The sequence below is a fragment of the Amblyraja radiata genome, chromosome 20 (assembly GCF_010909765.2).
Source record: "Amblyraja radiata isolate CabotCenter1 chromosome 20, sAmbRad1.1.pri, whole genome shotgun sequence".
Taxonomy (NCBI): domain Eukaryota; kingdom Metazoa; phylum Chordata; class Chondrichthyes; order Rajiformes; family Rajidae; genus Amblyraja; species Amblyraja radiata.
The window spans coordinates 24,321,912-24,437,847 of NC_045975.1; the positions used below are offsets into that span (position 1 = coordinate 24,321,912).

Below are 115,936 nucleotides of genomic sequence, written 5' to 3' on the forward strand. Positions count from 1 at the left end.
GTCACAGGGAGAATATACAAATTCCAAACAGACAGCACCTGCAGTCAGGATCGAACTTGTGTCTCTGGCACTGTAAGGCAGCAACTGTACTACTGCGCTGCCTTTAACTTTAATAAATTTCTTAAATTAAAAATAAACTCTACATTCTTAACCATTTTCAATGTGAATGACAGTTGCAATCCTTTACTCTCTATTTGTTGTTGTTTCTTATAAGGTTTACAAATTCAACTCAATTTAAGGGGTCATCAGACAATATGAAACAACAAGCAGATCGCTTTCATTCTTCTTGGATACTGATGAATAGATTTCTAGATTACAAATCATCCTTACTGACCAAAATAACTCCTTTGAACAATCATGAAACTTATGCCTTAAACAAAACTTCTATTTAGAATGCAATGTGTACTACTCCTTTGGCTACCTTCAACATACCTGCTACTAGTGATTTTTTTTTAAAAGGAAAGGTAAAAGAAGACTATTCAGCATTTGAGACTTGCTCCTCTGGTGTTGCAGCTGAACTAGCCTAGCATCTAATTGCAAACTCTCTCAGCATCTTTGCTATCAAGCTCTTTGTGCTTTCCCTTTTTGAAAAAAAAGATATGTCATCAATACTTACTTAATAAAGGAAACATTTTTATAATGAAGTTCTCTAATGCCTTTAACAATGTCTGTGGCCAACATATGTTAGCTCAAATCATAATTATCACATGACAATGAGAAAATAAAATATGGAAAAGCGGTGAGAAACTGGCCCCGTCTACTTGAGCACCAATTGTAAAGGCAATAATAAAGCGCAGGTTAAATTTCTCTCCCCATCTACCACCAAGTTCCTGACCTCAGCTGTTCTATTATATCAGGGTGTTGTACAATGTACAAACAAAATTCGAGGAGACACATTATGAACGATCATTTCATGGCTGGAGACTAGAAAATACAAATAAAAAACATGATGCTCAAAAATAATGATTAAGGAGATTGGACAGGGATTTGAAATGCATTCGTTCTCAGTTGACCCAGTTAGGATCTTCACAATGGGAAATACTCCAAAGCACACAGTAAGAAATTCATGACAACCTGGCAAACGTGTAATCTCAACCAAGGAGGCAGTGAACACATTACCTGACCGCCTACCCTTACAAAGGGAATAAAAATCAGTCAGATTTCCCATGAACAAAAGCTGTCCTATGACCACTACTGTAACTGTGTAAAGTGCGAATAGGACTGGGCTAAGTTGTGAAAGTCTGCGAGCATTTGGCCTCTGACCCCACGAGAGATAAGAAATAGACAGTGGAGCAGAATGCAAACAAGCTGCCTGGTGTTGATAGAACCACTGCCATCATGAAATATAACTGTTCGGAGATGAATAGAGAAAACTGGAAATTATAAACATTTCAGGAATGCTACAAAGCAATGAATAATTGGAAAGACCACCAATCCCACCAATTGCAATACTGACTGGATACTGGTGTGAAGGCCTTGGTGTGACCCCTTGGAGTGAAGAAATCTATTTACCAGCAGATGAAACACAAATATTAATAGTTTACCTCATTCATTTATGTTCACTAATAAGTATGATGCATCATTCACATAGCAGGGAAGAAAGTTCTACAAAAATACTTGCGTTTAACCTAGTTTAAATAAACATCATTTACTGTCAACTCATAATTCTCATAACTCATGACAAAAATGCATTAAAAATCATTGCCATGCACACAGCTGCTAACCTGTCCACCATGAATGCCTGCAATCCAAGCAACCTTGTAAGCCTGCCATACATCCTTTCAGCTAATCGGTATCACTACCCACAGGAGGATACAAAACAGTTATCTTCTTGCCTTTAGCCTGTCCTTCAGATCTACAGAACATCAGGTCAATGTGCTCAGAGATGGGACCACATCACTTGGCTTCTAACAGCTAGTGCACCCAGTTGTTGTTCCCAAGGAGAATGGATCAAGGACAATGGAGCACCCCCATATTAGAACGGCAATGCTTATTAACAGAAGAAAGTCTGCTTTGTCCGTAGAGAAGGCCGCAGCGAATTAATGGGCAGTTTCCCGACCCAAAACGAATCTCATCCATGTTCCCAAGAGATGAGACCTTGAACTGCTGAGTTACTCCAGCACTTTTGTGTCTTCTTTCTCCCATAATAATTACTTGCTACAGTGCCCTCCATAATGTTTGGGACAAAGACCCATCATTTATTTATTTGCCTCTGCACTCCACTATTTGAGATTTATAATAGAAAAAAAATCACATGTGGTTAAAGTGCACATTGTCAGATTTTATACATTTTGGTTTCACCATGTAGAAATTACAGCAGTGTTTATACATAGTGCCCCCATTTCTGGGCAACATTATGTTTGGGACACAGCAATGTCATGTAAATTAAAGTAGTCATGTTCAGTATTTTGTTGCATATCCTTTGCATGCAATGACTGCTTGAAGTCTGCAATTCATGGACATCACCAGTTGCTGTCTTCTCTGGTGATGCTCTGCCAGGCCTGTATTGCAGCCATCTTTAGCTTATGCACACCCACCACCGTTTCACAGATGAGGTGGTATGCTTTGGATCTTGGGCAGTTTCTTCTCTCCTCCATACTTTCCTCTAGTCATCACTCTGACACAAGTTAATCTTCATCTCATCTGTCCACAAGCCCTTTTTCCAGAACTGTGGTTGCTCTTTTAAGTACTTCTTGGCAAACTGTAACCCGGCCATCCTATTTTTGCGGCTAACCAGTGTAGCCTCTGTATTTCTGTTCAAGAAGTCTTCTGCGGACAGTGGTCATTGACAAATCCTGATTTCTGAAGGATGTTTCTGATCTGTCGGACAGGTGTTTGGGCATTTTTCTTTATTAAAGATAGAATTCTGTCATCAGCTGTGGAGGTCTTCCTTGGCCTGCCATTTTCTTTGCGATTAGTAAGCTCACCGGTGCTCTCTTTCTTCTTAATGATGTTCCAAACAGTTGATTTTGGTAAGCCTAATGTTTGGCTAATGTCTCTAACAGTTTTATTCTTGTTTCTCAGTCTCGTATTGGCTTCTTTGACTTTCATTGGCACAACTTTGGTCCTCATGTTGATAAACAGCAATAAATTTTTCCAAAGGTGATGGAAAGACTGGAGGAAAGTGTAGGATCTGAGAGCTCTCTTATCCCTGCATTAAGGAGGCAATTAAACACACCTGAGCAATTACAAACGACTGTGAAGCCATGTGTCCCAAACATTATGGTGCCCTGAAATTGGGGGGGGGGGGGGGGGGGGTGACCTATGTATAAACACAGCTGTAATTTCTACATGGTGAAACCAAAATGTATAAAAATACCCTTTAATAAAATCTGCCAATGTGTACTTTAACCACATGTGATTTTATCTACCAGTATTACAAATCTTAAATTGTGGAGTACAGGGGCAAATAAATAAATGATGGGTCGTTGTCCCAAACAGTACGGAGGGCATTGCATGTGTTGAGGACACATCAATTCATCAAAAGATCAAAGAATGATTACATCACAAACTTTTTGCTACTTTTGTATAAAACATTTATCCTTTGCTAGGTTCTAATACTGTTCTCTATCCAAGAAACACTTTCATAATGGATTATGCTGTGTCCAGGAGAAATTAATTAAAAATAATACTGAGGAATATCACAATGTAGAATATCACTTTATGTGACCATGCCAAGTTTCTCTGTTCAGTATTTTAATAATGGCTACCAATAAATAGATTAACACTTATTCTTAAATTTGAAAGGAATTTCATGATATAGTCGACTTTATTATTATTAAGGGATATTAAGGGACTGATCAGAATGGGGTCAGCATGGACCCAATGGCATTCTTTGCTACAATGCATTATAAGTCTTTAAAAAGTAAAGTAGGATAGCAATCAGTGCAAGAATTTCATCAGTAAAGATAAAACGCTTTTCGTTAATCAACATTGCCATGAAGATTCATGTGGATGTTGCCAGTAATTGAGGGCATGAGCTATAGGGAGAGGTCAGGCAGGCTAAGAATTTATTCACTAGAGCGTACAAGACTGAGGGATGACATTATAGAGGTGTATAAAGTCATGAGTGGAATAGACACCCTGAAAGCACAGAGTGTTTTACCCAAAGTAGGGGAGTCAAGAACCAGAGGACAACGGTTTAAGGTAAAGATTTAATCGGAATTTGAGGAGCAAAGTTTTCACACCAAGGGTGATGGGTATAGTACGAGCTGCTAGAGGAGGTAGTTAAGGCAGGTACTATAACACTATTTAAAAGACATTTGGAAAGATAAATGGACAGGAAAGTTTAGAGGGATAGGAACTAAACAGGTCAAGTGGAACTAGTGTAGATGGGGCATTTTGGTCGGCATGAACCAAAAGGTTGTTTTCCCACTCTCTAACTATGACTCTAATGCACAGATTCTGACAATGGTCAATAGGTGCAATTGGTCACCATGCCTTTCAGGAAGAGAAGTCACTCGGGATTCTTATGCCAAATCTATATCCACCATTTTCTATTTTAACATGGGTTAGGGCATACCAGCCTCGATTGTAGAATTCTACTCTCTAGAATTTAGGAGATTGAGAGGGGATCTTATAGAAACTTACAAAATTCTTAAGGGGTTGGACAGGCTAGATGCAGGAAGATTGCTCCCGATGTTGGGGAAGTCCAGGACAAGGGGTCACAGCTTAAGGATAAGGGGGAAATCCTTTAAAACCGAGATGAGAAGAACTTTTTTCACACAGAGAGTGGTGAATCTCTGGAACTCCCTGCCACAGAGGGTAGTCGAGGCCAGTTCATTGGCTATATTTAAGAGGGAGTTAGATGTGGCCCTTGTGGCTAAGGGGATCAGAGGGTATGGAGAGAAGGCAGGTACGGGATACTGAGTTGGATGATCAGCCATGATCATATTGAATGGCGGTGCAGGCTCGAAGGGCCGAATGGTCTACTCCTGCACCTAATTTCTATGTTTCTATGTTTCTATGTATGGTCCCTGTGACTGTATATTTTCACACGTGCAAAATATAAAGGTGCTGAAGGCCACAAAACTAGTTTTCAGGGAAAGGAAGGAAGAAAATCAAGTGTTCATGAAATTAAAAAAAGTTGTTTTTATTCTGGTTCATTTCAATTCTAAATAAGATAAATGATAAAAATTAGAAAAAGGATTATAATTTAAATTTAGTTTTCCAAGTTTAGATTAAATGTTTAAATCCATGACATGGTACCTTTGCATTTATGAAGAATGTTTTCACCTTAATATAAATATAAAGTGCAGCAAATGAAATGTTTTATTCTCCTCACACAGCCTTTCACCAATGAGTGACCACTTCATTTTTTTTTACTGCTGTTCACAAAGAGGTTAGTTGGATCATGACTTCAGGAGCACACCATGCTTTGGAATGGGGTTAGAAAATCAAATGGGTAAAAAAAGGGTCTCAAAGTAGTATTTCAATGGGTGGACAACATCTAGAAAAAAAACAGCATGAATATCAAAATATTAGCCCGCGAGCAAAATAACCCACCTTGAAGAATTTGAAAAGACCACCTTCTGATAGAGCCAATTGTTCTTTCAATGAATCACAATGACAAATTGCCACATGTAGATCTAAATACTACATGAGCAAAATGTATGCTGGTTTCATAAGTGATGAATGCTACGAGAAATGATGTCCACTTAACATTCCAGCTAAAGGAATATTTCATCAACACTATCAACAAGAAATAACTCCTCAGCTGTCAGGCAATTATTATCAGTACAAAAATTGCCGGAGCCAAAATCGAGTCACAAAGAGTCAGAACAGAACTGGACAGGGGAGAATCATTCCCTTTCACTTTGAATAAACTGTGTCTGAGCTAACATTGATATACACAGAGATGAATATGCCAGAAATTAAATGACAGGAAATTGTTCCCTTTAATCCAAAATAAACTGCACAAGTACCAGTATTAACACTGGCTCGTACGCTTACCATTCATGTATTAATTATACTAATAATCTTGTACATATTGTGTATGTTAGTCCACTCCAAAGCTATACTTCAGCTGGTGGATTTTTAATGGCAGTTTCGATAGTTCAATTCATAAAAAAAAATACTGCACAGTACCATTGATAGGGATTACAAATTCCTGAACAAAGTCCAAAGCCAATCATATTCACAGTCAGCATTCTTGTAGTTTGCTGTGTTTCAGTAACAATACAAGTTATTTTTCCAACATCAACAGACACAAAACAATAAAGCTGTAAGTAACTCACAGCATCAGTTTTCCAGAATGAAACCAAAAATCAAATGTTGGTGATCTGTGTCAGATCATTTCAACTAAAAGCAGAAAGGTTATAATCAGTATCATTACATGCAAATTGTGAAAGGGATGAAGATGATAAAATGTTCTAAACTTGAAATATTAACTGATTTATTCCGTTCTCTCTGAACAGAAAAGTGCCATATGCATGTATGATGATTTCTTCACAAGCATCTAAATGTCATTTCAAAAGTCTACACTAAAAGCATTTTGCGTTTCACTATTAAAATTCCCAAGATTTTCATGCCCCTCACATAACCATGGAGACAATGCAAAGAAAGGATTTCTGCAAAATCAGAGATTTCTGTTGTAATAAGGGTGCGGGCATTGAGCCTCTCTCCCCCTTAATTGCAACCTGCCATATTTTCCCATGACAGTAATACAGCAATCAAAGATCCTTTGACCTTCCTTCCTTCGCCATTTTCAGTTCCACATTATAACCTTATCTTTTCCACACTCCATTTGAGATCAAAGTTCATCGCACTTGTCTCCGACGTTAACATATTCTTCACCATGAACTCAAAGCTTAGGAGCTTCTTACATCCCTCCATATTTGCTTGAAATCAACATTTAATATAACATTACATTCACTTACTTTGTCTTCACTACTGCTCTTTACAGACGAGATCTTGCTTTGCACTAGTTCTTCACTTTCCATGCGAGTGTACTCTTTGCTCAAAGCTTTTGTTAGAATAATCTCACTATGACCATCCTCAATCTTAAATACTTAATTTGTTGCATGTCAGCCCACTATGTGGAGACAATTTTGCATATTTCAGTGCATTATGAAATAAAAATAAAAACATTTCTTTTTAAGAATAATTCTTTGTTCATTTAGATACAATAACCCCTCAGTATTTAATCAAATACAATGTGCTTAATATATTTATAATACACTCAGTGGGAAGGGATAGTAAAATAATTTAACCATTATTTTGTAACATGCATATGCTTTTTGTACATGATGTTTCATTATCACTTCAATGTGCTTTTCTTGAAGACCATTGGAGACAAACCTGCAATGGCTAAAACTTTATCCTTACTTTACAGAGCTCAGAATAATTTCTCCTTTAACAACCTCTTTTGGAAGGATGAAATCTCTAAATGTATTACTTGGATTTTTCATAAGCTCAAATAGACGTTGCATAAAGATTTTACATTTTCACCAATGCACTTTGCTGAGAAGCTGGGCACGACACTGAGATGTGATTGCAATAACTATTTTTGCCCTTCAGTGACATGCATAGTAACAAAATTGTTGGTTAGAGAAGTTCAGCTCTTGGTGTTATGACACCATTCGGAAAGCTCAAAGATGACAGTTATTGGTTACCCCATGACATTCATAATTCTAAAGATCAATCATTTTATTTAAAGATTATCTATACCTGATGGCTCAACTGAACTGAATGATGATGCAAGGAAGTTCCAAAGTTTGATCGTTGATCATTGCAAAGTTAAGTGATTTCAATTAAAGCACACTAATCAGCAGATAAAGGAGAGAGTTAGGCTAATTTTCTCATGTAAAAATAGAAGGCAGTTATACTATATATTGGCGATACAAGAAATGGTTATATATACATGCAACGTGTAACAATAATTGTCTCTATACTGACAAGATACTTGCATGCCGGTATATGTTGAAATCTTCAGTAAGCAGTTTTACCTACATTTTAAAATTCTGGTTGGTAACACTGTTTTGGCCTTAAACATTCTCACTTGGTACTGTAAACCCTCTCCACATTAAAATAAATATAAACAAGAAACACTGGGTGATTTATAGTGAGAAAGCAGAGAATAAATTAATATAAAAGAAAGCTGTGCTCTGATGTAACTTAAAAAGGAAGGTTTTTAAGTCCAGTGGCAATATTTTGTTGGTTCAAAGCATCTCCCTCATCTCCACTCATTAAATAATTAAACAGAAAGCTGACATTCTAGAGCACCCTACCAACCAAATCCAGAAAAAAAATTACATAATGCAGGTTCTTTGACAAAGGACTCCCACACAGGGTGTCTCTTTTATAAACCGTGGTAATTTTTTAGTCCTTCCAGGTGAGCAAATTGCATGTGCACTTGTTCAAAAGAATAATTAAATACGATAAAATAATGGATTGAGAAGGCGACTTTCAGTTTCTGCCGTTTCTTCTTGCAATGCAAGAAAAATCTACAGAGTTTAAACTCAGTCAGTAAGTTAGATCTAAATGACCTTTGAAATTATCAGTTTACTTAACTTCCTTACAGAAAAGCTAAGCTGTACAAATCATTAAGGTTCAGGTTAAATTGTTAGTTTAGTTTAGAGATGCAGCATGGTAACAAGTCCTTTGGCCCAACAATTCCATGATGACCATCGACCACCCATTCACACTAGTTCTATGTTATCCCACTTTCGCATTCACTCCCTACACACTAGGGGCAATTTACGGAGGCCAATTAACCTACAAACCCGCACATCTTTGGGATGTGAGAGGGTAGTGGAGCACCCGGAGGAATTCCATGTGGTCACAGAGAGAACATGCAAACTCCACACAGACAGAAATTGAGGTCAGGATCAAACCTGAGTCTCTATTACTGTGAGGCAGTGGCTCTATCAGCTACCACTTACTAGTAAGTGCTCCAAAGGTCTTGGGTGCTACTGGTTGGAAGGTACAAAATGAAGGAACAGGGTGGCTGCTGCTGCTGATTGATATCCAGTAGGTCCTCTGGGAAAGTATGCACAGACATGGGGTGAGAGCAAGGTTGTACCACCACAGTTGTGCCATCTTCTATCACCCGATGTATCTGCATCAGCTTATATATATATATATATGGTGATATACCAGATGGTATCCTTCAATGCAAACACCACCTTGTCTCACCTCTTTCCAGGTGGGGGGGAAGCAGAAGAGGAAATCAGAGTAGAAGCAAACTAAAACAGAAATTTGCTTTTTAAAATTGATGAGATTGTTACATTTTCATTATGAGTCTAAATTCGAGTATATTATGGGGAGTACCACCCATTGGCCAATGCGCCCAAAATTCATGGATAATCTTTCATCAATTTTCTGCCCCTTATCACGAGCATAGACTCGGAAAATTACAACAACAAACAGACATTTATGTCAAATAGCACCAGCGTGTACTGGATAAAAGGAGCAGTTGTCCTCTGCAGCACAGAACAGTAAAAGGGTTATTTTTTTCCCTCAACTTCCAATCTACAACACGGAAAGCGGATGCTTACTCAAGAGTAAAGGATTGAAATCCACCTTATTTTGTAGGGTGGCCATTCCTTAGGTTAGTTGCTGCAAACAAAGAGATGCTTGCACAGAAAGGATTCCAGCAAAAGGTACATCATTTTAAAACAATTTTGCAAGCACTGGAGGAAGAAATTTGGCCATGAAAACTGTGTCAGCTAACTGGAGCTATGTACTGCAGCCCTGTTCCTCTAATTTTTCCCTGAAACAGTGACTTTTTGTTTTAAAGCAAGAGGCAGGTACTGTATAATATAGTCAAAGTAAGAGTAGTCTCCTGGACTAGATTAATCCCTTGAGAAGTCAGAAAAGCATTTTTCCACAATTTCTCTCCTTAAATGGGCTGGACATTTACATTTCTTGAACTCTCCATGGAGATTACATAGCTTCCCACTGGAATAGGGTAGAGATGCATTGTAATGTGCAAGATATCACATCAGTGTGGGATAAACTTAAATGGACCTGATCTTTCCCTGTTTGTCAGTTTTCACGACTTTGTATGGATCCTTTTCATTTATATTCACTGTTAAATCTTATCCAATTGCCTTTAAGTGCTGGTTTAACCTCTCCCCGAAACATACATAAATTCACAGGTATTGGTTATAAAGCTTCCAGATTTGAAGCAAAGGGAATTTAGGAATATTGTCAGGAAGACAGGTTTCAGGTTAACCTGATTATCACATCATTCAGTTTTTGCTATCGTGAGACCTGCTCGCTTGCAATCTTTCTCCCACTCTGATTCTAGGGTTCGCAACTGAAATGAATATGGACAACTTCCATCAAGTTACTGATGAGTAGAGGGCTTACCGCACAGAACTGCAGTGGGAGAAAGACCCTCATCAGGGGTCAGATGAAGACCCACCTTAGCTGGCATCAGCCAATGTCCTCTCACCCACCTGACTGAAGACCACTACTCGTAAGGTACAATGAGCTAACACAGAAGCAAACCTATCAAAATAAACCATGTGGCTTGAAATCAGATTCACACCATAGTTTTTGCAGGTTTCTGTGTCCCACTGGAACTCAGCAATGCTTGTTATTGTGCAAGGGGAGATTGTGCCTCAGTTCATTTTTTGAATGGTTCTATCATGATCGTCCTTGCATTCCACTGCTGACAGAGCAATGAGCATCTGGGCAGCATAATAAGTGGCCATGATGATGGCCCTGGAGTAAGGCACAGGGAAGCAGAACTTATTGACTGCGATGGTGAGGTCGGACACCATGAAGAGCACAGCTCCAAGGCAGGCAGATAGCTTAGTCCACGTCCAGAGGTCGTTGAAGAGTTGCATCCCAGCAATAGCACGCCAGCCCATGAATCCGATCAAAGTGATGTAAACTGCCACCAGGTAGGTGAAGGGACCAGAGAGGTACGGGTACAGCATTAAGTAAGAGACTCCGCAGATAACCGTCACCACACAACCGGGCACAGGCTTCATGGGTTTCATGCCAAAGGCTGAGGAGTAGAGGACGTGCGTGATGGCAAACATGAGCAGGCCTGGGGAGTCAGCAAGAGAAACTGGTGTAAATAAAAGGAAGACGCAAGGAACCACAGAACAAAATAAAACACAAAGTGCTGGTGGACACCCTTTTGTCTCCTTTTCATCTCTAGCCTTTGTCCACCCATCTGCCAATCAAAGACAGGCTTTTCGATTCCCCATCCCTCTTCCAGCTTTCTCCACCCCGACTACCATCTGTCTGAAGATGGGCCCCGACCTGAAACATTGGCTTTCCATTCCCTCCAGAGTTGCAGCCTGATCCGCTTTGTGTTTTTTCTTAAATAAAAGGCTTTCCATTTTAAAAAAAAAATGCATATAAAGAAGAATAGAAAAGTTCAAATTTCCAAAATTAGGTGTTATGACAGAAGATGTAATAAAACTGTCTAAAATTTCTCTGCTGCTAAATAACCCTCTGGGAATCAGCATGAACTAAACTGATCAGAATGATTCAATTGTGCTTTTAATGATTCTGTTCTGATTTCCAGTTTTGAGTTAGATGATTCTAGTTAAGGATACAACAGGTTTCACCACACACAAGTTAGAGAAAATTAAACACAATACTGAGCAAAGTGAACCCTGCTGGGGAAATGTGTATCTGAGGACAGTCCATGGTTGTGTTCACCTCACACACCGAATACACAAACGCTGTCCATATTCACAATAAAAGCAAAAAGCAACCTAATGAGGAATCAAGAGGTTATGAACAGGCCCAGAATCGTCCACATGAATTGTTGGCTTTGTGAGAGTGTCTGCTTTGTCAAGTTTTTGAGTTATTTCATATTTATTTTATTATATTCTTCTTTATATTGCAATTTTTTTTTAAGAAGGAACTGCAGATGCTGGAAAATCGAAGGTAGACAAAAGTGCTGGAGAAACTCAGCGGGTGCAGCAGCATCTATGGAGCGAAGGAAATAGGCAACGTTTCGGGCCGAGACCCTTCTTCAGACGAGTTTCTCCAGCACTTTTGTCTACCTTGTAAAATATTTTTTTTTAGTCAAGAGAATTAGAATTACCTTTATTGTCATTCAGACCTTGCGGTCTGAACGAAATTTCGTGCCTGCAGTCATACATACAATAATACAATAATAAACAACAATAAACACAAATTAACATCCACCACAGTGAGTCCTCCAAGCACCTCCTCACTGTGGTGGAGGCAAAAATCTTAGGGCTGCAGTCTCTTCCATCCTCTTCTCCCTCTGCGCTGAGGCGATACCCCACCGGGCGATGGTACAAACAGTCCCGCGGCTCACCGAACCCCGCAACGGGCCGGCTCAAACACCGCGGCCCGGGGTGGTCGAAGCTGCCGCCCTCCAGTCCAGCGGTCGCAGCCGCTGGCCCGCGGCTGAACCCCGGACTCAGGTCACCGCCGCCAGAACGCCGTCCCTGCCACCGGAGCACCGTTCCAGCCCCGAGCCGGATCGCCCTCACGTGAGTGCCGTTCCTCCCTCGAGCTGGGCCGCCCCGACGGGAGCGCCATTCCACCCTCGGGCTGGGCCGCCCCGACGGGAGCGCCATTCCACCCTCGGGCTGGGCCGCCCCGACGGGAGCGCCATTCCACCCTCGGGCTGGGCCGCTCCGACGGGAGCGCCATTCCACCCTCGGGCTGGGCCGCCCCGACGGGAGCGCCATTCCACCCTCGGGCTGGGCCGCTCCGACGGGAGCGCCATTCCACCCTCGGGCTGGGCCGCCCCGGCGGGAGCGCCATTCCACCCTCGGGCTGGGCCGCCCCGACGGGAGCGCCACAGCCCCTCACGGGAGAGTCTCAGCCCCGCGCCAGGCCGCCCTCACGGGAGCGTCACAGCCCCTCACGGGAGCGCCGTTCCAGCCCCGAGCCGGACCGCCCTCACGGGAGCGAGCCCAGGGCAAGTGAATCTGTGGAATTCATTGCCACAGACGGCTGTGGAGGTCAAGTCAATGGATATTTTTAAGGCGGAGATTGACAATTCTTGATTAATAAGGGTGTCAGGGGTTATGCGGACAAAGCAGAAGAAAGAGGTTGAGAGAGAAAGATAGATCTTGATGGGCCGAATGGCCTAATTCTGCTCCCATAACTTATGAAAATATTTATTTTGATTCATATTTTAATCCAGCAGACTCAGGACATGGGTAGTGCCAAACTAGATGTTAGATATTATTTTTCTTACTACTTGAATGCATTTTTACTTCACTATTTTTTAAGATGTTACTTTGTGGAATAATAAATTTTCCAATGAAACCGATAAATTTAAAGAGAGTGCAGGAAACATAATCCTGCTAAGTTTATGTGGGAAGCAGAACTAGTTGATCTTAAATGGAGTGTGGAATGACATAACATTGTCTGAAGAGGGGTCTTGACCCGAAACTTCGCCTATTCCTTCGCTCCATTGATGCTGCCTCACCCGCTGATTTTCTCCAGCTTTTTTGTCTAACATCATCAATCAACCTTTAATAACATACTATAACAACATTTAAAACACACGTGGATTGGGACAGATAGGAAAGGTTTTGAGGGAAGTGGAGCAAATACTAGTGTAGATGGAGCATCTTGGTCAGCAAGGGAAAGTTGGACCAAAAGGCCCATTTCCATGCTCCTATGACACCTAGGATTTCGTGATCATTAGGATTTTCCCATGATCAGGAATTTGAATGTCACCGAAGCTTCACTTCCAACTCTCAGCCTCAAACTGGGATCTTACCCAAAGTATCAAATGAAATGCCATTAACATTCAATAATAGATCAGAGATTTACTGTGTTGGTAAATTAAGGATTCGGAGAAATTATTTTTAAAAAGTTCTTTGTTGGAAAATGCAAAGGGGTTGATCAGCCTGTGGTCAGAATGCCAGAACAAGGGCTGTGGTGAGTTAGAATCATAAGAATCATACAGCATGGAAACAGGCAAATCATCCCAACTTGCCCACACCAACCAACATGTCCCATCTACACCAATACCCTAATCTGGACAAGAGACTGTACGTCAACCCGATCTATTCCTCTCACAGTTTTGTATACTTCAATAAGATCACCCCTCATAGTCCTGCGCTCCAGGAAATAGAGCCCTAGCTTGCTCAACCGCTCCATTTAGCTCAGGCCCTTAACTCCTGGCTACATCCTCATAACTCTTCTCTGCACCCTTTCCAGCTTGATAACATCATTCCTATAACATGGTGCCCAAAACTGAACACACAGGGTACGTAGGTACATGGGCCCGGATGAGATGACAGGGAGCACAGTAACGGGGGTCAGACATTGGGAACTTACTCCATCTTTGCACACTCACTAAGACATCACACCATCTCAAGAATCAGGAACCAGAGGAGGGATCAAGAACCAGAGGACACAGGTTTAAGGTGATGGGGGAAAGGAACCTGAGGGGTGACTTTTTTTAAAAAAAACACGAAGTGGGGTGGGTATTTGGAACGAGCTGCCAGAGGAGGTAGTTGAGACAGGTACTATCGCAACATTTATGAAACATTTGGACAGGTACTTGGATAGGATAGGTTTACAGGGATATGGGGCAAACACAAGCAGGTTGGACTAGTGTAGATGGGTCATGTTGGTGGTTGAGGGCAATTGGGCTGAAAGGCCTGTTTGCATGCTACATGACTGAATCAATATCTGCCGACCAGGATCGCACGCAGTTGTATTAACATTGGAATTGGTGTGGAAGTACTGTGGCGCTTCCATTAATACAGCTGAATACATTTAATCTTTTCAGGCATGTAGCCAGTGCTTAAAGCATGATTCAGGAAACACTCACCGTGAATAAAGTAGCCTTGCTCCTGCCAGATGAGAAATGCATCCCCCAAAGCAGAAAATATCAGGCCTGCCAAGATCTTTCTCGCACTGGGCTGTGTTCCGAGGAAGTTGATTCCATGAGCCAGCAAGAACATCCAGAGACAGAAGATAGGGAGACACTTGATCAGTGCACTGAACCACGATGGACTAGAGGTTGGCAGCCAGAGGACAAAATATACACAGGTTGCCTTAAAGAAAGGCACCAGTTTAGGTCCCTCACTTTTCACCTACACGTGGGCAAACAAAAAGAGAAATACAATGTTACTATACTGACATTTCTGTACATTTACCATAAAATAGAAACAAGAGCAGGCAGATGCTGCTTTGCCAAGTAGAGACGCAAATTACTGGAGTAACTCAGCGGATCAGGCAGCATCCCTGGAGAACATGGATAGGAGTTTCAGATGGGACCCTTCTTCAGACTGACGGGTCAATCAGTCAACAAGAAACATCATCTATTCATGTTCTCCAGGGATGTGGTCTGACCTGCTGGGTTACACCAGCATTTTGTGTCTTTCCTACCATATAAAACAGGGGTTTTTTTTTAATTTAATTGATTTATGCTTTTCTGGCAATCTTCCTTGACCTTCTCAATTTTATCAATATTACTTTGGCCATTAGATACTAATGAATTTCATTTATTCTTAAACTGCAAGGTAGAGGCAGTTTAATAAACACACTCTCATGTCCCTTCAGTGTCATTCTGCTGAAATCGACATCACATTGAGTAGAAAATGTTCCTCAGGTTCAGATGACCGTGGAACTCCGTCACTCTCCCCCCCACCCCCCCACATTGACCTGAAATGTTTGCCGTTTCTTCCTCCACATGAGCTGCCGGGCTTACTGATTGTTACCTGCATTTGATGTTTTTATTTTAGATTTGCAGTTTTTAGTTTTATTTTCGTGCACGAGAGATCAATCAACATCTGCTTCCTGTTGTTTCACACTGGAAGGGCCTGCTGACAAGAATCTGCTGACTGTTCAATATTTCTATCTAGTAAAGCTACCTTAACAGGAAACGCAGGCCTGCTGATAGAGGACTATTTTGTGGATGTACGAGGTTTCACTACTGGTTTTAGGGAGGAAGAAAAGTCATGTGTTGGTATCCACGTGAATAATAGCACTGCAAGATTAATTTCCCTTATACAGTAGTCTGCAAAAAATGTCAGAGCATATCCAAAAAGTGGCTTGAACTACTGCAGGCTTGTGGCTCTCTTTCTTCTCTTGGAGAGTCGTAATTTATTGTCACACTCAAACCCACGTCACTTTCAGTATTAATTTTGCACAGGCTAAATGAATGGCAGACAATGCCAATGTTGGTGTCCATTTCTATTGTTGTAGTTCAATATCCCTGATCGTATGCTTCCACTGTCTGTCCCAAGTGATGTTTGCTTTCTACTAGTATAACAGTAAAATAATTAAAAACCTTTCGTAAATTCATTTTTTAATCACGTGCTGAATTTTTCAGGCATTGCTAGCTCATTACGAATTTATTTTTGAATATTTTGTAACAGAATATACAATGTTTTTTTTCCATTGTATTCAAAAGGCACTTTTAGAAAATGTACAAATGTTCCTGTCCACAAGCAAGAGTTGTTGCATTGCACTTGCATTTTTTTTAATTTCTAGTCCACCGATTCCAATTCCTTCCTGTGTATACCAAGGAAATTGAAGAGGACACTTTAGGAAAGTTTGTCAGAAGGTTAGGAGAAAGAAAATGTGTTAGGACGTTTGATTACATGAGATTTAACAGGGGGTGATTTTTGCAGCACTCAGAGCACGTGATGAAAAGTAGAGACAAGGAACTGCAGATGCTGGTTTACAAAATAAACAACAAAAAGTGCTGAAGTAATACAGCAGGTCAGACAGGATCTCTGGAGAACATGGGTAGATGACGTTTCGGGTCAGATCCTTTCTTCACTGATTCACACCTCATCAATCCTCTAGGTTCACAATTCTCTAATCCTCTTTTCCTCACATCTTATGTAAGTTCATCTCTGGCCTTTGTCATACCTATCAACCTCTCTAGCCAAAATGTCACCTATCCATGTCCTCCAGAGATGCTGCCTGACCTGCTGCGTTACTCCAGCACTTTGTGTTGTTTTTTTTATGAGAAGAAATTGTTTTTCCATTTGAAACTGAATAAAAGTTGGGCAAACAGACCATGCATACAATGAATAGGTGATGTTACACCAATTGGAGATCTGTAAAATCCTTGTTATTTGGAGATCATGACTATTATTCCATATAAGCCGTGTTGCTAACTTCATGAAAAGTTGACAATAGCAAACACTCCAATATCTAGCCATTTGCTGCTCTCCTGACAAGTTTCATCGCTGTATCTTTTTACCTGCCACAATTATATTAAAAAACTCCCCAGGTTTTGTACATCGTAGACAGATAGAGAGTGAAACTATGTTATCCAAGCATGCACTCCAAGATAAAGTAAACCAAGTGATTCTGCCATACAAACATACATAGAGAGTGGGCGTCATACAGCACGGAAACAGGCCCTTCGACCCAACTTGCCCATGTCGACTAAGGTGCCCCATCTACGCTAGTGCCACCATTTTTGCCCATATCCCTCAAAACCTTTAAATTACCTGTCCAAATGTCTTTTAAATGTTGTTCTCGTACCTGCCTCAAGTGCCTCCTCTTGCAGCTTGTCCCATATACCCATCACCCTCAGCATGAAAATATCAGAGTTAAACTCTAATCTTTTTGTTTGGCCCATATCCTTCTAAACCGTACCAATCCATGTACCAGTCCAAATGTCTTTTAAATGATGTTATAGTACCTGCCTCAACTACCTCCTCTGGCAGCGTTCCATATACCCATCCTTTGTATGAAAACATTGGTGTCAAGCTCTAATCTTTACGTCTCTAAAGGACTTAGCCCCAACCTCACGAGTCAAGTGTCAAAACTGTTTTATTGTCATATGTACCAAAACGGCATTCAACCATTCACCTTCTCTCACCTGGCAATGTTATGGCTTATTTCAAAAGACACAAGATATTGACCCAATTTAAGCAATGGTACCAATGAAGGAATGAGAGGATCTTATGAATTTGTCATAGTTCCCATATCAGATTTCGGATCCTTTTCTAAAACTCCAAAATACCAATATTTTAATCAGAGCAGAAATCAGATCATGAAATTGTAATCCATTCTGCAAGAGGTTATGCTAAACGTTGGATAGGACATACAAATCATCTAATGGCATTTCAAACTACAATCCATAGAATACTGAAAATGTTAAATCTTTCATATTTCTCTTAGGTTTCACAGTGGAATGAGTAGAGTGATAACACAGCATGGAGTTTGGGCAGAGTTTTGCACGCTCGCATCTTAATAACATTTATCAGCAGCTAACATGACAGAGGTATGGGACAGCCCTCCACTTGCAAATCAAAGAATTCCATGCTATGAGAAAAATAGAATCATACTATAATTATACATTTTATAAATCATTCCTCAGACACCTGGTCTCACCATTACACACCTTTCCCTCACTTTTCCAAAAGCCAGGTACAGTAGTATGAAAACCCATACTACCAGATTCAGGGACAGATTCTTTCCAGCTGTCATCAGGCAACTGAACCATCCTACCAACAACTAGAGAGCAGCCCTGACCTACCATCTACTTAATTGGACCTTCGGACTATCTTTAATCAAACGTTACTGGACTTTGTCTTGCATTAAATGTTATTCCCTTTATCGTGTATCTGTCCACTGTGGACGGCTCAATTTGATAGCATGCAACAAAAAGCTTTTCACTGTACCATGGTACATGTAACAATAAACTAAACTAAACGAATACATCCAATCCTCATGATGCACCACACTTTCCTGAACACTTGACTTGACTAGCATCCCATCCATGAGCTTGAACATTCGCTTCCTCCATTATTATCATGCAATGGCCGCAATGTTTAGTTTAGAGAAACAGCTCAGAAACAGGCCCTTCGGCCCACTGAGTCCGTGCCGACCAGCGATCCCCATAGACTAGCACTATCCTACACACTAGAGACAATTTACAATCTTTAGCGAAGCCAATTAACCTACAAACCTGTACATCTTTGGAATGTGGGAAGAAACGCAAGAACCCTAGGAAACCCACGTGGTCACAGGGAGAACGTACATACTCCGAACAGACAGCACCCCTAGTCAGGCTCAAATCAAGGTCTCTGGCGGTGTAAGGCAGCAACTTTACCACTGCGCCACCGTGCTGCCCATCTGGAAGGTGATTGCACCCTACCCACCAACCCTCTCTGACATGCAACTTAGAGGGCAGCAGCTGCACAAAAGTAACCAACTTCAAGTCAAACATCATTCTGTTTAGTACATTATTACATTTGCTGGGTCAAAATCCTAAACCCCCTTTCCTAACCTAATAGCAGTGTGGGAAGAAATGTATTGTCATAGCACAACTGTAGCAGTTCGACACCACCGTCTCAAGTACAATCAGGGAAAGATAACAACTATCGCACAAGGACGGCAACTTGTCAAGCAGCATCTCTGGCAAACACGGGTTGGGAACATTGAACACTCCAATTTTTGATAAACAATCCCCACTTTTTCTTCCCCTCTTGGCCTACCTGTGTGCGCACCCATCTCTCCCTGCTCTCCCCCTCTGTCCCATCCCATTCACTTAGCTCCTCTGGTTTCACGTTCCATACCTCTTCTATCCTTATCTCCTACTTTTCATCTCTGGTCTTTGCCCAATCATCTGCCAATTAAAATTCTCCCTCACCTGTATCCACCCATCACTTGCCAAACTTTGTCCTGTTCCCACCTCTTCCAGTTTCCTCTCTTTGACTACAACTAGTCTGAAGAAGGGACCTGGCTCCACCTATCTTGTGGAGGTCTATTCATGTCCTCCACAAGATAGACACTAAATGCTGGTAACTCTGTGGGTCAGGCAGCATCTCTGGAGAAAAGGATTTGGTGAGGTTTCAGGTCGGAACCCTTCTTCAGACTGCTGAGTTACACCAGCATTTTGTATATTTTTTGACAGACAACAAATGAGTGTCTAACAGCAACACCCACATCCTGCAAATGATTTAAAACAAACACCATTTCTATGATATTCAGTATGGATAAAGAAGTCAATGACAAAATCAATTTGGTAGAATCAGAACTGAATGTCATTGGACAAGTTATTGGTACAGGTGCACAACCTTATATCCGAAATTCCAAATAACGAAAAGCTACGAATACCGGACATTTTTTCGGTCCTTGAAGAAAGGTCCTTGAAGATGTTCACCGAGGGCGGCCCGCAGAGGTGACAGCGGAACCTCCGGTCGGTCCTCGAAGAAAGGAGAACTAAATCCCCATTCATAAAAGAGAAGGTGAGGGTATATTGCGCGGGAGGGTTAATAATTGACAATCTGCTGCTGCCTGCCTGCTGAGTTAAAAAGTTCCCACGGTGGACTCACGATACACAGTGTATCGTGAGTCTACCGTGGGAACGTTTTAACTCAGCGGGCAGGCAGCAGCAGATTGTCGCTCCCTTCAGTTTCACCCCACCTACACCCCTCTGCTTCCCGGCCATGTGTGTGACCCCTTCCCTCCCCTCTCCAGCTCCCCGCCCATTGCACCGGCGCGGGGGCTTTGGACTGTCTTCACGTCGGCGATGCCAGCAGGTCAGTGCCAGTCACCGGAGACGTCAGGACCAACGGGACACCGATCCCCAGGCCCACTGCAAGCACAGAGATCCCAGAGACCCACAGCCAGCAGCAACTCTAGCCCAGCCCCGTTCCAACTCCAGAGGAACCCGGGTTGCGGATGAGGGGGCGCAGCTCGGGCTGTGGGCGAACTGCCACTTGTCGCCATAGCGGCCCATCGGGGAGCGGGTTCCTCTGGAGTTGGAGGGGGAGGGGGGTATTGTGCTGTTTGATCGCCCCCTGCTATCCCAGGGACAGGGAGACACAGCGGCTTTTGAAAATGGTGGGCAATCACTTCCAAAGTTCTGCCCACACAGTCAGTACACCTCTCCTACACTTGTCTACCGCACTAAGATCATCTCGCAGAGAATGATCCCAGCCTAACCCTCCCTATTCTCTCCTATTCTGCAAGAAAAAACTACATTGAAGACTCAAACTCGTGATCGAGTAACTGCCGGGATCGAGGCGCAAACTCGCGACCTTGCGGATATGAGCCGAGCACTCTACCACTGAGCCAGCCGTTAAAATCTACGCTAAAAATCTTCCATTCCGAAAGCCGAAAAATTCCGAATTACGAAAAGTGTCTGGTCCCAAGGCTTTTGGATAAAAGGTTGTGCACCTGTAAGTGAATATTACAAGTTTTAATGCTCACGGTCAGTGCCATTTTGGATACATGAGACTGAGTAATTAGGAGAGGATAAACTGACCTGCTCAGCACCTCTTTCATGTTCTTCTGAGCCTGTATATTCACTGTACAGCCTGATATAATAAACTTATCTTATTGCTTTTTTTTTGCCCATTTAATATTGCTGCAATAGACCTTCTGATCTGCCAATGTGACAGTAATCTATCTATGTGTATGAATGCTGGCACTGTTTCCATCTGCAACAATCAATGGAGTCACTAGCCATTAAATGTACTGGGGGGAAAAAACGCATAAATTTTAAACTCTGCATTGTCTCGAGAAAGTGACCTGAACAGGTCTTTCTCTCTCTCTATAATTAACAGGACATAACATTTCTATAAAAAACACTAAATAAAAAAGAAAATGCTAATTCAGCAGGTCAGCCAATTTCTGAGGAAGTAGAGTTATTGCATCAGCATTAATTTTGTACATGCAGATGCTTGATAGATATGCTGACAGATAGATATGTAGATAGCAGATAGACAGGCAAGCAGATAGACAGATCGATAGGCAAGCAGACAGATAGATAGATAAGCAGATAGATAGACAGGCAGACAGATAGACAGACAGAGCAAGTGTTTAAACAATCCCCTTGGTCCACTGATTCCACAGCAACCATCGATCATCCGATCACACTAGTTTCTACATTATCCCAAGTTTGCATCCATTCCCAATACACTACAATTAATTTACAGAGGGCAATTAACCTACAAATCCGCACCTATAGGGATGTGAGAGGAACCAGGATTTGCCAGAGATAACCCACATGGTCACAGGGAGAACGTGCAAACTCCACAGTCAGAACCCGAGGTCACGATCGAACCCAGGTCTCTGGCACTGCATGGCTGCAGCTCTACCAGCTGCGCCACTGTGCCACCCCTCTAAGTACTTGCGTTGTTTGTTATTTGCAATTCATATTTGCAACATCTACAATATTAGTAGGAAGGGGGAATGATGGGCACAAGGAGGCAGGTGGGCAGGGCACAGGGTGAGAGTGTTAAAGCAGAGGCTTATATCCTTCATGATAATTAATTTACATATTGTAGATCTAATCTGGCAATACTGTTATTAAAGACGTCCACTTCAGTCAGTCATAATACTATTCAGCTATTTTTGACAATGGATATCGGTCGGCTTTCTGTACCCTCTTTATTTGCCGTTTTCTTCCAGGTGTTCAACATGGAGAGCGAGGGGGTGCATTAGATAATCAGGAGAGGATTTCTTGCCCATGTTTGACTGATGCCACATGACTTCATAGCAGCCTGGATCTACTGTTGAGGACTCACATGGACTTCCTTTTTCCCACCTGGATATAATTGGGCCATATGCTCTGCAGAGTCTATCTTGTTTAGTTTAGCATAGTTTAGTTTATTGTCACGTGTACCAAGGTACAGTGAAAAGCTTTTTGTTGCGAAACAGGTCAAAATGGGGAAGTCTGGAGACACAAGAAACTGCGCATGCTAGAACCTTGAGTAAGAAACAAAGTGCTGGAGTAACTCAACAGGTCGGGCAGCATATCTGGAGGACATGGATAGATGACATTTTGAAATCCTTCAGACTGACATACAGATGGGGTTTTGATTGGCAGATGATTGGATAAAGGGTAGAAATGAAAAGAAGACAAAGGGTGATACCAGAGATTTTTTTTAAAAAGGAAGCGAGCAAAAGGATGTCAGATAAGGAGAGAAGAGAACGTAAAGCCTGAGGGAGGGCATAGGTGGAACTGAACAGAGATAGGAGGAGGGGGAGGGGAAAGGAGAAGTGGGTGCACACTCAGATGGGGATTGGAACCTCAGCTCTATGATCTTTGATTGGTACTACTGGGGAAGTCTGGTACATTGTATGTAAGGTATGATTTCTTGAGCAAAAACATCAACCTGATATGCCTTCCCTCTTTCAATGTGGCCGTTATTGTACAACTGACTAACTTGCTGGGACATTTCACATTAAATTGAGAGGCAATCACACTGTAGGTTCTGGAATCACACCCAATCCATCCCAGGAAAGGATGACAGATTTTATGCCCTGAAGGACAGTTGGGAAACAAATACGTTTTTTTTTTACAATGTTGCTACTTTTACAGCCATCATAAGTATGTATTTTGTTAAATAGGCCAGGTTATTAACCGAATTTAAATTCCACAAATCTTGTGGGAATAGAACTCGGGTCTGGGGACTGGCAATCAGTGCATTTGGTTGACTTGAATAGCAACAAAGAACAACATATGCAGAAAGTACAAAAAGATCCGAAATAAAAACAGAAAATGGTCAAAAATAAAAGTCGAGTACCAACTGATGGAGAGAGGAACTGTTTCAGATCGGTGACTTGAACTGATGAGAGGATCAGCGGCGTGAAACGTTGTTTTTTCTCCCTCAAATGTTGCCTGAACCTAGCTGAGTATTTCCAGCATTTCTGCTGTCGCCTCTGATCTGTAACTCTGGCAACTTAAGCACTGCGTCATTTTCTCCATGTTTTTAACCAGCTTTTCCTCCATCCCTTCTCTCCCCGCAAACTCCTGGCGTCCAATAGCATCTGCAGTCACCGGACCACGCATGTATCTGTTTCTATCACATGACAGCTCCTGTCAGAACAAAAATAAACGCGAAAGAAAGATATAAAACCCAGAGGAAGCGTGTAGGAGAGAGTGAACAAAAGAGCTGCCACCACCTGCAACATGCAAGCAAATAAAAGCGGCAACATGCAAGCAAATAATCTGTCCTGTGAACTTGATCCGCCGCCCTCCACACTCTGTACATTTAATAATTGCACGGCCACAATTATTATAACTCTGCAAAAGTTATACAGATATTTGAGATTTCCCGAGAGATGCAGCTCGGCGGAATGAAGTTTTGCCTCACAGGTAAACAAAGTCTGGTCCCATCCCAATCTCCGGGCCCTGGCCCGGGGGCGAGCTCACCACGGTAACCGGCGACACCATTCTCCTCTCCTTCCCGCTCGCCGCCTCCTCTTCCTTCCTCCCCCCCCCCCCCCACCTCCTCCTCCGCCTCCAGATCCGCTCCGGGCTTCGTTCCCACCCCCGGGATGGATGGATGGATAGATAGATAGATGGATGGATGGATGCCTGCCGTTGCCGGCGCCCTGTGCCGTGACCACTGCTGCTCCAGTCCTGCTCTTCGCTTCGTCCCGCTTCTGTTTCTCTCCGGATCCCCTGACGTCACGGGGGGAGGGGGGCTCCGGGAGGGGGTCACGTGACGTCACATTGACCGCCAGTAAACCCCGAGGATGTGTGGGGACATAGAGTGGGATCCTGACTCTGGGGCTGCCCCAACGACAATGAATGCCTTCAACAAGAGTCGCTGCCTCAAAGAGGCAACCAGCATCATCAGAGACCCACACCACCCTGGCCACACTCTCATTTCATCCCTGCCACCAGAAAGAAGGTTCTTCCATACACCCTCCAAATAGTCTTCAAACTATATAGACGGGGCCATTATTTTTGATTCTGTACTATTGTTTATTATTTGTTTGCTTTATATATATATAGATTTTTTTCTTTGTTTTTTTATCATGGGTTTAACATATATTTACATATCTGTTGTGCAACTGCAAGTAATTGTTCCGTTGTGGAACTTAACTACCAGCTGGAAGCCAATAACTCCTGATGTACAAGTAAATAGCACCGTTCAAAAGGATGATTGAGTATTTGGAAATAAATAAATTGCATTGGTTAGTTTAGTTAAGTTTATTGTCACCTGTACCGAGGTACAGTGAAAAGCTTTTGTTGCATGCTAACTAGTCCATTGCACATGTCAGCTCGACTATTCAATTATCATTAATGTTTAATTTTGTAGATGAATAACTGAAATGTTGCTATATTGCAAATAATACAGACAAAATTACAGTTAACATGTATTGTTAAATGATCGAATAGTCTAATTCTGCTATGTTTTATGATTTATGATCTTACAAGTAAAAATACAGAAGTAACATTTGCTTGTTCTGGATTTTTACTTGTAAAATCATACATCATAAAACAGGAGCAGAATTAGGCCATTCGAAATTACATTTGCTTGTTGCATTAATTTCAGAAAATCACATAATCGGATAATGGTTTCAACAAGCTTGGAGGCCATTCTGTCTGTCGAGTCCATAAATACTCTGTTGAAGTCATCCAGCTACTTCCTACATTCACTCCCCAATGCCCTGCAAATTATTTTCTTCCAGATATTTATCCAGCACTTTTTTGAATGGTACAATTTCCCTCCTCTACTACCTTTGGCAATGAATGCCAGAATCTAAATGCTCGTTGTGTGCTCGTACTTTTTATTTTTTGTTATAGACAATAAACAATAGATGCAGGAGTAGGCCATTCAATGTGATCATGGCTAATCATCCACAATCAGTACCCTGTTGCTGCCTTCTCCACATACCCCCTGACGCGGCTAATATTCACCCTCATTCTAAATTTCTTGGTTCATGAATCTTCTGGCAATAGACATACAATGCCTATGTTGAACATAATGCCAAGATAAATAATCTCTGCCTGATCCATATCCTTCCATTCTCTGCATATCCGTGTGCCTGTCTAAAAGCCTCTTAAATGCCACTATCGTACCTGCCTCCACCACCACCTCTACTCCGACCACATAATTTAAGCATTGGTGGTGAAAGTTTTGTAAACAATAGGCAGGTACAGAATTGGCAGTCACTTGGAGAAATGTGGATGAATTAGAGAACTGTATGGATTTGTTCAAGGTCAATTAGACCTCACTAATTAATAGAATTTTTGGATTAAGTAACGCAGAGGAAACGATCAAGGGGCAAAATTCAGTTGAACAGTTTAGATTTGATATTATTGTGACCATTACAATGAGGGCAATTTAATTTTGATGTTTATCCTGGCTGTGATTGACTTAAAGCTAAGTATTCTGAATATCAATAAAGCATCCTCACAAGAGACAAGACTTGCAAAGAGAAAATTGTTACAAGAAAATAAACAATCCACATTCAGTGGCATCAACTGTTGCTGAAGCTGTGAAACACAAAGATAAAGATCCCCCCCTATAGAATCATAGAGCCAGAGAGCATGGAAACAGGCCTAACTTGCCGATGCTGACCAATATGCCCCATCTACACTAGTCCCACCTGCCGGCGTTTGGCCCATATCTCTCTAAACCGATTGATGACTCTCTGTACCTGTGGTTGTCCAAAACACAAGAAGCATTCCAGAGTTTCACACCACACAGAACATTCATTCCACTGGCCTGAGGTGCTCTTACACACCTCTATTTATTACCTTAACTTAACTCACAGAGAGAATATAATTAAACTATTATTATCAAATTACTTGCTGTTTTATATATCCTGGAACTACTTTAATTCAGCGGCTCTTTGTTTATACCAAATGCTTGTTTAAACTTGCAAGAAGTTTGTCTTCACATTCCTTTCACTCATTGAAACTCTGTTTTCTGCCCTACTTTATATCAGGAGAAAATATGTTTAATTGTTGAATGTACCTAAAATAGAACTATGCCATTTTCCCTTGCAGCAGCATAACAGATCTGTAAAACAGTACTCATAGATAACACAATAAACAGAAGTCCAATACATTAAAAATAATATTAGTGCAAAACAAAAGTCGAAGTCCTGATTGCAACCAAGACAGTTCATAGTTTTTATTTTAGTTGATGTTTGTTGTGTTCAAGAGCCTGATGGTTGTTGGGAAGAAACTGTTCCTCACCCTGGAGATCAGTTTTCAGACCTACCCCTTCTTCCTGATGACTAGCATGAAATGCGAGCGTTGTCATGATGCTTTAGGTTCTTGATGACGTTGGCCGCATTTCTGAGGCAACGCCTCCTATAGATCTATTTGATGGTAGGGAGATTAGTCCCATTGATGGATGGCCAAATTAACTGGTCCTCCATTTCTCTTGCTCCATTTAAATTCTTTCCCTTCTTTGCACTTTATATTTGGCTATTTCAGTATTGGACAGTATGTCCTCCGTCGTCACAATCATTGCAATGAAGGGCAATTTAAGCTTGATTAACTATTATTCCTCATGACTGTGATTAGGTCGTCTGAACATTCATGTAGCATCCTTGCAAGACACAAGGCATGCTCAAGTCAAGTCAAGTCAAGTTTTATTCGTCACTTGCACATAAAGTACAGTGAAATGAATTTGCCAGCAGCAGTACAATAAAAAAAGATCACACAATACACAATAAAAATTTAACACAAACATCCACCACAGCATTCATCAATGCTGAATTCATCAATGCAATGTGGAAGGCACAAAATTTGGTCAGTCCTCCTCCATTTTCCCCCGTGGTCGGGACCACACCCCTACGCAAGTCGCCGCTGCGGGCGTCCAGATGTGCAGACAAGGTAAGTCCTGAATCGGTGCTTCCCCACCGGAGACCACGGCTTCAAGATGGTGTAGGTCGGCCGTCGAAGATCTAAAGTCCCCGCCGCAGCCAGAAGCACCGCAGACTGCAGGGCCGGCGGTCGGAGCTTCTCTCCAGGGATCCCCGGCGAGGGATCCCGCTCCGGATGGTAAGTCCCCGCCGCACCCGCGGTAGAATAAGACCGCGAACAGAGCACTCCCCTACGGCGAACCCCGGCGAGGGCTCGCCTGCTCCGCGACGAAGGAGTCCTCGCTGCGCCCGCTGCTGAAGCCCCGGTCTCCAAGAAAGGCCGCACCGATCCTCGATGATAGGCCACGGGGGAGGCAACATGGCAACACGGGAGCAGTTCCCCCCTTACCCCCCCCACACAAGACACACAGAGAAACATTAAACATTAAAAACACATTGAGACACACAAAAAAATAAAAAAAGTGGAAAAAACTAACACACACTAGGACAGACTGTAGGCGAGGCTGTAATTCATGTGCTATCCAAAAGTCTCTTAAATGCCACTCACATATCTGCCTCAACCACCAACTCCAGCAGCACGTTCCTGGCCCTCACCACCCTCTGCGTAAAAAACATGTCCTGCAGATCGCCTTTAAACTTTGCCCCTCTCACCATAAAGTTATGCCCTCTAGTATTTGATTTTTCCATCTTGGGAAAAGGTTTCTGCAGTAATATGCAGTACCCGTTGTCGAACTATCAGGAGACGGGAGCAAGAGGGTCGAGGTAAATTGTTTTCTAGTTCAAACAATAAAAATACAAAAATTACTACCAGGTGAGATAATGCGGGAATAACATTGTCATAGAAACATAGAAACATAGAAATTAGGTGCAGGAGTAGGCCATTCGGCCCTTCGAGCCTGCACCGCCATTCAATATGATCATGGCTGATCATCCAACTCAGTATCCCGTACCTGCCTTCTCTCCATACCCTCTGATCCCCTTATCCACAAGGGCAACATCTAACTCCCTCTTAAATATAGCCAATGAACTGGCCTCGACTACCCTCTGTGGCAGAGAGTTCCAGAGATTCACCACTCTCTGTGTGAAAAAAGTTCTTCTCATCTCGGTTTTAAAGGATTTCCCCCTTATCCTTAAGCTGTGACCCCTTGTCCTGGACTTCCCCAACATCGGGAGCAATCTTCCTGCATCTAGCCTGTCCAACCCCTTAAGAATTTTATAAGTTTCTATAAGATCCCCTCTCAATCTCCTAAATTCTAGAGAGTATAAACCAAGTCTATCCAGTCTTTCTTCATAAGACAGTCCTGACATCCCAGGAATCAGTCTGGTGAACCTTCTCTGCACTCCCTCTATGGCAATAATGTCCTTCCTCAGATTTAGAGACCAAAACTGTACGCAATACTCCAGGTGTGGTCTCACCAAGACCCTGTACAACTGCAGTAGAACCTCCCTGCTCCTATACTCAAATCCTTTTGCTATGAAAGCTAACATACCATTCGCTTTCTTCACTGCCTGCTGCACCTGCATGCCTACTTTCAATGACTGGTGTACCATGACACCCAGGTCTCGCTGCATCTCCCCTTTTCCTAGTCGGCCACCATTTAGATAATAGTCTGCTTTCCTGTTTTTGCCACCAAAATGGATAACCTCACATTTATCCACATTATACTGCGTCTGCCAAACATTTGCCCACTCACCCAGCCTATCCAAGTCACCTTGCAGTCTCCTAGCATCCTCCTCACAGCTAACACTGCCCCCCAGCTTAGTGTCATCTGCAAACTTGGAGATATTGCCTTCAATTCCCTCATCCAGATCATTAATATATATTGTAAATAGCTGGGGTCCCAGCACTGAGCCTTGCGGTACCCCACTAGTCACTGCCTGCCATTGTGAAAAGGACCCGTTTACTCCTACTCTTTGCTTCCTGTTTGCCAGCCAGTTCTCTATCCACATCAATACTGAACCCCCAATGCCGTGTGCTTTAAGTTTGTATACTAATCTCTAATGTGGGACCTTGTCGAAAGCCTTCTGGAAGTCCAGATACACCACATCCACTGGTTCTCCCCTATCCACGCTACTAGTTACATCCTCGAAAAATTCTATAAGATTCGTCAGACATGATTTACCTTTTGTAAATCCATGCTGACTTTGTCCAATGATTTCACCACCTTTTTCTTTTAAAAAGGGGCAACAGTGCCTCCTTGTTTTTGAAAATGTTATTGCGATTCTCAAACAGGCTTTTGACACGAGTTTTAGAAACTCCACTGCAGATAATGGCTTTGTGTTTGTAACCTAATGACCACTAACACCATGTAGAGCAGATGGACCATGTGTTAATCGACATCAACCGTCATCCAACAGCCTACATCCTCTTGACCTGGGCCTCCTCCATGGCCAGAGTGAGGACCACTATAAATTGGAGGGGCAGCATCTCATATTTTGCTTGGGCAGTTTGCACCCCAGTATGAACATTGACTTCTCAAATTTCAGGTAGTCCCTGTTTTCTCCGCCCCTTCTCAGCTCTCCCTCCGCCCACTGTCTCTGCATCTTCCTTTCTTCTTCCCACCCCCACCCCCACCCTCACATCAGTCTGAAGAAGGGTCCCGACCCGAAACGTTGCCTATTTCCTTCGCTCCATAGATGCTGCCTCACCCGCTGAGTTTCTTCAGCATTTTTGTCTACCTCCTCTTGACCTTGTTCTTTATCGACATAGCGCAGTGACTAGCTCTTCGGTCCACCATGCCCACACCGACCAGTGATCACCCTGTACACTAGTACTATCCTACACACTAGGGATAATTTCACCTAAGCCAACTAGCCTACAAACCCGTACGTCTTTGGAGTGTGGGAAGAAACTGGAGCATCCTGGAGAAAACCCACAGTCACAGAAAAAACATACAAACTCCATTCATGAAGGCACCCATAGTCAGGATCAAACTCAGGTGTCTGGTACTGGTGCTACGCACTGTGCTGTCCCAATCATCTGAATGCAATGTTAGATGGCTTAAAGCAACTGAAGAAGGGTTCCATCCAAAAACATAATCTGTCCATTTCCTCCAGAGATGCTGCTGACCCGCTGATTCCTCCAACACGTTGTGTTTTACTCAAGATTCCAGGATCTGCAATTCTTTGAGTCCCCACTTCTGTCCTGCATACTTTATTAGTGGTCCCCTAGTGTAGGCTGCCCCTGACATCAAATGGAGAAACACTGATGCACTATGGAATGAAGATACAAAGTTGGGCTTAATACCCTTTGCCGTCTGTCTGATCACTGGACAGTCCTCCCAATGTGTGCATGGTACCCACATCGTGGCCAGAGTCTACATGATGTGGGTACCATAATGTCTAAGCATTAATTCCTCCATAAGCTAGGGTACTGTCCAATTCACCTCTAGCCCATTGTGGACATCGAACGGTGTCTATGGAACTTTGTAATTTTAGATTAGTTTGGAGATACAGCGCGGAAACAGGCCCTTCGGCCAACCAAGTCCGGCGCCGACCAGCGATCACTCATACACTAATACTATCCTACAGACACTAGGGACAATTTACAATTTTACCAAGCCAATTCGCCAACAAACATGTATGTCTTCAGAATGTGGGAGGAAACCGGAGCACCTGGAGAAAACCCACGCCAGTCACAGAGAGAAAGTACAAACACCATACAGGCAACACCCATAATCAGGTTCGTACCTGGGTCTCTGGATCTGTAAAGCAGCAATGCTACCGCTGCTCCACCATGCCACCCATGGAACCGATGTGTTACAATGCTGAGAACTATATTCTGCACTCTATAACTCCCCTTTTCCCCTATCGATTGTGCTTGAGTTTGATGATTATATTTAGTATAGTATTATCTGATTTGTTTGGATAGCGTGCAAAACAAAGTTTTAAACTGTCTCTCGGTTCCCGTGACAATAATAAACCCAAACCTAAAGATACCAATATATCTTGACCTTCCCGGCTCTTGCCCCTCCCAATGCTGGACCTGAAGTTCAGAACTCACTTGTTGTTAGATCTTGGGGCTGATTTAAATCCAAGGCTCAGACCACAACTGAGCTGGGCTGGCATCAGGACCTGTGTGGACCTGCAAGCAAGAGCTGTACTGTCAGTGTTCATGTTGATCCAATCTAGCTTCCGAACCAGTCAATAAACCTGCAATCCTGTGCTTTGGTTAAAAAAGCAAGATATTTCATAACTCTTGAAATATCCATGGATTGGTTAAGTTAGCGATGACCCTATAATATCTTTGCAGATGTTCAATTAGATATAATTTTGTAACACCTTTACATTAATGAATTAAAAGATAAGTTTTTATGTCCATATGTTGGTTAAGATATGGATAACCCTGCAAAACCTGAACATTTAGTTATATTGGCAATACTACCGTAATGTCTGCACCCTAGTTAACAATGGGCTATTGAATTTCATACCTCTAGTTTCCCTCTCCCCTGACTCTCAGGCTGAAGTAGGGTTCTGACCCAAAATGTCACCTATTCTTTTTCTCCAGAAATGCTGCCTGACCCACTGAGTTACTCGAGCATTTTGTGTCATATCCGTGGTGATATGTGTGTGTAGCTCAGGGTGTACCTGTAACATGTGTGTAGCTCAGTGTGTGTACCTTTGAGGTGTATACCTCAGGCTGTATCTGTAACGCGGACACTCGGCCCAATTCCCTGTCGCCAGCGCTGACGGTGACATCTCGGGTCACGTGACGGCGCAGCGGTTGCCGGAAGTGAGGCCGGGCTTGCCGGAAGTGACAAGTCTCCCGCAGGCCGAGTAGCCCAAAGATACCCAAAGCCTGAGCTGGAGCCGGGGAGCCGGGCTCTCCCCGTAACTGGTGGCGCCGCGGACCTGAGCTCTGCCTGCAAGTGGTGGCGTCGCCGACCCTGTCGCCATGGACTTCGGCAGCGTCATCAGTAAAGCATCTGAGAACAAGGTTGATGGCCAGATCCGGGTAAGTGGCCGCCTGCAAACTCCTCGCACAGGCCCGGGGAACGGCGTCACCCCAGTGATCGCTCCCCGGGGGAGGCCCCGTGCCGGATGTAGCCGCGTCTCGTTCTCCATGCCCTGCTGCTCACTGAGAACCTGGCAACAGTTGCATTGCATCCGTTAAACACCCCATGGGAATACATTGAGCCTTCTACCCCAGGGAGAGTTGCATTGCACCCTTTACTACAGGGACAGTTGTATTGCGCCCTTTAATCACCCCAGGGAGAGTTGCATTGCACCCTTTACCCCAGGGAGAGTTGCATTGCACCCTTTACCCCAGGGAGAGTTGCATTGCACCCTTTATTCCAGGGAGAATTGCATTGCACCCTTTACCCCAGGGAGAGTTGCATTGCACCCTTTACCCCAGGGAGAGTTGCATTGCACCCTTTCCACCAGGGACAGTTGCATTGCAACCTTTACCCCCGGGGCGGTTGCATTGCACCCTTTAAGCACCCCAGGGAGAGTTGCATTGTACCCTTTATATGTGCTGGGAAGACTTGCATTGTACACTTCGAATGTCTTAGGAAGAGTTGCATTGGACCATCCAGCCACTGACAGACCCTGGGAAAAGTTCTAATGCAGCCTTGACTGCAGGGAGAGTTACATTGCAGTCTTTAACTACTCCAGCTACACACAGGCCTGTAGAGTGTAGTTATTCCAACCTTTAACCACTCCAGTCAGTCACAGGCCCAGGTAGAGTTGCATTGCACCCTTTAAACAATCATGGGGAGAGTGGTATTCCAACTTTTAAACACCCCAGCTACTGACAGGCCTCACTGATAATTAGATTACATCTTTAAAACACCCCAGTCACTACAGGCCCAGGAAGAGGTACTTTGCGTCCTTTAAGCTCCTGAACATCATGACTTGGATTCAAGAAGATAGCTTTCATCTTCCATCACCAACCTTGGTAGGAAAAAGTAAGAATATATCCTGAAATCACGCTGCTAACTTTGGTTGAATTATTGTGTGGACTTTTTGAATGAGCTTGGTAAATATCTCTCACCACTTTGACGTTGAATCTCAGTGTAATGAAGCTCAGTATACTGGCTTTGTTAGGAAATTGGCTGATATGTAAGTATCAAGAGGAGGGTAATTGTTGAGACATGACTAATGATATACTGTAAGGAGCTTTGGTGGAGAAGCATGTATTATATTTATCTATGATACCGACAGTAGGATCATAACTTTCCATAGATATGAATTCATATTTGAGATTATAAAGAATGTCTATGGAGGATTGACAGGCCTGTTCCCTGTAATGAATGTAGTTAAAATGTAGGAAGCCTGTCTCCTGCAGAACAAATGACCAAATTTGGAGTACAATTGTCCACATATCCACTGTCATTATGGCTTGTACTGAATTTAGAATTCCAAAATAAGTTTTATTCTTTTAGCCAATTGTTTGCATTAACACAAACTTTTTGCCAAAACCATAGATAAACTACAGATGTTAGTTTACAAAAAAAAACACAGTGCTGGAGAAGGGTCCTGACAAACAGCACCCATCAGTCCCCCAGATATTCTGCCGGACTCGCTGAGTTACCCCAACACTTTGTATCCCCCCCCCGGCTAAAATCACGTTTGATTGAAGGAAGCTTGAACAATATTGATGCCTATGGGAAGGTTTGTGGGAATAGAAATCTGGAAGTAGAGATTGAAATGAAGCAGGATGTAATTTGGCTCTTGTCTGCCAGTTGAAAAAGAGTTGCCATACAGGTCACAGCTGTACAAGTGGATGTCCAACTGCTTTTAAATTTGATCAGAGCTTTGATTTCCATGTCCTGTTCTGTTTGAGGTCCACCTCCCTTGGGTGGGTTAAAAAAGAGATTCCTCATCTCTTTAATGCTTCTATCATTTCCATTTGACTATGTCCTCTGGTTTTAGAAAAGGGAAATATATTCTTTCTCTTTGAAGACCATCATAGTCTATCAATTTTTTCCTATTATCTAAATGTTTATGTTTTGGCATTTTTGCAAATCTCTCCTGTTCTTCTTGCCTTTCTTGCATTGTGAGACGAAGCAGTGTGACTCGAAGTAATGTGAGACTGTTATGTAAGTAGTGTGGTATAGACACAAAGTGCTGGAGTAACTCAGTGGATCAGCCCGCATCTGTTGAGATAAAGGATGGGTGACGTTTCAGGTCGGGACACTTTATCGAACCTGAATCTGAAGAAGAGTCCTGCCCTGAAACGTCACTCATCCTTTTTCTCCAGAGATGCAGCCTGACCCGCTTAGTTACTCCAGCACTTTGATCCATCTTCAGTATTTACCAGCATCTGCCGTTCCTTTCTACACTTAGTGTGGTATACATTTCTGGCTTAACCACCTTGCTCTTGTACTATATGCCTCAGTGAATAAAGGAAAACATTTTGTGTCTTTATAACCTTACCTGCCCTTGTACCTTTATATATGAACTATGAACATACTCTAATGCACCCCCTGGTTTTCCTTGCCTCTCCTTCCATTTATTGTGCATTTCCTCAGCTGGAAGTGAATTTTCTCTGTGACACCTCCCTCTGTTCCCGTCTCTATATTTGCAGTCTTAAAATTAGCTATTTGTCTTGGTGGTTATTTTTGACTCACGCGGACAGAAATTTTGGGCGGAGATAGGTGGGGCTGTTGATCTATTTCCTTGCTTTTTTTACTTGACTTTAGAGATACAGTGTGAAAAGAGGCGCTTTGGCCCACTGAATGTGCCGACCAACTATCACCCCCCACACTAGCGCTATCCTACACACTAGGAGCAATTTACATTTTACAGAAGCCAGTTAACCTACAAACCTGTACATCTTTGGAGTGTGGGAAGAAACCGGAGCACCTGATATAAACTCACATGGTCGCAGTTATAAACCCGCAGTCAGGATCAAAACTGTGTCTCTGGTGCTGTATGGCAGCAACTCTACCGCTGCACCATTGTGCCACCCTATACGATATTCATATATGATATTTCCAATTGGTTGTTGGGAAGTTTTCATGGGCCTTAGTTAATTATAGTTGGAGAATAGGACTGGGATTTGCAACTGATTTTTTTTTTACCTTGTTAATACATACCTGTGCTTTTGAAAGGAGAGATAAGAAAAATGTGCCACATGTGCAGTTTATTTCAGGAGCAGATCTTGAACTGTGACTGCATAAATATGCTGTGTTTTTAGCTGGCGCAGGTGGTTGCATCAGGTGGGGGTTGATGTACGTTTTCAGTGTGAACACGTAGGACTTCAGTAATTCTGTAAATAAAATATAATATAAAATGACTGCAATATCCTTTTTACTACGTAAATATCCATCGTATGAGGCAACTGCCCATGATGAAGGATTATCTTTGGTGCGATTGCTGAATATTTGATAAATTGTGAAGTTTTCCATTAATTAGCCTGCGGAATATTTCATCTAACCGCACTGTAAATATGCTTTTCCCAAGTCGTGCATCTATTTTTAGGAACTTTGGTGTATTAAAATATGTGTGGCAGTAGATTTCCCCTCTGACTGCTTTCGTACCAATATGGCATACGTCTTGCACAAATTTTGCATATATTCCTCTTGTATTCATGTGTCAGTGCAGTGTCGGGGGTGTGCTGTCCTGTTGACAATATGTATTGGGTGAAATTATTTGTTCTTTTACATTTCATCATGGGCTAAGAAGGCAACCACAGAACTGAGTGCAAGACAAGGGTAGTATTTTGAGAAATTACATAGTTCTTCAAAGTGTTAGTTGTGGGATCTTATGAATTCACTGGTATTTTTGCCTGCAAAGCAACTGCAGCATTTTAAATGCATTTGTACATGGTTAGCACAAAGTTCATGTTTTCTAACATTACCACTTTGCTTCTAACTATTCATTATTCATTTTGAAAATGGTTCATAGATTGGTTCAAAAATTCAGGATAGATTTGCACTGTGGAATCCTATTTTGGAACTGTTGAAATTTCAAATTTCACCAAATGGTTTTATGGTTGCATGAGATTCAACTTGTTCTATAATTGTGGGACTCGGCACAGTGCTTTTGCACAGGGCTTACAGCTGCTATTCTTCTCAAGGAGGTTTAAACAAAGCAACAAAGTAATTATGCAAAATCTTCATCCACCTTAGATTTGCAGTAGATCCATTACCTGTCACTGTCTACATCTATTTTAAAGTGAACAAGGAAAAAAAACACCTACGATTTGAGGTATTTTCAGTTTAATGTTGATGAAACCTGAGATATGCAAAATTATTCCAATATAGGTCTTAGATAATATTTCTCCTAAGGTCCTTATCCTATTTAATTTGTTTTCAAAGTATAAGAAACTATATCAAAGCTGACTCGAGTATAAAGGGCCTGTCCCACAAGCATGCGTTTGCATGCGTCTAGCGTGACCAAACGTGGTGGCTTGAGGCATACGGCCTTGTGGGGCCGGTCCCACTTCCAACCGCGGAGGCGTATGGAGTTGTGCAGGGCTGGTGACGTCATCGCGCAACGGCACGCCGGCCAGTGACGTCATTACGCAACGCCACACGCTAAGCGTACGCCGTCAAGACGCTGCGTACGGCGTTGAGACATTGCGTACACGCCCGTCGAGGCGCTGCGTACGGCCTCAATGTGGCTGCGGGCCGACAGGCCGTTGTCGCGTGGGATTTTCGGACAGTGCAAGTTTTTTGGAGCCCTGAGCGATGTCGCGACCAGCCCCGCACAACTTCATACGCCTCCGCCAATCGAAGTGGGACCGGCCCCGCGAGGCCGTACGCCTCAAGCGACCACGTTTGGTCGCGCTAGACGCATGCTATCGCATGCTGGTGGGACAGGCCCTTAAGAATTTACTTTTGTATATTTTGATGGTGAGTAATTTGTTGATAGAACATGGAAAAGTGCAGCTATGCTTGTGCTGAGCATGATGTCAAGATAACCTAGTCTCATCCGCAGATGATCCATATCCCTCCATTTCCTACAAATTAATGTACCTACCTCAAAGCCTCTTAAACGCCACGATCGTATCTGTCTCCGCCACCACCCAGTCATTGCACTCCAGGCACCCTCCACCCTCTTTTTAAACTTGCTCTGCATATCTGCTTTAAAGTTTGCCCCTTTCGCCTTAAAACAGTGCTGTCTAGCATTTGATGCATGATTTTTATGCAGCAAATGATAAACCCATTGGCAACGTGCTGAGTTCAGGAAGATTTAAAAACAATTATAACCCTTCCTTGCACTCAAACAAATGTATTCTTCTTCTTGAGTGAACTGCAACCCTAGGCCTTCAGTCACAGTATACGGGCACCTTGTGTTTTACACAGGGGTTACGCTCTTGATAATCAAAGTGCATAAATCAAACATATTCCAGGCACCAACACAACTACGCTGCCATAAGGTACCTGGCATACTTTTGAGCTCATTATTCAAAAAATAGGAGCATATGAATTAAACTTCAGAAGTAATTAGTCAAGCGCGTATATCTAAATATGCGTAAAATATAAGGTGTCTCTATAAATATCTTTACATTGTTAGGTGGTATCAGCGAAAGAAGTACTATAAGACAGTAGATAACATCATTGCTAACGACACATAAAGCAAAATTGCATGTTACATAGACTGAAACAGTTCTTCACATCTGCAGAGCACACCAGAGTTAAATAGAAACAAGGTTCCTGGTATCTGGTTAAATCACTCCAAAATGCAAATTCGTTTATTACAGTGTCCAAAAGTATAATATATTTGTGTAACGATGTAAACCCACAAATAGCTTTTTTGAACTCTGGTGGAATCCCCTGCACAGTATGAACGATAACTATTATTCAAATTTAATGTCAGCAATTTAAAATTTCCAAATGCTTGTGTCTAATCAAAGGCTGGCTGCCAAAGGAATTACTGGTTATTTTGATGAGAGGTCAAATATCAGAGACACATTTGACAATTAACAGGAAAAAAAGGAAAATAGAATTATTTTGTCACTAATCCGACACTAATCCCATTTTGTTGTTAGTATATTTCCATTAATTTCACCCAGATTCTACTTACGCCTTTTAATTCTTAATCAAAACTTTTAGAATTATTTACCCTGTCTGTGGGAAATTTTTCTTACACTCCTAATTTCCTCCTCAAGTATACGCCTTCTTCCCTTCTACTCAAAGGATTCACTTGATCCTACCTGCCGATAATTGACACGTGCCTCATCCTCCCTGACCAGACCCTGAATATTTATGACAGTTTCCACATCACAGATGCTCCAAGGCAATCCATGTGGCCTGCCATTATAGGAGCTGCAGCTAGGCACACTTCCCACAAGTGTGGTCACCAGGAAAATTGGAACTGTCCCTGAGTGTTAGTTTAGTTTAGAGATACAGTGTGGAAACAGGCCCTATTGCCCACCGAGTCCACGCTGACCAGCGATCCCTGCCAACTAGCACACACATTACACAATAGGGACCATTTTACAATTTTTACCAAGCCAATTAACCTACAAGCCTGCACGTCTTTGGAGGGTGGAAAGAAACAGTGGAACTAGTAGGACAACTGGGGTGGGGGAGAGAGAAGGGATGCAGGAGTTACTTGAAATTAGAGAAATCAACATTTATGCTGTTGGGTTTTAAGCTGCCCAAGCAAAATGTGAGGTGCTGTTCCTCTGATTTAGGTGTTGCCTCACTCTGACAGTGGAGGAGGCCCAGGACAGAAAGGTTAGTATGGGAAGGGGAGTTAAAATGTTTGGCAACCAGGAGATTGCGCAGGCAAAGATGAACAGTTCAGCGAAATGGTCGCCAAGTCTGCGATTGGTCTCGTCGAAATAGGAGCTAGCACAGGGAGCACTGGCTGCAGTAGATGATGTTGGAGGAGATGCAAGTAAACCTCTGCCTCACCTGAAAGGACTGTTGGAGTGCCTGGATAAAGTTGAGGGAGGAGCTTGAACCTGGATCATTAGAGCTGAGGGGTTGCAGCCTCATCATGCATCACCGTTGTCTCACCCAGCATGTCACTTGCTGCCATGTTCACAGTCTCAATTCCAAAACCCAAACTTTATATCATTTAATGCCACTCTATTTGCTTCAAGTGTAGTTTCCAAAATGCTAATATCTTGGGCTGAGTGCCACAGCCTATTGATGTCTTGAAATCCAATCAAAATGTGTGCAGACACCGTATCTGATGTCTGTGCAATAAGTTTAATACCTTGTACGCAGGAGATGTCAACCCTTTGCCTTGGATAAATGTGTCACAGCTAGTGATGAGTGAACAAGTAACATTGATTACATGTCAGAACTAACCCCTTGGGTGCAATACTGCATCAGGAAATACAAACACCTGAACATAGCTCTGTATACAAGAGGATATTGTGCACAATAATCTTGATTCATTGTCTTCAGTTTTTTTTAATTGACAGCTGCAGCTTGGAAACAGGCCCTTCGGCCCATCGAGTCCATGCCAACCATTGATCACTCCTTTACACTCGTTCTATGTTATTCCACTTTTGCATTTACTTCCTACACACTAGGGGCAATTTGCAGAGGCCGATTAACCTCCAAATGTTCTCCGGAGTTACTCCTGCACTTTGTGTCGTTTTGTTGTAAGCCAGCATCCACAGTTCCTTATTTTTATGTGCTATTTTAGATGCTGTGTTCACCCTCACTTTGAGCTGGAGGTGATTTGAGGAAAGAAAGTTCTTTCAGCGATTACTGACAACCCAAATCAATGAAAAAACATTTCTGCTAAAGATTTATTAATTCAGTTTACACAAAGAATGGGTATCTGTGCCCATGGTAGCGTAGTAAAAAACAGCTCTTTGAAGAATGAGGAAGAAACGCAAGAAAAAATGTGCTGAAACGTTTAATAAACAGAGTTTGAGATTCCCAGTGGCAGATAAATAGTCTAGTTTACAGCACAAGTATGCTCAGGTTAACCTTTATTTGAGAATTGTTCACTTTTTAAGCTTGTATTGATTATCTCTGAGGAAACCAGCTAAAAATTAAAAAATGACTTGCACAAGTCCAAACACAACAAGAAAGCTCAGTGTACTATTTCTGCATGTAACAAGAGATTAAAGTAAATGAGGCATGATGCGCAAAACCTTTAAAATTGAACTATCAGACAATGCAGAAATTTTTTACGATAACAACCAAGGTTTCTAATTAAAGGGCCTTTGGCTAAATCCAAAACCCTACACAAATTTTTCAGCTCCTTCAAAGATCTCAGCCTGTCACCTCAGTTTCCTTTCACAAAAAATAGTTATAATGCAATTTGCCTACTAGTGCCTAGTCCAACACAACCTTGAGTTGAGATCCTTCTTCAGACTGAAATGTCACCTATCTATGTTCACCAGGGATGCTGCCTGGTGAACTGCTGAGTTACTCAAGGACTCTGTGTCCTTTTAATCATAAATAGTATCGTGATTTGAAATCAATGATAGGCAATTTTTTCCCATGATTATCCGTCAAAGTTGATTGCCTCTCACCTAAGCCAAAAATTTTATACCATAAGACATGGGAGCAGAATTAGGCCATTCAGCCCATCGAGTCTACTCCGTCATTCAATTATGGCTGATCTATTTTTCTCTCTCAACCCCTTTCTCCTGCCTTCTCCCCGTAACCTTTGATATCCTTACTAATGAAAAACCTATCAATTTCTGCCTTTAAAAAATGCACAATTTCTTGACCTCCACAGCCATCTGTGGCAATGAATTCTATGTACAATAAAAGACTTTAATACTTTAAGAATGAGGAGTAAGCCATTTAGAACGGAGATGAGGAAACACTTTTTCTCACAGAGAGTATTGAGTCTGTGGAATTCTCTGCCTCAGGGCGGTGGAGGTGGGTTCTCTGGATGCTTTCAAGAGAGAGTTAGCTAGGACTCTTAAAAATGTGGAGTCAGGGGATATAGGGAGAAAGCAGGAACGGGGTACTGATTGGGGATGATCAGCCATGATCACATTGAATGGCGGTGCTGGTTCGAAGGGCCAAATGGCCTACTCCTGCGTCTATTGTTTATTTGCCAACTCTGGCTCTGACCTGGATTCTCGTTATTTTTCACAAATTCCTGTTGTAAGAAATTGTATCTCAGGCACATCTTGTATTTCAAAACTCTTAGCAAGCTCATTGTAAATTGTTTTTGTGGTGCAGTAACTGTGCTGTTGCTTGGTGAAATCTTGCAATGATCTTTGCACAACCAAGTTCCACAACTAGTAAATAAAAACATGGTGAGCTAATTTGTTTCTGGTGGTAAATATTATAAAAGGGATTGTGTTGTTAAATGTACAACTTGGAGGAATTTGATTCAATCTTGTGGGTGTACCTGCCTCCACCAGTCCCCTCTTCCAGCTTTCTCCCCCCTACCGCAATCAGTCTGAAGTGGGGTCCCAGCTCTTAACTAGCATCTTCAGTTCCTTTATCTCCAACCATAATATTTGACTATTTGAATAGTCAATTTAACAGGACAATAGAGCAATTTTCCCAACTCTTTGAATTATTACTGTTGCTTCATATCTCTGACTAATGTTTGCCAAATCAGCAGAGATTGGGGAATGAACCATGGCCTGCCTGTCTTTGTCTTTCAGTGTACAAAGAACAATGCAGCACTGGAACAAGACCTCCGGCCGACAATGTCAGTGTCGAACCAGATGCCGTTAAACTAATATTCTCTGTCTACATGTGATCCATATCCCTCCATTCCCCGCATATCCATGTGCCTATCTAAACTTCTCTTGGTACCATTATCGTATTGGCCTCCACCACCACCAATGGCAGCGCGTTCTAGACACCTACCACTCTCAGTGTAAAAATAACTGCACCACACAACCATTTTTTAAATTTTGCCTCTCGCCTTAAAACTATGCCCTCAAGTCTTTGATATTTCAACCTGGGGAAAAAGGTTCTAACTGTCTACCCTATTTAGCTGTATCATTTTACAAATATTCAATCTCTCAGCCTAGATGCTCCAGAGAACAATCCAAACAAGCTATAAGCATCTGGAACAACTAATTTACTTGCATTTCTACATATTACAGTAGTCATCTTTTACTAAAGGTTCGAGTGAACAAATTACATATGATTTATTTTGTTCTTTGTTCAACAGAAGCGTTACAGCTTGTCAGTGAAACCTCCGAAGAAGAGCGAACAATCGAAAATAGTTCCATCTTCAGCCGTGCAGGCCTTTCTCAAACGCAAGGATCAGGAGCTGAAGAAAAAAGGTACAGCAGTTAAAAAGAATGTTGATGTACAGTTTTGTGAGATGTGTCTCGCTTTCTTTTACAGTTTTTGTCTGCATGAATTTCTAGACCTGAAACATGTGATAGAGGGCATAAGTAACAACACCTTGAATGCTGCCTATCAGTGATAGATGTCTGTATCTCGCGAACACTTGCCAGGCTTTGTCCTGTCCCCACCTCTCTTCCAGCTTTCTCTCCCCCACCACTTAAAGTCTGAAGAAGGATCCCGACCCGAAACATCACCTATCCATGTTCTCCAGAGATGCTGCCAAACCCGCCGAGTTACTCAAGCACTTTGGGTCTTTTTTTGTATAGCATCTGCAGTGCCTTTGTTCCCAATATATTATTTATCTACCGATCAGTTTATATTCAATTTCTCATTTACTTTGTCCCTAATAACAGATTTTGGAAACTTCCCCAAATGCAATGATAGGTCTAATTCCTTATATGGGAAGATGCTTGTTAAGATATAGATATAGATATGCCATTTATTGTCACTATACATGTACAATGAGATTAAAAGCAGCTCGTACTCAGTGCATACATATAATTTAGTACAAAAAACAAGAAACAGAAAACAAAACAAAGGGGGGGGGGGATAGGTGCATAATTCTGCGGCACTATATACATATCTATAAAGGCAAAATGGTGAAGGATGAATAGGTAGTATTCTTAGGCAGATGTTTAAAAATTATATTTAAATATTAAAAAATTATTTAAAAATATTTAAGATTACAGTTACAATACACATTACAGTTCCAAATTTCAGTACGTGGATAGAATAGATGGAAGTCCGGGTGTTGGGCTGTGAAGTCAGTGCATGTGTGAGTTAAGAGTAGTTATGACTTTCGGAAAACAACTGTTCCTGAGTCTATTTGTCCTAGTTTTGATGCACCTATAGCGCCTTCCAGAGGGCAGCAGGTCGAACAGTCCAAACGCAGGATGGGAGCTGTCCTTGATGATATTCTTTGCCCTGCTAAGGCAGCGGGAGGTGTAAATATCCCATCAGGGAGGGGAGAGGGCAACCAATGATCTTCTGTGCTGTCCTAGTTACCCTCTGAAGCCTCTCCCTGTCTGCCATGGTGCAGCTGCCGTGCCATGCTGTAATGCAGTATGTCAGCAGGCTCTCGATGGACGAGCGGTAGAAGGTCAGCAGCAGGTTAGAGTCCAGGTTGTGCTTCCTGAGAACCCTCAGGAAGTGCAGCCGCTGCTGAGCCTCTTGATGACCGCTGTCGTGTTGTCTGTCCAGGAGATGTCAGCTGAGATAAGGACGCCGAGAAACCGGAAAGAGCTGGGACCCCACTTCAGACTGATTGTGGTAGGGGGGAGAAAGCTGGAAGAGGAGACTGGTGGAGGCAGGTACACCCACAAGATTGAAAAGGTTGAAAAAATATCTAGACAAGCCCAAAGTATAGAACACTGCAGATAGAATAGAATGCCTTTTATTGTCATTCAAACAGTTTGCTTTTGAACGAAAGAACAAAAAAACCCAAGACCCACACTTAACACAGTTTACATAAACATCCATCACAGTGGATCTCCAACACCTCCTCACTGTGATGGATGGCAAAGTCTTATCTCTTCCCTTTGTTCTTCTCCCGCGGTCCAGCAGTCCAACTGCAGCGTTGAGGCGAACTGGGGCTCCCGATGTTAAAGCCCCCGGCGGGCGATAGTAAGTCCTGTGGCCGTTTAAGCCACGGCGGGCGACATTAGGCCCCGCTCCATGTCCTTTAAACCCGGCGTTTTCCAGCAGGAGAAGTTGCCGTTGCGGGAGCTCCGAAAAGCGGTCTCCCACCAGGGACCTGGAGCTCCCGATGTTACCGTCCACAGGGCCTGCGGCCGGAGCTTCCGAAGCCCCGAAGTCGGGTCGCAGCCGAGCACCATCGGCCAGCTCCGCGTTGTCAGGTCCGCAGGCTCCGCGACTGGAGCCTTTAGGTTGGCAGCCGGCTCCACGATGTTAGGCCCAACGACACTGGAGACCCGACAAGGAAAAAGTCGACAAGGAAACAGCTAAAGAAAAATAATAAAAACTAGGGTCAAGACATACATTTAACGAGACAAAAATTAACTGTAGTTGAGCCGCTGCCGATAGGCTCCACCACACCAGATCGCATGCTGGTCAGTGGAATTCTAATAGTTAGATACTTGATGGGGAGCATCGACATGGTGAGTCAAAGGCCAGTTTCTCCGCTGTCTGACTGATAAATGTTTTAGAATTTATGGATTTAGATTTATAGTGATAAAGTGCAGAAGCAGGCATCTCGGCCCATCGAGTCCGTGCCGACCAGCGATCTCCCCGTACATTAGCACTATTCTAGACACTAGCGACAACTTACAGAAACCAATTAACCTACAAACCTGCACGTCTTTGTGATGTTGGAGGAAACCAGAGCACTCGGAGAAAACCCACGAGGTCCCAGGGAGAACATACAAACTCCGTAGAGGCAGCACAGTCAGGATCAAACCCGGGTCTGTGGCATAGTAAGGCAGCAATTCTACTGCTGCACACTGTGCCACCTTGTGTTGTTTTGTAAATGATTGGCTGAGCCTTCCACCAACGCCTCCCTACAGTTTCTCAAATATAGAGACACAAGGTGTTCAAAAGGGAACTGCAGATGCTGGAATATCGAAGGTACACAAAATTGCTGGGGAAACTCAGCGGGTGCAGCAGCATCGATGGAGCGAAGGAAATAGGCGACGTTTCGGGTCGAGACCCTTCTTCAGACTGATGTGGGGGTGGGGGAGGGGGGCGGGAAGAAGAAAGGAAGAGGCGGAGACAGTAGGCTTTGGGAGAGCTGGGAAGGAGGGAGAAAGCATGGACTACCTGAAATTGGAGAAGTCAATGTTCATACTGCTGGGGTGTAAATTACCCAAGCGAAATATGAGGTGCTGCTCCTCCAATTTGCGGTGAGACTCACTCTGGCCATGGAGGCGGCCCAGGACAGAAAGGTCGGAATGGGAGGGGGAGTTGAAGTGCTGAGCCACCGGGTGATCAGGTTGGTTAATGCGAACTGAGCGGAGGTGTTGGGCGAAGTGATCGCCAAGCCTACGCTTGGTCTCACCGTTGTAGAGCAGTTGACACCAAGAACAGCGGATGCAATAGATGAGGTTGGAGGAGGTGCAAGTGAACCCCTGCCTCACCTGGAAAGACTGCTTGAGGGGGGAGATAAAGCGACAAGTGTTACATTTCCTGTGGTTGCAAGGGAAAGCACCAGAGGTAATTCAGTGAATCAGGCAGCATTTCTGGAGATGAATACAAAATGCTGGAGTAACTCAGCGGGTCAGGCAGCATTTCTGGAGAAAAGGAATAGGTGACGTTTCGGGCCGAGACTCTTCAGACAGAGTCAGGGGAGAGAGAAACTTAAGAGGTCTGATGAAAAGATTCCGAACAAATCAGAGCCAGCACCAATCACCAAGGAAACATGGAGCCAATCGGGACCTTTCTTCAGGTTAAAGCAAGATCCCGAACTGAACTCAAACATCATATATCCATATCCTCCAGAGATGCTGCCTGACCCGCTGAGTTACTCCAGCACTGTCTTTTTTGTTTCTTGATTATAGTTGGGGAGATCTTCCATGGTTAGATGTACAAAATAATGCTTCTCTATAATACCATCAGTTTCGTTGTATTTATGCCTAACCTGTATCTTTTTTTCTATCATGTAGATTTGGTAGAACAGCAGCGGAAAGAGGTACTACTAGCAAAGCGAGTGGCACTAAAGCATGATCGTAAAGCCAGAGCAATGGCGACTCGGACTAAAGACAATTTCAGAGGTTACAATGGTATTCCCATGGAGCAGAAAGGCAAAAGAAGAGCTGATGATGATGAGGGAAAGGAACAAAGAATGGATGACAGCAGTGAGGAGTACTATGATAGGGAGCAGGTGGAGGATGAAATGTCAGAAGCTGCCAATTCTGACAGTTCGGGAGAATTTGTAGAGCAATTGGATGAGATATCGGATAATCAGCATTACAGAAAGCCTGAGGTTGCATTTAAACAGCTGAAACGCCCGCATCGAGAGCCCGAGAAACCAATGAAGGAGCCCAAGAGAGCGTATAAAGAACCAGACATAGTGACAAAAGTGCCAGAACAAGCTCATAAAAAGGCAAGCAAGTCCCAAGTCCCAAAGAAACCACCCATGAACTTCACAGATCTCCTAAAGCTGGCTGAAAAGAAACAGTTTGAGCCAGTAGAGCTTAAACCCGTTAAAAAAGTGGAGGAGAAGCTACATACTGCGGAGGAACTGAAAGAACTTGAGTTTCTAGAGCGCAAACGGCAAAAGCAGAACGACAAAATGAAATCTGAAAAGGTGGTCACATTTTCACAACCAGTCAGCTCGTCAAAGAAAGAACCGTCAATTAAAGGCAGTAAAAGCACAAACTTGGCGCAAGGAGAGAAAAGTACTGTATCCAGAAACAATAACTCGGTGTCTGCCAACAATATTAGCAAAAATCCCAAAACTTCATCTGGTGAAAGATTACCTTCTTCAGCATCTCACAAGGCACCCACACAAGAGAAGTCCAGATTAGGCAGTGGCTGTCCCACCTCCAAAACGTCTGGGAAAACTGCAGTAAATGTCTCTGCCAAATCTGGAAATAGCTCCCAAGTACCAAGCAAAGGATTAAAACCTGGATCGAATGGAAGCCACTCTGCATTGTCTTCAAAACACACCCAGAAAAAAATCAGTAGACCGACATCAACTGGAAAAGCTGACAATGCTTCCCCAAGACACGAAAGGACAGAGTCTTCAAATCCGTTGCACTCCAGAAGTGCAAGTAGTTCAGCTCCTGAACGACACAAAGCTTCCTCTGGCTTTAACCAAAAGCAAGCAAGCAGTGCAAGCCACTTGACCCAAATGCAATCGAGCAGCTCAGGCCACTCTAGGGCCAACAGTGCAAGTAATTGCAAGCCTTCTCATGCAGGAGCCTCGGACTCCACACGGCTGAAAGAAAAGAGCAGCTTGGGCACCCCAAAGCGTAACCCTGGGTCTCTGCAATCAAAGAGCACTAATGCCTCAGGATCGATACAACCGAGAAACACCGGATCGATGAGACCTGAAAATACTTTGCCTGTGCCCACGAGACATGGGAGCGCTCCAAATTCTGGGGTGGCACGACCTGGAGAATTGAAGCCCAAATGTACTGTGGTATCAGAGACTATATCATCAAAGAACTTTCTTTCAAGGCCCAGCAATGGACCGGTCATCAATAAGAAACCACCACCACCACCAGGGTACAGGCCAATGATGCACCCACCAGGTATGAGATAAAAACCATGTAATTGTAAATTTTAAAGATATGTTTTACGTATTTTATGGCCTAGAATGTCGAAGGTGGAAAAGAAAAACCTTACCAACCCAAATGTGAATCCCATCCCACACTGTCTTGGCAAGCAAGTTGCCAGGACCCGTGGGCCTGAGGTTTAGGGAGAGGTTGAGTAGTCTAGGTCTCTATTCCTTGGAACGCAGGAGGATGAGGGGTGCTCTAATAGAGGTGTACAAAATCCTGAGAGGAATAGATCGGGTAGACGTACAGAGTCTTTTGCCCAGAGCAGAAGAATTGAGAACCAGAGAACATGGGTTTGTGAGGGGGGAAAGATTGAATAGGAATCTAAGTGGTAACTTGTTCACACAAACGATGGGGGGTGGGGGGTATGGAACGAGGAGCTGGAGGAGGTAGTTAAGGCAGGAATTGAAATCCCCATCCTTCCCCCCCCCTGTCCCCTTCCACCAATATTTCTTCCCATAGTTTCACATTTAATGCATCTTCTATCCTTATCTCTGTATCTCACACCTTTTATCCTTCCATCTCAGTCCTTTGTCTAGCCATCTGGCAGTCAAAAAAATCCCTGCATCTGTATCCACCTATTGCTTGCCAGACTTTGTCTTGCCCCCACCTCTCTTCCAGCTTTCTGCCCCCACCCATACCCTCCCACTACAGTCGGACCGAAGAAGGTTTCTGTCCTGAAAAGTCGCGGCACAATGGCACAGCGGTAGAATTGCTGCCTTATAGCGCCCGAAATCCAGGTTTGATCCTGACCTCGGGTGCTGTCTGTATGGAGTTGTACATTCTTCCTGTGACCGTGTGGGTTTTCTCTGAGTGCTCCAGTTTCCTCCCACCCTCCAAAGACATACAGGTTTGTAGGTTGGTAGACACAAAATGCTGGAGAAGCTCAGCGGGTGAGGCAGCATCTATGGAGAGAAGGAATTGGCGAAGTTCCGGATCAAGACCCGAGACCCGAAGAAGGGTCACGACCCGAAATGTCGCCAATTCCTTCTCTCCACAGATGCTGCCTCACCCACTGAGTTCCTCCAGCATTTTGTGTCTACCTTCGATTTTACCAGTATCTGCAGTTCTTTCTTAAACAGATTTGTAGGTTAATTGGTGTCGGTATAATTGTAAATTGTCCCTAATGTGTAGGATTGTGCTAGTGTATGGGGTGATCGATGACCGGCGTGGACTTGATGGGCTGAAGAGCCTGTTTTCATGCTGTATCGCTGAAGTCTAAAATCACCTATCCATGTTCTCCAGAGATGCTGCCTAACCCGAGTTACTCCATCACTTTGTGTCTTTTATTTTGTAAACCAGCATCTGCAGTTCCTTGTGCCTAGATCTTTATTGTTCTTTTGCGATTCTTGGCAACATTGAAATGTTACATCTGAAGACCTGGGGAATGATTATAATATCTTCACTGCAAAATGTCACTGACTTGAGAGATGCTGTGTTCTCATGACTGAGTGGTAGTGTATGGTTTGTATTTGTTAATTGGCCATTAGCGAATGGATTTGCGATATATTACAATGATTTGGGTTCTATGCCACAGGACGTCCTCCAAGGCCACCTGGTCCAATATCCTACAAACGAAGACTGGACGATGACGATGATGAGGAATACGACTCGGAAATGGATGATTTTATTGACGATGCTGGAGCATCACAAGATGAAATCTCAAAGCACATCAAGGAGATCTTTGGATATGACCGATCCAAGTAAGCTAACTTTTCTTGTGGAGCAAGTGACCTTGCTGGGTAGTGAGACTTAGGCTATCTTGTATAGAAAATCCAGATCACTGAATTAAACCTTAAAAATGGACAGTCAGGGTGCTAATAGGAAGTTGTTTTTTATCCACCCTCTATTTCACTCCAAAGAAGGGTCCTTAAATGACCTGAACATCACTCACCCTTTTTCTCCCGAGATGCTGCTCAACCCGCCGAGTTAATCCAGCACTTTGTTTCTGTTTTTGGTATAAACCAGCATCTGCAGTTCTTTGTTTCTATATTTTAACACAAGTTGCGAACCTGCTACTATTTTGCAGCAAACTGAGTGAAATACCATTGAAAACTCTAAAATTAATCTTCCTATTGATAGATTGGTGTTAAATCTATTAAGAGCATTTGAAAGCTCCGGGCCTTTACTCGCTGGAGTTTAGAAGGATGAGGGGGATCTCATTGAACCCTACTAAATATTGAAAGGCCCAGATAGAGTGGATGTGGAGAGGATGATTCCAGTAGTGGGAGAGTCTAGGACCAGAGGGCGCAGTCACCGAATAAAAGGGCGTACCTTTAGAATGGAGATGAGAAGGAATTTCTTTAGCCAGAGGGTGGTGAATCTGTGGAATTCATTGCCACAGACAGCTGCGAAGGCCATCGTTTTTAAAGCATAGATAATATGTTCTGATTAGTAAGGGTGGCAAAGGTTATGGGACACAGGAAGGAGAATGTGGTTGAGGGGGGAAAAGTAGATCAGCCACGATTGAATGGCAGAATGGACTTGACGGGCTGAATGCCCTAATTCTGCTCCTATGTCTTAAATATGGATCCAAGGCACATGGAAACTTTAGATAAAGATACAGTATCTACTCAAGAATATCCTTTCTCCACAATTACCACAAATACCTAAAGAATGCTTAGTTGGCTCCAAATCTGTGATGAGTTTGCACACAAGCCTGGTAGCAGTGAGAATACTGCAATTAAACTGTGTCCCTGGGCTACTACAAAAGATAAAAGGTTTCTCTGGGCCATCTACTGGGGGGAAGGTATTTCAGGATTTCGTCCGAAGATGCAATATTGGAATCTTGAGCAAAAATACGAAGTGCTGGAAGAACTTGGTGGCTCAGCCAGCAGCATTGGAGGGAATGGACAGAAGGATCCCAACCCAAAACGATGGCTTTCCATTCCCTCCGCAGGTGCTTCCTGACATGTTAACGTCCTACAGCCCTTTGTGTTTTACTCAAAATTTGGGCTGATGCTGATACCCATAATACTAGATTAACCTTGCTCAAGACAGAAGAGGTAAGGGGAAGGAAGGGCTGAAGAAATTAAATGGTGTGGCTCTTAAATGAGATATGGAAAATAGGAAAATATAATTTATCGAGAATGGGGTTGAGAGGGAAAGATAGATCAGCCATGATTGAAAGGCAGAGTAGACTTGTTGGGCCGAATGGCCTAATTCTGTTGCTAGAACTTATGAACTTCTAGTGCCGCCTCCCTTTTCTGATTCGTTAACTTCTATTCTGGTAAGGTACTCCAAATTTAGTCCAACTGTTTGTCCCATCTTTATTCTGTTCTATGTTCTTGGATTTAGTTGGAGAGGAAATGTACATCTTGTTGATCTTACTATTTTTTATTCTTTCATTTAAAAATCTTAATAATCTAAGAAACCCTGAGACTTGACTTGTTAATGCCTGTTCCATGGTCTAAATTTATATAATCTTAGAACTGAAAGTGCTATTTTTCTGAAAGCAAAATATTGCTCATATGGAAATTTTTGAATTCCCCAGCAGGTTAGAGTTAGTGTTTTACGTTACTGAACTTTACATTACTGAACTTTACATTTTCTTGCAGCACCCTCTCAAGCAACATTTTATTCCGCTAAATTGGTTTCAGCTATTAATCATATTACATCTTTCTTAGAATTACTATCGAATCACCACAAATTATGCCTGGAATTCTATCTGCTTCAATCTTTACAGATGCCTCATGTCCTGACTATTTCTAGTATTTTTAATTTTGACTTGAGGCTGGACTGTGATATGGTTATTTATTTGTCTGGTGTGCGGCAACATTTGAATAGCAAGGTGGACTTCCAATATGTGTTTGTGTAATATATAACTATTAATAATATCTTTATTTAATATTCATCATTGATATTGAGTTATGTGGTAAGTGGGCAAACTCTAGGGCAGTGCAGCGGTAGAATTGCTGCCTTAAGTGCCAGAGACCCTGTTCAACCCTGACGATGGGTACTGGCAGTACAGAGTTTGTACATTCTCCCTGTGACCGCATGGATTTTCTCCAGGTGCTCTAATTTCCTCTCTCACTCTAAATGTACAGGTTTATAGGCTAATTGGCTTTGGTAAATTTGTAAATTGTTCCTACCGTGTAGGATCGTGATAGTGTAGTGGGGTGATCACTGGTCGGCATGGTTTTGGTGGGCCGAAGGGCTGGTTTGCGCGCTGTATCTCCAGAGTCTAAAGTAAAGTCTAAAGACTTGTTCTTTAAGTTGAGTGGGCAAAAGTCTTGCTTGGTGATATCCGTATCATACCTGAACTCGCCATGAAGTAAATTTATTTTTGAGTGATTAAGGATAAATTTTGAACAGACTGATTTATTTGAGAGGCTATACAGTGATAATCTTTGCAGAGCTGAAGTTTGCAATGCAGGAGGGTTGGGAACGGGAAATCAAGGTCTTTACTCAGTATCTAACCCACTTTGTTATCTGATCACTCGGTAGAGCAATAGAGGATTTGTGCTTGAACGTTTTACACTCGTGCCTCAACATTAACTTTTAACAAAATACTTTGAGATTAAATCTTTATCAAACAAGTTTCATGAGAATAAAAGTGCAGTAAACCCTTGTCTAACGGACCCCTTCATAACGGAATTTGACTCAAGAGGACGGACCTGCCTACACCATCCCAGCTCCACCACCTCCCAAGCCCCGGCTTCCAACGCCAGCCCCAGCTCGCAAAGGCCCAGCAGCAAGCCTTTCTTCATCCATCGCACCGTCCGGTTGACGCGGCTGTTGTTGCAGCTCACATTATAGCCCCTGGGGCCAAATCGCTGCCGCCGACAAAACACACTCTGTCACTATGGGGCTCCCTCCCCTCTCACCTGCTGCTGTTGCTGCTTTCTGCTTGTCGCCGATTTGTTAGATGCCTCCTCCTCCTGTGGCTCTGTCCATGCGGCCTCCCTGGCATCCGCCGGCATTCTCCACCTTGGAAAATGTCAGCGTATGCCGGGGTGAAGGTGGAGGAAGGGGGCGGCAGTGGAGGAGGGAGGAGAGAGGAGGGACTAAACAAGGCGAGGAGGAGTAGAGACGGCGATGGAGCAGTGAGTGGACAAAGTGACAGCCGAACAGGAAGAAGCTGCAGCTGGTGAGAGGGAAGGGAACCCCGTGGTGATCAAGCACGTCCTGTCAGTGGAGGCGACCCAAAGAAGGTGTTGTCCCCAAAGGCTACAATGTGAGCCCCAACAGTCTTGTCAACCAGACCATGCGGTAGCCGGTGAAAAAGGGCTCGCTGGTGCAGATCAGCAGCATCTATGCCTAGTTTTCAGGTGAAATGACACAAGGTGTTGAATGGACCACGCAGATTGAATCAGTCTGAAGAAGTGTCCCGACGTCACCTGACAATGTTCTCCAGCAATGATGCCTGACCCGCTGAGTTACGCCAGCATTTTGTGTATAAACCATTATCTGCCTGAGGTGGCAGTACTGGTTGAAATAAAATGCTGATTCTGATTAACATAATGTTCCATTCCCCCTCATGTAATAAAAGATGGTTATAGATATGCAGCAAAACGTACAGATACAATAAACGTACCCGCCCATATCCTCTTTCCACAGCTAAGAGTTATTGAAATGTATTGATGAAGAATTGGGTCCCTGTGAGGTAACTGCCTCGACCTCCTTCTGTGTTTCAGGTACAGGGATGAAAGTGATTATGCTTTGCGATCTATTGAAAGCAGCTGGAAGGAACAGCAGAAGGAGGAAGCCAAAAGGTAAACATGTGTGGATATTACCTGGAGGAGATTTTATATTTTGTATATCTCTGTGTATTTAGTCCATCGGGATGACGGCCATGTCACTCATGACATAACCTCCTTACAATTAGACATGGCATTAGACCATGTCCTGACAATTTCCCTCTTCTCCAAGACACGATGCCTTGCTAAAACTGATCTTGAGTACCAGTTACTCTTCCTTCATTTGCTCTACAGTCCCTAGTTTAGCATAAACTCGACCAGATATATAACTGCTTTGAAGAAGATCACTATCTCCACACTTGTGGCAAACCTCTGGATAGCAGCTTAGTTTATTGTCATGTGTACCGAGGTACAGTGAAAACCTTTTGTTGCATGCTAAGCAGTCAGCAGAAAGACAATGCATGATTATAATTGAGCTATCGAGAGTGTACAGATACATGATAAAGGGAATAGCATTTAGTGCAAGATTAAAGATAGTCCGAGGGTCTCCAGTGAGGCAGATAGTAGCTCAGGACCGCCCTCTAGTTGGTGATAAGATGGTTCAGTTGCCTGATAACAGCTTGAAAGAAACTCCCTGAATCTGGAGGTGTGCGTTTTCACACTTCTGTACCTCTTGCCTGATAGAAGAGGGAGTGACTGGGGTGAGACTCGGCCTTGATTATGCTGGTACCCTTGCAAAGGCAGCATGAAGTGTAAATGGAGTTAATGGAAGGGAGGTTGGATTGTGCAATGGGCTATGTCACAATTCTCTGCAATTTCTTACGATCTTGGATGGAGCTGTTCGCAAACCTCTCTGTTGCATCCCGATAAAACGCTTTCTACGGTTCTATCTGTCGACGTTGGTGAGAGTTGAAGACGTGCTGAATTTCCTAATCCTTTTTCTTAAGGGAATAGAGGTGATGGTGTGCATTCTTGGCCATTGCTTCAATATGTGTGGCCCAGGACAAGGTATTGGTGATATTTACTTGTAAGTTTGTATTGCCATTACCTTGGTTTTTATAGTGTAGATCCAGGAACAACTAATACAGCAATGAGAAGGGGGATAATTAGTCATTCAGGCTTGATGGTATATTAGGTTCTGCAAGACCTTTAGGAAAATCTGAGGATTTGTTTTTGTAATGCATATAACAAATGAATTGAGAATGCTTAACGCAAATTTAATCTCTTGATTCATTTGGCATGGACGGGGTGGGCAGTCAGAACTTTTTTCCCCAGGGTGGAAATGTCCAGCACTAGAGGTGAGAAGGAAATAGGCAACGTTTCGGGCCGAAACCCTTCAGAAGGTCTGAAGAAGGGTTTCAGCCTGAAACGTTGCCTATTTCATTCGCTCCATAGATGCTGCTTCACCCGCTGAGTTTCTCCAGCATTTTTGTCTACCTTTGATTTTCCAGCATCTGGAGTTCCTTCTTAAACATTTACTCTACTGGCTATTTGTTTTAATATGTCACTTGACATTTAAGCAAAGCAAACTGGTGAGACTAATTTGTCTGTCATTCCTATAAATATGGATGCTGGAGAATCTAAAAGATGGGGAGAAGGTGAAAGCTCTTAAAATATGTGTTCACAGTGGTGAAGCGGTAGAGTTGCTGCCTTATAGCTCCAGAGAAGCGTGTTCAATCCTGACTACGAGTGCTGTCTGTACGGAGTTTGTACATTCTCCCTGTGACTGCATGGGTTTTCTCCGGGTGCTTCGATTTCCTCTTGCACTCCAAAGATGTACAGGTTTGTAGGTTAATTGGCTTCTGTAAATTGTAATTGACCCAAGTGTGTAGGATAGTGTTAGTGTAAGGGGTGATCACTGGTCGATGTGGATTCGATGGGCCGAAGGGCCTGTTTTCACACTATCTCTAAAAGCCTAAAAGTAAAAGTATATTGCTTATAAAACATGAACTACCTTCTTTTGCAGCTTGCGTTTGGGTATAATGGAGGACGCGGAAGAACTGAGAAAAGAGGAGGAACTAAGAAAGAAGATGAAACCTAAGAAAAATGCGTCTTAGTTCATTGAAGACATTTCGGCATATTTATATATTATATTTATATTTAAAAACTCTGGTTGTATTTGAGGTAATATGCACTAAAGTAAGGTATTTACTTTATACACCATGGAGCTCGTAATTGACCAATTGAGGAGAAAAGTTAAATTAGCATTAAAGAAAGCAATGGTGATAGTGAAAGTAATTTTACATAATTAATTGGTGCAGCACCACGTTTTTCTCCTGTTCCTATCTAATGTGTTAGATAAGGTGTTCTTTTAGTTTGTGCCATAAATTTTAATTGTGACCCAGGCCTTGATAGCTCCAACATATTAATTTGTCACTAATAACGTTTATCACATTGCAGATTTAAGGGCGTAAACCCTTGCACGCTGTGACATGTACCAAGTAGCATCTACATCCTGGTTGATCTATAATGTGTCCCTTTTTCATTTTGCTTCCGGCGACAGGTAGTGCAGTAGATTGGAAATGACCTTTTTATCGTTGACGTCCCTAATTTAACCCTGGATCCTGTGTAAAACGGCTCTTTTTTTGCCCATGAGTTTATAGCTCAAATCACAGATGATGTGTTCAATTTGCAGTTGCATTTGGTGAAACCCCAAAGTGCCTGAACTGGGGGAAAATATTAAAAGAATCCAAATCTATTATTCAACCTACAGTAACTCGCACTTCCATTTGTGGCCACGAAATAGACTTTGTATAATCTAATTTATTTTTCGGTGCCATGCCATCTGCCGTATTCTTCAGCAAGGAAATTCTTCCACGTTTCCTCTCATCTCTTAATTTAACTGAATTACATTTCTGTGTCCTCTGATCCGAATCCTCTACTTTTGCGTGGTTTGAGTGGGGGGGGGGGGGGGGGGGGGGGGGGGTTGAGACTAAATCAAAAGACACTTTGTTGCAGCAGCTGTGTAGATTGTATGTGCTGCACCCAAGTGTGTCATACCTCCCTTGGAAGTACCAGAATCTGAGATTGGGTACGTAAAGTTGAAAACATTTCAATTTGCCTTGATTATGACAGTATTTTTTCATGAAAATAACACTCAATAATGTCTGTGCAATTTATTTGAACCTGCATCTTGCATTAGAGCAAAGATTGAAGATCACAGTTTAAAAAAAAATACTGATATAGATTTTGTAAGCTTTTTGATGAGAAAAATGCAAGTACAGATGCATTAAATATAATTGATATTCTGTACAATAAATTTTTATTACATAATTTATCATATCAAGTTGTATTAATTCTTTTATGGTTTTTTGCACTGATAATTGCAGCTCAACATGGCAATTGAGGTAGTCTAGAGAAGCAAGACAACATCTGAACATGTTTAAAAGATTAGTGATTAGTAAATTTTGTTATGATTATTAAATCATTCGCGACATATCTGCAGTTCATCCACTATACATTGGCTGGACTGCTGTATAGTCGACCCCTCTCCCCCCAATCATTTACTCTGGGAGCACCCCCCGCCTCCTCTCCCCGCCTCCTCTCCCCCCCCCCATCCTCTCCTCCCCCCCCCCCCCCCATCCTCTCCTCCCCCCCCCCATCCTCTCCTCCCCCCCCCCATCCTCTCCTCCCCCCCCCCATCCTCTCCTCCCCCCCCATCCTCTCCTCCCCCCCCCATCCTCTCCTCTCCTCCCCCCCCCCCCATCCTCTCCTCCCCCCCCCATCCTCTCCTCTCCTCCCCCCCCCATCCTCTCCTCCCCCCCATCCTCTCCTCCCCCCCATCCTCTCCTCCCCCCCCATCCTCTCCTCCCCCCCCATCCTCTCCTCCCCCCCCATCCTCTCCTCCCCCCCCCCCCATCCTCTCCTCCCCCCCCCCCACATCCTCTCCTCCCCCCCATCCTCTCCACCCCCCTCCCCATCCTCTCTCCCCCCCCCCCATCCTCTCTCCCCACCGAGTCCACACCGACCATCACACTAGTTCTGCATTATACGACTTTCTCACCCACTCTGTAAACACTAGGGGCAATTTACAGAGGCAAATTAATCTGTTAAGTAACGCTAGTTGAAGGTACTTTTTGAAATAATGTTGATCAAGTAATTCACCCTTATTGACGAATCCACTACCTGTATTCACTTGTGAATGACATCCATGTCATTTAATGAGATTTTCAAACAGTGCAATTAATTTACAAAATGATTAAGTATGTTGGATAGGCTTGTGTTACAATATGTGAGTACTGCATTTAAGAAGCAGCAGTTTAAAGAGGTCTGTGACGGGTGCACCACCACCTTAGAGTCATAGAGTGATAATGTGTGGAAACGGGCCCTTCGGCCCATCTTGCCCACACGGTCCAACAATGTCCCAGCTGCACTAGTCCCACTTGCCTGCGCTTGGTCCATATCCCTCCAAACCTGTCATATCCATGTACTTGTCTAACTGTTTCTTAAACAATGGGATAGTCCCAGCCTCAACTACCTCCCCTAGCAGCTTGTTCCATGTGCCCACTGCCCTTTGTGTGAAAAGCTTACCCCTCGGATTCCTATTAAATCTTTTCCCCTTCGCCTTGTACCTATGTCCTCTGGTCCTTGATTCCCCTACTCAGGGCAAAAGACTCTGCATCTACCCGATATATTCCTCTCATGATTTTATACACCTCTATAAGATCTGCGCTAATCCTCCTGCGCTCCATGGAATAGAGACCCAGCCTACTCAACCTCTCCCTATAGCTCATACCCTCTAGTCCTGGCAACATCCTCGTAAATCTTTTCTGAACCCTTTCAAGCTTGACAATATCTTTCCTATAACATGGTGCCCAAAACTGAACACCAATGTCTTATACAACTGCAACATGACCTCCCAACTCTATATTCAATATTCTGACTGATAAAGGCCAAAGTGCCAAAAGCCTTTGTGACCGCCTTATCCACCTGCGATTCGATCTTCAAGGATCTTCAATGCACCTGTACTCCTAGATCCCTCTGTTCTACAACACTACGACCATTTACTGTGTAGGTCCTGCCCTTGTTCGACATCCCAAAATGCAATACCTCACACTTCTCTGTATTAGATTCCACCAACCATTCCCCTGCCCACCTGGCCAATCGATCCAGATCCTGCTGCAATTGTTCATAATCATCTTCACTATCTGCAAAACCGCTAACTTTTGTATCATCAGCAAACTTGCTTATCTTGCCCTGTATGCTCTCATCTAAAGGATGAACACCCCTTCTAGGGACTCCATTTTGTCATTCGTCATTGCAGTACATCCATTAGATGCAGCCTAATCTGAGAAACCTTGGCTTGCCAGCACTGGTATAACTCATCAGTCCGAAGAAGGGTCTCGACCCGAAACGTCGCCCATTCCTTCTCTCCACAGATGCTGCCTGTCCCGCTGAGTTACTCCAGCATTTTGTGTCTACTGGGTATAACTCGCATCTCAAAGCTGATGTAAAACTAATATCTCAAAGTTGTATGGTTGATTAGGCTTGAATGTGGATGAATAATACGAATTTGGTAATAATTGGAATTTAATCAAAGTATTTAGATGCTTTATATACAAAGCCATCGAGTCATACAGCATCACGTGAACTCTGGCCCAACCAAGCCTCTGCCGCCCCTCAAGTGGCACGGTGGTGCAGCAGTAGAGCTGCAGCCTCACAATGTCACAGTGTCCAATTGGCCGACTAAACCACGCAATTTTGGGGTGTGTGGGGAAAATCACAGCTCCCTGGGGAAACCCACTTAGTCACACGGAGAATGTGCAAACTCCACATGGTCAGCACCCAGTCAGGATTGAACCCAGATTGCTGGAGCGGGGAGGCACAAGTGAAACACGAATGTACTGTAGCTTATAAGCTGGACTGTGTTTGGGAAGATAGGTTCTGACTGTCACCCTTTCTCATAGGATGGAAATATCAAATACTACAGTGCACAGCTTTAAAGTGAAAGGGAGAAAATGTTTAAAAGAGTCGTTGGGGGTAAGTTTTTGTTTTTACACAGAGAGCGGTGAATGTGCTGCTGGGGGTAGTTGTCGTCGTGGCAGCTATGATTGTGGCCTGGAAAATACTTTTGGATAGACACATAGATATGCAGGGAATGGTGGGATATGGATTATATGCGGGCAGATGAGAGTTGGCCTTGACATCATGTTCAGCACAGACATTGTGGGCTGAAGGACCTTTTCTTGTGCTGTTCCATTCTATGTTCAGCACCAGAAACCTGGGTTTGATCCCAACTAAGGGTGCTGTCTGTACTGCGATTACATTCTCATTGTGGCCGTGTGGATTTTCTCCGGGTGCTCTGGCTTGCTCCTACATTCCAAAGACGTACAGGTTTATTGGTTAATTGACTTCAGTATGTTGTAAAATTGTCCCTAGTGTGTAGGATAGTGCTGGTGTATGGGGTGATCGCTGGCTGGTGTGGACTCGGTGAGCTGAAGGGCTTGTTTCTGTGCTGTATCTCTCCACGTGTATTTAGCTTGACAGCTCTGAAGCAGGTCTTAATCAGAGGGCCGGGGGCTACCTACGCATTAATTGTGGGATGCACCCCATCTGCATCACTGCTGGAAGGTTCTGGACCCTCCATCCATTAGTTGTAGGAAGCGACTGCCGATGCTGATTGAAACCGAAATGCTGGAGTAACTCAGTGGGACAGACAGCATCTCTGGATAGAAGGAAAGGGTGACCTTTCAGTTTCAGGTCAAGACCCTTCTTCGGGCTGAATCAGGGGAGAGGGAGATACAGATTCATCCATTAGGTCTGGTCAAAAACCTGCATTCCGAGAATGGATCACCGAGAGAGTTTGTCATGTCAGTGCAGCACAGTGGCACAGTGATAGAGTTGTTGCCTTACAGCACCAGAGACCTGGAATCCATCCTGGCTGCAGGTGCTGTCTGTACGGAGTTTGTATGTTCTTCCTGTGACTGGGATTTCTCCCAGCGCTCTGATTTCCTCCCACATTCCAAAGATGTACAGGTTTGCAGGTTAATTGGCTTCAATAAAAAAAATGAAGATGGACGTCGGGTATCGTTACATTTCTAATTGTCTTTGACAATCCGAGGTTTGCAATGTTGAAGATTCAGCATTGGTCATGTCAGTGAATGAATCCGAGATGGGATTGCTCAGTACTGTCTGTAGCACACTATATTGGATGCTCAGCATAGAAACAAGCCTACAGTGGCTGACGGGTCCATTGAGTGCCACTCCCACTACACAGTGGAGCACAGGAGGCTGAGGGATGATCTTAGGTATATAAAATCATGAAAGGAATCGATAGAGTAAATGCGCAAAGTCTTTTACCCAGAGTAGGGGAATCAGAAGACATAGGTTTGACAAGGGAAATATTTAAAAGGAGCCAGATGGGCAGCTTTTTCACACAAAGAACTAGTGTACAGGTGATTGTTGGTCGGCGTGGACACAATGGGCCGAAGAGTCTTTCCATGCACTCTGTATCTCTAAAACTAAAAATTTGGACATGTACTTGGATAGGAAATGTTTAGAGGGATATAGGACAAACGTGGGCAAGTGGGACTTGTGTTGATGGGGCATCTTTGTTAGCATGGACATTGGGCAAAAGGGCCTGTTTTTGTGCTGTCTGACTCTTCTGGCATTAGTTCAGTGATTAATTCGGTAAAAATCCTGGAGAAACTCAGCAGATTCAGATAGCAGGTACACAAAATTGCTGGAGAAACTCAGCGGGTGCAGCAGCATCTATGGAGCGAAGGAAATAGGCGACGTTTCGGGCCGAAACCCTTCTTCAGACTGATCTGTATCTGTGGAGCGATCCTTCTTCAGACAGAGTTCCTCCAGCACTGTTTTTTGCTCACGATTCCAGTATGTGTGGTTTTGTGTATCATTCATTCCCTCCACAGATGTTGCATGACCTGCTGAGTTCCCCCAGCACTGTTTTTTGCTCAAGATTCCAGCATTTGCAGTCTTCTGTGTTTCCAAAGCTTGTTTCTTAATGTGGACAAATCAACCCTTGGTGAAAGCACTACTCGATCCACAAGGGGGCGTTACTGTTACACTCCCAACATAGAGTCATACAGCATGGAAACAGGCCCTTCAGCCCAACTTACCTATGCCAACTAGCATGCCCCATCTATGCTAGTCCCACCTGCCTACATTTGGCCCATATCCCTCTAAACTTTCCCTATCCATGTACCTCCATATGTCTTTTAAATGTTGTTATGGTACCGGCCTTAACTACCTCCACTGGCAGCTCATTCCATATACTCACTCAACCTCTGTAAAAGCTGACCCTCAGGCTCTTATTAAATGTTTCCCCTCTCACCTTAAACCTATGTCCTCTTGCTCTTGATTCTCCTACCCTGGGTAAAAGGCTCTGTACATTAACCCTATCTATTCCCCTCTTGATTTTGTGCACCTCTATAGGATCACCCTCGGCCTCCCCTGCTTCAAGTAATAAAGCCCCAGCCCACCCAACCTCTCCCTATAGCTCAGGTCCTCCGATCCTGGCAACATCCTCGTAAATCTTCTCTGCATTCTTTCCACCTTAACGGCATCCTTCCAATAACAGGCTGACTTAATACTCCAAATAGTCCTTTGCCAATATAGAATTTGCAACTCCGCTTGCTCTCATACTGTTTAATTAGTTATTTTGAGTTAATGGCTGCTTTGGGTTCTGGTTGTTTTCTCTTCTGCTGTGGGATGCTGCGTCCAACAGTACTGTAGAACCATAGAAACTGCAGATTCAGGTTTACACAAATAGGACACAAGATGCTGGAGTAACTCCACGGGTCAGGCAGCATCTCTTGGGGAACATGGATAAGTTAAGTTTTGGCTTGGGATGCCTCTTCAGTGATTGTGGGGGTGGGAGGGAGGAAGAAAGCTGGGAGAAAGAGGCAGGACAAAGCATGGCAGGTAATAGATGAACACAATCGAGGACAGGTTTTGATGTCTGCCTATACGACACCTATCAAAAGCATCCACGCTTTACATTCATAAAGCACAAGAGTGGCACAGCGGTAGAGTTGCTGCCTTACTGCACCAGAGACCCAGGTTCAATCTTGGCTACGGGTGCTGTCTATATGGAATTTGCACGTTCTCCCATGGGTTTCCTCCAGGTGCTCTGGTTTCCTCCCACGCTTCAAAGACGTGTGAGTTTGTAGGTTAACTGGCTTCTGTAAATTGTCCCTAGTGTGCAGGATAAAACTAGTGTATGGGTGATCGCTGATCGGCGTGGTCACGGTGGGCCGTGGGGCCCGTTTCCACTCTGTATCTCCAAACTAAACTAAATGTTAATATTGAAATTTTAAATCAAAATGTTATGGAAACTAATGAACAACAGGAATTGCATTCAGTAATACGCAGCTGGTGGAGTGATCTGCTGCTGCAGATGGGTACATTTGATTAAGAATCCACAATTTACAAATAATGTTCACCAGAGTAGGTTTAAAGTGAGGCAACGATTATTTGATGTAGTAATGCCAAAAAAAAGCAGAATTAGTCAGTTTATTAAAAACAACATTGTCATAGTCTCCTGGTCTGTAGAGATTGTGAACAGAGATGTGGGTGAAGGAACCTTTGTTTCAGCAGATACCTGACCAGGATGAGGGGTACGTGCCGTACAAAGGCAAGGCGACCTGGCGATCATGGTTCCAAGAAGCAGAAACAGTGCTTGGCAAGAACAGGATCAATGGCGGCTTGGAGTGATATCTCAGGTCAACGATCTGTTCCAAAACGACACAGAAACAATTTTTGCAAATCACCCGTAAACCACTGCAGAACCAGTCATTCCTCAGGTCTTTTTTTTTTTTTTTTTTAAAGAGTGTTTTCTTTGTAAACCAGATTCTCTGGGCTTGATTTTATTCATGTTCAGAATCACCAAATGTGTGTGTCGTGATTTTGTTAGTTCTCTGCTTCTGGCACTTTGTTCAAGTACGTGTGGGGAGGGTGTGAGGTGAGCAATAGTGGTGGGGGATGGATGGGAACAAGGGTGCAGCAAGTTATTCCCCCGCCTCCAATTGTTCGGACAGTTTATTGATTAGTTCAAAGCACATGGAGGTCGCTGGAAAGGAAAATATTTATTGTTCATCATGAACCAAGAAGCTTGTTAAAGATCGGTAGATGTTGATAGATCTAGAATCAGGAATAGGCTGACTGGGTGAGTGAAGTTCATCTGCAGCAAGGAATTGCAGATGCTGGTTTATTTAATAAAAATGACAGTGCTGGAGAAACTCAGCGGGTCAGGCAGCATCTCTGGAGAACGTGGCTAGGTGATGTTTCGGGCCAGGAACCTTTTTCCGACCTGAAAAATCACCCTCTGTGTTCTCCAGAGATGCTGCCTGACCCGCTGAGTTACTCCAGCACTTTGTGTCTTCACTTGTATTGTATTCAGTGCTCACTCATCGACAGTGAAGAAACGAAACACTGACTGGAGCTGCAATTCCTTCCAGACTGTAAGGATGGTGGATTTCCGTCAGGGGCCAGATGGGTTTCCCTGACAATCCATGGTTATCATTTCTTTACTCCAAATTTAAAACCAGGTAGGGTACAAGTCCATGGGCCACACCTATGGTGTCTCGCTAAGGCACACATATTTTATAGACTTAATTAATCCAAGCTCGTTGAGGCATGATCAAAGCAAGGTCTCATTATTTGCTTGGCGGCCTTACCCACCAAAGGACACTTGCCAACTGAGATGCAACGCTGGCAGCATGTAAAAACCTGCCTGGTGTAGACTTTAGAGATACAGTGCAGAAGCAGGCCCTTTGCCCACCGAGTCCATGCCAAACAGTCCATGCCAAACACTATTCTACACACTGCGGACAATTTACAATTTTACCGAAGCCAATTAACCTACAAACCTGTACGTGTAGGAGGAAACCGGAGCACCCGGGAAAAACCCACACAGGTCACGGGGAGAACATTTAGACTCTGTACAGACAGCACTCGTATTCAGGATCGAACCCAGGCCTCTGGTGCTGTAAGGCAGCAACTCTACCGCTGCGCCACCATTCTGACTCTCTGGGCTGCAGTCCCCACTGGTGAGTTGTTTCTAGATCTCACCTTGGTGGAAATGTGGGGTGTGTCTCGTCTGTGGGGTTCTGTGACACCCACGGGTGGGGTGCCATCGACCCAGGCGTAACTGCAGTTATAATGACGTGTACAGATAGGAAAATGTTAGGGGGGGATAAGGGCTAAATGGGACTAGCTTAGATGGGCCACCTTGGTCAGCGTGGACATGTTGGGCTTGAGGGCCTGTTTCCATGCTGTGTGATTCCATGACTAACCGGTTCTCCTACCACTCTCTACAGGTTAGTGATTCAGAAGGAAACAGGTTTCCAAATCCTCCTGTCTCAGGGATCTGTGCTATTTCAACTCCATTTTACTCAGAAGTGTTATTTAAGTAAATGATCCCATCCAGGGTGAAGAACATAAAGGCTTGCGTGCGGGTTTGTAGGTAAATTGACCTCTGTAAACTGCCCCTCATGTGTTGGAAGTGCAGGTCAATTGGTGTGAACGTGTGATCGATGGCCGTCATGGACTGGGTGGGCCAAAGGGCCTGTTTCCATTCTGTATCTATTAATTAAAATAGGAGCAGAAGTGAGCCTCACAGCTCCGTAGTTTGCTCCGCCATGCACTGAGATCACGGCTTCTTCAGCCTTGCCTCAGCTCCGTTTTATTGCCTGTTCCCTAGAATTCTTGACTCTTCCATTGTCCATAAGTCTATCTACCTCATTCTTAAGTGCCACCCATGGATTGGGGGCAAGTGAAATGGTTGCTTAAAATACTCTCACAGCTCTTCCTCCTTAACAACCCCTACAGTAAGTGGCAGTGGCCACAGCACACCTTGTTAAGACATGTATTTCACCCAGAGGTAATTGTCCATCCAGCTATTATTGTAGCTCCCCTTAGCACAGCTTAGCAGAACACAACATTGGTGTCACAGCTCTAAGGGCTGTGCCTCTGAACACAAATAAATTGAAATAAAATCAAGCCATTTGTCTCTTGCCTAATTAAAACGGACTCTGCTCCATTGAGGTTGGTTGCCTGCCAAGGCTGGAATGGGGATGGGATAGGGGTGTGGAACAATTTGATTCAAAGTTGCTCTTCACCAGCCTTCAGTTGATGATGGGATCTGCGGTCAGGTCTTGCAGAGAGCCAGTGGCAGCATCCTGTTAATACTGCGGAAATCACTTGAGATGCACACAGACTCCGAAAGAAACTGGAATTCCAAAGCAGTGCTGGAACTCAGAGAGCAGTGAGGAGAGAGGGAAGCGAGGATTGCTGGAGCAGCCTCATTTGTGGAGGTAAGCATCTAACCACAAGTCGCCAGACTTCTTCAGGGCCCTATGGGTGTGAAAAGTCATATGTTAGATGATGAGCCTCGATCTACAACATACGAGATAAGCTTAATTAAAAGTCTAAACAAATAATTCGCACCAGAAATAGTTAAAGATTGAAAGACTTGAGACACAGTGTGGAAAAAGGCCCTTCGGCCCACAGAGTCCGTGCCGGCCAGTGATCACCCCATACACTAGCACTATCCTACACATTGGGAACAATTTCCAATTATAACAAAGCCAATTAACTTACAAGCCTGTATGTCGTTGGAGTGTGGGAGGAAACCAGAGCACCCAGAGAAAACCCACACGGTCACAGGGAGAACATACAGGCCTGTGATCAGGATTGAACCGGGGTCTCTGGCGCCGTAAGGCAGCAACTCTAACGCTTAGCCACTGTGCCGCCCGCTGATACAGCGTGGAAACAGGCCCTTCAGCCCCCTGACCATTGATCGTGAGTTATATGTTATCCCACTTTCTCATCCACTCCCTACACACCTGGAATAATTTCAGAGGCCAATTAACCTACAAACCCGCAGGTCTTTGGGATGTGGGAGGAAGCTGGAGCACCCGCAGGATACCCATGTAGTCATGGGGAGAACATGCAAACTCCACACCCAAGGTCAGAACTAATGTTAACGGGTGATACAAAGAAAGGACACAAAATGCTGGAGTAACTCAGCGGGTCAGGCAGCATCTCTGGAGAACATACAGTAGATGGGTGATTTTTGGGTCAGGACCCTTCTTTGTGAACAGGTGATCGATGGTTGGTGTGGACTCGGTGGGGCAAAGCGCCTGTTTCCATGCTGTATCTCTAAACTGAACATCAATATACATGATTTCAAGGTTTAAAATTAGCAAAGTTTTAACTTAATAAGTACAAGAAATACAGGAACTAAAGCCTTGCATATATATTAAAGTTATCCTTTTGGCAACTTTGAAGGGGAAGATGGTGGCACAGTGGCACAGCCCTGTGGGGTAGAGTGGCAACCTTACAGCGCCAGAGACACGGGTTCGATCCTGACTACATGCGCGGTCTGTACGGAACTTGTATGTTCTCCCTGTGACTGTGGCTTTTCTCTGGGTGCTCCGGTTTCCTCACTCACTCCAAAGATGCACAGGTCGTAGTATAATTGACTTTGGTAAAAATCGTAAATTGGCCCTAATGTGTAGGATGGTGTACATGGATCGCTGGTCAGTGTAGACTCGGTGGGTCGAAGAGCCTTTTTTCCGCGCTGTATCTCTAAAGTCTAAAAATAGGTTCAATTTTAAGTTTCTCCGGCAGAGAATTAAGATAGTAAACGGTGTGTGGAAAGAGGACATCCTCTGGTATCATTGCTTACCCTACGATATCCTTAAAGCCCTGCGACAATGGTTTCACCTGGTAGCTCAGGCCATGCTTGTCACACAGCGACTTCACTAAAGGTGCGATCTTGTAGTAGTTGTGACGAGGCATCGTGGGGAAAAGGCTGCAAAAGAAAAATGTTCCAAAGAAAGAAAAGTTAAGTGTCATTTTGCAAAGTCTGATGTCAGAGGAGTAGTTTAGTTTAGAGATACAGCACAGAAACAGGCCCAGAAGCTCACCAAAGCCAATTAACCTACAAACCTGTACATCTTTGGAATGTTGGAGGAAACCGGAGGGAATTCACACATGTCACGGGGAGAATGTACAAACTCCAGACAGACAGCACTCGTGGTCAGAATTGAACCCGGGACCCTGGCACTGTAAGGCAGCAACACCACCGCTGTGCCACCGTTTCACCCCTACAGGAGCCCACAATCGAACAAACTTATCAGGATTAACAAACTGATCAGGAAGGCTGGCTCTGTCCTGGGGGCAGAGTTTGATTCATGGGAGGTGGTCATGGAGGGGAGGAAGCTCCTCAAACTGCAGAGCATCTTGGACAATACAGCTCACCCCACCATGACACACTGGTCAATCTGAGGAGCACCTTTAGCAACAAACTGGTTCCACCAAGATGCAGTACAGAACGCCACAGGAGATCCTTCTTTCCTGTGGCTATCAAACTGTACAACTCCTCCCCCATCTGTCGTGGGGTGGACTGTCGTCTCCCCCCCCCCCCCCCCCCCCCCCCCCCAAAAAAATCTTTGTACATCCCCAATTCATTCCACTCACTTTAATTTCATGTTTCATGTAGCTTGTGTTTTATGACTGTTGACAGATTAATTTCCCTCTGGGGATAAATAAAGTTCTATTGTATCGGAAAGTACTTACTGGTGCTCAATCTGAAAGTTGAGATGACCACTGAACCAGTCATTGAAGATGGATTGTTCAATGTTACACGTGGAGTCCAACTGGAAAAGCAACAGAATTATAAATCAGAAGCCAGTATTGTATTTGCCTTCATCACCAACCCTGGAAGTGCATTCCAGACATTCACCACCCTCTGACCATTCCATGTCTGTCCAACCTCTCCCTGTAGCTAATACCCCATATTCCAGGCAATATTCAGGTAAACCTTCTTTCCAAAGCCTCTACATCCTTCCTGTAATGGGGACAACTAGAAATGCATGCAATATTCCAAATACGGCCTAACCAAATTCCTATAAAGCTGCATCATGACTTCCTGAAGTAATGAGGGAAAGGAGCTCACAATGTTCAGCAGGGCAGCATCATTGGGACATGTGGCATTGGCTCAGCTTGTATTTCACTGAATTCCTAAAAAATGTAGCAATTTAATAGCAGGATTGAAAATGACTGAATTTGGTGGAATGGTAAAGGAAAAAAATACAGAGCGAAGATAGTGGCATTTAAGAAGCTTTTAGAGAGGCACATAGATATGGAGGGATATGGATCATGGGCAGGCAGATGAGACTAGTCTATCTTGGAATCATGTTTGGCACAAGCATTGCGGACCGGAGAGCCTGTTCCTGTGCTGTGCTGTTGTAAGAATCCAGATTTTTTTTTAAATCATCTTTTGGTTTGATATCAGAAAGTATTTCTACATTTCAAAGTGGTGGAAAGACAAAGACTGTCCTCTATAAAGCTATTGAAATTTGGTCCACTCAAAATGTCAGCAGAGTCTGGTGGATTTATGTTGGGTAAAGGTGCCAAAGACTACAGGAGCAATACAGGGGGATTGGTCATTGGCTAATTGAGATGCCTAATGGATTACTATCACTCCCATGTAACACACCTTAACTTAGCAAATATTAATGTTGAAGTGATGTGCATTACATTAGCAGTTCTTAAGAAAGAATTTGGTTTAGCTTAGTTGAGTTTAGTTTATTGTCACGTGTACCAAGGTACAGTGGAAAGTTTTTGTTGCGTGCTAACCAGTCAGCCGAAAGACAATACATGATTACAATTGAGCCATCCACAGTGTACAGATACAGGATAGCGGGAATAACGTGAATATTGTTTACTGCAAGATAAAGTCGGATCAAAGATAGCCCTGGTGTCTCCAATGAAGATAGTAGCTTAGGACTGCTCTCTAGTTGGTCCTAGGATGGTTCAATTGCCTGATAACAGCTGGGAATAAACTGTCCCTGAATCTGGAGGTGTGCGTTTTCACACTTCTATATCTTTTGCCTGATGGGAGAGGGGAGAAGAGGGAGTGGCCAGGGTGTGACTCATCCTTGATTATGCTGCTGTCTTTGCCGAGGCAACTTGAGGTGTAAATAGTCAATGGAAGGGAGTTTGGTTTATATTGTACTGCAGGGAATGTGATGCAGAGGCGACTACCTCCTACAGTTAGTCTGGACCACTTATCCAAAGATCTGTTTGAAAAAGAGATATATCAAAGCCAATATGGAAAGATATATCAAAGCCAATATGTAGGAAGGAACTGCAGATGCTGGTTTATACTAAAGGTCGACACAAAATGCAAGAGTAACTCAGCAGCATCTTTGCAGGAGAAAGAAAAGGAGACATTTTGGGTCAGAACCTTCCTTCCATTCTGGAAGAATGGAAAGAATTTTGCATCGATAGAAATCTGAATGATTAGCCCTGCGGTTTTAAAGCCTTTTACAAATTAGTAGCATGACTGATCCTTGATGGTTTTACATATTTGTTTTATTGATTATATGAATCTAGTTTCTTCAATTTAGCATTCTATGTTTTACTTTGAAATAGCGCAACTCGGTGGCGCAGCAGTAGTGTTGCTCTCTTACAGCACCAGAGATCCGGGTTCGATCCTGACTACGGGTGCTGTCTGTACGAAGGTTTACGTTCTCCCTGTGACCTTGTGGGTTTTCTCTGGGTGCTCCAAAGTTTCCTCCCACATTCCAAAGACATACAGATTTGTAGGTTAATTGGCTTCTGTAAATTGTCAGTTGTCCCTAGTGTGTAGGATAGAGCTACAATACGGGGTGATTGCTGATCGGCATGGATTCGGTGGGCTGAAGGGCCTGTTTCCATGCTGCATCTCTAAAGTCTTAAGACAACACTCTTTAAATTTACCATCCCTAACTCCATACAATATTCACACTCCATATAATCACCAACTTTCTAAGATCGACGTCATTATGCCTGCGCTTTCCTGTATTATCATGAGACTTTAATTTACTATAAATATTCTAATTATGTTTATTAGTATTTTAATAAATTGCCTTCAGTATTCTTAACATTCTGAGCAACAAAGTCATTGAAATTTGAAGTTGAAATAGATAGTGACGTAATGTCATTTGCTTCTCCAGTCATGAACAGTGTGCATTAATAATTGAAGATCTTACTCCACAGATTAATGAGAGATCATGTATCGAGCATCTCAAGGTGATAATGAAACCATAAGACACAAAACTTTTCATGGAGTTCTGATTGATTTATGTTCTTTTTATCTTTCTGAACTCTCTCTGTTTCCTCTCTTGATAACAAAAGCACTTGGTGTTCCACAGATACTGGACCACCTGTCAGCGTCTCCTACAAGTAACAATTCCCCATTTCAAGACTTGACAATGATAAGATCATTTATTGTCACAGTCAGGACTGATCTATCCTCTCAAATTCCCCACTCCTCATTGTCTGTCCAGGCGTCATCCAACAAAACAAGCAAAGAGATCAAATAAATGAATGGCGACCAGATCTTGTTACCGAGCCTCCACTGATGCACCAAATCATGGCAACAGTCAATCAAGATGGTCTGAAGAAGGGTCCTTTCATGCAACGTCACCTATCCATGTCCTCCAGAGGTGCTGCCTGGCCCACTGAGTTACTCCAGCATTTTGTCTCTGCAGATGCTGGTTTACACCAAAGATAGTTCCTTGTTATTACCAATCACTGTCAAGAAACCAAATGGCCAATTTGATGTGGCACTCTGTAAAACTGAGGGGCAATAGTTTTGATGCAGCTCTTGTGTAATGACTATAATTTAGTGAAGTGGCCATTTTATTAAGAATAACAATTTCTAACACCACGAAAGCATGTTTCTTGAAGTGGAAACTTGTATAAAAGGCCCAAAGAAAGTTCCAAATCTGTTCATTAAATGGAAACTACCTGCATACTGAGCCAGTCCTTGTGCTTTTCATTATCAATTTCCATTGGAATATGGCTCATCTGGGTCACCCACACAAACCAATGGCTCTCGATAAACCTGCAGAGAGAATTATGCAGTAGTTAGGTGTTAACTCTTATCAACACTATACTTACCGTATAACTATCAGGCTATGAAACACACAACCTCTAAATAAACTCTGATCTACATCGGTGTAAAGCAGCATCTGCAGTTCTTTCCTACACAAAACTTTTGTTGTTGTTTATTATGGTGTTTACGCATACATATCTGTTGAACTGATGCAGGTAGGAATTTCATTGTTCTGTTTTGGGACACATGACAATAAAACACTCTTGAATCTTGACTATAACAACATTTAAAGGCCGTTTTGACAGGTACATGGATAGGAAAGGTTTAGAGGGATATGGGCCAAATGTGGGCAGGTGGGACTAGTGTAGATGAGGCATCATGGTCAGCATGGACACGTTGGGCTGAAGGGCCTGTCTCTGTTTGGGACATTTATTTGGGTGCCCTTCCATGAATATTATGAAGTGCAACCAGTTAACATTTTTTTATTCAATTTCATTTCATTTGATTTATTCTCATTTACTGAGCTGATCACCTGAGTATAGTTTCATGGCAACAGGTAGATTTCCAAATGGCTGTTATTGTTTAGTAAAGTTGACATTGAAAGTTGGTAAAACTTAGACTTCATTAACTGATAGCTGTAAAGTCAAGTTCCTATTGGCAAGCTGACAAAATACCTGGAAAGCTATAAAATATTTCTTAATTAAATCTGTTTACTCCACTTCAAGTTCTAACCACGGCACAGCTGACATTATAGTCATGGAGTCATACAGCATGGAAACAGGACCTTCGGCCCAACTTATCCATGCCGAGCAAGTTGCCCCATCTGCACCAGCCTCACAGCCCCAGTATTTGGAACATATCCCTCTGAGCCTTTCCTGTTTCATGCACCTGTCTGAGTTATAGTACCTGCCTCAACTACCTCCTCTGGCAACATGTTTCATATACCCAACATCCTTTGTGTGAAAAAGTTGTCCCTCGGATTCTTATTAAATCTTTCCCCTCTTGCCTTAAACATATGTCCTATGGTTCTTGATTCCCCTACTCTGGGTAAAAGACTATGCTTTCACCCTACCTATAGTGTCCCCCCCATAATCTTAACACCTCCATAAGATCACCCCTCATCCCCCTGTGCTCCAAGGAATAATATCCTAGCCTATCCAACCTCGCCCTATAGCTCAGGCAACATCTTCATAAATCTTCTTTGCACTCTTTCCAGCTTGACAACATCTTTCCTATAGCATGGTGACCAAAATTGAACACAATGCTCCAAATGCAACCTCATCAATGTGTTGTACATAATTAATGGTTTCTTTGCCAGAAGCTTGCTATGCCTCGAGCTGCAACACCCGATCCCAACAGTTAGGAAAAATTAAAGTGCAATTCAGGTATAATGGCGGCGTGGCGGCGTGGCTCTGGCTGCAGCAGCTCACCGGCAGTCCTGTTTGTTTTGTGTTTTTTGTGTTGTTTATTTCATTTTGGTTAGTCTAGTTTTGGTTTTTAGTTTGTGTTTGGGGGGGGGGGTTGAAACGGGGCTTGCTGTCTCTCCCTGCGGGGGAATGCGACTTTTTTGTCGTATTCCCCTTCTCTGCCTCCGTCTGCGCTGAGGCCTAATGGCGGAGCTGGCGACCTCGAGGCTCAGGAGGCAGAGCCCTGAGCTCGCTCCCGTGAGGGCGGCCCGGCTCGGGGCTGGAACAGTGCTTCCGTGAGGGGCTGTGACGCTCCCGGGAGGGCGGCCTGGCCCGAGGAAGGAACGGTGCTCCCGTTGGAGTGGCCGAGCTCGGGGAGGTACGGCGTTCCCAGCCCGAGGGAGGAGCGGCGCCCAAGTCGGGGCGGCCCAGCCCGAGGGAGGTACGGCGCCCATGTCGGGGCGGCCCAGCCCGAGGGAGGAGCGGCGCCCAAGTCGGGGCAGCCCAGCCCGAGGGAGGTACGGCGCCCATGTCGGGGCGGCCCAGCCCGAGGGAGGAGTGGCACCCAAGTCGGGGCGGCCCAGCCCGAGGGAGGTACGGCGCCCATGTCGGGGCGGCCCAGCCCGAGGGAGGTACGGCGCCCATGTCGGGGCGGCCTGGCGCGGGGCTGAGACGGTAACGGTAATGGTACTCACGTGGGGGCGATCCGGCTCGGGGCTGGAACGGTGCTCCGGTGGCTGGGACGGTGTTCTGGCGGTGGTGGCCTGAGTCCGGGGTTCGGCCGCGGGCCAGTGGCTGCGTCAGCAGGACTGGTGGGCGGCAGCTACGACCACCCCGGGGCGCGGTGATTGAGCCGCGGGACAGTTTTTAACATCGCCCGGTGGGGTATCGCCTCAGCGCAGAGGGAGAAGAGGAGGGAAGAGACTGCAGCCCTAAGACTTTTGCCTCCATCACAGTGAGGAGATGCTGGTGGATGTTAATATGTGTTTATTATTGTTTTTTATTGTATTGTATTGTATGTATGACTGCTGCAATTTCGTTCAGACTTCGGTCTGAATGACAATAAAGGCTATCTAATCTAATCTAATCTAATAATGAAGATACAGAACTGCTCTGAATGACAACAGGAATTTTAACAGAACTTCTGACAATTCACCACTTGGATCATAGGATAAAAGGAATTTGAGCATTGGAGTTGCTCTAAAAACCTATGTTAACTCAAAACATGTGCCTCATGAGAGGAAGCACAGTGGCGCAGCACTAGGAACCCAGTTTCGATCCTGACCTCAAGTACTGTCTGTGTAGACGTTACCTGTTCTCCCTGTGACTGCATAGGATTTCTTTGGGTGCTCCGGTTTCCTCCCACATCCCAAAGACGTGCAGGTCTGTAGGTTAATTGGCCTCTGTAAATTACCCCTCATGTGTAGGGAGTGGATGAGAAAGTGGCATTATATATAGAACTAGTGAGAACGCGTCAACGTGGACTCTGTGGGCCGATGGGCTTATTTCCATGTTGTATCTTTCAATTCAGTTCAACTATTTAAATGTGGCAGCACCTTAATTCATGATCCAAATAATCGTAACACTAGTAGGTTTGACTGAAAATAAAATAAATTCTCTCTAATTGTACATACCTGACGAATAGAACAAAGATGACAGACCCAAAGAATCCATAGAAAGAGGCATAAGTGTTGAAGTAGCGGATGTAGTACGTTGCTGCCCAGGCAACATCCTACAAAGTAGAGAAGATGCAAACCAGATCGTTAATGGCTTTGTGATATTATTCCTGATTTACACTTGGTGTAAACACCATTGCTCTGTTGTGCATCCAACACAGTCAATGTAGGGAGTGCTGAGTTTCAGCTCCCATCCTAGGTCATTCAAGATGTGTTGCTCAGACATTTTTTGCAGGCGAATCCACACTCTGCAAAGAGGTGGGCAACAGTCTCCTCTCCATAGCAGCCGTCCCGAGGGCAGCGTGCACTGGTAGTGAGGTTCCGAAAGTGCAGGAAGAATCTGACTGGGAGGTGCTCCCCTCACCGCCAGCCAAGCCAGGTCTTGGTGCTTGTTGGCGAGTTCTAGCGATGAGGCATTTTGCCAGACAAGCTGGGCAGTCTGCTCTGGGAACCACGCCACTGGATCCATGGAGTCATTTCCCTGCAGTGCCTGCAGGACGTTCCGTGCTGACCACTCCCCGATGGACTTGTGGTCAAAGGTGTTGGTCCGGAGGAACCTTTCCACGAGCGACAGATGGTGCGGCAATGTCCAGCTGAGCGTGGCATCTGCGCCAGGCCCATCCTTCGCAACACCGGGGACAGGTAGCACCTCAGCAGGTAGTGGCACTTGGTGCCCACGTGCCTTGGCTCTACATTCCGCCTGATGCAACCACACACAAAGGTGGCTATCAGGTTGAGGGCGACGTTGGGCACGTTTTTACCCCCGTTGTCTGCTAACTTGTGCATTGTGGCCCATCACACCCGGCCCATCCTCGACCCCCTGATGAACTGGAAGATGGCCCGGGTGATCCCTGTGGCGTAGGAGAGAGGGACAGGCCACACTTGTGTCAAGTACAGCAGCCCTGAGAGCACCTCACACCTGATGACCAAATGTTTTCCCGTTATAGAGAGGGAGCACTACTTCCACAGCTCCAGTTTCTTCCCCACCTTGGCTATCTGCTCCAGTCACACGCCTCTGCCCCCCCGAATCAGATCCCCAGCACCCTCAAGAAGTCAGGCTTGATGGTGAAGGGGACCGAAGATCGGTCGGGCATGGCCTCGCTCTTCCTGCGGTTCACCCTGGCTCCCGTGGCCGACTCAAACTGGTCGCAGACGCTGATCAATCTGTGGACCGACCCTGGATCCGAGCAGAAGACGGCGACATCATCCATGTACAGGGAGGTTTTGACCTGAGTGCCCCCACTGCCTGGCAATGTCACTCCTCATGCTCACGTCCTTACTGATGGACTCGGCAAAAGGTTCAATACAACAGACGAACAAGACAAGGGAGAGAGGGCAACCCTGCCTGACTAGACCTGACGGGGAAGCTGTCTGATTCCCACCCATTGATTTGGACTGCACTACAGATATCGGCGTAGAGCAGTTGGATCCAATTTCTGGTTCCCTCCCCAAAGCCCATTTTGGAGAGCACGTCCGTCATGTAAGTGGGTGATATCCTGTCAAAGGCCTTCTCGTGGTCCAAGCTGACTGGGCAGGCATCCACCCGTCTGTCCTGCAAGTTGGCAATGCTAACCAAAACACTCATGAGGGAAGTGTCCGGGGGTGGGGAGGGAGGGAGGGTGTATTGCCAAGTTGACCAGGATCGACTGCACGTGCCTAGACCGCTTAGTCTGCAAATCAGAACTGCCTTCCTCCTCGGACCCTCAAATCTGTTCCATTCAATATTTACTTTGCAATACTGGCTTTACGACCCAGATGCATCACTTTTCACAAATGCAAAAGCCAATGTACTCTTGATGTCCAGAATGGCACGGATATTTGGGAGCTCAGAATTCCCCAACTAATGAGGAAAGACAACTCAATTGGGCCGAGTGCCAAACAAAAAAATTGTTGATTCCTTTACGGGGAGGAAGAAGAACTCACAGGTCCAATCACCCAAACCTTTCCTCACAATAGTCTTACTGTAGCATGGGGCAGAACATAGAACAGTAGTGGAAAAGCAGGCCCTTCGGCCCACAATGTTGATGCCACAGATGATGCCAAGACCATCACCAATCTATCTGCACATAACCCATATCCCTCCATTTGCTGTATATCCATGTGCCTATCCAAAAGTCTTTTAATTGTCACTAATGTATCTACTTCAATCACCCCCCTAGGCAGCATATTCTACTCTGTGTAAAAAACCTTGCCCTGCACATCTCCTTTAAACGTTGCTCTTCTCACCTTAAAGCTGTCCCATCTAGTATCTGATTTTTCCATCCTTCGGGGAAAAAGGGAGAGTGTTGTGTGTTCCCACTCTCCACTTTCCACTGCGCTCCAGTGGAAAGAGGTGCAGGAAGAGAAAGCGGGAAGCGAGGTTCAGACCCAAAACGTCACCTAATCTTTTCCTCCAGAGAAGCTGCCTGACCCACTGAGTTACACCAGTATTTTGTGTCAACCTTCATAATAGTGTTGAACTTGCGGGGAGAATGGGAGAGAGGCTAATGTACGTACCACCCAATCGCGGTGGGCGATCATCGTCATCGTTATCTGATAGTAGAAATACACCGGAATTAGCAGGGGCGGGCCAACTGTAAGAGAGAGCGGCAAATGACAGCGCAGCAGATAATCAGCACACATAACAACCGTGACAACCTACAATATTGCCAGACGCTCACGGAGACATACTCACTGAGGAAGAAGTACTCGTGCTGATAGTTGTACGGCAAATTCTTGATCTTCTTTTTTCCAAACTACCGGTACAAAAAGAGGACTTAGGTGTAAACCAAGCCAAGCCTTTAGTACATAGTTGCAGAATCAAGGAACTGCAGATGCCGGTTAACACACAAAAGGACACAAAGTGCTGGAGTATCTCAGTGGATTAAGCAGCATTTCTACAGAACATGGATAGGTGCTGTTTCAGATCAAACTGAAGAAGAGTCTCAACCTGAAACGTCACCTGTCCATGTTCTCCAGAAAAGCTGCCTGACCCGCTGAATTACTCCAGTGATTGAAGCAAGTTCTCGACTCAAAATGTCAGCTCTCCATGTTTTACAGAGATGCTGCCTGTCCTGCTGAATTACTCCAGCATTTTGTGTTCTTTGGTACACAGTTCATAGGATACACTATCCTAAACATACCAGACCTTAATTAAATTCCACTCTAACATTCTCCCTGATCAGTAGTGCATTAGATTCCATCCCACATCCTTCTCCTATGTACTTATTGTTCTATTGAGCTAAATATTGCAGACACACACCCCAAGTACGGAGCAAATAGGAGATAGAGTTACAATATTTATTAAGGATTTTTCTGCCAACATTGCTACCCATCAGAAGCATGAAACACAGAATAATAGATATATTCAAATGGTAACCTACCATTGAAACCACCATTGGATTCATCAAGTAGATCTATTATCAGGTTCAGTGAAGGATCTCTTGACTAGATATGGACTGTTGGACAGAGTGGGAACAAGGAGCAAGTATCTATGTGATCCCTGTATGGTCATTTTCCTGTCACTACCACACTACCCCCAGTGTCTCGTCCCCTTTTTCACCAAGTGAAATTCCAAAGAGTCATTCACTGTAGAACCATATCATGTTTAGAGTGGCACGATGCGCAGCAGTAGAGTTGCTGCCTTAAAGCGCCAGAGACCCAGGTTCGATCCTGACTACGGGTGCTGTCTATACGGAGTTTGCATGTTCTCCCTGTGACTGCGTGGGTTTTCTCTGGGTGCTCCTGTTTCCTCCAACACTCCAAAGGCGTACATGTTTGTAGGTTAACTGCTTTTGGTAAACATTGTAAATTGTCCCCAGTGTGTAGCACAATGCTAGTGTACGGGAATTGCTGGTTGGCATGGATTCGATGGGCCGAAGGGCCCGTTTCTGCGCTGTATCTCAAAACTAAACTAAATTATATTTGCTGTCAATTACATGCAATGGGGTTAGCAATATGCACAAATATCACGACTGGGACCAGTGTGAAATGCCTGCTTTCAGCTTTAAGAACAGGAATCCTTCCCACCACATTTTATTTCATCTTCAAATATTTGATCACCTGTGAAAAATCCAGGCGGTAGGTTGATATGAATCCTTTCTAGGGGAATTTAAAAATGAAAGAAAACTCACATCCAAGGGCATTTCACAGTATTCATTATTCTGCTACTAAATCATCTGAAAACTTGGGATTTGTTATTCACTCCTATGTATAATATCAATTGCTATTACGAGTAAAATGATTTTGTAAATGTCTCCATGGCTCCTATTCTGTAACTCAGGGCAGTTTTATTTTAATGAAACCAATGGTTCTGTTTACTAAATGTATGAAGAGGTCAGACAACATGACAGTCTCACATACTTGTGTAATTTTATCCCAATTCTGGTCCCAGCCTCGAATATCAAGAAGATAGAAAGAATCTGTATTGCAAATTTCCCAACACAACCTGCCTTTAACCTGTTCACTGTCAAGTTTTTTTCTCCACTACTGGCCATGACCCGAGTATACTCAGGGGTGGCACTGAACAGGTTAATGTTGAAATCAAGTGAGTCTTGATTCAGAGTGATCCAGCATGGAATTAGGCCCTTCAGCCCACCTCGTTAATGCAGACCAAGATGCCGCGTCTAAGTTAGTCCCATTTACCCGTATTTGGCCTATATCCCTGTAAACCTTTCCTATCCATGCTGTTTTTTTTTGTTTTTTTCCTCCCCCCCCCTTCACCCCCTTCACCCCCCCTCCCCCCCTTCCCCCCCCCCCCTCCCCAATAGAGAACAGAATTTCTCATTTTAATTCATAATTTGGAACTCAGTACAGAGACTCAATGTTTCCTTATTCACCTCAAGGTCATTTTTCAAACTTATTCTTGTTCCCCATTATAGGCCTCTATCTTTATTTTAATTTCTGAATTAAAAGAATTTACCTCCACAGGTTGTGTGTTTCCCAGTACGAACATCTTCAGCATGTTCACATCAGGGTCTTTATTAAAGATGTTGGGCTTGGCGTGGTGTTGGAAGTGTCGATGATTCCACCAGTTTCCAGAAGCTCCCTTAGAGATGAGATACAATATCACACAGCTTAGTAAGAGCACGGTAATCTCCATTCACTCTACCTTTAAGGTTGCTGCCACACTTGTTTACAATAATCCAAACTCAGTGTCTATGAGCTTCACATTTTGTCACAAACAAGTTTTAGCATCCCGCTACTGAATTAATGACCAGATGAATGAACGGTGTACAGTAGGGATCATATTGACTGGTTGCATCGTGGCATGGTTCTGCAACGTGAACGCCCAGGAGCGAAGAAGACTGCATAAAGTGGTGAACGCTGCCCAGTCCATCTCAGTTCTGACCTCCCCACCATCGAAGGGATTTACAGGAGTCGCTACCTCAAAAAGGCAGCCAGCATCATCAGAGGCCCACCCACCACCCTGGTCACGCACTCATTTCACTCCTGCCATTGGAAAGAAGATATAAGAGCCTGAAAACTGTAACGTCCAGGTTCAGAAACAGCTTATTCCCAACAACCATTAGGCTATTAAACGCTACAACCTCCAAATAAGCTCTGAACTACATAGACTTGGGGGCATTGTTTTTGTCTTTTTGCACTATTATTGTTTGTCTCGTTTATTATATTTTTACAGAGTACAATGTTTACAGGTTCTGTTGTGCTGCTGCAAGTAAGAATTTCATTGTTCTGCCTGGGACATGTGACAATAAAACACTTGGCCTTGCGCATGAGGATTTCATCAGTCTTTCCATATCCTTATATAATATGCTCCTATCCTATTCAACATTTTCCATAGGATCTTCTGTTTCATCTGCACCCAACACCGTTTTTACACCTCTGCACTATTTAACTGCTGCGCCAGTCTGAAGGAGGGCCATGACCCGAAACGTCGCCCTCCACAGATTTCCCTCCACAGATGCTGCCTGACCCACTGAGTTCCTCCAGCACTTTGCTTTGCTCAAGATTCCAGTCTCTGCAGTTCCTTGTGCCTCCATAATGATTACCTTCATGTGACCTATCAGGAACTTGTGTAACAGGTGGTTCCATTTTGTTTTCCGGAAAACTGACAAATGTCCGAAGTCATGTTGAAGCCAGCCTGACTGAGCCTGGAATTGACAGAGAAAGATCATCACTTCTGCACTAAGAATTGCACTACGATAGGAAAATACATTTCACTCCGTTTACTATTTATAGCAAGTAATAAAATAATAGTCAAGAAATTTGATCATGCAATGCTCTTTTCTGCATTTCACTATTATAAATTAACAAATGGTTTCTTTTTGTTTACAGACAAAGCATGGAGCAGGCCATTCGGCCCATCGTGTCTATGCCAACCATTGATCACCCGTTCACACTTGTTCCAGGCTATCCCACTTTTGCATCCACTCCCTACACACTCGGGGCAATTTACAGAGATACTGACTGTCGAAATAAATCTATTAGCGTAACTGCTGGATAGCCATTTCAGAACAATTAGTTTAGAGATAAGCATGGAAACAGGCCCTTCGGCCCACTGAGTCCACACTGACCCGTTCACACTAGTTCCATGTTATCCAATATTCCGTACACACTAGGGGTAATTCATAGAAGCCAATTAACCTACAAACCCGCACGCTTTTGGGATGGGGGAGGAAACCAGAGCACCCAGAGGAAACCCGTGCGGTCACATGGAGAACATGCAAACTCCAAACAGACAGCAACCGAGGTCAATACAAAGCCCGAGACTCTGGAGCCATGAGGCAGTGGGTCGACCAGCTGCGCCACTGTGCCGCTCATAATGAATCAAGAATTACGATAATAAATTTCCCTGGGGATGCCTGGAATCAAAGTGACTGTCGATGGAATACATGAAGCTACATGTAAAATATAAACCCGTTCTTCATTAGTACAGGTGTCAGAGGTTATGGGGAGAAGGCAGGAGAATGGGGTTAGGAGGGAAAGATAGATCAGACATGATTGAATAGTCTTTCACGACGATGGGCCGAATGACCTAATTCTGCTCCTATCACATGATTTTAATACAGCAGATGGGAAACCAGCTCTGAAATTCTGTGTCAGTTTCAAAAGAGAGGTAGACACAAAAAGCTGGAGTAACTCAGTGGGACAGGCAGCATCTCTGGAGAGAAGGAATGGGTCATTTTTCTGTTCGACACCCTTCTTTAGACTGATGTCAGGGGAGTGGGCAGGACAGAGATAGAATGTAGTCGGGGAGTCGGAGACAGTCGGACTAGTGGAAGAACTTGGAAGGGGGAGTGGATGGAGAGTGAGGGAAAGCAAGGGCTATTTGAAGTCAGAGAAGTCAATGTTCATGCCTCTGGGGTGTAAGCTACCCAAGCGAAATATGAGGTGCTGTTCCTCCAATTTGAGCTGGGCCTCACTCTGACAATGGAGGAGGCCCAGGATAAAGAGGTCAGATTGGGAATGGGAGGGGGAGTTAAAGTGCTGAGCAACCGAGAGATCAGGTAAATTAAGGCGGACTGAGTGGAGGTGTTCAACGAAACGATCGCTGAACCTTTTTCCTGTCGGGTCTCCGTTGTCGTTGGGGCCTAGCACCGGGGAGCGGCCTCCAGCCTGAACGACCTGGAGGCTCCAGTCACGGAGCTGCGGACTACTCACCATCGTGGGGCTGGCCGGCATCAGAGCGTGGGGAACAGTGGTGACTCGCTGCTGTGGCCCGACCACGTAACTCGGAGGCTCCAGCTGCAGCTGCAGGTCCGGTGGACTGTCGGGACATCGGGAGCTCGCGGGTGGAGAGACCGCTTTCCGGAGCTCCCGCAACAAAACTTCTCCAGCCCGTGTCACGGGGTTGGAACGACCCGGAGCGGGGCCGTACATCGCCCGGCGCGGCTTCATGGCCATGGGACATTCCAGCGCCCGCCGGGGGCTCCAACTTTGTGACATTTAGACCAGGAGCGGGGCCGTACATCGTCCCGCGCGGCCTAAAATGGCCGTGGGACTTATCATCGCCCGCCTGGGGCTTGGACATCGGGAGAGAAATGGAAAACAGGGGAGAGAAAAGACTTGGCCTTCCATCACAGTGGGTTCACTGTGATGGATGTTTTTGTAAATTGAATTGTGTGTATGTCTGTAGGAAATTGTCTTTGTTTGTATGGCTGTGGAAATGGAGTTTCGTTTGAGCCTCATTGAGGTTCAAATGACATGTAATAAATATTGATTGATTGATTGATTGACCTGCGCTTGGTCTTGCCGATGTACAAAAGTTGACACCTGGAACAACGGATACGGTAGATGAGGTTGGAGGAGATGCAAGTAAACCTCTGCGACGGCTGATGGGGTGGAAGGTGAGGACAAGCGGAACTCTATCCTTGTTGTGAATGGAGGGAGGGGGAGAAAGAGCGGAGCTGTGGGATATTGAGGAGACCCTTGTGAGAGCCTCATCTATAATGAAAGAGGGGAACCCTCGTTTCTTGAAGAATGAGGACATCTCCGATGATCTAGTATGGAAAAACATCCTGGCGCAGATGCGGCATAGACGTAGGAATTGGGAGTAGAGTCTTTACAGGAAGCAGGGTGGGAAAGAGTGTAGTCTAGGTAGCTATGGGAGTCAGTAGGTTTGTTGTAGATGTCGGTCAATAGTCTGTCTGCTGTGATGGAGACGGTGTGATCTAGAAACGGTAGGGAGATGTTGGAGATGGTCCAGGTGAATTTGAGTGCAGGAGGGAAATTAGTCGTGAAGTTGATGAAGTCAGTGAGTTCTGCATGGGTGCAGGAGGCAGCACCACTGCAGTCGTCAATGTAGCGGAGGTAGAGTTCAGGGATAGGGCCAGTGTACACCTGGAACAGTGATTGTTTGATGTACCCAACAAAGAGGCAGGCATAGCTGGGGCCCATGCGAGTGCCCATAGATTGCCTTGGATTTGGAGGAAGTGGGAGGAGTCGAAGGAGAAGTTGTTGAGGGTAAGGACCAGCTCTGCTAGGTGGAGGAGATTATTAGTAGACGGAAATTGGCTGGTTCTGTGGTTGAGGAAGAAATGGAGGGCTTTAAGACCTTCCTGGTGGGGGATGGAGGTGTAGAGTGACTGGACATCCATGGTAAAGATGAGGCAGTAGGGGCCTGGAAAACGGAAGTCGTTGAAGAGACGAAGAGCGTGTGAGGTGTCTTGGACAGGTAGGGAGGAATTGGACCGGGGTGGAGGGGATAGGATGGAGTCAAGATATGTGGAAATTATTTTGGTGGGACATGAACAAGCAGAAACAATGGGTCTGCCAAAAGAGAGGTATTCACTGGCATTTCCCAGCACAATCTTTTGAGCTTGAAGAAGGGTCCCGACCCCAAATGTTGCCTATCCATGTTCTCCAGAGATGCTGCCTGACCCGCTGAATTACTCCAGCGCTTTGTGTCTTTTTGAAAACCAACATCTGCAGTTCCATGTATTTACACCTTAGTTGCTTGTTTTGTTCCTTTTTCAGGTTCCTTTATCTACTTCTTTTTTTTTAAACCCTTCACTGTTCCTATTCCATCTCAGTTTCTCCTAAGCAATTCCTTTGCACAAAATGCTTTGAATATTCTCCTCATCTCCCTCACTTCTTTTATAATCGTCTTATATTGGCATCTTTTAACTGACCAGCGACAATAGTTGTTCTTTTTGCACAAAATCATTGATAATTCTGAACACTTCTATTGCCTCAAGCCGAAGATAGTTCATATATATTTTAATGGCTTCAAGCTGCTTTAGGAAATCCTGCAGTTTAATATCAGAGGGGCTCAGGAAATTAACTCTCTCAACTGTACTTGGATGACTGGCTGGAAAAAACATTTTTTTAAACATGCTTTCTCTTGCTTTCTAGATTCCACGTTTTATCTAAACAAACTATCAGGTTTATGAGCGACAGCTTCCTTTTAAAAAACTGACTCTATGAAACATTATTTTTTCGCAATTTTCCATGGGAACATGTGGGAAACACAGTGGCGCAGCCAGTAGAGCTGTTGTCTCCCAGCACCACAGATCTAGATTCAGTCCTGACCACGGGTGCTGTCTGTGTGGAGTTTGCATGTTCTCCCTATGACCACATGGGTTTCCTCCGTGTGCTCTGGTTTCCTTCTACATCCCAAAGACAGGCGGGTTTGCAAGTTATTCGGCTTCTGTAAATTGTTCCTAGTGTAGGGAGTGGATGCAAAAGTGGGAAAACATAGAACTAGTGTGAACGTGTGATCAATGGTTGATTTGGACAGTGGTCTGAAGGGTCTGTACCATGCTGTATCTCTAAACTAAATTAAATATTGTTTTGATTCAATACAGTGGATATTACTCTCTTCAAATGATTTATGTGATTAGAAAAGAGAGTTTTGGATAATTGAATGTGCTAGAGTTTGTAGTAGGGTTCGTTAGATGACCTGTTCTTGTCGATCCTGCATTGGAATTAGACCGTTCTTCGAGATTGCTAGCCATAATCTAATTGAAGGGACCAAGGAGTTAATCACTCTACCTCACTCAGGCATAACTGAAAAGTGCTGGAGGAAAAGCTGGTAGAGCTCTTATCCCACACCGCCAGAGACCTGGGTTCGATTCTGACCCCACGTGTGGAGTTTGCATATTCTCCCTGTGACCGATTGGGTTTCCTCTTGTTGCTCCGGTTTCCTCCCACATCCCAAATACATGTGGGTTTGTAGGTTAATTGGCCTCTGTAAATTGCCCATGGTGTGTAAGGAGTGGATGTGAAAGTGGGATAACACAGAACTGGTATGAACAGGTGATCGACGGTCGGTGTGAACACAGTGGTCTGAAGAGCCTACTTCCATACTGTATCTCTAAACTAAACTCAACAGGTCTGGCAGCGTCCATGGAAGGAATGAACAACTGATGTTGCAGCTCGGGACCCTTCTTCAGAGCTTAAATTACATCTGTCCATTCCCTACAAAGATGCTGCCTGACCAGCTAAGTTCCTCCGACACTTGTGTTTGGCTCGGGATTCCAGCATCTGCAGTTCATTTAGTCTTCACTGACATTTTAACTTCACGCTTCATTGATCCGATTACATAGCCATGACGGCCCCATACCTGTGAGGTTGCCAGGATTAAGGCAGCCATGAGCGTTGGAATCCAACCAGACCCAAAATATGACAACGTAAACCAGGCTAGGAATTCCAGGAGAAAAAGCTGGCCAAGGTGGAGGGAGAAAAAGACCAGATCTGTCTTAAATAGTTCCATGTCCTCTGCTGTTTTCCGCAAGGCCCGAAAATCTTCAATCAACTCTAGCTGCAAAGAAGAGTTCATGGAAACTTCAGTAAACTATATTGAACAATATATTTTTAATAATTCATTTTTACATTATTTCAAATCGATGTGAATTAATCACTTTCCCCAAGGTATGAAGTGAAATCTCCCATAAAGTGTCTAGGGAAAAGTCCATAATAAAAGCGGCACCACAGTGGTAGAGTTGCTGCCTCACAGCGCCGGAGACCTGAGTTCAATCCTGACTACGGGTACTGTTTGTGCGAAGTTTGTACATTCTCCCTGTGATTGTGTGGGTTTCCTCTGGATGCTCGGGTTTCCTCCCACATCCAAAAATATGTGCAGGCTTATAGGCTAATGGGCCTCTGCAAATTGCTTTCTTATCTCTGGCCTTTGTTCCAACCATCTACCTATCAACCCACCCCCACCCCCATCGCCTGTGTTGATCTTTTCCTGCCACTCCTCTCTTCCAGCTTTCTGGTGCCCCCCACCCCCTCCCCCCAACAATCAGTTTGAAGAAGGTTCTGAACACAAAATGTCTATCTATGTTATCCTGAGATGCTGCCTGACCAGCTGAGTTACTGCAGCACTTGTTTAATTTTGTGTATAAACCAGCATCTGCAGTTCTTTATTTCTACACCTGAACTCCATTTAGTTAGCTGATACCTGACAGGAACTTAGTGGGAATCTGGACAAAACAACTAGATAAGAGAAAAGTTGGGGGTTCCCAGTACACATAATGAGGCATCTTTTGGAAGGCACGTCAATGTAGAGGTTATTCATCGAAGGCATCGACTTGCATAAAATAGCCTGATAGTACACAGCTCACATATGACGGCTGTTTACTTGACTCATTAACGGGAAGCTGAGGAACTAAAAAACATTAGACACAAAATGCTGGCGGGACAGGCAGCATCTCTGAAGAGAAGGAATGGGTGACGTTTCGGGTCGAGACCCTTCTTCAGACTGATTGGCTCAACCCGAAATATCACCCATTCCTTCTCTTGAGAGCAGCTGCCTCCAGCATTTTGTGTCTCGGTTTAATCCAGCATCTGCAGTTCCTTCTTACATAAAAAACATTATTGAAGCTTAAATCAGTGGGCGTAAAAAAAAGAGCAAAAATGGTAATAAAACGTAATTTCCTTCTCAGCAAAAGGAAACTTAACCAAACTTAGATCAAATTACAGGGAGTCGCAAACATTGCAAGCACACAAAAGGCCATCTGTAAGGTAGAGCTTTATATCAATGTGCAAGGAGGTAATTGGATTACAGAGAGTATCTGTGTTGTTGAAATCCATTGCTTTCAACTCTGCATTAGTGATGTAAACTGAATCTTTTAATAAATTATTTAATGATGTTCTTCTCCATTCTGACTGACCCGAGCACTGAACTATGACTAATGTGTGCAGATAAAGAAACTTGTAAACCACCACAGAAACTATGTGCATTTCCACATTTCTGCTCACTGGACAATTAGTGTCGGGGTCGCTTCAGGGGACAAGGTCACCTAGACATCTTCCCTTCGGTTCCCACAAGCCGTCAGGCACGACGATGTGCTTCAAGGAGTCCTGTTCAAAGTGGTAGTGGTTTAAAGATACCAGCATCAAGCACTCCTTTAGTTTAGGAAGGAACTGCAGATGCTGGTTTATACCAAAGATAGACACAAAATGCTGGAGCAACTCAGCGGGTCAGGCAACATCTCAGGAGAAAAGGAACAGGTACAGGAACAGGTGTCTATCTACTCCTTTAGTTTAGAGATACAGCGTGGAAACAGGACCTTCGGCCGACCGTGTTTGCATCAACCAGTGATCACCCGGACACTGACTCTATCCTACGCGCTAGAGACAATCTTACCGATGCCAATTAACCTACAAACCTGCACGTCTTTGGAATGTGAAAGGAAACCAGAGCACCCGAAAAAAACACGTGTAGTCACAGGGACAACATACAAACTCCATACAGACAGCCCCCTTAGTCAGGATCAAACCCGGGTCTCCGGCGCTCTAAGACAGCAACTCTACCGCTGTGCCATGCCAGGTTTACCACTCCTATGCCAAGTATGTCACAATAATTATAGTTTTCCCCTCTTAATTCGACATTGATTTGCTTGAATAATATATTAGTTCAAATTGAAAATACGCCATGAGAAAAATTCTGTATGCTTAGGCTAAACTGTCTCCCTGATGCTACTATTTATTTTAAAGGAAGTAATAGTGAATAGATATGTTTAATTTGCTTAAGTATTGACATAGATTTGCGCTCTGCCACCTTACTGCTGTGGACTCATCAACATTATCTTTTGGACCCACCTTCAAGGTTGACTGAGCAGCTAATAAAAAGAAGTCCTAGATTTTAGGCAAAGTATCTAAACATAACAATTCAAATCAACAGCAAAATGAAAAATCTTAGGTCTCCATATTATGCAATGACAATAAAGTAATCCAATGATCTGAGGCAGCACAGTGGTGCAGCAGGTGGAGCCGCTGCCTCACAGCACCAGGAACCTGGGTTCAATCCTGACCTCGGATACCGACTGTGCAGAGTTTGCACGTTTTCCCTGTGACCACCTGGGTTTCCTCCAGGTGCTCTGGTTTGCACCCACATCCCATAGATGAGCTAGGTTTGTAGGTTGTGTTTAAGAAGGAACTGCAGATGCTGGAAAATCGAAGGTACACAAAAATGCTGGAGAAACTCAGCGGGTGCAGCAGCAGCTATGGAGCGAAGGAAATAGGCAACTTTTCGGCCCGAAACGTTGCCTATTTCCTTCGCTCCATAACTGCTGCTGCACCCGCTGAGTTTCTCCAGCATTTTTGTGTACCTTAGGTTTGTAGGTTAATTGGCCTCTGTAAATTGTCCATAATATGTAGGGAGTGAATGTGGAATTGGGATAACATAGAGCTGGTGTGAATGGTTGATCCATGCTCGGCGTGGACTCAGTGGACCAAAGGCCTGTTTCCATGCTGTATCTCTGAACTAAACTAAACCAAACTCAACTAAACACCTTCCAAACACTTATACAATACAATACAATACAATACAATACAATTTATTGTCATTTGATCCTCAGTGAGGCTCAAACGAAATTCCGTTTCCACAGCTATACAAACAAAGACAATTCCTAGACATACACACAATTTAGTTCACACAAACATCCATCACAGTGAACCTACTGTGATGGAAGGCAAAGTCTTTTCTCTCCCCTGTTCTCCATGTCTCTCCCGATGTCCAAGCCCCAGGCGGGCGATGATAAGTCTCACGGCCATTTTAGGCCGTGCCGGGCGATTTACGGCCCCGCTCCTGGTCTAGAAGTCTCGAAGTTGGAGCCCCCGGCGGGTGCTGGAATGTCCCACGGCCATGAAGCCGTGCTGGGCGATGTATGACCCCGCTCCGGGTCGTTCCAACCCCGCGACACGGGCTGGAGAAGTCGCGTTGCGGGAGCTCCGGGAAGTGGTCTCTCTCTCCCCCCGGACCCGCGAGCTCCCGATGTCCCAGTCCACCGGACCTGCGGCTGCGTTGCTGGAGCCTCCGAGCCCCAGGAGTCGAGTCGCAGCAGCGAGTCACCACCGCTCCCCACGTTCCGAGGCCGGCCAGCCCCACGATGGTGAGTAGTCCGCAGCTCCGCATTCTCCCGAGCCCCCGGGTCGTTCAGGCTGGAGACCGCTCCACGGTGCTAGGCCCCAACGACAACGGAGACCCGACAGGGAAAAGGTCGGGTCTCCCGGACAGGGAAGAGATTTTAAACAGTTTCCCCCGCCCCCCACATATACACATTTAAAACCAATATTAAAAAACACCAACACTACATTTAACTAGACAAAAAAAAAAAAAAAAAAAGACAGACAGGCTGTAGGGGCCGCTGCAACGGGTGAGTCGCGCCGCCAAACTGCAGGTGCTGGTTTACACTAAAAAGACAATGTTGCTGGAGTAACTCCATGTGCCAGGCAGCATCTCTGGGGAACATGGATAGGTAATTTGTTTACCTGCCAGTTTACTTGCTGCCAGTACCAGGTTAGTAAGGGGTCTCCAATGAGGTAGATGGTATGTCAGAACCATTCCCTAGTTTGTGATGGGATGGTTTAGATGTCTGATAACAGCTGGGAAGCAGCTGTCCCTGAATCTAGAGGTGCTCGTTTTCACACATCTTTACCTCTTGCGGGATGGGAGAGGGGTGAAGAGGGAGTAACTGGGGTGTGACTGGTCCTTGATTAGGTTGGGACCTGAGAGCAGATCAGTGGGCTTGTGCTGTTTTTTTAAAGGAAGCATTGCTGATAGATATTTTTTTTTAAAGAAACAAAGTATTGGAGGGGTGGGGGGTTCAGGCAGCGTTCCTGAAAAACATGGATTGGTGACGTTTCAGGTCTGGACCCTTCCAAAGCATCCTGATCTGAAACATTACCTATCCATGTTCCCCAGAGATGCTGCCTGGCACATGGAGTTACTCCAGCAACATTGTCTTTTTAGTGTAAACCAGCACCTGCAGTTCCTTGTTTCTACTTACTGATAGATATATTCTCTCCATGTTCTCCAGAGATGCTGCCTGACCCGTTGAGTTAATCCAGTACTTTTTGTCTTATTTGTAAACCAGCATCTGAAGTTCCTTGTGCCTACTGATCGATATATTTAAGTTGCTTAAATAAGATTATAGATTTAGTATTAAGTTGTGCACCACTGGTATCTGGCCAAGCCGGTCTAGTGCATGCCCCTACCTCAACACTGCACACTGGATTTACACTCAAGTGGAACCTCACTCTTATCATCATCCCTCATTACCCCATCACAAAACATATCCTTGCCTCCTCAGATTTTGGTGCCTTTTTCACGGATGGGTCTATCATAGAACGCAGAACAGTATAGATAGACAAAAAAGCTGGAGTAACTCAGCAGGTCAGGCAGCATCTCTGGAGAAACAGAATAGGTGCCGTTTCAGGTCGAAACCCTTCTTCAGACTTCTTCAGACCCGCTGTGTTATTCCAGCATTTTGTGTCCATCTTCGGTGTAAACCAGCATCTGCAGTTCCTTCCTACACATAGAACGGTACAGCACAGGAACAGGCCCTTCAGCCCACAATGTCTAAGCCAAACATGATGCCAAGACTAACTCTTATCTGCTTGCCAATAACCCATATCCCTCCATGCCTTGCATTTATATACAAGTGCATCTCCTGTCTATTGACAGCTGAGAATCTGCACGGCTCGATTTCTGTCTTGATTAAGAGCACTTTTCATTGCATCTAACATGTACCGACTATGACCCATTAATACGTGATGAGGCTGCATCACGGGAATTTAACTCTACAGTAACTGATCTGGCATGAATAGAGAGGGGGGACCTTTTCTTTGGAGCTGATCCCTGTCTGTGTGGTCGTCATGCATGGGGAACCAGGAGAAGAAGTGATCCTCGCCCTGACATTAGTAACATTGAACGTGTACAAAAAACCTCCTAATTATTAATGACTACAATGATTGAGGAGTTGGCACCTATCCACTCTCACACAGAATGTGGATCACAATACAATGGCGACTTGAATTTCTTTTTGGCCTGCTCTCGTTAAAAAGACTCTTTCGGGAGAAGCTGTAGAAGGACCCGTCTATTTTTGCTGAGGGATCAGAAACCAAGGGGAATAGATTTAAAGTAATTGATGGAAGGATTAAGCATCCCTGGAAGTGCAGCATCAATTGATATTTATATGCTGCTTTATTAAACCATTATAGGATGCTTAGTAGCAATGTTTCACACATTGGAACTCAAAAGAACCAGGCTTACTTATTTTTTCTCAAAAGCTAACATACAGTGCTCCAAAATATAGTAAATGGAATGAACTGTCACAGATTAGAGCATCGATTCATCAGTTTGTTTAAAGTTAATGGCAAGCTCCGTAACAGCATTGATGTACACGGGGATCTTGGCATCCAAGTCCATAGCTCCCTAAAAGTAGCAACACAAATAGGTAGAGTGTATATGATATGCTTGCCTTCATTAGTCAGGACATTGAGTATAAAAGCCATGATGCAGCTTGATATGGGTCTGGTTAGGCTGCCTTTGGAGTATTGTGTGCCGTTCTGGTCATCCCATTACAATGAGGTTGTGGAGGCTTTGAAGAGGGTTCGTTGAAAAGTTTATCGTTGAATTACTCTATGTCTTTCTTCCCCCTCAGTTTGCTCTGTTTCAAGGAGGATCGTAATAAAAGACGGAACAGACATAAGGGTAGGCCATTCAGCCTCTCAAGCATTCTCACCTTTCAATAACATCAAGGCTCATCCAGTCTTACCTCAACACTATTTTTCAGCTCTTTCTCATACCTCTTGACTTCCTGTTTGCAATGTGCCAATGGCTTCAACTTCACAACTCTCCAGAAATCCAGTCAAGACCCTCCGAGAGAAGACATTTCTCCTTTTCTCTGCATTAAAGGGGCAACTTCTTCTTCTGCCTCCACCAAGATACACTCTCTCAGCAACCCCCTCGGGATGTATTAGGCTCCATATGATCACCTCTCACTCTTCTTAATATAATTAGATAAAGGAATGAAAGTGTGGCATCATAGTTAGGTTGCAAGATTAGCAACAAGAGTTCCAGACCATTGATCGATCCTGAGTCAAGAGTTCAAATCCAAACAAGGCAGCCAGGACAATTAAATTCAAGTATTTTATGTGCGGCACAGTGGAGCAGCGGTAGAGTTGCTGCCTTACAGCGCCAGGGATCCGGGTTCGAATCTGACTATGGGTGCTATCTGGACGGATTTCGTACCTTCCCCCTGTGACCACGTGTGTTTTCTCTGGATGCTCCTGTTTCCTCCCACACTACAACAACGATTTGTAAGTTAGTTGGCTTCGGTAAAATTGGTCCTAGTGTGTGGGATAGTGTTAGTGTACGTGGTGTTCGCTGGTCAGTGTGGACTCATTGGGCTGAAGGGTCTGTTTCCACACTGTATCTCTAAAGTCTAAAGAAACTCAACTCGTCAACCGTCCTACATTTGCCCACCCTTTCACCCAGTGAGCCTTCTTTGCCCAATACAAGTTTATCCATCCTTAAACACAGAGACACATACTCTAGAAGTACTCCAGCTGCAGTCTCACCGTTACCTGTAAAGTTGCCTCAAAACCTCCTTCATTTATAACCCATGCCCCTTTCAATAAAGCACCACATTCCACTAGCCTTCCTAATGACTTGCTGTGCCTGCTTGCTAACTTTCATATAAAGTGTTTCATATAAAGCACCTAAATCTCTTGTACCCCCACAATCTTCAATCTTCCACGATATAAATAATAATTATATTTTTCATTCTTCATAACAAAGTGGATAACTTCATATTTTCCCATTTTACACACCATCTGCCAATTTCCAGTCCCCTTGCTAACATTATTCATATCCTTTTGCAACCACCTTACAATTTCTTCACTACTTGCCAACCCATCTTTAGACTTTAGAGATTCATTGCAGAAACAGGCCCTTCGGCCCACCAACATGCCGACCAACAATCACCCTGTACACTAAGGGTTAATTTACAATTTTATCGAAGCCAATTAACCTACAAACCCGTGCGTCGTTGGAGTGTGGGAGGAAACCAGAGCACCAGGAGAAAACCCAGGCGGTCACGAGGAGAACGTACAAACTCTGTACAGATAACACCCATAGTCAGGATCAAACCCGGGACTCTAGCGCTATAAGGCAGCTACTCTACCACTGTGCCACTGTGCTGCCGCAAAGATACACACCTATCTTTGTATCATCATAAAATGTGGCTACAGTATACTGAATCCTTTCTTCAAGTCACAAATAGAAGTAGCTGAGGCCCCAGCTCTGGTCCCTGTGCTATCCCATTAATGACTGCAAACTCCACACAGACAGCACCCGAAATCCGGATTTAAACCTGGGTTTCTGGCATTGTGAGGCAGAGGCTCTTGTAGCTGCACCACCATGCCTCTCAAAACATACTGAAAAGCATATTTACATTTAATTATTGGGCTATTTTAATACAGTGATTAATCTATTCAAATTAAACAAGAAATATAATATTAAAAATGACAAATGTCTGCTTTAAAACGGTGTGTGTTAAATTTAGGTCAAAAGAACCATTGTCGAGAAACTAAGCAAGATTTCACCTTCTTCTGGTGGTCCTGGCCAGTCTCTCCCGGTGCTAGCTCACCAAGCAGAAGTGGTTTCAGAAATTTTCGGACAAAGGTCAGGTTTGGATGGAAAGCCTGGAATGCATCCTGTAATGAAAAAAAACACAAGCGATAAAAAAACAAAACATGACCTTTCACAGAAGGAAAAATGCAAATATTCTAAACCAATAAACTCATTGTGACTTCCAAAGCATGTTCAGTTTAGTTTAGAGATACAGGAAGGAAACAGGCCCTTCAACCCACCAAGTCCACACCGACCATCGATCAGCCTTCACACCAGTTCTGTTATCCCACTTTCGCATCCACTCCCTACACATTAGGGGCAATTTACAGAAGCCAATTAACCTACAAATTTGAACATCTTTGAAATGTGGGAAGAAACCGGTGCGGCCGGAGAAAACCCACATGGTCACCGGGAGAACATGCAAACTCCACACAGGCAGCACCTGAGGTCAGGATTGAACCGGGTCTCTGGCACTGTGAGGCAACAGCTCCACCGCTACGCCACTGTGCTGCCCTTGCACAGGGTGATATTAGCATTGGGTACATTTATTAATTATTTATCAATTATCAAATACTCCCTACCGCAGCAATGAACCGCTGATACAAATCTGGTACAAGTGACAGTGATGGTAATAAAAAAATACAAAGTCTTGTGCCAGCATTTGCAAAAGCAGAGCGGTGTGCTGAGCATGGAGTCTATACCCACTCAATTCACACGTCATCTCTATACAGAAGACAAAGCTATGGTGGCATTTAACCATTACTATTTAAATTATCCTTCCTGCTGCAATTGGCATTAAATGATCCTCTTCCCAACAAAAGCAAGATTCCACATCCAGGTATTTCCCAAGATATTTCCAATGTTTTAATGATCTTTCAATTACCATGCTCCTGTCCACATTGTGGGGACTTCTCTCCCTCGTGCTTTCTCTCTCTTTTACATCCTTTCTCCACAGTTGTAAAATCCCTCTGTTTGACAATGTCTGAAGCTTGTTTTAGTTTAGATTAGTTTAATATTATTGTCACGCATACCAAGGTAGTGAAAAGCTATTTTGTTGTGTGCTATCCAGTCAGCGCAAAGACTACATGATTACAATCAAGCCGTCCACAGAGTGAAGGCACACGGAATCATAGTTCGTGTAAGAAATGCTGCTGTTCAAAGATGTGAAAGAGTGGTGACTATAATGAATGAAAGAAGACCCACTTTTGGGACTGGCACATAAGTAGTCCTATCCACATAAACCTGTCCTATCCATATACCTGTCTAACTGTCTCTGAAACGATGGGATAAACGATGGGATAGTCCCAGCCTCAAGTACCTCCTCTGGCAGCTTGTTCCATACACCCATACATACACTTTGTGTGAAAAAGTTACCCCTCGGATTCCTATTAAATCTTTTCCCCGTCACCTTGAACCTATGTCCTCGGGTCCTCGATTCCCCTACTCTGGGCAAGAGATTTTGTGCATCTACCCGATCTATTCCTCTCATTATTTTGTACACCTCTATAAGATCCCCCCCTCATCCTCTTGCGCTCCATAGAATAGAGACCCAGCCTACTCAACCTCTCCCTATAGCTCACTTCCTCAAGTCCTGGCAACATTCTCGTAAATCTTTTCCAAACCCTTTCAAGCTTGACATTATCTTTCCTATAACATGGTGCCCAGAACTGAACACAATATCCTAAATGCGGTCTCACTAACGTCTTATACAACTGCAACATGACCTCCCAACTGCTATACTCAATACTCTGACTGATGAAGGCCAAAATGCCAAAAGCCTTTTTGACCACCTTATCTACCTGCGACTCGACCTTCAAGGAACCATACACCTGTACTCCTAGATCCCTCTGCTCTACAACACTACTCAGAGGCCTACCATTTACTGTGTAGGTCCAGCCCTTGTTTGACGTCCCAAAATGCAACACTTCACACTTCTCTGTATTAAATTCCATCAACCATTCCTCCGCCCACCTGGCCAATCGATCCAGATCCTGCTGCAATCTCTTCTAGTTATTTTGCCTGGGATTGCCCATGTAGTCATGGACAAATAGAGTGGCCACTATATCCAAATCTAAGATGGACATCTGTAACTCCTAACTATTCCAAGTGGATACCAGTCAAAATTAATCACGAGGTTCATTTTGATCCTCTAATTAAGTTGTTCCAGTGCAGTTGCAACACTGGCATCTACCCAATAAAGGAAAAGCCCAAGTATGTCCCATTCACAAACAGCAGGCCAAGTCCATCCATCCAATTACTAGCCAATTGGTCTACTCTTAATCATCAGCAAAGTGTCGTTAACGGTGCTGACCAATAACCTACTCATCAGATCGAGACCTCATTACAGCCTTGGTCCAATTTGGGGCCAGAGATGAGATGAGGGTGGTATCAGTTGACATCAAGAAATTAATTGATCGAGTGACATTAAGGTGCCCTGGTAGAAATGAAGTCAATAGGTATCAAGGAGATCGCTTGCAGCCATCATTCACATAATTGTAGATGGTTGAGATATCAAAATTCAATTTTCACAGCCTGAGGACTTTCTCAAGATATTGTCCTAGATCCACCTATCTTCAACTCCATTAGTTGAGTTTAGTTTAGTTTAGTTCAGTGTGGAGATACAGCGTGGAATCAGGCCCTTTAGCCCATCAAGTTGGCGTCAACCAATATTCACCTGTACACTAGTTCTATCCTACAACCTAGGGACAATTCACAAAACCCAATTAACCTCCATCCTTTCTTTCTTTCTTTATTTATATAGCACATTTTTAGTCAACTTGCATTGACCCCAAAGTGCTTCACATAATTACATCCACACACACAGGCAAAGGTGGGTGAAGTGTCTTGCCCAAGGACACACACAGGCAAAGGTGGGTGAAGTGTCTTGCCCAAGGACACAACGACAGTATGCACTCCAAGCGGGATTCGAACCAGCTACCTTCCGGTTGCCAGCCGAACACTTAGCCCATTGTGCCATCTGTCATCCTGCACGTCTTTGGAATGTAGGAGCAAACCAGAGCACCAGGAGTAAACCCATCCGGTCACAGGGAAAACGTACGAATAGAAATCGGCACTCTGGTGTTGTAAGGCAGCAACTCTACCGCTGCGTCAGTGTGCCACTCAGATTGCTGATGATTGCATGATTCACAACTCCTCAGCAAATGGTGTGGCCCATGCCAGCTTGCAGCAAGACCGAGACAACATTTGGACATGGGCAGATCAGTAATGGGCCTGTGCCACAGGCGATTTTTCAGGCGACTGTCAAGTTGTAGCCGGTTGCTGAAAACCCGGCGACTGGAACGGTGACTGTCAGAGTGGAACAAACACACACACACATCGCTTCCTTCACCAGCCAGTTATGCAGGCAATGGACCGGGCAAGCGGGGGAAGTGCTGTCTGATTTAAATTCACGGTGCAAAGCCAATGTGATACAGACACACACCACAATGAAGAGAAAGGTTGGCGCCTGTAATTAAGACGGTGAAAGCACAGTGTACGGGAAGGGTCACTTCCTTTAAAAGAAGGGGGGAGAGGGGGGAAGAGGGGGGAGACAGGGTGGGGAGAAGGAGTGGAGACAACTTTTAAGAAGCCAGAGATACACGGCTGTGAAGCTCGGCGGACATTAACATTACCGGTTGGTTATCTTTGGTTCTGAAAACTACTGTATATGTTTTTTTTCCCAATGAGCCAATGAAATTCACCGGTCAGCACTGACGACAACCTATGACAACCTACGACCTCCTGGCGACTCACTACCACTGCCCCTATGGCACGAGAATTCTCGTTGAAAAATTAGCGACGACCAGAATGAAGTTGCGACTAGTTCCCAGAATGCGGGAACTACTCACGACCATGAAGGCGACTCCCCAGCAACCACCCACGAACATGTGGCGACTGCATAGTCTCCAGTAGTCGCCTAAAAAGTCACCTAAGTGGGACAGGCCCATTACATTTGTCCCACAAGAATGCCAGGAGATGATCAAATGACCGATTATCCCAAATATCTAAACTGAAAACAGAAAATGCTGGAAATACCCAGCAGGTCAGGCAGCACCTGTGGAATCCAAAACAGAGTTAAAGTTTAAGGGCGAAGGGGAATCAAGAACCAGGGAACATAGGTTTAAGTGAGAGGGAAAAGATTTAATAGGAACCGAAGGGCAACTTGTTCACACAGAGGTTGGTGGGTAGATGGAACAAACTGCCAGAGGAGGTAGTTGAGGCACTATAACAACTTTTAAACGACGTTTAGACAAGTACATAGATAGTTAAGGTTTAGAGAGATATGGGCCAAACACATGCAGGTGGGACTAGTGTTGATGGGGCATCTTGGTCGGAATGGTCATGTTGGGCCGAAGGGCCTGTTTCCATGCTGCATGACTCTATGACCCTTCAACAGAACTGAGATGTCTTCAAAATGTAACTCAATAGAACCAGCCACATGAATACTTTGGTTACCATCCGTGATAAAACAGTCCACTTTTACCTCCCCATATCAACCATTTGAAACATTTGATCGCTCGATCACCAGTCCACTGTGCCTGCAGCGTGTACCATTTACAAGATGCAACAGTAGGCACCAGGAAAGAAGACACAACATGCTGGAGTAACTCAGCGGGTCAGGCAGCATCTCTGGAGAACATTTACAGGTGACGTTTTGGATCAGGACCTTTCTTTCAGCCCTCACTCATTTTATTTTGTTCTTAGGTTTACCTATAGAAACTCGTTTGGCTGATTCTTTTCATTTGTTGGGCTGACTGAAAGACCAACATAAAACAATCAACCATTTTTATTCTTCAAATGATTTGTACAGCCAGAGTATGAACTTCCTTGGAATCCCCCCATTCTGCCAACGTTGCTGGCAGTGAAAGTCTGCTTATAAATTACAAGGTTCTGACACTGGACCAAGAGCAGCTTTGACCAAATTCCACGCATACTTCAGCTTTTTTCTTCATATTTGGGATTTCCAGCTTTCACGGATTTTATATGGAATTTGTATAAAGATAGACGATCAGCATCAGCTTGATGTGAATTCAACTTGGTTAAACTGGTCAGAATCAGATGCACCAGATCATCTAAACCTGGAGATGATAACTGTTCAGGTCTACTAACAATACATATACACTAATGTGAAGAAGGGACCCGATCCAAAACGTCATCTGTCCATTCCCTCCACAGATGCTGCCTGACTTACTGAGTTTCTCCAGTGGATTGTGTTTAGCTCAGCATTCCAGCATCTCCATTTCCTTCAGTCTCCATTGCAATGTGATGGCACGTTGTGAGCATTGAGTCAGCCTAGCCTTCTGTGTTTTTGGATCACTAAATCAGTTTGATGTTCCAGAGGTTTACAATGTAAAAAAACTAACTATATTTCGACTTTAGAGATTCAGTGTGGAAACAGGCTCTTCGGCCCACCAAGTCCACCCCGGATACTAACATTATTCTATACTCTCGGGACAATTTACAATTTTATCAAAGCCAATTAACTTTCAAACCTGTAGGTCTTTGGCGTGTGGGAGGAAACCGGAGCACCTGGAGAAAACCCATGCATTCACGGAGAGAACGTACAAACTCCATACAGACAGCACCCATAGTCAGGATCAAACCCATGTCTCTGGCGCTGTAGGGCAGCAACTGTACCGCTGCACCATCGCCCTATTCTGGAGCAAGCTATCATTTTTATTCAGGATCCGGTGGAAACTAATCATCCTGATGGAAATGGAGGGTTGTGCCAGAAGCAATCTCCCACTGGGAGGAGTCTGCCTTGCCTTAAGACACAAAGTGCTGGAGAAACTCAGCGGGTCAGGCAGCATCTGTGGAGAACATGGATTGGTGACGTTTTGGTTGGGGAGCCTTTGGATTGCATTATTATTATTATTATTATTATTATTAAACTTTATTTCGGACTCAAGGTCCAGACAACGGCCAACATTACATAAAATACATTGCATATAAAAACACCGTAAAATACATATAAAATCTTAGTATATCTGCCTGTAATTATGTGGGTGAGATTAATTACGTGGTCGGAGGTGTGTTTGAGGGTGGGATTCTCACGCAGACGCGCTAGTAGTTTTTAGTTTAGTTGGAAGAAGCATGGGGAAGAAGGCACAGCTTACGACCATGCACGAGTTTGACTACGAGTAAGATCAAAATGTACTTAAACAAGAAGAAGTTTGGATGAATATCTTACTGTTTTTACTACGACAATAAAGAAACTATTAATGAAGAGACTGGGTTTTGAAGATTTATCTTCGGACGGCTTTGCGTGTCTTGTGGAGAGCTCGCATGCGTATCAAAATTATCTCCTTACCCCTGACTTCAATCATAGTGGCTAGAGGAAAGATTCCTTGAACGATATAACAATCTGCTATTACACTTTCTTCGCATTGATGCCCTCTTGAAATTTATCAGCCACTTCTGCTTGTGTTTCAGACAAACACACGGTTTCTAAGTTTTCCTTTCTACCAGTATTAAGTTTTAAACAAAATAAAACCTCAACCACCTGCATCCATCAGCTTTGTCCCACCCCAATCTCTCTTTTCCAGCTTCCCTCCCCATCCTCCTCCCCACTCCTATCAACCTGAAGAAGGGTCTCTCTCCAAAAAGTCATCTGTCCATTCCCATCCCAGATGCTGCCTGACCTGCTGAGTTCCTCCAGCGCTTTGCAATTTGCTCAAGATTACAGCACCGTGTGTCTCTGAATTAAGTTTTGTGCATCCACATTTCTAATCACAGCATGTTTCATTTGCATTGCCCAGTTCGTCTTTCCATCATTGCACTATCCTTTGTCATTGAGGATACTGACTGAAATGTTAAAACATTTGCACAACCTCAGGATCCTGAAAATCTCCATCTGAATAGCATTCCTTCCACCAGCTAATCACGATCTTGGCATCATTCTTAATTCCCATGTGAAACACAATCGGCCTCTTGTTTTTGCAATGTGCTGATCGACAACCAGCAGCCAATTGACAGGAATGCACACACCTCATATTGAAGCTCCTAAGATTTAAATTTCCCGACATACACCCCGAGGAAAAATTAGGCTGTTCCACGCTTTTATACTCATTTAAATTAGCTGGTCCCTTTTCTTTGCTAAACAGTTTTTTTTTCTGGAATAGTTAAAACCTTCCAAGTTTTTATTTCTGCATTATGCGACCAGAGGTTTCAACCCAAGAGCCTGAAGCGACAGCAGGGATTCCATGCCAAGTGCCAGAGGGAGCAGTAGAAGTTGCGTGTCAAGTCCTGGTTTGGACGCCCTTGTTTGTAATGCAAGAGCCAATCTTTCCACCACAGTGAATGTAGTTTGGTTTCATTAGTCACCCACTCAGCTCCCATTGGATAATGATCAGGAGCTGTAATCCAGGTTGATTTCCCCCTGTGAATCCCGACCCAGTTTCCTCCCACTGCCTTGCCTTTGGACAGTGTGCCTGTGTGCCAATAATCTGCAAGGCAATGCCATAGTTTTTTCCATGAAGCATTGGAGGTAGCGACTTCTGATGTTTGGGGCAGGGCATGCCCTAGACATACGATGCAAAAGGAGTGGGCAGAGATAACTGCAACATTCAACCGCAGGAATCAAATACCAGTGAACTTTGCTGCAGAAAAAAATTACGTGGGTGAATAGATCTTGAAATGCCACACCATCAACTGTATCATTAGTCTTAGATATTACTCAATGTACATATTCCCCACTCACCTACCAAGCATCCACATTAATCATTTGCTTCAATGTACCCACATTAAATTAATATTACTCCAACGCACACAATTATATCTTGCATATCTTGCACACACAGCCGATTGTTTGAAAGATACAGCATGGAAACTGGCCCTTCAGCCCACTGCGTCCATGCTGGCCATCGATGACCTGTGCACATATGATCCCATTTTTGCATTCACTCACTACACACTAGAGGCAATTTACAGCCAAATAACCTGCAAACCCGCACATCCCTGGGATGCAGGAGGAAACCAGAACAACCACTTGGTCACAGGTGGAACGTGCAAACTGCACACAGACAGAACCCGAGGAGAGGATCAAGCATGGGCCCCTGGCACTGTAAAAAAACACCTCTGTCAGCAGTGCCACCCTAAATTCAACCATGAAGACTTTCATCTGATACTTGTCAAGATGATCTGAAACACAGAAACATTGACACACAGCCTTGCTCTTGTGGGCACAGCTAGCACCTGTAACTAACCAGCCAAGAACATACTGGGCATCATCTCATCCAAAGGAGAGGCAGTACCTACCATCATCGGAGAACACGCTTCTCTCCTTATCTCCTTATCTCACTACTTTTTGTGAGAATTGTCTGTTACGGTTAATCACCAACCCACCATCAAGGGGATCTGCAAGCATCGTTGCCTCAAATAGGCAGCCAGCATCATCAAAGACCCACACCACCCCAGCAATGCTCTCATTTCACTCCTGCTATCGGGAAGAAGGTACCAGAGCCTGAAAACTGTAACATCCAGGTTCAGGAGCAGCTTCTTCCCAACAACCATCAGGCTATTGAACACTGCACACTCCAGCTAAACTCTGAACTCCAAACTGGCTGCGTTCCACAAGGGACTTTGGCTTTGTTTTGTTTTAGCATTATATTGTTTTATTTTACTTATTGAACTTCTTTTATTTTGTGTGCTCATTATATTATCTATTGAGTACAGTGTTTCCAAGCCTGTTGTGCTGCTGCAAGTAAGAATTTCATTGTTCTCTTTTCAGGACATGTGACAATAAAACACTCTTGATGAAAGGAGGTTCTAAAGGAGACACAAGGAACTGCAGATGCTGGTTTACCAAAAAAAGACACAAAGTGTTGGAGTGACTCAGCGGGTCAGGTAACATCTCCGGAGAACATGAATAGCTGACGTTTTGGGTTGGGACCCTTCTTCAGACTGATTGTGGTGGAGGATGATAAAGCTGGAAGATAGTTGGAGGTAGAACAAAGCCTGGGAAATGATAGATGGATATGTCATGTGTGGAGAGGGGGAGTTGATTTGCAGGTGGTTGGGCAAAGGGATGGAAAGACCAAAATTATGAAATAAGGATAGAAGAGGTTCGAATTGTGAAGCCAGAGGAAGGAATACAGGTGGAAGGGGATGGGGGTTAGGGGGACGGAGAGAAATCGATGCGAATCCAGGGAAGAGGGGGGAGGAAATATGTATCGAGGTGGATGGAATGAAGGGTGCTGTTCAGAGTTTGGAGAGAAGGTAGTGGGTGGGCTACGTTGTCTTAGATCAGGGGTCGGCAACCTATGGCCCCCAGGCCGAAATTATCCGGCCCGCAGGCGTATTTTTTTCCCCGTAATTAGCTGGCCGGCAGACTTCCGTCATCTCCAGTTCCGCCAAGCAGCACCGAGCTCTGGCTGTACCGCATCTTGCGCAAAGCTGCCGGCACGGCCGCGCACCTTCTGTGTCTGGGCTTCACTGTGGCGATCGGGATTGTCAATAGGCCGGGGACGAGTGAGTGTGAGTATTTGAGCCACCGCCTTCAGGACAGAGACAAGGCAATGGTACGCCGTGTTCGTGAGCGCTCGTAACTAGGGGCCAGTGCTCCAGGTGGTGTCCTCGAAGGGGCAGGATCTATGTGAACACGTGATTTGATGCCTGCCATTCGGGGCGGGATCCATGTGTACACGTGATAGATGTGGCCTGCCATCCGCTCACAGACATGCATCCTGGCCCCTATGAAGAACAAGGTTGCCGACACCTGTCCTAGATGGTGTACATGTTGCACTCCATAATTGATGTTCCTGGTTGTGAAGAGTTTGGAGGATATTACAGCATTCCACTGCTCTAACTACAACAGGCAACACAGAAAACAGAAAACCCACTTTGAGGAGTGATAGGTACTGATAAATTCCTTTCTTACTTTTGACCTCAGCATTGTGTATCACTAACACGGTTTAAAGGTCCATGAAAGATTGCAATCTTTCAATGCATCATTCTCTGAAGTGAGATCCCAAATTATCCTGGTGCAAAGCTACAGAGCAGGATTTGACACCTAAATTTGTAATTGAGATACCGCTCATTCACACAACAATGGTACTAATGAGCCAAAAGTTAATGCTCTTATTTTTTGATATTAACTAAATATTAACTCATTACCAGAGAGTAAAATATAATTACAGAATTGTTTTGGACTTATCTCAAAACATTTTCTCAAATAAAATGTTTGAGGTACGAGGAATGTAGAAACAAGGAATGACAGATGCTGGTTGATACCAAAGAAATACACAAAGTGCTGGAGTAACTCAGCAGGTTAGACAGCATCTCTGGAGATGCCGCGTGACCCGCTGAGTTACTCCGACACTTTGTGTCAATGTTTGTTGGAAACGAGGAACTGGAAACGAGATGCTGGTTTACTAAAAGGACATATAGTGCTGGGGTAACTCAGGCAGCATCTCTGGAGAACATGGATAGGTGACATTTCGGATCTGGATCATTCTTCAGATGGTACCGACCTGAAGCACCCCTATCGATGAAGAAGGGTTCCGACCATGCTACCTGACCCGTTGTGTCCTTTTTTTAAGCAAAATACTTTGGTACTAGAAAGCCCAATTCCTTTATTCTGTAAATTTTACAAAGAAAATGTCATTTTCCAAAGTCAAAGTCAATTTTATTCATCACATGCACATTACATGCAGTGAAATGAATTTGCCAGCAGCGATACACTTAAAAAGAACACACAATACACAATAAAATGTAACACAAACATCCACCACAGCATTCTTCACTGTGGAGGAAGGCAACAAAGTTCAGCCAGTCCTCCTCCCTTGTTCATCCGTGGTCGCGGCCACAGACTCCGCGGCTTGGAGGTCCCGAATCGGCACTTTCCTACCGGAGTCCGCGGCATCAGGATGTTATAGGCCGCAGGCCGGCGGTCGGAGATTTTCTCCAGCGATCCCTAGCGAGGGATCCCAGGCTCCGGATGGTAAGTCCACGCCACGCCCGCGGCTAGAAGCTCCGCAGACCACAGTCCCATGACGTCAACAACACCAGGCCAGCATTCGGAGCACTCCTCTCTGGCGATCCCCGGCAAAGTTTTGCTCGCTCTGCGATGGAAAGTCCACGCTGCGCCTGCTGCCAATGCTCCGGGCCCGATTCCGGGAAAGGCTCCATGATGTTAGGCAGCGAGGGAGATGACATGGAAAAAGTCGCCTCTCCGTGAACGAGGCGGCCAAAAGCGATTTCCCCCTTTCCCCTCCCCCCCACATAAGACATACCGAAATACATCCAAACTGACACTAGACACACCAAAAAAAAAAAAAAAGTAGAAATAACGCAGCTGTCTCACAGCGCCCCCACCGACCTTCCAATAAAGCTACACATATTTAGCTCAAAGATTTTCAGCTGTTTCATCAGTGACCTTCCTTCTAAGATATGGTCAGATGTGGGATGCTTCACTGGTGATCGCACAGTGTTCATTTCCATCTGCAACTCCTCAGATAATGAAGCAATCCGTGCACTAATGCACTAAGGCATGGACAACTTGGACTGATAAGGGGCAAACACATTTTGATTAACCTGATAGAAGTATTTATAATTATGAGAGGCAAAGATAGAGTATGTTTTCCTGGGATGAAAATGTCAAAGACTAGAGAGCATAACTATACGGTGAGAGGGACAAAGCTTAAAGGAGATTTGTTGGGAAAGTTTTTTTTAATGGTGTTAGGTGCCTGGATGGCAATGCCAGGGGTGGTGGTGGAGGAGATAGATATGATAGTAGTGTTTTAGAGGTTTGTGGATTGGCCACATGAACATGCAGGAAATGGAGGGATATGGATCATTTGCAGGCAGAGGGGATTAGTTTTGCTTGGCATCATTTTCAGCATGGACATTGTGGGCCACAGGGCCTATTCCTGTGCTGTACTGTAGTATGGTCTATGTTCTATGTTTGTCAAATTAATTTGTCCAAGTGTTGTGCGCTTAATTTATGAAATTGTAGACTAGATATATGACAGCTTTTCTTATCCAACAGGTGTTGGAACAGTGGAATTCTCTGCCTCAGATGGCGGTGGAGGCAGGTTCTCTGGATGCTTTCAAGAGAGAGCTAGATAGGGCTCTTAAAAATAGCAGTCAGAGGATATGGGGAGAAGGCAGGAATGGAGTACTGATTGGGGATGATCAGCCATGATTACATTGAATGGCGGTGCTGGCTTGAAGGGCCGAATGGCCTACTCCTGCACCTATTGTCTATTGCCTTAAGTTGCAATTCTGGGCTTGTGCAATGTGTGTGGTTCTCTGCAAGCTTTTTGACTACTCCTACAGAAGGAATCTAGTCCAGAAGTTGATGTGTGGACTATCACTAGACTGGTTTTGATCCACAGTGGCACAGCAGTAGAGCTGCTGCCTTACAGCGTCAGAGGCACAGGTTCAATCCTGACTACAGGTGCTGTCTGTACGGAGTTTGTACATTCTCCCTGTGATTGCGTGGGTTTTCTCCGGGTACTGCTGTTTCCTCCCACACTCCAAAGACACAAGGTTTGTAGGTTAATTGGCTTTGATAAAAAAGATGTAGACTGTCCCTAGTGTGCAGGAGAGTGCTAGTGTACGGGGGGGATTGTTGGTCAGCGTGGACTCGGTGGGACGAAGGCCCTGTTTCCGCATTGTATCTCGAAAGTCTACAAGTCACTGCATGAATGCAAGAGGAATATCTTTCTTCGCTTTTTTTGAAGTTCCAGGGCCTCAGGGGAGGATACAGAACTAGATTAATCATAATGTCCACAGTTTCAAGTAGGTTTCTTGATATTGATATTTTAATGCCCAGGAATACATTACAACTAATCACCCGTTGGATAGGAAAAGTGTCATGTATCTAGCATGCAATTTAATAAATAAAGAGCACACTTCTTGGACAAGCTAATTTGACTAACATAGAACAAAGAACATAGATCAGTACAGAACAGTAACATGCCCTTTGGCCCACAATGTCCATGCATGAATTAAAGACATTGGTAACTACAGCAGTGCTCCCAAGTTTGATCGTACAAATGAAGGCTTTTCCAACTTGAACATTTTTCATGAATTCATTTCAAATTAGGTTTAGGTGATATTTGCTGCCAGATACTACAAAATGCTATATTTTATTCTCTTAAAAGGCCACAGTGGTACAGATTGTGTATGATATCCCCCCCTCCCCACCCCACTTTCAGTCTGAAACATAGAAAAAAATAGAACATAGGTGCAGGAGTAGGCCATTCGGCCCTTCGAGCCTGAAGAAGGGTCCCGACCCAAAACGTCAACCATCCTTTTTCTCCAGCGATGCTGCCTGATCTGCTGTTACTCCAACACTTTGTGTCTATCTTTATTATTCATAGAAAATGGCCAACATTTAATAAAGTTGGAGTTAGACCATTTAGTATTAAAATTGGTAATCTTGTAAATCAGGATTCTCTTATCATTGCTCGACATCGAAAACCTCTTTTGTTATTTTAAAGGACAATGTTCTTGTCACCCAATTCATCTAACAATTTCAATTGATATAGTTTAATTCTCCTTTTCTTCCTTGACCAGCAACACTATGAATTAAAGTGAAAATCCATCAGCCACATTGTTCAGCTGTTTGCAGCTTCATGAAGTTGACTTGTGTTTAATTTAGTTACATTTAGAGATACAGCAGAAACAGGCTCTTTGGCCCACCGAGTCCGCATAGACCAACCATACCCATACACTAGCACTATCCTACACACAAGGGACAATTTACAATTTCTACCGAATCCAATTAACAAACAAACCTGTACATCTTGTCTTTGGAGTGTGGGAGGAAACCCACGTGGTCCACGCCAGCATAATGACTGATAACCCGAATCCCTCCCGGGTGTTTGAGCGCCCAGTTGGTGATGTTGTATACTTTCCTATCAATCACAAGCCACTGGTCCGTCCTGCTATTGTGCTTCTCAATCTCGTCCCACGTGTAAAGGGGTACTTTCTTCTCGAAGTCTTCTTCTTCTTTTTTCTCTCCGCCTTTCCCCATGCCTGTCTGCCTGTGTCTGTGTGTGTGTGTGTGTCTCTCTCTCTCTACCTGTCCTCTTTGCTTTAGCGTTTCATCTTATATTTCCAACCCGCCCAGCAACATCCTACAAGAATTAACCATTAATACGATGCTGTAACCTAGGTGATCAGCAGAGTTTCTGCACCAATCAAGTGGCGGTGTCACAGCTCTCGTCTGCAGGCATTGGTTCAATGCTGATCTTTCGAACGAGTTGGGGGCTGATACTTCCCTAAGAGTTTGCAGGAGAACCTCATTCCAACCAAAGATCCTATAGCGGAGCATAGGATCTTTGATTCCAACGAGATGACGGCGGCGAGGAGTTCCTCCACTGTGTTGCCCAACTTTGCCCAATCTTCTCAATAGCGTCGATTTCTGTCTTCCTCCTTTTGAATCGGGCACAGTGGGACGTTTCACAGACAGGGAGGGGTCAGATGTTGCCAGACTCGCTGCCCCGGGACTCTGTAGAGGCGGGGTTCCTCCTCGCAGTGTTACCCAACTATGAAAGAACTGCAGATTCCGGTTAACGCACAAAAGGGGACACGGGAGTGTCTGGAGTAACTCAACGGGTCAGGCTGGAGAACATGAATGGGGTTAAAGAAGGAACTGCAGATGCTGGAAAATCGAAGGTACACAAAAATGCTGGAGAAACTCAGGAAGAACATACAAACTCCCTGACAGACAGCACCTGTAGTCAGGATTGAACCTGGGTCTCTGGCGCTGTTAGACAGCAACTCTATACTTTAGGTTTTCTCCATATTTAACCAGCTCTATTTGTTAAACAACTATGGTATAAGTCTGAAGAAGGGTCTCGACCCGAAACGTCACTGATTCCTTCACTCTATAGATGCTGCCTCACTCGCTGAGTTTCTCCAGCATTTTTATCTAACTATGGTATAGGGTGATTTCACGAAAGGTCACTGGAGCGTAAATCCCCACTCACGTGACCGAAAATTTTAACTGGGGGACAAGCGTCACTTCCGGTACATGTTAGTGAATGGGAAAACACGCACTTTCACACCCGTTAAAAACATCGAAAACGGCCAGTTTTTGAACTGCAATTAAGTGAGCCAGTCGGGGTGACCGTGAGGAACAGCTACTTAAATTTACAGTCCAAAAAAAAGATAGAAACTAAGGTAAATACAAGAGCGAGCTGAAGGTGTAAAAAAGGCGGAAGTGCTAGCGGACTTTTTTCTTGGAGATTTAAAGATCCAAAATATCGGGAATTATCGCGTTTGCTCGCCGCATTTCATCAAAAGTGGCATTATTGACTTTTTATCTTTATTCATTTGTTATATGAAAAGTATTAAAAGTTAGAAATCCTTCAGTAAAATTGCAAAATCAGATGGGTTTTAACATGCAAAATGAACACGCTTCTGAAGCTCCATTTACCATTTAAATAATCGTAAACTATCAATGCGTTTTGAAATAAATTTTACTGAGATGCAAGCTTACGATTATTTAAATGGTAAATGGAGCTTCAGAAGCGTGTTCATTTTGCATGTTAAAACCCACCTGATTTTGCAATTTTACTGAAGGATTTCTAACTTTTAATACTTTTCATATAACAAATGAATAAAGATAAAAAGTCAATAATGCCACTTTTGATGAAATGCAGCGAGCAAACGCGATAATTCCCGATATTTTGGATCTTTAAATCTCCAAGAAAAAAGTCCGCTAACACTTCCGCCTTTTTTACACCTTCAGCTCGCTCTTGTATTTACCTTAGTTTCTATCTTTTTTTTGGACTGTAAATTTAGGTTGCTGTACCTCACGGTCACCCCGACTGGCTCACTTAATTGCAGCTCAAAAACTGGCCGTTTTCGATGTTTTTAACGGGTGTGAAAGTGCGTGTTTTCCCATTCACTAACATGTACCGGAAGTGACGCTTGTCCCCCAGTTAAAATTTTCGGTCACGTGAGTGGGGATTTACGCTCCAGTGACCTTTCGTGAAATCACCCTATAACCATTGTCTTTTGTGCCCTTGAGCTAAGTAGATGAACATCACTAAACCGGTTCCATCAGTGAATTAAAACAGGGCAGGTCTACATCTCAATGTTATTTAACCTACCATCTCTTCCCTCAGTAAGGTACACAAAATTGCTGGAGAAACTCAGCGGGTGCAGCAGCATCTATGGAGCAACTACGTTGCCTATTTCCTTCGCTCCATGGATGCTGCTGCAACCGCTGAGTTTCTCCAGCATTTGTGTGTACCTCCCTGAGACTGTGTTGTGTACAGGGTGAATGCTAGTGGGCATGGACTCACTGGGCTGAAGGCTGTGATTCCACGCTATCTCTCTAAGGTATGAATTAAAGTATCTGGAGCACCTGGAGGAAACCCACGCAGTCGCAGGGAGAACAAGCAAACCCCACCACCAGGGGTGCCACACAATTAGCAGCCCCGCCAACAGTCTGTCTGTTTTTTTGTCTTTTATTTTTATTTTTAATGCGTTTTAAAAGTCTGTGTAAATGTTCTCCGGTTTGTTTTATGTGGGGGGAGGGGTCGGGGGAAACATTTTTTCAGTTTCTTACCTTGCCGGAGATGCTATTGTTTTCCGGGTCGCATCTCTGGTCGCTCTGCGGCCTACCATCGATGGAGCTGGAGGCCTCCTCGGACTGACTTTGAGCCCCACCGCGAGGCTTGGACTTAACATTGGGGTCGATCCCTTGCCTGGGATCGCTCCAATCATAGCCTGCGGACTTTACCATCATGAGCTCGCAGTCTCGGGAGAGGCCGAGTCAGGAAGCTCTGACGACGCAGAGGCTTGACCAGCCCAGACGTGGTGTTCAATCGCCCGGCGCGGGAGAGCTGACATCCCCCTGATGCAGGAACTGATCAGCCCGATGAGGAGGGCCAAAACGCTGCCGGCTACGGGAGTCAAGATCGTCCCGTCAACAGATGGCTCCAGGCCACTGACTGCGGGCGAGCAAAGAAGGGAAGAGATTTGAACTTTTTTTTTCACCTTCCATCACAGTGAGGAATGTGGAGGAGTCACTGTGGTGGGTGTTTACGTTCAAATGTATTTTGTGTGTTCCGTTGCTTTTTATTTGTATGACTGACTTGGCAAATGAAATTCCTCTAATGTTGCAAAACGTACTTGGCTAATAAAGTATTATTGTGATTGTGATTGTGATTGATTGTGACAGCACCCGAGGTCAGGATCGAACCCGGATCTCTGGCGCTGTGAGATGCTATTGGAACATCTTGTTTGCTTTCCTTGTTTAAACAGCCTGGACTTGGGCACAGCTGTGAAACTGTTGAAGAGTGGAGATGAAACACAAGATCACAATGGTAAATAATGAATAGGATAGGAACGGATTTCAGACGGATATAATAGGAATGATAAAATCCACAGGTGACGAGATAATTGTGTTAATTTGCACTGATGCACTTGGGAGAGATACCCTGGACAAGATAGTATTCTGTAAATGATACTACTGGGCAGGAGCAGAAGACCAAAGGAGTCCCAGGAGATTCATAAAGGCTTGAAGGCAAGAGGATGAGTTGATAAGGTGATTAGAAAACATATGGCATAGTTGGCTTTCGTTTAGTCTAGTTTTAGAGGTACAGTATGGAAACAGGCCCTTCGGCTCACCATGTGCACATCGATCATTGATCACCCGTTCACACTAGTTCTGTTATTCCACTTTCACATCCACATCCTGCACACTCGGAGCAATTTACAGAGGCCAAATAACCTACAAGCCCACATGTCTTGGGGATGTGGAATGAAACTGGAGCACCTAGAGGAAACCCACGTTGTCACAGGTAGAAGGCGCAAACTCCACACAGACAGTACCCGAGGTCTCTGGTGCCGTGAGGGAGCGGCACTACCAGCTGCGCCACTGTGCCGCCCTGGATTATTTGAACCCGACTCTGTGGAATCATGAAAATAAACAGTTATTTCAGAGGGTCTGTCAGGCTTGAATTGCTAAATGGCTTCTCACTGAAGGATTCCATCGCTCTCTACAATACAACATCCACTAGCACAACGGCACAGCACTTTGCACAGCGATAGAGTTGCTGCCTTCAGTGCCAGAGACCCGAGTTCAATCTGGATAATGGGCGCTGTCTGTACGGAGTTTGTACGTTCTTCCTGTGACCGCATGGGTTATCCACTGCCACTCCGTTTTTTTCCCACACTCCAAAGACGCATAGGTTTTTAGGTTAATTGGCTTCTGTAAATTGTAAATTGTCCCTAGCGTGTAGGATAGTGCTAGTGTATGGGGTGATCGCTGGTTGGCGCAGGCTCAGTGGGCCGCAGAGCCTGTGTCCACGCTGTATCTCTAAAGTTTAAAGTCATTGCCTCAGCTGCAATGAGCTAACGGCATGGGACGGAGACCTGCTTAGCAACTGTGACACACTTACCCATGAATTTATCAAGGGCAGCTTCAAAAGAAGATTTAACAGCTCACTGAAAACCACCAGCGCAGTGACAGTATCATTCAGTTTGGGTAATTGCACCGTGAAGTTCAGGGCCAGGGTCCCTACGTCATCACTTCATCTGAAGAGCGAGGACAGAAGCTGAATCAGTTCAATCACTGGGCAAACAATCTACTTCATTTGCCTGTAATTTACCAGCTGACCTTCTGTTTTCGTCTGCCCGTATTATGCCCCAAATGGGTTACATGTGCTGCGGTTTCACTGATGACTCACACTATTATCTAACCAAATGCATCTCATTGCAGGGTAATGGGATACAATTCTTCACACCCTGCTGTTGCAAGATTCCAATCCATAACAATTAGAGCATTCTATAGAGAACACAAACCATTGTACAAAACTGAGTCAATCCTTTTGAGAAATCTCTGATAAGTTTAGTTTTGTATGGTTTACTGTCATGTGAAAAGCTTTTTGTTGCATGCTAACCAGTCAGCGAAAAGACTACACATGATCACAATTGAGCCGTCCACAGTGTATGGGACTTTTAGTGCAAGATGAGTCCAGTAAAGTCTGATTACCTGATTACTTGAAGTGGCTTATGAAAATACCTCTTCTCCTGTCGGGCAGAAGATACAGTAACTTGAAAGCATGCACCACCAGACTCAGAAACAACGTCTCTACTGGGAGCTCCAGTTTCCTCCCACATCCCAAAGATGTGCAGATTTGTAGGCTAATTGATTTCTGTAAATTATCCCTAGTGTGTAGGATAGAACTAGTGTATGGGTGATTGTTGGTCGGTGTGGACGTGGTGGGCCAAAGACCCCGTTTCAACACTGTATCTCCAAACTGAACTAAATTAAACTAAACTAAACCAAACCTCTGTTACCAGGCTTCCGACCAGTCCTTCCATAAACTAGGGTACTGTCCGATTTACCTCTACCCAATTAAGGACATTGTACTTTGTCTATGGAACTGGTACACTACAATGCTGAGAACTATATTCTGCATTCTGTATCTTCCCCTTTGCTTTACCTATTGTACTTGAATTTGGCTTGATTGTATTTATTTGTATTATTATCTGATCGGTTTGAATAGCATGCAAAACACAGCTCATCAACCTCATTGAACTGTAAATAAATTGCAACATCTACCAAAATTGCCCAGCAAATTACTGAACTCTGAAGCAATACAATAACATTTAAAAATCCAATCTCTACCTTTGAGCAACAGATGTCATTAGTGGAAAATGTAAATAAATTGGGAGAAGGCATGGGAGGAGGTGACTCAAGAACTGTTCAGGCAATTGGAGATCATATTGAAACAGATGAGCAGATGATGTTTTGGGCCAGGACCCTTCATCAGACCGATTGCAAACTTTTCAACACCGAAGCTTCAAAATTCACAACTCTTTATCTTTTTGAGCTCACACCTGTCTTTTCATCTCTGTTCAACAATCTGCCTATCACCTCACCTATGTTCACCTATTACCAACAATCTGCAGAACTCCCAAATCCTGATCAATATTAAGCTACATGTGTAGTCCGTTAGATGCTGGTTAGGTATACGAGACGTACCATTTCCTACAGATGAAGAGCTTGGAAAACACATAGAGTCTAAGTCCACATTGAACATGAACATCTGACATACATCAATGGAGCGACATCCAACTAAACAAGCAGCAAGTTCAGAAGGGAGTGAGGTTCATGTGAGAGGGAGCAGAATTAGGTCATCCGGCCAATCATGTCTACTCCGCCATTCAATCATGGCTGATCTATCTTTCCGTCTCTACCCCATTTTCCTGCCTTCTCCCAATAACCCCTGACACCTGTACTAATCAAGAACCTATCAATGTCTGCCTTAAAAATATCAATTAGCCTCCACAGCCTTCTGTGGCAATGAATACCACTGATTCAGCAACCTTTGACTAAAGAAATGTCTCCTCATCTCCTTCCTAAAGGTATGTCCTTTTATTCTGAGGCTATGGCCTCTGGTCCTAGACTTTCCTATTGGTGGAAACATCCACTCTATTCAGGCCAGAATTGGACATTTAAAAATATGGTTATTTTGAAATAATTTACACATTTCTGATTATTATCACGAATCTACTTCAAGGAAACTTTAATTGTGTTAATATAGTATATCAGTCCAAATAATACTTTTATCCATTGAATCAAGTGGTACGTTAAATGGTAAGTCATTGCCAGAACTGAGTAGGACAATTTCTGTTCTTCATATAAAATAGGATTTCAGCAATTTCCAGATGCATTCTAAAGCAGAATGAATTCACGTACCGCCCACTGAATAATGGTGGCTGGAAAAAAAAATATCGTATGGTACATCCCGGTTTTCCTAGATTACAGTGGGTATTTTAGAAACTGCAATCTACCAACAAATCCATGCACGTTTTGAGAAAACCACAGTCATTGCTTAGTCGATTTTGTTTAATTATATATTTTAAAACGAGCCGGTTTCCTAATGATATTTTAACTTTCACAGCAGCAATTTAGTATCTAGACGTGGACCAGGTCTGGAGTTGTACAGCGGACAGCAGCGCTGCACAAATGCCACAGATCCAGATGACCGAGAGTAACTCTGCATTTCTTGAACTCGAGTAACCTTGAACCTTTGCCAATAAAAAAAGCCGGTGTTAACCCCCGAGCAAGAATTCCATATCAATAATTCATCCCAAATAAATTTGCAGAACAATTTTCACCGAAAAGGCGCTGTGGGTGGGGGAGAGGGGGTTTACACACGCGCTGTAATTTTTTGGAAAGGCTATTAATGTTCTCAAACTCGTCTGTGACAAACGGCACGGATGCATCACACCATCGCTGGATGCCTTTAATTTACATGCGCTCCGATTCTCTACGAAGGCGGTTTCCTTACCGTTGCATCTTCGCCGGCATAATGACTGATAACCCGAATCCCTCCCGGGTGTTTGAGCGCCCAGTTGGTGATGTTGTATACTTTCCTATCAATCACAAGCCACTGGTCCGTCCTGCTATTGTGCTTCTCAATCTCGTCCCACGTGTAAAGGGGTACTTTCTTCTCGAAGTCTTCTTCTTCTTTTTTCTCTCCGCCTTTCCCCATGCCTGTCTGTCTGTGTCTGTGTGTGTGTGTGTGTGTCTCTCTCTCTCTCTCTACCTGTCCTCTTTGCTTTAGCGTTTCATCTTATATTTCCAACCCGCCCAGCAACATCCTACAAGAATTAACCATTAATACGATGCTGTAACCTAGGTGATCAGCAGAGTTTCTGCACCAATCAAGTGGCGGTGTCACAGCTCTCGTCTGCAGGCATTGGTTCAATGCTGATCTTTCGAACGAGTTGGGGGCTGATACTTCCCTAAGAGTTTGCAGGAGAACCTCATTCCAACCAAAGATCCTATAGCGGAGCATAGGATCTTTGATTCCAACGAGATGACGGCGGCGAGGAGTTCCTCCACTGTGTTGCCCAACTTTGCCCAATCTTCTCAATAGCGTCGATTTCTGTCTTCCTCCTTTTGAATCGGGCACAGAGGGACGTTTCACAGACAGGGAGGGGTCAGATGTTGCCAGACTCGCTGCCCCGGGACTCTGTAGAGGCGGGGTTCCTCCTCGCAGTGTTACCCAACTATGAAAGAACTGCAGATTCCTGTTAACGCACAAAAGGGGACACGGGAGTGTCTGGAGTAACTCAACGGGTCAGGCTGGAGAACATGAATGGGGTTAAAGAAGGAACTGCAGATGCTGGACACAAGGTACACAAAAATACTGGAGAAACTCAGCGGGTGCAGCAG

General features: G+C 44.2%; 3 protein-coding genes and 1 long non-coding RNA gene across 5 annotated transcripts; 1 reads left to right on the plus strand and 3 right to left on the minus strand.

Moving 5' to 3' along the window:
• Positions 1-8,772: 8,772 nt before the first annotated feature.
• On the minus strand, positions 8,773-24,271 carry tmem86a (transmembrane protein 86A). The gene is made up of 3 exons (XM_033039055.1): positions 24,050-24,271; positions 14,744-15,008; positions 8,773-11,002 (listed from the first exon to the last, which is right to left on the minus strand). The coding sequence occupies exons 1-3, from the start codon at positions 24,068-24,070 to the stop codon at positions 10,569-10,571; spliced, it is 720 nt and encodes a 239-aa protein (XP_032894946.1). The 5' UTR covers positions 24,071-24,271; the 3' UTR covers positions 8,773-10,568.
• A 7,945-nt stretch (positions 24,272-32,216) lies between these two features.
• Positions 32,217-56,816, plus strand: spty2d1 (SPT2 chromatin protein domain containing 1). Its single transcript, XM_033039056.1, has 6 exons — positions 32,217-32,422; positions 42,484-42,598; positions 46,283-47,875; positions 49,440-49,605; positions 53,539-53,616; positions 55,508-56,816. Exons 1-6 carry the CDS (start codon positions 32,363-32,365, stop codon positions 55,596-55,598), a joined length of 2,103 nt encoding a protein of 700 aa, XP_032894947.1. The 5' UTR covers positions 32,217-32,362; the 3' UTR covers positions 55,599-56,816.
• LOC116984725 lies at positions 49,174-58,523 on the minus strand. Its single transcript, XR_004415110.1, has 3 exons — positions 58,471-58,523; positions 56,912-56,913; positions 49,174-49,185 (listed from the first exon to the last, which is right to left on the minus strand). It is a non-coding gene; the product is annotated as an uncharacterized LOC116984725 (long non-coding RNA).
• Positions 58,524-65,510: 6,987 nt separating this feature from the next.
• On the minus strand, positions 65,511-115,517 carry fads2 (fatty acid desaturase 2). Of its 2 annotated transcripts, XM_033039057.1 has the most exons (13): positions 107,570-108,024; positions 99,418-99,432; positions 93,753-93,863; positions 85,480-85,677; positions 80,465-80,566; positions 79,375-79,500; positions 77,149-77,209; positions 76,971-77,047; positions 74,433-74,530; positions 71,305-71,401; positions 68,086-68,165; positions 67,193-67,318; positions 65,511-65,856 (listed from the first exon to the last, which is right to left on the minus strand). In XM_033039057.1, exons 1-13 carry the CDS (start codon positions 107,759-107,761, stop codon positions 65,805-65,807), a joined length of 1,335 nt encoding a protein of 444 aa, XP_032894948.1. In that variant the 5' UTR covers positions 107,762-108,024; the 3' UTR covers positions 65,511-65,804. The 2 variants fall into 2 exon arrangements, with proteins under 2 accessions (XP_032894948.1, XP_032894949.1); XM_033039058.1 differs by lacking the exons at positions 99,418-99,432; positions 107,570-108,024 and adding an exon at positions 115,047-115,517.
• Positions 115,518-115,936: the final 419 nt, after the last annotated feature.

Excerpts from the sequence above, each read along its gene's own strand:
- tmem86a (XM_033039055.1), bottom strand. The coding sequence starts at position 24,070 with ATGGTGTCGCCGGTTACCGTG. Across the intron at positions 15,009-24,049 it reads TGGTGTCGCCGGTTACCGTG|GTGAAAAGTGAGGGACCTAA; the intron begins GTGAGCTCGCCC and ends GCCCACGTGTAG. Across the intron at positions 11,003-14,743 it reads GCAAGGCTACTTTATTCACG|GCCTGCTCATGTTTGCCATC; the intron begins GTGAGTGTTTCC and ends CTGACTCCCCAG.
- spty2d1 (XM_033039056.1), top strand. The coding sequence starts at position 32,363 with ATGGACTTCGGCAGCGTCATCAGTAAAGCATCTGAGAACAAGGTTGAT. Across the intron at positions 47,876-49,439 it reads GCCAATGATGCACCCACCAG|GACGTCCTCCAAGGCCACCT; the intron begins GTATGAGATAAA and ends TCTATGCCACAG. Across the intron at positions 49,606-53,538 it reads TTTGGATATGACCGATCCAA|GTACAGGGATGAAAGTGATT; the intron begins GTAAGCTAACTT and ends TCTGTGTTTCAG.
- fads2 (XM_033039057.1), bottom strand. The coding sequence starts at position 107,761 with ATGGGGAAAGGCGGAGAGAAAAAAGAAGAAGAAGACTTCGAGAAGAAA. Across the intron at positions 80,567-85,479 it reads TAATCCTGGCAACCTCACAG|GCTCAGTCAGGCTGGCTTCA; the intron begins GTATGGGGCCGT and ends TGTCAATTCCAG. Across the intron at positions 71,402-74,432 it reads ATCTTTGTTCTATTCGTCAG|GTTTATCGAGAGCCATTGGT; the intron begins GTATGTACAATT and ends TTCTCTCTGCAG.